A 121150-nucleotide genomic window follows, 5' to 3' on the forward strand; every position below is an offset into this window, starting at 1 on the left:
TTTATTCATCACTGCCCGAGCTGAAAGGAAGGTTCGTTCGTGTGTGAAACTGTTTGATTTTTTTCCTGGGTGATTACTCATCCGTTTGACCTGAAATCTGTCGCGTTTTGCCCCAAATTCAGTGAAGACTCTTACGCTGAATTTCGGGAAAAAACCATTTTGGGAGAATTTTTCAAAAATTTTGTGCAAACCAAGGCTATCCTTTAGCAAAACTTGTGAAATTTCACCCTAATTTCTGCAATTTTTTTCCGGGTCCGTAATGCGCTGAAAAAATTCACACAAGTACTTTCGTATGTTGTCTGCACCCAGGTAAGGATGCACGTCCATAAACAAATCACAGAAGGAAGATACGGTGAAGAAAAGCCAGGACGTTTTGTTTTCGGAAAACCGGTTTTGTTCACTCTCGGTCTGGGACTTACTGCGCCTTACTCCTTGGGTATTTTGGTCTGAAATTTTTACCAGCCATTCGTCATTGTGTCTATTGAGTTTCGCCTGAGATTTGAGCCCCAGAATCGTCCCACAAGACTCGCAATAAATTTTTTATTCATCACTGCCCGGGCTGAAAGGAAGGTTCGTTCGTGTGTGAAACTGTTTGATTTTTTTTCCTGGGTGAATACTCATCCGTTTGACCTGAAATCAGTCGCGTTTTTTCCCAAATTTAGTGGAGACTCTTACGCGGAATTTTGGGAAAAAACCATTTCAGAAGAATTTTTCAGAAATTTTGTGCAAACCAAGGCTATGCTCTAGCAAAACTTGTGAAATTTCGCCCTAATTTCTGCAATTTTTTTCCAGGTCCGTAATGTGCTGAAAAAATTCACACAAGTACTTTCGTATGTTGTCTGCACCCAGGTAAGGAGGCACGTCCATAAACAAATCACAGAAGGAAGATACGGGGAAGAAAAGCCAGGACGTTTTGTTTTCAGAAAACCGGTTTTGTTCACTCTCGGTCTGGGACTTACTGCGCCTTCCTCCTTGGGTATTTTGGTCTGAAATTTTTACCAGACATTCGTCATTGTGTCTATTGAGTTTCGCCTGAGATTTGAGCCCCAGAATCGTCCCACAAGATTCGTAATAAATTTTTTATTCATTACTGCCCGGGCTAAAAGGAAGGTTCGTTTGTGTGCGAAACTGTTTGATTTTTTTCGTGGGTGAATACTCATCCGTTTGACCTAAAATTTGTCGCATTATGTCCCAAATTCAGTGAAGATTCTTAGGTGGAATTTCAGAAAAAATCTATTTGTGGAGAATTTTTCAGAATTTTTGTGCAAACCAAAGCTATCCTCTACCAAAACTCGTGAAATTTTGCCCTACTTTCTGAAATTGTATTTTAAGTCCGTATTGCCCTGAAAAAAATTCAGACAAGTACTTTCATATGTTTTTTGCACCCAGGTAAGGAGGCACGTCCATAAACAAATCACAAAAAGAAGATACGGGGGAGAAAAGCCAAGACGTTTTGTTTTCGGAAAACCAGTTTTGTTCGCTCTCGGTCTGGGACTTACTACGCCTTACTCCTTTTGTATTTTGGTCAGAAATTTTTACCAGACGTTCGTGACTATGTCTACTATGTTTTGGCTGAGATTTGAGCCACAGATTCGTCCCACAAGATTGGCAATAAATTTTTTATTCATCATTGTCAAGCCGAAAGGAAGGTTCGTTTGTGTGTGAAACTGTTTGATTTTTTTCGTAGGTGAATACTCGTCCATTTGGCCTGAAATTTGTCGCGTTGTGTCCCAAATTCAGAGGATATTCTTACGTGGAATTTCAGGAAAAAACTATTTCGGGAGAATTTTTCATAAATTTTGTGCAAACCAAGGCGATATACCAAAACTTGTGAAATTTCGCCCTACTTTCTGAAATCTTATTCTGGGTTCGTATTCTGCTGAAAAAAATTCAGACAAGTACTTTCTTATGTTGTTTGTACCAAGGTAAGGAGGCACGTCCATAAACGAATCACAAAAATAAGATACGCGAGAAAAAAGCCCAGACGTTTTGTTTTCGAAAAACCAGTTTTGTTCACTCTCGGTCTGGGACTTACTGCGCCTTACTCCTTGGGTATCTTGGTCTGAAAATTTTACCAGACATTCGTCATTGTGTCTATTGAGTTTCGGCCGAGATTTGAACCCCAGACTCGTCCCAAAACATTCGCAATAAACTTTTTATTCATCACTGCCCGGGCTGAAAGGAAGGTTCATTCGTGTGTGAAACTGTTTGATTTTTTTCCTGGGTGAATACTCATCCGTTTGACCTGAAATTTGTCGCGTTTTGTCCCAAATTCAGTGGAGATTCTTATGCGAAATTTCGGGAAAAAACCATTTTGGAAGAATTTTTCAGAAATTTTGTGCAAACGAAGGCTATCCTTTTCCAAAACTCTTGAAATTTTGCCCTACTTTCTGAAATTATATTTTGGGTCCGTATTACGCTGAAAAAAATTGAGACGAGTGCTTTCCTATGTTGTTTGCACCCAGGTAAGGAGGCACGTCTATAAAAAAATTACAAAAAGAAGATACGGGGGAGAAAAGTTAGGACGTTTTGTTTTCGGAAACCAGTTTTGTTCACTCTCGGTCTGGGACTTACTACGCCTTACTCCTTAGGTATTTTGGTCTGACATTTTTACCAGACATTCTTCACTGTGTCTACTGAGTTTTGGCTGAGATTTTATCCCCATATTTGTCCCACAAGATTGGGAATAAATTTTTTATTCATCACTGCCAGGGCCGAAAGGAAGGTTCGTTTGTGTGTGAAACTGTTTGATTTTTTTCATGGGTGAATACTCATTCGTTTGACCTGAAATTTGTCGCGTTTTGCCCCAAATTAAGTGGAGATTCTTACATGGAATTTTAGGAAAAAACTAATTTGGGGAGAATTTTTCACAAATTTTGTGCAAAACAAGGCTATCCTTTACCAAAACTTGTGAAATTTCTACGTACTTTCTAAAATTTTATTCTAGGATTGTATTACGATGAAAAAATTCTGACAAGTACTTTCATATGTTTTTTGCACTCAGGTAAGGAGGCACGTCCATAAACAAATCACAAAAAGAAGATACGGGGAGGAAAGTCAGGACGTTTAGTTTTTAGAAAACTAGTTTTGTTCACTCTCGGTCTGGGACTTACTACGCCTTACTCCTTGGGTATTTTGGTCTGAAATTTTTACCAAACGTTCTTCACCGTGTCTACTGAGTTTTGGCTGAGATTTGAGCCCCAGATTCGTCCCACAAGATTGACAATAATTTTTTTATTCATCACTGTCAGGGACGAAAGGAAAGTTCGTTTGTGTGTGAAACTGTTTGATTTTTTTCGTGGGTGAATACTCATCCGTTTGACCTGAAATTTGTCGCGTTTTGTCCCAAATTCGGTGGACATTGTTACGTGGAATTTCAGGAAAAAACTATTTCCGGAGAATTTTTCAGAAATTTTATGCAAACCAAGGTTATGCTCTACCAAAACTTGTGAAATTTCGCCCTACTTTTTGAAATTTTATTCTAGGTCCGTATTGCGCTGAAAAAATTCAGACAAGTATTTTCATATGTTGTTTGCACCCAGGTAAGAAGGCACATCCATAAACAAATCACAAAAAGAAGATACGGAGGAGAAAAGTCAAGACGTTTTGTTTTCGAAAAACCAGTTTTATTATAAAGTATTTTAATATTTTGATTTAAAAAAAAAATAATCTTAGGTTTATTTAGTTAGTTAATTCATACTTGCACACCCTTTTATATTGTAGTTCTACACACAAAAACCCTACTATTTAGTCTCTCCACAATTAATATTTTTTATCTTTTAATGCTTATAAATTGTGTGCTTTTAAAAGAGTTTAAAATATTCTTTATAAGTATAATTTATTTATTTATGATTTTCTCAATTTATATTGTGATTATGTTATAGCACTTAAAGTTAACAAAATTACTTAACAAACAACAAATTAATATAGGAAAAAAATGTTTATATGAGAATTGTTATGTTATTTTTAATATTCTTACATCGTTCAAGGTTTATGACTTAGCGTTTAAGGTTCACGGTAGGATTTATGGTTACCCTTTCTTCACTCAGTTCGAGGTGTTGTATTCTTTAAAGTAGGACAATCTCTTGACTTTCTGTCTTCTTTGTCCCTGAAAGTCTTTCGATCACTAACTCTCAACAGGATTAACCGATCACATCAGTTCGATTACTTTTGTCATCGGGATAATTTAAATACACATTTTTTTCTTAATTTTCTCTGAAATGTATTTTAAGAATAAAATCGTGATGAAACTCCAAACTTCAAAATAAATAATACTTAAATACAATTATTGGCCTTAGTGATATTATCCCAACGAACTTGGGTTTAAAAAAAACAAAAACAAATTATTGTTTTTAGTGACATACATATAGAACTTGTATACATAAGAAAGAACTAAAAGAAAAAGTGTAGAAAGTATACAAACTAAGGTTATTTAAACCATTATTTTATTGAGGTTCCATTTATTGAAACAGCAAAAGGCCTAAATTTTACAAAAGACATCCTTATGAATGTGTGTATGCGTATGATGAATAGAGATTATGTATTTCAGTATTTAGTTATATAAACATATAATGTATGAATCATGATAGTTTATTTTAATAGTTTAGTCTTGTGTTAATCAATGCCTATGTGATAACATGAGCAAACTCAATACAACATACTTTGGAGTTATGAATGTATTAGATATATGAGCAAACTCATGCAACATACTCTTGAGTTATCTCTAAATGTGCATATGGAAGCACATAAAAGCAAAAATTTTGATGTTATGTTTATTTTCTTTTTTGCTGACAAACTTTCACGTGTGTTTGTCTTAAACAATTTTAAATATGTATTCATCTCTTAAATAATTTTAAGAGATAAATGTGTATGACAAAAATATGGAAGTGGAAGAAGAAACAATCTTTTGGAAATCATAAACATTTCAAATTGTACCCTAATATGTGTTTTTGGAAATCATAAACATTTCAAATCGTAACCTAATATGTGTTTTTGAATTTCGTAATCTAAAAACATGTTCTGGATTAAGTAATCCAGAATACATTTTTGAATCTCGTATTCCAAATCACAAATAAATGAAGTTTTAGTCCTTGTTCTAAATGCAACATGAGCGAAATTGAAAAGAATGTCATTAAAAGTTTTGGAAAATATTACATATACATATCCTCTAGGTAAAAAGCCTACAAGCTCAACCCGTGAGTTCCTCCATTTGGCCCTGTTCATATTTCAGAAAACAGGAAAAATTAGATCGCATTTCAAACCATAATGCAATCTAAATCTTTAGGTGCAAGACACTTAACCCGTGAGACAAATTGCTCAGCATCAGTTCTCTTCAGAAGATGCATTGAATGGCAGGCAAAATTTGCAGTCTTATCATCACTGAGCATAATGCCGTCTCCAATGTCATCAAGAACCCTTACTTTGATGTAAGGATCTTTTGGTGGTACCATATCCTATTAAAATGCAGATTTTATGAGTGAAAACATAGTACTTTACTGCAAGGTTAGAATCCAGATTCATGAATCGTTGAACAGTTTTGAATAGGAAATCATAATTGTGTACTGAATTATAAGATTCAAATACAATGAAAAATCACTTTAAATATAACATATAGATGATATGCAGTTTTCGATGTAACAATTTAAACTGGAAATTGATGAAACAACTTTAGTAGAAATCATACAAAACAAAACTGGTAGTTTATATGTAAGTTTGTGGAGTCTTTATTTTAGAAAAATAGAAACATAACATGAATAGAGTACATGCATTGAATGATCGAGTGACAAATGCAGGTGGAATAATCAAATAAGAAGAATTTCTTTTCACTTAAAAATTTAAGGTCTTGTGACCTCAATTTTTTTCATGAAAATTGGTGAAAAGTAAGAACTAAAAGAATCATTGAACAATGATACAAAATTACATTTGAATTCATTCATGTATAGTGAAGTCATTAGAAGCATGATTCTTAACCACCAAGATTACTATGAACCAATTTCTCCTATTCATTCTGCAAAAGATCTTAAGGTGCACCCAAACAAGTATCTCCATGATGAACCCTTGCTTATATTATTAGAGCAATAACTAGATTCATAGAAGTTTTCGCCACAAACATGGAATTAAAACTAGAGATAGTTTTATAGCACAACGAAAAGAAGTTCCTTATCAATCAATAATCACAAGCACCTAGACTGAAATTACTTAACAAGGCATTAATTACAGACAGAACATCTTGGAAACTATGACGATGCACATGTGTAACTGAACTCTGTATATCTCTTTATGTGTGTATACATGTGCATGTGTGTTCGTGTGGTGGGAGAAAAGGAAGGAAATGGGGGAAGGAGAGGGAGAAGTTACCACAGTAAGATCAACCATCACTTTCGACATATAAGATTTCAATGCTGTAGAATGCTTCCGGAAATGTTCTTCCTCCGCATGAGAAAGCTTCTCTTCAATTTCTTGAGGAAGCACATGCCCTATCTTCCATAATAAGTTACGTATTATTTCTGCTCGATTATACCTACAGAGAGACATGTTAGAGAATTTCAGAATGCAGATAGATTACAAAATACAGTAATAACAACAATAACTATGCTTAATGGTACATAGCATTTCAAAGAGATACTTACACATAGGCCATTAGGCAACGTTTATTACGAACTAAAGCAAGATGGTGGATAAGGGCTCCGTAGTGATCTGCATTTCTTGCTGTTTGGATATCCAAACCTTCTTCCTGTATCTTCCTGTTTACACAGAACAGCACATGCTCAAATGGGATAGGATACTGCTATGAAAAGTGATGTTCAAGGAAAATACGTATGCGACTTTATGATCCATCACTTAAGTTTGTAATACAGTTTCATCACACACAAGCTCGCATTCAAAATATATGAAATAGCACACTCCAATGTAGAAAAGGGGGACACAAAAAAGAAGCAGGAAGCACACTAATGTTACCTTATCAAGGACTGAAGTTCAAGGTGATGTTGACTGCATTCTGCTACTACTTGTTGAAACAAGTCACTCTACAAGATTATAGTCAAAATAATCAACCAAAGTATGCACGTAGCATACCAATATAAAGAGTGGATACTGAGTTACAAATCCATGGGAAAAGGTAATAGCAGATAAAAAATAAGAGTAAAGAAAATAAAAGAATTAAATAGCAGTATCATACATAAAAATTACTTCACCATCTAGGATGGTGATACCATAAACTAAAACATGATGAACCCCGATGGACCATGATAAGTTCTGACTGCAATTAGGGTAGCTTCTCGAAGCTTTTTTTTCCACTTCAGAGTGGGGGATGTATGAAAATGATATAAATGATTGAGAAATTTAAAACAGACCTAAACAGACAAACAGTTAATGAATTTAAGAAAAAAGATTTCATATGTGAAATAGCAACAAGAATCCTGAATCAAATTAAAAAGACATTATCCATGCAAACAATTTCAAATTTCATCTCACAAACAACTTTTAAAGGTTGTTGACTTGCCATAACATACAGAGTCGGATTACACTCACTAACTTGAACCTTTTGAAGCAGCAAAGAATCATATCCAGTTAATCCAAAGAAAGTAGTATAGATCCAGATACAGTTCCAGTATTGTAGTTGAGGATAAAGGTCATGGTAAACAGGCAAAGGGGGCATTTAAGAAGAATTAAAGCATCCTCAGTTAGGTTACAGTGACAGATTTTCATAACACAAATTACCATCACCACGCACCAGTAACATTGGCCGCCATTAGATACAATTAGAAATCCCCAGATGCATAAAATTCAAGCATGGTTCATCCAAGCTTTTCCAAATTTATTTCAAGACTTAATAAGAAAATATATCACTCACACAAGAGTACCAATTTCAGAATTTGAACCTAAGGTCAAACTTGATCTCACAAAACTAGTTAGTAATGTGAAAACTACCCAAGCTTTATGAGCTCTATGTATGGCCAGTTAAGTACTTCTAGACACAAGTTTACCCAAACAAGCTCTTAAGCCATATCTCTAGTCTATGAAACTAGACCCCACCTTTGAGACTGCAATTAAAGCACCCATAAAGAACATTCAAACATAACCCAACTAAGGCGGATAGGGGTGTTTGCAATCAAATCTGCTTCCCAACATACCAGTTGATATTCCATTATACAAGGCAGTTCCAACATAACCCAACAATTGTAGAAAATAAAAATAAGAACAACCAATTAAAATGAAGAACTGGACTTACATTGAATGACACAAGCTGGCCCTTATCTCCACTTGCAAATTCTTTCACAAGTTGGCAAGCTGTTCTCCCATACATGTTCAAAGTTCAAACCTCCAATAGACAGCCCTGAAAACAGAAAACAATAAAATTGACAAAAGCACATTTAATTGGAAATAATTAAGCATGAACAGTCAAAAGCTGGAACATAAAAATGAAAAATGAGTAATTATACTAGGTATAATAATGTAATGATTAAAAAATGAGTCTACTACTCAAAATTTTAGTGACTTTGATTACAAAAAATAGCTTCAATATTGGTAATATATATATAACTACAAATCCAACCAGCAAGCAACCAAAACATGACATCAAAGACAACTAATAAAATGTTAGATGACATACCTTACTATTGCATTGTAAATTCACACAGTTGAAATAACTAAACTCCTAAGTAAAATCTGAGGGTATTAAGAAATAGATAAAATGAGTTTACAGAAACAATTTGATGAATGATTATTATGCTTGAATTATGGATTACATGGAATACAGTGAGAATGCATGTAGATTGAGGATTGAAGGTAAAACGAAATTCAAAATCACTTTCTCACCGCCCTTCACTCGCGATTGTCAACGAACCTTCCCGTTCTTCGATTCAACTCCGATATGAAGCTCAAAAATACCAAATGTTGAGGTTAGGGCACGATTTTCGCTGAAAGGGGAAAATAAGCACAATTTGATCTGTTTGTGAGAATTTGGCTCTAAAGTTAAATATGTTTTTTCCCTCCAATTTAATATTAAATTGATTTTTTGCTTTTTTTAATACAAATTTTAGATTTTCTTTTATTTATAGAAAAAAAGTTATTTATTATTCCCCTAACCTCCATCGGATGCAGTAATTAATTATAGTGATATAATTTTTTTTATTTGAAATCGAAACATTGACACCATCTGTTTTAGAGTTATATCAGTTTAAATATATCTTTTTCCGTTAATTCCTGATATTATAACTAATGATATTATATCAAGACTTGAAATCAAAATATTTATAATAAAAAAATTAGTTTACTGTAAATAATAAAAAATCAACAAATTTCTATATTATAATATTCATTTAAACTATACTTCAATGAAAATAGTTTCTCTACTATAAATAATATTATTTTTAACCACTAATAGTTTCTTTTAAAAAAACTATTGAGATTCATTTTAATACACTATAATTATTTTAGTAAAATAAATATATCACAGAATTTATGATTGATAAAACAAAATTAATTTCTTAGCTAATGGATATTGAATAAAAAATCACAAAAAAAAAAGTATTTAGTATATAAGATAATATTAGTCGGGATGTAAATTATAAATAATAATTAATGTCTATAAAAGAAAAATTGGTTTTAATTAATTTCAAATTATATGAAATTTCATTTGAATTACATATCTTGAATGTATCCATACAAATTAAGAAATTAATTCAAAATAAAATATATATTTTAATACAATAAAGCTAATTTGGGTTATATTATTGCATTGCTTTACTAGTTATGTCAGGTAAAGCTAATTTTCAAATAAGTTTAAACTTATTAAATTTTATTGAATTCAAATCTTTTTAATGATATCTCATTTTTTTTTTGTTTTACTTTATATCCATTAATTAAGAAATTGATTTCTTACATTAATTACAATTTTATAATATTCTTATTTTACTAATATATATATATATATATATATATATATTAAAGTTAAATATTCTGCCTAGCCGTATTATGATTTTTTTTTCTAAAGTTAAAAAGTATATTAAAATACACAATATTAACAAATTAAAGTGTTTTTTTAAGAGTTGTACGCTAAAAAAATTATGAGACATATGCAAGTATTTATAGGTTGTTATGAAATAGTAAGATATTTTATACATAAAACTAGCAAAATATATATATTCACAAAGGTTTCAATTTAATATTGGTTAAATATAAATTTTATTTTATTTTTTCGTTGGTTATGAATTTCTTTTATTTTTTTCTTAATTATTGATTTTTTCTATATTGGTTATTATTTGAAAAAAGTTTAACAACATCATATTTTGATTAAGTGCTAAAAATAATAAAGTATAAAACATGAAAGGCGAAAGTCTTTGTCCAAGATTGTGTAAGATATTTCATCTGTCATACAATGCAATACTATATTGTTTTGTTTTACGTCTGACAAGCTTTGTTTCGTGTGCTCAAACAAAATAGATATAATTTTAAGTTAACATTATACTCCACGAATATCTATATGCTTATTCTATGTTGTAAGAAAATTTTGTTTCATTTGTTTACCAAAAAGATCCATTCCAACTCAAGTCACATTATTGATCTTTTAGACGAAGAACTAAAGTTGTTTTAATGCAACAACAACTCAGTGACGCTTGTATTGTCAAACCTAGAAAAGTTTATCTACTTTTACGACTTTGCGTTTTACATAAATTCGAGTAAAGACACTATGTCTTGGGAGAGACAAATACATTCAACTATCGAGATTTGTCAAACGAACATAAAAATATTTGCCACAACTATATTCTCTAGAACCTATTTAAAAGTCATTCATAAAAAATACACAAGGTGCAAAAAGTGTTGAAAACTATTAAAAAAATTGTACCCTAAAAACTTGTTTGAAAAAACTTTTTATGTTCATTAGCAAACTAGAAAAGGGAGTTTAACCTTATAATTGTTAAAGATGCAATCCCATATAGCAAGCAAAAATCATTATATGTAGATAACATCTATAATATTTGTCTTAGCTGTAAGAAGTCGTTTGTTAAAAAATAAAATTCTCTTTTAGTTAATCAAGAGTGACTATATTTCGAAACAATACTTTTACGGGTTAACCAAGAGTAACTACGTTTCAAAAGAATACTTGATGACATTAAGCAAGATTGATTATGATATGAAAGAATACTCAACCGGTTAGACAAAAGTGACTTTGTTTTGAAATAATATTCGAGTTTTTAGCTGAATGACTAAGTGTCAAATAATACTCGATGGATCAATCATAAGTGATAACATTTCAACATAACACTCGTATGAGTTATCTAAAAATGACTACAAACCGAAATAATAATCATTGTAACTCATTAATTGTTTTCAAATGATTAATATTAAGAAATACATATAAACTAATACTTATTACAATACTTAATTTCTATAAAAATATACAATTTTCAGTGTAAACCTCATCTAATAACGTCTTATATCATAATAATTCTTATTCATCAAATAATACATTTATCTATTTAACTCAATTTATCATTACAAGAGCTATGACTTAATGTTTACACCACACATTAATATTTCCGGAGTTTTATTAATAACACAAACAATTAATAAAAAAAACAATGTTCATGGACACTCAAATTCAACTGAAAACAACACAATCCAATTAAACAACAATTATACCATTCAAATTCAAACCAACAATTAAACATCTAACAATCAAAAAGTATAAATTCATATTATACCATATAATAAAGTAACTTTTAAGAATAGTTGTGTTCCCCTTCCCTAATATTTGCTTGATTTCTAAGCAACAATAACTCCAATTAAGAGGAAGTACTATAAACTTTTAAAATATTGAGAAACCCTAAATTATTTGTTTAACCAATTAACTAATGCCATCACGAGAAACTCGACCAATCAACAAAAATTAGAACCAATAGAATCAAAAAGACAAAAATAAAATAAAAAAAATAAGAGAGAAATCTAGTGCTCTTAGACAGTGAAATTTAATGAAAAAAAATAACAATTAAATTCAAAAACTTTAAAAAAAAAATTAATTATTTTTAAATTAATAATTAAATAATTAAATTTTCATTTATGTACTTAAATTTAAAATTTTAATAATATTATTTTCAAAATCATCCCATCTAAATTAGAAAAAAAACTGAATTTTACAATATTTCTTGCTTTATTAAATTAATTCAGTAACAAAATATCATTAATTAATATTGATTAAAATAATTTTCTCAATTTTTTTAGACTGAAAATAATCTCATTTTTTGGAAAAGAAATCCATCCCAATGAATGCCAACCATGTATATCAATTAACAAAAGTTTAAAAATGAATAGAGAGAAAACAAAGCATAATAAACAGAATTAATAATTAGCATACAACACATTATCCACACCCCAAACAAATATTTCATTTAATACTATAAATCCCAAATAAAGAAAAAAGAATGTACAATTTTATTTACCACAAAAGCAAATAAATCCAGAAAGTTATCATTCTTAAACAATCGTTCAGATTCTTTTGGGTAACGGAAGAGATTTGTTCAGATTATTAATATATATATTAGTATTAATATTATATTATTTTATTTTTTTTCACCAGCATTCAGTGCATTAATTTATTTATAATATACTAAAGTTAAATATTGGCACAACCTTAATACAAAAAATTGCACAGAAGAAGGTTATGCTGTATATAAAGGTTGTTTTATAACCTATGATTTTACAATAATCTAAAGCTAAGGTGTGAATGCATACATAGATTAGGATTTAGGACAAAGACAGAGACATGAATGTTACAAATAAGCCAAACCCAGATGGTTCCACAAATGGGTTTCAGTCACAGTTTCAACACCAACACAGTAATGGGTGGGAGGGTTCATCTACACACCCACCCTCTAAGCCTTATCCTGCACCAACAGCTAGCTACCAGGACATTGTTCGTGATGAAAACCTCTTCTGGGAAAAGCTTCAAGCTTTTCACCAATCACTTGGCACCAAATTTAAGTAAGGAGTACCCTTTTTCAATTGCCCTCTTTTAGTGTGGTTTTTCCTACAGATTTTAGTTTTTGCCTTTGTGGGGTTGGTTTATGAGATTATGGGGTGTGTAAAGTTGTGTGCTTTTGGTGTCTTGTTTTCCCACTTGCCCAGCTATCATTTTTAGCTCTGGTGAAAAATGAAATAATAAAAATGGCTTCTTTTTCTTTTGTTACTGAGCTTAGAGTTCTAAAGCTTGCGTGTTTTGTTAATGATAATGGAAATTAGCATCTTGGTTAAGTTAACTGTTTGCCATGCTTGTTAGAATTTCCCTTGACTTGCTCTGTTGGTTGGACAATTGGGAAAGTTGTGGTTAATTGATTTTTTTGAAGGTTTGGTTGGTTGGTTTTAATGTGTTTGATACTTCCTTCAATCATTCTTATTGGTTTTATAGCACATATGTTGTTTTCTGCTGTCTATTTATTTGCTCTTAGGTGCACATGGAGTGTGTGTGGATGATTCAGGGATGTAATGGAATTGAAATTGATGGTACTTTTCCCTTTTTGTTTGTGTAGGGTTGTCATTGTGGGAGGAAAGTCACTTGATCTACATCGCCTTTTTCTGGAAGTTACATCTCGTGGTGGGATCGAAAAGGTATCATGTGCATACATCATTCTCTATTAATTGTTGAAAATCAGTCCCTTTATGTCATGAAACATATGTGTTTTGTTTTCTTTTGTTTATATTTCATCCCTTTTTTATGATTTGATTTTGGTTTTCTTTCAGTAGAGATGGTGCTGATTGTAGAGTTTTAAGATTGCAATTTATCTGAGATCTTAATTTTTGTTGTAGTCATTTATCTCTTTGAATTAGCTGTTTAAAAATGATTCTTCTAAGTTAGTTCTTAAATTCATATAGGTGATTGTTGATCGTAAGTGGAAGGAAGTGATTCTGACCTTCAACTTCAAAGATACCATAACGAGTGCATCATTTGTGGTGCGCAAATCCTATCTATCAATGCTTTATCACTTTGAGCAAGTGTATTATCTTGGGAAGCAAGGCTTTCCTTCCCAAACACCTGGTATGGAATATGAATTTCTTTTTCCCATTCTTGTTAGAAATCTCACCTCAAGTAGTAATATAACCAAAATGGAGGATATAAGTTAGGGACAACTCTCACTCTTTAGCATGTCTTTGCCTTGAATTAGGTTCAAATTTAAATTCTAAAATAGTACAAGAATCTGTTCCTTCCGGTGATTGTTGTTGGATCTCTAGAGTTGAGATGTCCAATCTTAGTGCTAGAAGGGTGTTGGAAATCTCATATTAACTAATAATATAACCAAAATAGAATGTATAAGAGAAAGATAACTCACATTTCTTCAGCTGGTTACAACTCTCTAATTAGCTTTTGGGGGTTGTTTTTTGACTGAATCCAAATTCTAAGACCTCTTTAATTATGTTATGATTTTTTTCATCTTTGACCAATTAGTACTTTCAAATATCCAGATATTATGATTAGAGGCCAACCAGGCCTTCCCAATAGCTCCCCAACCATTCTGGAGGTTGCTGATGTGAATGATTCACCTCTTCAGGGTAAGTCAACATTTAAATCTGATTACTACTTTGATGCTTCATATCTTCATTTGAATCTATATATTTGTTATTTTAAAACAGCTCTTAATAACACAGAGTCATAATCTCCAAATTACTAAGAAATTTATTAAAAATCACTTTTTAATAGAATTTATCAATTTTGAAAACACTTCTTTTAGTAGGTAGAGTCCTCTGTCTAACCTTAAGTAATTTGTAAAATGGTTTGTTTGGAGGGTATGATGTTTAATAGCTTTGGTTTTGAAATTACCAAAATAAAAGTTAATGCATTTTGTTTTGTGAGAACGTATTGTACTTTAAAAATTAGGTACTTTTTCTACCAGACTGGTACACCATGCTAACTTTACTTCATGACTGATAGCACTAATAATGTTAGATTAGTGTTTGTTGTCAACTATAAGCAAGTTGAAGATAACACCTACATATAGTTATCTATGGAATATTTTAATGTGCTGTTAAAATTCATATACTTGTTGTTGTCCTGCAAATAATATTAGCAAATATCTGCTTCTGTTCTTTTGAAATTGTAAGTTATGGAACAAATTACCATTCTTAGACAATTTGTTTCTTCAATTTTCACATTACTTGGTTTGTAGCTTTATGTTCATCTAATCTATGTGGTTAAAATACTTTTCATGCATAATTGTGACATGAATTTGCTTTCTTATATGCAGCTACTCCAGTGCATGGATATGATGGTGTGGTTTCTGGAACAATTGATCTGAAATTTGACGGTGGATACATAGTCACAGTGACTGTGGGTTCCGAGGAGCTGAAAGGTGTCCTGTTTCATGTTCCTGATAACATGTCCCAGAGTTCTCATACCGAAGGCAGGCCTAGTTCACAGAATCATGGTGAAGGCACATCCGGGTCACAGAGTCGAAAGAGAGCGAAATATACACCACGTGATCCATTCCGGCCGAAATCAAACAGGAGTGGTTACAACTTTTTCTTTGCTGAGAATTATGCCATGCTGAAGCCCTCTTATCATGGGCAAGAGAGAGCAATTAGTAAGAGGATTGGGTTTCTGTGGAACAATCTCTCAGAAGCAGAAAGACAGGTACAGAAGCACTCCCTTTTGCAATGACATGCATAATGAAGAGGGAGAGAAAGAAATGGAAAAGTTATATCTATCTGGACTAGTTTTTCAGGGACATGATTATTTTCCTTCTTTTTGCCTCCATTTATCTCTTACTAACCAGGCAAATGTTGCATTGACTTCTGCTTTAAGATTAAGAATATTAATGACCTTTTCTACTTTAGAATCTCCATGCAATCTTACCTTGATGCTACATACTTTGTTTCTTGTTGTATTTGTATTTAATGTACCTATTACTGAAAGGGTTCCTAATCTGGATGTGTTAGGTCTCAAAACAGTTTCTTTTCTCTTTTTTGTACACATGACTAGATGCTTAGCTATTTCATATTCCAACATATAACTAAGATCAATTCTACATTTGAGAAAATGTTCCCCAAAAGTGTTATATTATAGGAAAATGCTACTTTGACAACTGCAAATTGAAATGCACTAGTTTACAACTGTGATTTGACCAATACAATTTCAATATTATTCCATTTCAGTATAAAATTGTTTCTCTTTCCAGTTGTAATCTGGTGCATGGTTGTCAATATACCATCCCTCTATATTATATAGCCAACTGTTTTTCTATATGCTTGAGGAATCTATAAGGGATAGATGCTTAAGCTTTGAGGTTCTCTCACTTAATAGACTAATATTTTGGATTTGATTCTCCTCTTATGCTTGAGACCTAACAGTTAGTGCTTTCATTAAGAGCTGAGTTATATAAAGGGTTATCAACAGATTAAATTAAGGTGTAAACTGAATACTGATATAGGTCAGTGAAGATGTTAAGAAAAGGACCATATTTGTTGTAGTAATAGTCAGAAAAAAGGTTTTGTATTAATCATACTTAGGTGTTATCTATTCCTAGATTTTCTCATGCTTTTTTCTTTGTGTGTGTGAATTTGATGCAGGTTTATCAAGAGAAAGGGGTGAAAGATAAGGAAAGATATAGAACTGAACTGATGGAGTACAAATCCAACAATTCAACTCCAAATGCTCAATAGGCTGTGTTCTATGTAATGCTTATAGTCTTGTTGACTACCATTTTTCTTTGCATTTGTCTGTGTTTTAGTTAATTTTCTTATCATTCTACAGAGAAACTTAGAAGAGTAGCTTTGTGACAGTTCTGGTGTAAATTATGCAGAATGGTTCATGTATTGTGATTGCTCTAAAACAAAGGATCCTTCATTCAATTTAAACCTTTTATTTGTTAGTTTACATTTCATTAAATAAAATAATTAACATAAATGAATAGAATTTTTTTTATAAACAAACCTACTCATTTTCTAAAATAAACCCTTTTAATATATAAGTTTATCACTTGTTTAAAATAATTTTTTCTATTAAGTAATTTAATTATTTTTTATCACTCTTATCTCTCTCTCTCTCTCTCTCTCTCTCTCTCTCTCTATATATATATATATATATATATATATATATATATATATATATATATGCTAATAGTTTTGGTAACCTAGGGTTAGAGAGATGGGTAATATAATAGATATTTGTTAATCTCCACATGGGATTTGAAACATTGCATTTTTTTATGTATACTTACTTTTTTTATTTTCTTTTGTTAAAAAAACATACAATGTTAAGAAATATGTTGCATTTTTCTAGTTAATTGAATAAAAAAAGTATGCATTATTTGTCAAGAATGTGATAAAGTTAATTGGTGAAAAATAATATGAAATAGAGTGATGTATATATTTAACATGAATATGTTATTGATGGAGAAAAATAAGAAAAAAATACCCCACACCATGTAAAAGAATTCTTGTAGTATATTATAGTATTGGAAAAAAAATGTTAAAAGGAATCAAACTATTTTAAAAATAACTTAGGCTTTTTTCTTCGTATTATTTATTTCTGATCTAATGATTTTAATAAATTAATTTATTTTTAACACTTAAATAAAGAAAAAAAGGGTAAAATGATAAAAAAAAGGGTAAAATGATAAATAATTAGAGTGTGTTTCATCTAAATCTAGTGATTCTACATACATTATTTGTATTATTTGTAGTAAGAAGATACATTATTTGAGTTTCAACCTCATTATAATGTTATTAGGATCAAACCACCACATTAAGATCAAACCACCACATCTGGTATTAGGTATTTTTATCAGATTCTTATCACGATTTTATTATGATTTTATTTTTAAAAAATATTTTAGAAGGTTAATGAAAGATAATATATTTAAATTATTTTTTATCTTGACTTTAAATATATATTTTTCCATTAATTCTCGAAGACACCTTGGAAGGATGACGATTTTATTTGTAAAAAAGATATCATAGGATTAATAAGAGATGGTGTATTTAAATGGTCCTTGATCCAACTTTAAATGCATCTTTCTCTATTAATCATATGACCTTTCAAGGATAAAATAAATCTCAAACTTTAAAGCAGACAATATCTCAAATACGATGATTACACATTAGAATGCCCAGTTTTGTATTTTTTATTTCTTGTATAACCTTAGTGATTTCCTTATAAAATTTTCCTACCTCAGTTTCAATGTGATTTATAGTTTTATTGTATCAGAATGTGAACGTAGTAGCTTATCTTTGGTGTGGAGTTTTATGCAGGTAATGAGCAAGAAAAAGGAAATGAAGATATAAGAAAGGAACTAAACCCTGAAAACACACATCTTACTAAGGGAATTTAGACTAACATGATAGAAATTTAGGTAACTTTTTTTTAAAAATTTTGTTAGTTCTGATGTGATGTGTTACACCTTCATTCCCATTATGAAAATACATCATATGATCATATCCATTTTGGATTTGTATCCCTTTCTCTTAAATGCCTGCAAAAACAGGCTACCATTTAAGGTTTTGGGTATATAACAATCATACAAAGCAGAGATCAGCATGATATTGAAGTACAACACAATTGTTCTAGGTTCTCCCAATAATGTCATGATGTATGCACTTTATTTTAATAAGGATGGGAATTTAGAAGAGGAATACTTTGTTCATTCCTGAAAAAATTTTGGGGGTCAAACTTTGTCTTAATTTGTGCCAATCTTCTGAAGTTTCCCTTGAAGTACTTCTTGCCCCAAACACTAGCCTCTGAGTAGCTTGTGTTGTCATGCAGGTTTTTGCCTAAATCAAGATCCTTGTAGTTGAAATAGGCAGCTCTTGGAGATTTTGACACATAAGGAGTCATGTATCTGTAAATCATTTTAGCCCATTCTAGAGGTCCCTTGGATGCTTCCTTGCTATTCCCTTCCCAATTGACCAAGTATTGGATGTTGTACAAGTTGCCCTTCCTGTGGGGAAAAGGGGTTTCAGATTCTGAAATTTCATCCATTCTACCACCATAGGGTTCAAAGATCATTGTGGCCAGTTTTTCCTCCTCTAGAAGCCTTTTCCAAGCTCCTTCTAGACCAGATTTTGGTATTGGCTCCTTCACAAAGTCAGACTTGGCCTTGAAAGAGCTTTTAGGTGTGGTGGTTCTGTTGAGCAAGAGTTCTAGAGGAGCGTCTATGTTGAATCCAGCAATGAACATAACTGATTGAATCCAGTTCATTTCAGTGCAGTCTTTGGCCTGCAATCCCAGTTCAGGGAAACTCTCATTCATCAGTGGAATCAACCTGTCTACTCCTCCAAGGAAGAGAGAGTTGAAGGTTGCTCTGAATGGTTTTGACTTGTCACCACTATTTTGAGCTATCACTCTAAGGACAACATCCTCATGCAGCTCATGTGCAATGTATTGCCACCTGTGAATGAGATTTTTGACTCCTTCATCCACTGTTCTGTGAACATTGAACCCTGTAACAATAGGTGGAACTCTCACCAACCTGATCTTCCATGCAAGGATCACTCCAAAACTAGTAGCACTACCTCCTCTGATGGCCCAGAAAACATCTTCTCCCATTGACTTTCTATCATGAATCTTCCCATCTGCATCAATGATGTAAGCATCAACAACATGGTCAGCTGCAAGGCCATGCTTCCTCAACATGGTGCCCTGCCCCCCTCCACTGATATGCCCTCCTATCCCTATACTAGGACAGGTTCCTGCAGGGAATCCATGCACTTTGCTTTCCTTTGAAATTTTGTAGTAAAGTTCCCCTGCTGATGCTCCAGCCTGAACCCAGGCTGTTTCATCAGCAAGGTCAACTTCAATGGAACGGAGGTTGATGAGGTCAACCATGACAAAGGGTACCCTACAAAGATATGACAGCCCTTCATAATCATGGCCACCACTTCTCACTCTAATCTGCAAACCAAGTTCTTTGCTGCATCTAATAGCAGCTTGAATTTCTGATTCATGGAAAGGTGTCAGAATGAGAAGAGGCTTCCATGATGATGAATTCACCCATCTAGGATTTTGCTCCAATGCTTCCAACACTTGAGGATATTGGGAGGAGGATCTGGTGAAGATGATTTTCTCAATGGATTCAGAATTCTCATCAAGTTGAGTCATCAAGCATTGCTTGAACTTCTTCTCAACCAAGGTAGAAGCTGCAAATGGGATTGGAAGAAGCAGTAGCAGAAACACTGCTAGATAACTCATCTGCATGTTTTGTTCTGTACCTTTGGTTGATTGAGTTATGTTTCATAATTCACAGACATTTATAAGCACAAATATTTATGTGTAGTACATGTTCATATGAAAAGATAGAATATTGAAACAGATAATGCTGAAGTTATTTTGTGAACAAGCTGAAACAGTTGTTGAGTTTGACTTTGTTGTTTTTTCCACAATGGCTGCTGAAGAAGCAAAATATAAATACAATTAAAACCTTTAAAATTAAATCATTAAAAAGTATTTATAAAAAATTCAAAGATATATACTTGAAAAATAGGATTAAAAAGTAAGCAAAAATCAATATAAAATGTCAATGATTTTAAAATTGCACGCAATAACGAAAGTTTCCAATGACTCAAGATAGGGTCTGTTTGGATCTATTATTTTGATTTAAATGTGTTTTATTACTCTTTGACAAATTTTGGTAAGTTGAATTTTAGTTTTTTGAATTTAAAATTAATTAATTTAGTTCTTGTAATCTAGAAGGAGTTGTTTTACTCCGTTTATTTTAAATATCATTCAAAATTTCACTTTCATTGTTAACGAATTCTAAGCTATTTATATAACAGTTTATTTTCATTTTGTATTATAATAAAACTATTTTATGTTTGTGCATATAATTAAATCATGTTTATTTTCTAGTTACTGAAATAAAAAGAGTTAATTTTACATTTGAAGAATGAAAGCAAGTTTATTTTAAATATCAGTGTTCTGACTTTAAGTTTGTTTGGTAGAGTCAATTACTGTATTTGATGTATTGTTCGCTTTAAAGTTTGAAATTTTGTCACGATTTTGTTTAAAAAAAAATGTATTGAAAAATTAAAAAAGAAGATGTATATAAATTGTCATTGATTTCAATTTCTAAGCGATATGAAACTACATTAGATATATCTGTTTTGATTTATAAACGATGTAAGACTATATTGGATGTATCTTTCTAGGTGATGTGAGAGTATATTGGACGAACCGAAATAACTGGTAACAAAAATATAAATAAACCTAATTTTTAAAATTAAGCTTAATTATTTTAACATTTAAATGAGACAGTTTGTAATTGTATAGGAATATTTTTTAAGCCCTCTAATTGAGTCAATTTTTGTTTTTATGCCTCGTAATATTTTGTTTTGGTTCTTATAACTTGTAAACATTTTTGTTTTTAGTTTCTTCTGTGATAATGTTATAAGAATATTATAAGATTGTGTACGTGGTTGATAATGATGATAATATAATAAGGAAAAAAGACATTTTGAAATTAAACTAAGCAATAAAATAAAATAAACACTTAAATATTAATATACCTCTCATAGTTTCTCTTTTTTAATTGATTCAGAATTTGGAAAGAGATTATCTAAATTCTAAACACTTCAACTTTACCTTAAACTTAATGAGCAATGAAGGGTATTAATATCTTATTTTTCTTATTTACTTTTTTTATTAATTTATTAGATTGATACCCTTATCTTGCAGGGTAAAAAAAATTTAAATAAATAAAATGATATATAACACGCAATTATAAAATAAGTAATTAAATTAATAATATTAAAAAATTAAAATGTAACTAATAAAAACTTTAAAATATATTAAAAAAATTTCAAATATCTTAATAAATAATATTTGTGGCATAATTTGTACTACTTAAATCATTATAATTAGACAAAAGTATTTAAGAATATTCTTCAAACTAGGAGCTATAATAACTTTTTCTTTAAAATAAAAATAATGTTAATTTTCAACTCTATTAGGATAAACAGAATCAATCAAATAATAATAAAAAAACAAAATAGATGAGATATTTTTGTTGAATATTATTCAAAAACTTGCAAATTTTAAAACTGATTCACTGATATTTTTTTGTTGCAAATTGGTCCATTAGAGAGATTATTATTAAGTTTCATATTATTAGTAAGTTGTAAAACTTTGTAGTATGATAATAAATATCCAAAAAAAATTATAGTTAAATATTACCTTTAACCTCTTTAAACTAGTGACATAATTTGTTTCAAATCCCCTCCTTCTAGAATAACTACGTTCCACTAAACAATAGAGTATGATTAAACTATATTCATAACCATAAAATATTCATTAAGCATATATTATGAATTCTATACTATGTCCCACTAAATAATACATTAGGATTAAATTATGTTCATAACTATTGATTAGGAATAGTATTTTATGTTATAGAGTTTAGAATATATTTTAAAATTTAAAAAATATATTTGAAATTCTAAAATTTGGAATACAAAATTTTGTATTATGAATTATAGAGTTCAAAATTTTAGAATTTGGAAAAGGGAGAAGAGAGATCAATGAAGAAGATGATGAAAAAGATAAAGTTGTCATTTCACGTCTTTTATGGAGGTACATGAAGAAAGCATGGAGGTGTAGGAATAAATCAAAACTAGTCAATAATTGTACCAGTCGAAATTGGATGGTTTTCGGATATCTCGATATTCAGTATTAATCGACTGACATGCCTAAATGCATTAAGATTAAAGAATTATTAACAAGCTTAAGTCGTATGAAAAATGAAGTAATATGTCTTTAATCACAATTCACATACTAATATCGACCCAATAGTAACATGGTTCATCACAATGGTATAAATAGGTACAACAATCAAGATAAATGTATGTCATCATTATACATTTATTACACCAAATATCAAATTCTTACTTGAATATTGGAGCACATTTCACAGATGCCTTCACGACGAAGAGTCGAAATAGAGAATAAGAACAAAGAAATAAAACAAAGTCAGACCAAAATAAATAAATAAATTATTTAACCATCTCTCTGTCTCTTCATATATGAAAAATAATTAGACAAATTTTACTCTTAGTACAAAGATGAAAAATATTAAGATTCTATAACTTACTTATCATATGTATTACATTAAAATGTATTTTAAACCTTGAATAACTATACAATGACTTATATTATTTTCTCATAACCAAACTTTTCATCATCTATATTAATTCAATAATTGTGATAAAGAGTCGTCAAAATTGAACTCTTCTCTAATGAACCTTGCCTAAAGTTTGTGAAAAAATCAAATCAATTTTAGAAAATGAAATTGATGGATATATAATCTTATTGCATTGAGAAGTTTTTTATTTATTTATTTATTTCTACCGGATAAAATACTTGATATAAGTATTAATTTTGCAAGATCAAAAGTTAAAATAAGATTAAAGGTTAATCCAAAATAGTAAAAAAATATCCAAAAAATATCTTGTTGATAAGTACACCCTCTTAATTATAGATTTCTAAATAATGTTATTATATTATTTAAAGTTAGCAACAAATCTACATAATCATATATCCAAGTCATTACTATGACAAAGTCTAATTTGTTACAAATTCAAAATCTTATATAAAATATTTTTCACTACACCCTAATGGTCAACCCTCTCACCTTTCACATTCCAAAATCATTTAAGTATAAAAAAAAAATCATTGATACAATAATAGTTAGTCAAATACTTATGTTTTATTCCTGAATGGAAAAGATGACTAAATAAATAAATAAATAAATAAATAAATAAATAAATAAATAAATGTTTAGACTCAATTTTACTTTCAAACTTAAGAGCTTAGAAATTTGATTAAATTTTTATACTATCTTAAAATATACGATTTACATAATTTAAACAATAAAAATATTATTTAATAAATAATTGCAAAATTATAATTTTGTATAATTTAAACAAAAAAAAATTATTTTATGACTCGCTATGAAGAAGAAAAAGGGATAATAAAATGTTTGAACTTTTGGAGGAAGAGCAAAGTTTGAGCTCATATAATATTCTTGATTGATGTTACTATCAGAGTTTTAGACAATTTTAATCATTAATTTCTTTTCATAAGAAAAAAACTAGAAAACAAAGAAGGTGCATGAAAAACAATCACATTCAAACTTAAAAATCCACATTAATCAGTTATCAAGTTTTCAAATAATTTTTAATTAGAGTAGATTAACACTGATTTAACTAGTTTTTTTCTATTGTAATATTTAGTTAAATTAATATCAACCTAGTTAATATTAATATTTTTTTATTATTTTTAAAATTAGTATTGTTATAATATCTATTTCTAATATTTATCTAAATACACGTGGGTACGATCTACACATGATGATAATATTTTTAAGAAAACATTATTTGATAATTTTAAATATATATGTTGAATGAGTTTTTAAGAACATCTTTAACATAACATGTTATTTGAAGATTTTATGCTACTTTTAGGTAGGGTATTCCAATAAATATAACATTTTATTCAATTTTTTTTTCTAATAATAATTTTTACTTTAAGGTTTTAAGTATTTTTTTGTATGTCTTAAAATGAATTTTTTTTAATAGAAAAGAATTTAAAATATAACATTTTTTTTCTAGAAATCTTAAGAGCCCTTGTACTCTTTCTTTAGTACAAAATTTTATAAATAATAATAGATTTTATATTAGATGATCTAAATTTCATTTGATGATTTGTGGATGAACTTTTTGAAGAAATAATTGAATAAGTATAGACCAATTTATACAATCATATGAAAATTTATCTTTTTTTTTCTCAATCCCAATTCACTATGTTGAATTAAATCACTGAAAAATGATTCAAAATATATGAAAAATAAAAATGACTCAAAATTTAAATTTTCTTATCCAAATATAAACTTAATTTGAAGTTTGAGATTCAGCCCTTTGGGTGAGAACCAGACCCATGTTAAGGGTTTTTACTTGTGTGTTGTGATTCTACCTTGGTAGGAAGAACTTGGGTCACTTCGCTTGTGACTAAATCCGAACGACATCTCACAAAGAATTCATTTTTCAAATTCAGAGGTTTTGTGTGAAATTGGTTTTGCAGTTATACTCTTTATGTGAGTGAGTGCTTCCACCTTCCTCGTTCGATTTTCCAAGTTTTATTTGAATGGTATTTTTGTTTATTTATTCTATTTTTTATGTTACATTTTCTGCAGAATCACAATAGGGGTGTCGTGTTCCTGTAATTTTCCTTTTCTTTTCCCAGTTATTGTTGAAGTTTGGTGGTTCAGTAGAAAAATAAAGGAGACTTGTGTTCAAACTTCATCATGGTAAGCTTTTGTTTTTGTGTTTCTCACAAAGGTGCAATCTTTAAAGGGTAGAAGTCAAATCTGTGCACCCCTTTTTGTGTTCCGGGTGTTTGGTTCTCGAAGGGCATGATGAATTCGTTACATCCAATATGTTTCTATGGTTTAAATTGTGCTCTGTGTATTTTTTTTTAGTTGCTCGATCGTGTAATGCAACTGGGTGTTTTATTTATTGAATCTCATAGTTATTGTATCAAACTAGAAAGAAATTATGACTGAGCTACACTTCTGTTGAGTTTTTAAATTTTTTAATGTTGTTAGGTTTTTGTTTTTTCCCCAATAGTTGTTTTGTTTCTCTTTGTTTTCAATTTCATTGGTTGTGTCTTTTCTGCTTTTGTTGCTGTTCTTAGGAGGTATTCAAAAGGGCCATACTACAACCAGGGCCACCTGAGAATTTTGCTTTGAAGACAGTCCAAGAAGTAATAAAGCCTCAGGTATGTGTACTCTTTTGAAATTTAACTCATATCTCGTACTTCGTAATGAGAATTGTGGAACTTGTTTTGTAAAAGTTTAGATATGATAGTGCTTTTAGCTCTTTATTCTTGGAGTTACCTTGGAGGTGGTGGTGGTTAGTTATTAGAATTTGTATGCGTCTATTAGTCTGATTATTGCTTCTTTGGGTTCTCTCCGGGAGGGCAGTGATAGTGGTTAGGTGGGGTGATGCCTGAAAGGTACATAAGCTTTGAATTTAAGGAAAAGAGTGGAACGACTGTTGATTCATAGTAGTCAACCCCAAATAATGACATGGAGCAACCAACCCTAAAAATGCTATAGTGGGATAGTGGTATGACCACTATTTTGAACTGTGAACCTAAAACACAGATTTACACTAATCATGTAATATATGCTGAAAAATAAACAAAGAAATACCCAAAGTTAAAGAGAAGTTATTGTTGTTCCAACGTTTTAGAGAGATTGGAGACAGAGCAGAGAAGAAAGAAGTAGATACTTGGTTGAAATGGCAGTGGGTAGGCCACAAAAGTGGTTAAACAGCTGTAAATTCGTTGGAGAAGAGATGGATCTCTGTAAACTGGTTAGAATAGAGCCTGAATATACTAGATATTAGCCGGAAATGAGTTGCATGGAATGTGGTGAGCAGTGATGGAAATTGGTTGAGGAGTAAGTGTTCAACGGTGACTATGCTTGCAGTTGGAGGGATGTGTGAGCTAATGTAAGGGGAACTGGAAAAGGTCAACTTAAAGAACTTATGTGATTTTCCATTGTCAATTCCCCTGCTCCCTGGCCAAGCTTGAAACAACTCTCAGGTAGAGGCTAATTGAAAATAGAAGGCCACAAACAGCCCGGATGGCATCATTTAATCATGCTCTCTACCATCATAGACAGGCACAGTGTGACTCAGCTTCGAGGAGTGGGGTCATTCTGGGATGAGTACGATACCATGATAGTGTACTTACTATTAACTACTCCATGTTGATTGCAGAAGGGTTTTAGGTTATGTGCTATCTGTAGACTCAGTTTAAAATCTGAAGTAAGTTTCTTTTAGGTCCTATAATGAAATTTTTTGTAACACAAAAGAATTTAAAATATAACATTTTTTATTATTTTGGAGAACTTGAGAGTTCTTCTAGAAGAACTCATTCTTCATGGTGTAGATCTTATCTCTCCCTCTAGTTCAAAATCAGCTCTATGTTGACTTACATTGTCTATCTTATATTCCATTTCCATGACGTTTGCATGGTGACTGATTGATAATGCTGGCCTGAGGTTGCCTTTGTGGTAGTTTTCATGTGATTTTGCTAGCCGCTGATTCATTTGTGTGCAACAGAAACAAACGAAATTGGCCCAAGATGAGAACCAATTCCTAGAAAATATCTTGCGCATGCTGCTTCAGGAGTTTGTGGTATGTCTAACTGTTGGCCTTATTCATAATTCATCATATATCTTTTTTGTCTTTGTTGAATGTATAACAACAATCTAATTCTACAAAAACGAATTCCTTGTAAGAAATATAATTCAAGAATTGGGTCTATCTAATGCTGCTCTTGTTTCTTTTCCTTTCTCTGTATCATTATTGCCTTGGTTATGTCTGTTTATGATCTGAATTATTTTTCTTTTACCTATGCTTCAGTCCGCGGCAGTATCTGCTGAGAAAATAATGCAATTTGGGCAATCCATTGATTCTAACGAAACTACTCAGGGCCACATTCCTCGCCTTCTTGGTATGTGCACCATTTCACTTTTCAGAAAACATTCTTTTCCAGTTCTTTACATTCAATTGTTCTTATAATTTTGATGTAGTGTGTATTTTGCTCTTGTACAAGAAGTTTTATTCTTTGACTGGAGCATTTATAGGAATTTGTAAAGCACATATGCAATATAAATATTGGGAAAGTAAAAATGAAAGAAAATTATATGTAGAAATTATGGCCATAAACCAGGAAAGAAAACTTAGGACTAAGCATATTATTTGTTGTGTTACATGTATACAATTACGTATATGTAAAGCATGAGACTATTATTTCCACACAGACAGACACATTCAACAATATTAATGAATTTCATGCTAAAATAATTTGAGAAAAAAAAAGAAGACAATTTGTTTGATTGTTTATTCAAGTAGTTATTTTGTGCAGAGTGGTAGTTTGCCATCTGGAGCTTAGCATTAAATGTTTGCCATGGTAATCTTTGTGATTGGCATCCTTTATAACAACATCAAATTAATATTTTAAATTATAGCACATGTTAATGCCAACTTTATATGTACTCTTTTGCGCTTTTAAGTTTTTTTCTTTCTAGAATTAGAGATGATATATGTTTTAAGGGCAGGTTTATGTCATTTTGAAGTTAAATGGAGACAAAATTTGTTTCTCTTTGGTGTTCACACATGTTTATTTAAGGGTTTCATTATTTTAATTTGCAACGAGACTGGGAAAGCTGCAAAATTAACTAGTTTTAGGGGTTTCCTTTCTTTGTCTTTCTTTTTATCTTTCCCATTTCTGTTGTGGATTTCTCACCCTCTAACCAGCTCTGTATCGTTGAGAACCTGTTAGTTTGGTCTTTCCAGAAATGCTTAATGAGTTTCAGTTATGTTTTAATTGTATGCAAAGTTATGTGTTCCTCTCCTACTCATGCTGTGTGTTCACTTTTCAGATATTGTACTATATCTGTGTGAGAAAGAACACATTGAAGGTGGAATGATTTTTCAGCTGTTGGAAGACTTGACAGAAATGTCTACAATGAAAAACTGCAAAGATGTTTTTGGCTATATAGAGAGTAAACAAGATATATTAGGCAAAGTATATTTCTCAGTCGTTTTTAGCCCTTTGTGCTTGTGTATTAATTATTTATTGCATAAGTACCATATCATGATCTGTATTACTTTGGAACTGTTGTGTGACTTACAGCAAGAACTTTTTGCTCGAGGAAAACTCGTGATGCTGAGAACCTGCAATCAACTTCTTCGTCGTCTATCAAAGGTACATTTAGCACATGTACATGGTCTAATAAAAAAATAGCTGTAGTAAATTGTGAGCTCTTTGTTACAGATAAAAAAAAGTATTTTGATGTAAAATAATTTAGTGATTAGGTTTTGGAGATTTTAACAAAAGAGTAGAAGCTAATTTATTGTTGTTTACCATCATAAAAATCACTTAAAAGAATTGGTGAGTTTTATGAGAATCATTTTAGTTAGATTATAGATTCTTTTCAACTTCTAATTGTTTTGGGAAAACTTAAACAAACGTGTGAAGAACCTTTAAAAGTGAGTATTTTTTAAAAAAAAAGTGTTTTTTAGTAAAAAAGCTGTAACAAATGGATTTTATTAGTCCTGCTTCTTTTAGATTTATATTTCGACATCAAGTGTGCTTATTGTCTCTCCTATCTTCCTGCTTGCTTTCTTGTTTGTCGTTTATGTTCTCACCTCAGAGTGAACGGTGACATGTATTGTATGCATATTTGGGGGTATATGAGGACATTTGCTTGATGAATTTGTTATATTCATACCATCATATGCAGTATGCAATTTAAATCCTTGCAAGCAAAGGAATAGGATGATCATTTTGGAAAAAAAATTAAAACAGGGTGTCTTGGAAAAAAGAAATATCTATTTTGGAAACTGTTAGTTAACCTCTATACCAGGTTATTAAATCAGTTAGTTGTTAACCATTAACCCATTGGATTCTTTAAAAATTGAATATTGCTAATCGGTTCTAGACCGAGGCTCCCTCCAAAACAGGGTTTGGGGAGGTCATGCGAATATAAACCTTATTCATTTGTAACCATTTATTCCAGCTATGAAGTGGTTCAAGTGGGATTTCAACACGTTGTGTTGAAAGTAAAGTTATGCTTGAAGTTTGGTTTCCCTGCTTCCTTTTCTTTTCTCTCCAGCTTCCTTGCTTTTTGATAATATTCATAATTACCCTTCTTCTGACAGGATATTTTGCATAGTCAATTAACGAGATGATTTTGTTGCAAAGGTTTATTTGTTTGCTTTCAAGTTAAGGAACAAAATTACATGCTGTATGTTTCTTGCCTCTTGGACAGTTGATGTATTGACGTGTCCAAGGTTCTTTATTTCTCATTATTGTAAGCTGTCGCTATAGGATAAACTGTTCATTTCTTGGCTTTATAGTATTGAATAAGTATTGTTTTAAATAAGGTTTGCAGAGGATCTATATATCTGTGTGAAGGAATGACTGTATTTGGTTTTTCTTATTATGAATTAGATGTGTTTTTTTTTTTTTTTTTTTTTTTTTTTTTTTTTTTTATGTTATAGGCAAATGACGTGGTCTTTTGTGGAAGAATTCTCATGTTTTTAGCTCATTTCTTTCCGTTATCGGAGCGATCAGGTATAATTATATAAGCTAGGGGTGTACATAGGTTTTGTTGGTTTTCGACAAACCTAATGTAAGCCTATATTCACTTTTGGTGCCAATTTCCTTTTCTTGAGTCCTTTGTCACTTTGATGTTTTTGATAAACATTTGCAGCTTTAAATATCAAAGGTGTTTTTAACACATCAAATGAAACAAAATTTGAGAAAGAACCCTTGGAAGGTACATGTCATTGACAATTTTAATACCTTATTAATACAAGGTTGATTTTTCTTTCCAGCTAATAATTTATTTTTCCTCACTTTCCAGGCATATGCATAGATTTCAATTTTTATCAGACTTTTTGGGGTCTTCAGGTAGGTCTTCATTGAAATTTTAGTTCTTGAAGTTGGAAAACTGACCCTTTTCATTTTCCTGCATTGAAGCTTGTCTCGCTATTTCACAATTATTCTACTTGTTTTGCAATATCATATTTATAATATGTTTTATCATAAATAAAGTTAAATCATCAACTTATAAACTGCATTTACAACTTCCTTCTATCTAATCGTTGAGAGGAGACCTTTAATTCATATGCACTCTTCGTACCATATTTTGATACTTATCCCTTTGTGTCATCTGTAATGGGTATTTGTTGCACATTGAAAGGGACTGGATATGCATACATTTTTTTGTATTATTGCTGGTAGGAGAATTCCTGTTCTTATTTTTTTTGTTTTTGTTAGTTTCTTCAAAAAATTCTTTTATCTTGACAAAATCTGAAATTCCCGATGGTCCTTGTTTCTGTAAAACATACAAAATGGTTACTTCTTTGGGAAAGTACTTCGATAGTATTTTAGACAATCATATAATTAGTAGCTTGAAATCTATTTTGAAAAGTGAAACAAGTGGATGAAACACATTGTTTCCTCATGATCTTTAAATGGCAAAATTTCTAACGAATAGTTCTCATATTAAAGCCTGAGTATACCGTTTTGAGTACTTTTTATTTTGGAAAAAAGCTTAAAACATGTATGTTTGACCAGTCTTATTTTCTTTGATGTAGGAATTTTTTTCTAACCCTACTTCCATTAGTCATGCTCCGGTAAAGTGGCAGAAATTCACATCTAGTTTGTCGGTAAGGATTTGTTTCGTATTTTATTGTTTGTGTATGTGTATATGCAATTTTTTCTTGAATATGATATTGCTGCAGTTCTTGCTTTTTTACTTTGTTGGATAAAAGGTTGTATTAAATACATTTGAAGCACAACCTTTGAGTGATGAAGAAGGAGATGCTAATAATTTGGAGGAAGAGGCAGTTAATTTTAGTATAAAATATCTTACAAGCAGCAAACTAATGGGTCTAGAGGTAAGCAGTTTGACTGTTCAATTTTAGTTAACATGTTCTTGTTTTGACTCATCATCACATCTTTTTTTTTTGTTTCTTTTTGTTGGTGGAATGCTTAATAGTTAAAGGATCCAAGTTTTCGACGTCACGTTCTTGTACAGTGTCTTATATTGTTTGATTACTTGAAGGTAATACTTTTTAACAGATTAATTTCTTTGTGATGTATCAAACACAACCTATATTAGTTTATGGTTTAAACTTCATTTGCATTTAGGCCCCTGGAAAAGGTGACAAGGATTTGCCATCTGAAAACATGGTCAGTGCTGCCTACCTTGATTTCTTTAGATTATGGAATATACACAGTTGTGTATTTGCTATCATTGCCTTGTTGCTAGACATGATTTATACTGTTCCTCATAAATTACCATAACGGATTATATCTAGATTTATTTCTTGCTTTTATAATTTAAGGTTTGTCCTTCCTTGCTAGAATCCTACTGGCTATACATTTCACAGTTTTTCTTTTCTTTAACTTGGATTCTTTATCAAGTAAGAAAAAACACAAAATAGGAGCATTTGAATCGTCTGTGTGCTATTAAAGTGTACTAAAAGGGAAACAAAAAGAGAAAATTATTAATTTGAAAAAGGGAAAATCCAATCCCTATGCATATTATAAATATCTATAAATGTTTATAGACACAGTAATGGTTCCAAAACTCCCTTTAGATCTTTGAACTAGCATTTTAAAGCTTGAATAACATGTTCACCTTAGAAAGTGAAAGAAAATCAAAAGATAACTGAACAAAATTTTATTATAGAATCATGATCAGGATGTGATTAGCTTAACCATGCTGAGTTTATTTTCATTTTCTCTTTATATTTAGGTTTCAAGTTCGTATTAGTTTGCCATTTTGTATTCAAGCTCAATACGTAGTTTTCTTTGAAAGTAGCTGTATCGAGATGCAGTTAGCATTACTTATGTTTCAATTTCTTTTGGACATTAGTATCCTCCCGCATGTTATTAGATATAGAGTTGTCTGTCAAACAAACAATCTTGGGAGGAGGAACTTTCTTTTAGCTTGTTATTTGTTTAAACTGCTTGTCTCCTGTTAAATGTGTTGATAGAAACTGACGTTTTGATTGAAGCCAAATTGTTTACGTGTAATATAACCTTGGACTACATGTTTTCTCATTTAATTCAGAAAGAAGAGATCACATCATGCGAGGAACGGGTTAAAAAACTTCTTGAACTGACACCACCAAAAGGGTCAGAGTTTCTTCACAAAATTGAGCATATATTGGAACGAGAAAAGAATTGGGTAAGCATCTTCCTTTAACTCCTCCTCTGTATAAACATGTGCCTTTTATCACTAAACCTGAAGATTATGTTTAGTATTTAGCTTAATATAATCCCATTCTGTACTTTTTAGGTGTGGTGGAAACGTGATGGCTGCCTCCCATATGAAAAGCAACCTATAGAGAAGAAAGCAGTACCGGAGGGATCCAAGAAGCGGTATGGCTGTGGACAAAAAATGTTTGGCATGTGATAATGCTTTAAGATTATAGAATATAAATATTTTAGAATCTTGAAGAATATAAGAAAAAATATTTCCTTATTTTCTTAAGATCATTGTTTATGAATTAAATATTTGTTATCTATACATGGACGTTGCAGTAAACAACCAATTGAATGGCAGTGTAACTCTGTTTGGCTCGGCGATTACATGCAATATACACTCCCACTACTGATGGCATTTTCAATGTTGCTAGTTGAATGAAAGAAGTCCATAACACTTTTTTTTGTGGGAAAAAACACCCGTCAACGTTTACTTTAGAGCTGCCATGGAACTGAACTCTGTAAATCTTTAAAGGCCGTAGTTTAGAAACATAGGGCAATGTACATGTCAGTTTACAATATAATATACTTCTGGGTAGAGGATAAATAAATATATATTGCTCACAACAAAGAAAACCACTTCTGGGTAGGGGTGACAAGTGGACACAGGATACAACTAGGCTAAAATGGCAGGCATGTGAGATTCTTTTTATTTAGAAACAAAAATCTGACCATAAGCCACTGCAGATTTATTTATTAATTATTATTATTATGTTACTAATTTATGCTGATTCTTTTCACAATGCTATGATTGTCTTGCTTACCTTGTTCTGTCTTGCTATTTTCAGTAGGCCAAGATGGAGACTGGGTAATAAAGAACTATCTCAGTTGTGGAAATGGGCAGATCAAAATCCAGTAGGTTATTCTTTACAGAAATTGTGACTAGTTCTAGCATGCAATGCCTTTCTGTGGAAGTTGATGATTGTGGATGCTAAACGCTAGGGTTCTTTAGATATTGTCATGATATTCTGTACATTAAAATTAAAGTGGCCTTGCCCCTGGTAGTATGTTTTGAATTGGTCAGTCCATCACAATCTGTATAGATATTCCCCTTTTCTAATGATAATTCATTCAAGTCAAATCTAGCTGATGGAAATGAAGCATTTGTAGTATCATATATTTGAAGTTACAATAATGCATATAAAATCTTGTATCCCTGATTATATAGAGTCAACTCTTTGTTTCTATAATTATAACAACATTCCTTTTATATAGATAAACCTTTTATTTCTATAATTATAGCAACTATTATTAGATTATCTATGGATTAACATTGTTTTGTACTTAAATTGATTTGTTAGACATGCTTTATGTCTCATCTCAAGAAGCTATAATTTTGAGCATTTTATATTAAATTTGCTAGCCTGGGACTGGGTTGTTATGATATACTTTGGTCATTCCAAGTAAAATGAAAATCATAAAGTGAATTAGCTTTTGTCTTTGAATTTATGTTTTACTTGGTTTTCTTTTTCATGGTGAAAAGACATTTCTTTATTTCCATTCCATTGCTCATATTATATTGACTGATTCTTTTCTATTATCAAACTTTTGAATTACCAGAATGCTTTAACTGATCCTCAACGTGTTCAAACACCTTCAATTATGGAGTACTGGAAACCCTTGGCTGATGATGTAAGCTTGCATATTCTTCTGCAATGAGCATCTTGATTTTCCCTTCCTTCCTTCAAGACCCCTGTTATTTCCTGACTAGTTGTTATGAATTTTCCCCATAATGATGTTTAGTTCCTATCCTCCCCTCCACCCCTTACCATTTTACTGAATATTAAAATTCTTTTGCATTTTTGAAATTACAGATGGACCCCTCTGCTGGAATAGAAGCTGAATATCATCACAAGAATAACAGGGTAATCCTCTAATTAAAATTTTATTTTGGATGGAAAAAGAAGTTTTATTTAAGAAAAAGAAAGAAAGTAGAAATTTGAGAATTAGATATCCTGAAAAACTTCAACAATAAAAAGTGACAAAGAACAAGGAGATTAATAATGCTGCTAGACTGCCTTTTTCTCCATTTTAGAGATGAAAAGTCCATTGACAATTGAAACAGACATGGGCAGAATAGATGACAGCAAAAAATAAGCCTGTTCAAAACTACTTAATACTTATTTTACAAAAGACATGTTTGGTTGCTATTCATTGCTTCAAAGGTTTTTAAATATCTCTTCAAATTTTCATCTGTAAAGTAACTTGGACCCAGTTGCAAATCGTTTACATTAGTCATATTCGTTCTGTTAAGTTGTATTGCTTGGAAAGCATTAAAAAAATGCAAATAAACAGAGTAAGGAGTGCTCTCTGGTAAAAGAATATCGAAGAAAGAGTAAAGAAAAGCCAATGGAAAAACAGGAAATTAAAACCTTCAAAGATTAAAGTCATCCTTGTGAAACTCCCTTTGATCACAAGAGGGGCACCGCAACAGCATCCCTATGTTATAGTGAGTCTGAAAAGAAACATTTTTCATTAAAAAATATGGGTATTTTGTTGTGTTGGAAATCTCACGTCGACTAGAGATAAGGTCAATACATAGTATGCAAGTGGGTGCAAACCTCACTTTACAAGCCGGTTTTGTAAGGTTGACTAAAGTTTAAAGTCCATTTCTTAAGATTTTGTAACAAAAGTCTCAAAACATCTGCATACAACAGAATAAAATTTGAACAGAAGAATTCTTTCAAATTTTGTTGGTGCACATTTATTGTCTGATGGCTTTAGCCTTCAACTTGAAGATATACATCTTAAAATCTATTTTTCTTTTCAATTCAGGTTTATTGTTGGAAAGGTCTTCGGCTTGCAGCACGACAAGACTTGGAGGGGTTTTCTAAGGTAACATAATAGCGATTTTTCTAATCTGCAATTTAGTATGTTTATTATTTTTAGACTGTGTGAAAGTTAATTGATTTTGGTTGCAGTTTACTGATCATGGCATTGAAGGGGTTGTCCCACTAGAGCTTTTGCCACCTGATGTTCGATCTAAGTACCAAGCTAAACCAAATGACAGAAGTAAACGTAGCAAAAAGGAAGAAACAAAAGGCTCTGCGCATCAAGTTGAGGAAAATCAGGTTTCTTGATTAAGATCCACCTTCTATTTTTCTTTATTTATTACATCAGCTCAAGAGCCTTTTTATAGAGTACTGTAGAATTTGGTAGTTCCAATTGTTGCTCGTTGGTTGTGTTGCTGTATTTCTTTCTAGTTCAACTAATATATTTAAGGTGAGCTGGCAATTGGGATTAATGCATTAGGAATTAAGCATATTCTAAGCTGTTGATTTTCTTGTGTCACATAAAAGCCTTTTTGAAAGGACTAGTGACAAAACATGTCCTGGAGGATGGTACTGCTCTAACATCATGTTGAGAAGAGAGAAACTAAGAACGAATATACTGTTTGATTGCTTTTATTTAAAAGGTTTTATTTGTAACAAGCTTAAAGTTCAGGAGGAGTGTTAGAATATATGAAAATATAAAAGAGAAATTATTGTATCTTACATTATTCTTTAGGATTTGTTTCCTTATTTAGTTAGGATCATAATTAGTATAATAAATAAGGGTCAGTGTTCTGTTTTATTAACATATCAAATACACCAAAACATTGTAACACATCATTTTGTAGTCTCAATTCTTCTCGTTTTGTCTTTATTTTGCATCTGTAGTGACGAATCCAATGCTTAAAATGAGTTCCTGAAATCACTTTAGCTCATATCTTTTGTTCTCTCTTAAAATAATAGATTGCCACAACTGCTACTGAGTTGGATGGGGATGGCATTCGAACAGATACCACAGCAACACCTATGGAATTTGATGGTGCCAGTGTCCCTGGTACTCAAGGTGGAACCCCAACACCTGAAGAACTTCATAAGCATAGCTCAGACACTGATGTAGGACAGGAAGCAGGCCAATTGGAAGCAGAAGCCGAAGTCGAGGCTGGAATCATAGATGGCGAGACAGATGCAGATGTTGATTTAGATACTGTTGGCTGAGGCTAAGCAAGTTTGCAGGTCGACATGTTAAGGATGATGAACATTTTGAATGAATGTTGGCATCATGTGTTTTTGGACAAAGATAGATACAACATTAACCAGCAGGTCAAGTTAAAGACACTTGCTGTTTTAATTCTTTGATAGCAGGAAGGAGATTATGTGGACTTTTGGTATGAATATCATTTGAAAATGGTTCTTTCAATGAATGACTCCATGATTCAAAAGAGGAATGAAATACACTAAATCTGAGTTTTTCCTTAGTGTTTTCTGTGCAATCAACTCTTGAAACTGGCTTTATTAATATCAAACACCAAATTGTAGGATGTGAATAATAAACTTGAGACTAGACTCCTGAGGTGAGGTGTGAAAAGTGAGACAGTAAAAATATATCTATCTATAATTGGTTGGAATTAAAATGCTTTATGAATTTTACTCAAAATTGATGGTATATATGTGTGTATGTGTGTGTATCAATAGAGAACAATCTCGAGCAAAGGGTAATCCAAGACCTTACTCAATGGTTAAGTTGACAATTGTTTACCCACCAAACAATTTACATATAATGCTTGCATGTTCAAACAATGTACATATAAGTCTTCCAATGTTAAGGTAGGGCATTTTCATGTTGGTACAATGAGAATAACTTCATTCCTTTATTCCTTGGTTGCAATATGAAAACAATTATAAGTTCTAAGTATGGTAACTTTTAATATGAATAGTAATATAATATTCATTCCGAGTGGTGGGAATGACACCTTCAGTTTTATATAAACATGTGTAGGGTAAAAATGGCCCTTCCTTTCCATCATTTCAAATCACTCCAAATACATAAATGAATTCCTGAAGTGATGACTGCTCATGCATGCCATCATCATCCCTGCTGCATTATTCAAATGGATCTAAAACCTTAGCAGGGAGCCTTGAAAGCAGATAATTTATTTGCAGCCAAAAATTAAATAAAAGATATCCTTAATGTTTTTTCCATGTGGTGAAGATTAAATAAAAGAATTAATTAGTGGGAGAAATGGTTTATGCAAACATGAAAAAGTACAGAGTTCAATTATCAACACAATCGACTATTACTAGAGGATTATTAGTAAAGCTGATCAATTATTTGTGAACTAAGTCAAATTCAGTTTTGATTCAGATAATCGATTATCAACTTAACTTAATCAATTATAAGTTCATAAACAATAAAAGACTATTTTTTTCTCAAGAATTTCTTAAGGATTGATTCATGCTTTACAATCATAGTAAAATAATGAACATTAGAGACTGAAATCATAAACAAGATACAAAATATATCAAAACATCATTCCAATATGCTTGTCAACATATCGCACCATAGTCTGATGCCCATAGTCTAGCATTAATATGATAATAGGAATTACACCGTCCTTTTGACAGAGAGTTCATAAGCATTGCAAAACATGTGCAATATATATTTTGCATTCTTATGAGATTTTGTTACTTCATGACATTACACAAGTCTACACCCATTATGAAAACACATCTTATCCATTTTGAATTTGCATCCCCTACCTTTGAAATGTTTGCAAAAGCAGCATACAATTCCAGATTGGGTTATTAGCAATGACACAAAGCAGAAAAATGAACATAACAGTGATGCACTACAAAATGTTTAAGGCGCTTCCCATAATGTCACTCCCTTGAATAATGATCGGAACTTAGGAGAGGAATACTCTGTTCATTCCTGAAAAAATTTTGGGGGTCAAACTTTGTCTTAATTTGTGCCAATCTCTTGAAGTTTCCCTTAAAGTACTTCTTGCCCCAAACACTAGCTTCTAAATAGCTTGTGTTGTGAGGCTTGTTTTTTCCCAAATCAAGATCCTTGTAGTTGAAATAGGCAGCTCTAGGAGATTTTGAGACATAAGGAGTCATGTATCTATAAATCATTTTGGCCCAATGTAGATGCCTCTTGGATTCTTCCATGCTATTCACTTCCCACTTCACCAAGTACTGTATGTTGTATAAGTTTCCCTTTCTGTGGGGAAATGGGATTTCAGATTCTGAAATTTCATTCATTCTACCACCATATGGTTCCATTATCAGCATTGCTAATGTATCTTCCTCTACAACCACTTTCCAAGCTCCTTCTAGACCAGTTTTTGGTATTGGCTCCTTTACAAAGTCAGACTTGGCCTTGAAAGAGCTTTTAAATGTGGTAGTTCTGTTGAGCAAGAGCTCTAGAGGGTCGTCTTTGTTGAATCCAGCAATGAACATAACTGATTGAATCCAGTTCATTTCAGTGCAGTCTTTGGCCTGCAATCCCAGTTCAGGGAAACTCTCATTCATCAGTGGAATCAACTTGTCTATTCCTCCAAGGAAGAGAGTTGAAGGTTGCTTTAAATGTCTTTGATTTGTCACCACTATTTTGAGCAACTATTCTGATGAAAAGATCCTCATGCAATTCAGGTGCTGTGTATTGCCACCTGTGAATGAGATTGTTGGCTCCTTCCTCCAATGTTCTTTCAACGTTGAACACTGTAACAATAGGTGGAACTCTAACCAAACTGACCTTCCATGCAAGGATGACTCCAAAACTAGTAGCACTACCTCCTCTAATGGCCCAGAAAACATCTTCTCCCATTGATTTTCTATCATGAATCTTCCCATCTGCATCAATGAGGTAAGCATCAACAACATGGTCTGCTGCCAGGCCATGCTTCCTCATTATGGTACCTTGTCCCCCTCCACTGATATGCCCACCTATCCCTATACTTGGACAGGTGCCTGCAGGGAATCCATGCACTTTGCTTTCCTTTGAAATTTTGTAGTAAAGTTCACCTAATGATGCCCCAGCCTGAACCCAAGCTGTTTCATCAGCAAGGTTAACTTCAATGGAACGGATGTTGATAAGTTCAACCATGACAAATGGAGCCTTAGTAAGGTATGATAGCCCTTCATAATCATGGCCACCACTTCTGACTCTGAGCTGCAACCCATGTTCTTTGCTGCATTGAATGGCTGCTTGAATTTCTGATTCATGGAAAGGTGTTAGAATGAGAAGAGGCTTCCTCGATGAATTCACCCATCTAGGATTTTGTTCCAATGCTTCCAACACTTGGGGATATTGGGAGGAGGATTTGGTGAAGATTATTTTTTCAATGGATTCAGAATTCTCATCAAGTTGGGTTATCAAGCATTCCTTGAACTTCTTCTCAACCAAGGTAGAAGCTGCACATGAGATTGGAAGAAGCAGTATCAGAAACACTGCTAGATAACTCATCTGCATGTTTTCTTCTCTACCTTTGGTGTGTTTCATTATTCAGGCACATTTATACACATACATATGTGTAAACATGTTCACATGAAAAGGTAGAATATTGAAGTAGAGAACATGCAGAAGCTATTTTGTCAACAAGCTGAAACATATTTTGATTTGAATTTTCTAAGGCATTTGATTTTCCAGAATTGCTGCTCAAGAAATTGAGCCTGAATAAAATACTGGTTATTATAATTAATCTCTGGTTTTTATAATTATTTGCTAATGTACTTTGGATATGTGTTTAGTATTAATTAGTGAATATGATAATGTATTTAAAGCTTTATTATTTGATAATGGCTGCTAATCTGGTTTGGTTAATATTTATAAATAAAAAGTCAAATCAATCATCAATGCAAATATATGACTGTCGACAAAAAGATCTAAAGTAATATATTTTTTCTCCAACTAGCTCAATTTTAATTACTTCAAACCTTTTATTTTATATTTGAATTTCAACTATTTATATTTTAAAATTAATTAATTTCAATTACTTCTCAAGTTTAGCTTGTTTTTCAGCAAATATTAACTCCTCATATTTTTCACTCATTTTTTTAAATTATTTATCTCTATTGATATTATAATTTTAGGTGCCTTTTCTATTTTTTTTTAAATGTAGCTAAATAGAAATTTTTCAATGTATTTAATAATACTACTAAATTAGCTACTAACTTATAATTACCTTATAGTATAATTCTATCTTCATAATATTTGATAAACTAAATCAAATTTATTAAATATACAGATAAATTTGCTGCTAAAAAAAGTTTAAACCAACTTTACTTTATGTACTATTTTTTCCCCTTTTGAAATAGTTTCTAGTTAGGATTTAGAGATAAAAATTAAGATTTTTTACTTTTTAAAAAGGATCCAAGTTCATTTGTCTGTATTTTTTTTTTCTCTTTTTATTAATTTCTTCTTAGGCTGCTTTGTGGTACACAAGACACGAGTTTAGAATCTATTTATTTTAATGAATTTAAAATTTGAATTTAGAATTGTAAATTTTAAAGTCTCTATTCTTTTTCAACAACATTGATGAGATTATGCATAATTGTCTCCTATTACTATGACAATAAGTTTTTTTATCTGTAAAACTTCATGTTCATGCATGTGTTGGGAGCCATTATTTTATGACTTGTGTAAGTTTTCTTCCAAGGGAGGTTCTTCCTGCACCTCTATCATTTTTGCCTAAACCTCCATACTTTAAGTAAAAGTCTATTTTACCCTTATTGAAAATAAAAAATGATTCTTAAGTTCTTGCACTCCAATAAACTTCTTCGTTGAATGGGAACAACCATGAACTACATTGTGGGAGAACTTGTGGAAGAAAACATTTATGTAAAATGTTTAAAGTATGAACTAGGAGAGATAGCAAATTACAAGGAAAAAGAGAAAAAAAAAAACTATTATGAATTTTGACAGAAAAAAGCCCAAGCAATGCGCAATAGACACTTTACATGATTTCCCAATTCTATAATTTGAAATGCAAATTTGGATTCTGAATTATAGAATTCAAAATGGATTTTATTGACTTCTGAATTATAGAATTAAGGTTGATTTTTGATTTTTTTTGAAATGACTTTTAAATTGTAGTATTCGTAAGTCAATTTTGTATTTTAAATTGTAGAATTTGGAATACAAAGTTGACTTCCAAATTTTATAATTTGGAAACCATTTCCTGGATTTAGAAATGACTTCTGAATTGTAAAATTTGGAAGGTCGACTCAGCCTGACCTGCGTCCAAGCTCGACTCGGTTCGATTTGGGTCCGGGTCGAATAGAATCAATATGGTATGGATAGACTCAGCTTGACCTAGGACTGGTCAACTTGACACGACATGGTTTTGTGTCATCTTTGCTCGACCTGGGCTGGACCGATTCGACTCTACCTAGGTGCGGGTCGACTTAGCTAGACCTGGACTCGGGCCAACTAAGTTCGAAATGGATATGGGTTAACTCGGCTCAACCTGGGGTCCGACCGACTCAAAATCCAACCTAAAATCCATTTTGGATAATCCAAAAATGTATCTAATCTATATCTAATTCAAATCCAATTAAATGGATTGGACTTAAAATCCAAAAATATGGATTTGTATTTGAGATACACACAATAACGTGTCTGGTAAAAATTTCAGACCAAAGGACCCAAGGAATAAGGCGTTGTAAGTCCCAGACCGAGAGAGAACGAAACTGGTTTTCTACAACAAAACGTCCTGACTTTTCTTCCCTATATCTCCTTTTGTGATTTGTTATGGACGTGCCTCCTTAGCCGGGTGCAAACAACATATGAAAGTACTTGTGTGAATTTTTTCAATGCAATACGGACCAAGAATAAAATTGCAGAAAGTAGGGCGAAATTTCACGAGTTTCGGTAAATGATAGCCTTGGTTTTCAATAAAATTTCTGAAAAATTCTCCCGATATTGTCTTTTCCTGAAATATCATGTAAGAATCTCACCTGAATTTGGGACAATACGCAACAAATTTCAGGTCAAACAGATGAGTATTAACCTAGGAAAAAAATCAAACAGTTTCACTCACAAACAAACCTTTCTTTCGGCCCTGGCAATGATGAATAAAAAATTTATTGCAAATCCTGTGGGTTGAATTTGGGACTGAAATCTTAGCCAAAACTCAATAGACACAATGAAGAATGTTTGGTAAAAATTTGAGACCGAAATACCCAAGAAGTAAGGCGCAGTAAGTCCCAAACCGGGAGTGAACAAAACTGGTTTTCCGAAAACAAAACGTCCTGGCTTTTCTTCCCCGTATCTTCTTTTTGTCGTATATTTATGGACGTGCCTCCTTACCTGGGTTCAAACAACATATGAAAGTACTTGTGCAAATTTTTTCAACGCAATACAGACCCAAAATAAAATTGCAGAAAGTGGAGCGAAATTTCACGAGTTTCGGTAGAGATAGCCTTGGTTTTCAATAAAATTTTTGAAAAATTCTCCCGAAATAGTTTTTTCCTGAAATTCCACGTAGGAATATCGACTGAATTTGGGACAAAACGCAACAAATTTCAGGTCAAACAGATGAGTATTCACCTAGGAAAAAAATCAAACAGTTTCACTCACAAACGAACATTCATTTTGGCCCTGACAGTGATAAATAAAAAATTTATTTCAAATCCTGTGGAACGAATTTGGGGCTGAAATCTCAGCCAAAACATAATAGACAAAGTGAAGAATGTCTGGTAAAAATTTGACACCGAAATACCAAAGGAGTAAGGCGCAGTAAGTCCTAGACCGGGAGTGAACAAACCTCGTTTACCGAAAACAAAACGTCCAGGTTTTTCTTCCCCGTATCTTCTTTTTGTTGTCTGTTTTTGGACGTGCCTCCTTACCTAGGTACAAACAACATATGTAAGTATTTGTGCGAATTTTTTCAATGCAATACGGACCAAGAATAAAATTGCAGAAAGTGGAGCGAAATTTCACGAGTTTCGGTAGAGATAGCCTTCGTTTTCAATAAAATTTCTGAAAAATTATACCGAAGAAGATTTTTCCAGAAATTCCACGTAAGAATCTCGACTGAATTTGGGAAAAAACGCAACAAATTTCAGGTGAAACGGATTATTATTCATCCAGGAAAAAATAAAACAATTTCACACACTAACGAACCTTCCTTTCGGCCCTGGCAGTGATGAATAAAAAATTTATTGCAAATCATGTGGGATGAATTTGCAGCTGAAATCTAAGCCAAAACTAAATAGACACAGTAAGGAATGTCTGGTAAAAATTTGACATCAAAATACCCAAGGAGTAAGGCGCACTAAGTCCCAGACCCGGAGTGAACAAAACTGGTTTTCCGAAAACAAAACGTCCTGGCTTTTCTCCCCCGTATCTTCTTCTTGTGATTTGTTTATGGACGTGCCTCCTTACCTGGGTGCAAACAACATATGAAAGTACTTGTCTGAATTTTTTCAGCGCAATACGGACCCAGAATAAAATTTCAGAAAGTAGGGCGAAATTTCACGAGTTTTGGTAGAGGATAGCCTTGGTTTGCACAAAATTTCTGAAAAATTCTCCCGAAATAGTTTTTTCCTGAAATTCCACGAATGAGTATTCACCCACAAAAAAAATCAAAGAGTTTCGCATAAAAACGAACCTTCCTTTCGGCCCTGGCAGTGATGAATAAAAAATTTATTGGCAATCCTGTGGGACGAATCTGGTTCTCAAATCTCAGCCAAAACTCAGCAGACACAGTGACGAACGTCTGGTAAGAATTTCAGTCCAAAATACCCAAGGAGTAAGGCGTAGTAAGTCCCAGTCCGAGAGTGAACAAAACTGGTTTTCCGAAAACAAAACGTCCTGGCTTTTCTCCCCCGTATCTTCTTCTTGTGATCTGTTTATGGACGTGCCTCCTTACTTGGGTGCAAACAACATATGAAAGTACTTGTCAGAATTTTTTCAGCACAATACAGACCCAGAATAAAATTTCAGAAAGTAGGGCGAAATTTCACGAGTTTTGGTAGAGGATAGCCTTGGTTTGCACAAAATTTCTTAAAAATTCTCCCGAACTAGTTTTTTCCTGAAATTCCACGTAAGAATCTCCACCGAATTTGAGACAAAACGCGACAAATTTCAGGTCAAACGGATGAGTATTCACCCACGAAAAAATCAAACAGTTTCGCACACAAACGAACCTTCCTTTCGGCCCTGGCAGTGATGAATAAAAAATTTATTGCCAATCCTGTGGGACGAATTTGGGGCTCAAATCTCAGCCAAAACTCAGCAGACACAGTGACGAACGTCTGGTAAGAATTTCAGACCAAACTACCCAAGGAGTAAGGTGTAGTAAGTCCTAGACCGAGAGTGAACAAAACTGGTTTTCCGAAAACAAAACGTCCTGGCTTTTCTCCCCTGTATCTTCTTTTTGTGATCTGTTTATGGACGTGCCTCCTTACCTGGGTGCAAACAACATATGAAAGAACTTGTCTGAATTTTTTCAGCGCAATACGGACCCAGAATAAAATTTCAGAAAGTAGGGCGAAATTTCACGAGTTTTGGTAGAGGATAGCCTTGGTTTGCCCAAAATTTCTGAAAAATTCTCCCCAAATAGTTTTTTCCTGAAATTCCACGTAAGAATCTCCACCGAATTTGGGACAAAACGCGACAAATTTCAGGTCAAACGGATGAGTAATAACCAACGAAAAAAATCAAACAGTTTCGCACACAAACAAACCTTCCTTTCGGCTCTGGCAGGGTTGAATAAAAAAATTATTTCCAATCCTGTGGGGACGAATCTGGGGCTCAATTCTCAGCCAAAACTCAGCAGACAAAGTGACGACCGTCTGGTACGAATTTAAGACCAAAATACCCAAGGTGTAAGGCGTAGTAAGTCCCAGACCGAGAGTGAACAAAACTGGTTTTCCGAAAACAAAACGTCCTGGCTTTTCTCCCCCGTATCTTCTTCTTGTGATTTGTGTATGGACGTGCCTCCTTACTTGGGTGCAAACAACATATGAAAGTACTTGTCTGAATTTTTTCAGTGCAATACGGACCCAGAATAAAATTTCAGAAAGTAGGGCGAAATTTCACGAGTTTTGGTAGACTTGGTTTGCACAAAATTTTTCTGAAAAATTCTCCCGAAATAGTTTTTTCCTGAAATGCCACGTAAGAATTTCCACCGAATTTGGGACAAAACGCGACAAATTTCAGGTCAAACAGATGGGTATTAACCAACGAAAAAAATCAAACAGTTTCGCACACAAACGAACCTTCCTTTCGGCCCTGGCAGTGATGAATAAAAAATTTATTGCCAATCATGTGGGACGAATCTGGGGCTCAAATCTCAGCCAAAACTCAGCAGACACAGTGAAGAACGTCTGGTAAGAATTTCAGACCAAAATACCCAAGGAGTAAGGCGTAGCAAGTCCCAGACCGAGAGTGAACTAACTGGTTTTGCGAAAACAAAACGTCCTGGCTTTTCTCCCCCGTATCTTCTTCTTGTGATCTGTTTATGGACGTGCCTCCTTACCTGAGTTGAAACAACATATGAAAGTACTTGTCTGAATTTTTTCAGCGCAATACAGACCCAGAATAAAATTTGAAAAAGTAAAGCGAAATTGCACGAGTTTTGGTAGAGGATAGCCTTGGTTTGCACAAAATTTCTGAAAAATTATCCCGAAATAGTTTTTTCCTGAAATGCCACGTAAGAATCTCCACCGAATTTGGGACAAAACGCGACAAATTTCAGGTCAAACGGATCAGTATTCACCCACGAAAAAAATCAAAGATTTTCGCACACAAACCAACCTTCTTTTCGGCCCTGGCAGTGATGAATAAAAAAATTATTGCCAATCCTGTGGGACGAATCTGGGGCTCAAATATCAGCCAAAACTCAGCAGACACAGTGACGAACGTCTGGTACGAATTTCAGACCAAAATACCCAAGGAGTAAGGCGTAGTAAGTCCCAGACCGAGAGTGAACAAAACTGGTTTTTCGAAAACAAAACATCCTGGCTTTTCTCCCCCGTATCTTCTTCTTGTGATATGTTTATGGACGTGCCTCCTTACTTGGGTGCAAACAACATATGAAAGTACTTGTCTGAATTTTTTCAGCGCAATACGGACGCAGAATAAAATTTCAGAAAGTAGGGCAAAATTTCACGAGTTTTGGTAGAGGATAGCCTTGGTTTGTACAAAATTTCTGAAAAATTCTCTCGAAATAGTTTTTTCCTGAAATTCCACGTAAGAATCTTCAACGAATTTGGGACAAAACGTGACAAATTTCAGGTCAAACGGATGAGTATTAACCAACGAAAAAAATCAAACACTTTTGCACACAATTGAACCTTCCTTTCGGCCCTGGTAGTGATGAATAAAAAAATTATTGCCAATCCTGTGGGACGAATCTGGGGCTTAAATCTCAGCCAAAACTCAGCAGACACAGTGACGAACGTCTGGTAAGAATTTCAGACCAAAATACCCAAGGAGTAAGGCGTAGCAAGTCCCAGACCGAGAGTGAACAAAACTGGTTTTGCGAAAACAAAACGTCCTGGCTTTTCTCCCCCGTATCTTCTTCTTGTGATCTGTTTATGGACGTGCCTCCTTACCTGGGTGCAAACAACATATGAAAGTACTTGTCTGAATTTTTTCAGCGCAATACGGACGCAGAATAAAATTTCAGAAAGTAGGGCGAAATTTCACGAGTTTTGGTAGAGGGTAGCCTTGGTTTGCACAAAATTTCTGAAAAATTCTCCCGAAATAGTTTTTTCCTGAAATTCCACGTAAGAATCTCCACCGAATTTGGGACAAAACGCGACAAATTTCAGGTCAAACAGATGAGTATTCACCCACGAAAAAAATCAAACAGTTTCGCTCACAAACGAACCTTCCTTTCGGCCCTGGCAGTGATGAATAAAAAATTTATTGCCAATCCTGTGGGACGATTCTGGTGCTCAAATCTCAGCCAAAACATAGCAGACAAAGTGACGAACGTCTGGTAAGAATTTCAGACCAAAATACCCAAGGAGTAAGGCGTAGCAAGTCCCAGACCGAGAGTGAACAAAACTGGTTTTCCGAAAACAAAACGTCCTGGCTTTTCTCCCTCGTATCTTCTTCTTGTGATCTGTTTATAGACGTGCCTCCTTACCTGGGTGCAAACAACATATGAAAGTACTTGTCTGAATTTTTTCAGCGCAATACGGACCCAGAATAAAATTTCAGAAAATGGGGCGAAATTTCACGAGTTTTGGTAGAGGATAGCCTTGGTTTGCACAAAATTTCTGAAAAATTCTCCCGAAATAGTTTTTTCCTGAAATTCCACGTAAGAATCTCGACCGAATTTGGGACAAAACGCGACAAATTTCAGGTCAAACGGATGAGTATTAACCAACGAAAAAAATCAAACAGTTTCGCACACAAACGAACCTTCCTTTCGGCCCGGGCAGTGATGAATAAAAAATTTATTGCCAATCCTGTGGGACGAATCTGGGGCTCAAATCTCAGCCAAAACTCAGCAGACAAAGTGACGAACGTCTGGTAAGAATTTCAGACCAAACTATCCAAGGAGTAAGGCGTAGTAAGTCCCAGACCGAGAGTGAACAAAACAGGTTTTCCGAAAACAAAACGTCCTGGTTTTCTCCCCCGTATCTTCTTCTTGTGATTTGTTTATGGACTTGCCTCCTTACCTGGGTGCAAACAACATATGAAAGGACTTGTCTGAATTTTTTCAGCGCAATACGGACCCAGAATAAAATTTCCGAAAGTAGGGCGAAATTTCACGAGTTTTGGTAGAGGATAGCCTTGGTTTGCATAAAATTTCTGAAAAATTCTCCCGAAATAGTTTTTTCCTGAAATTCCACGAATGAGTATTCACCCACAAAAAAAATCAAAGAGTTTCGCATAAAAACGAACCTTCCTTTCGGCCCTGGCAGTGATGAATAAAAAATTTATTGGCAATCCTGTGGGACGAATCTGGTTCTCAAATCTCAGCCAAAACTCAGCAGACACAGTGACGAACGTCTGGTAAGAATTTCAGTCCAAAATACCCAAGGAGTAAGGCGTAGTAAGTCCCAGTCCGAGAGTGAACAAAACTGGTTTTCCGAAAACAAAACGTCCTGGCTTTTCTCCCCCGTATCTTCTTCTTGTGATCTGTTTATGGACGTGCCTCCTTACTTGGGTGCAAACAACATATGAAAGTACTTGTCAGAATTTTTTCAGCACAATACAGACCCAGAATAAAATTTCAGAAAGTAGGGCGAAATTTCACGAGTTTTGGTAGAGGATAGCCTTGGTTTGCACAAAATTTCTTAAAAATTCTCCCGAACTAGTTTTTTCCTGAAATTCCACGTAAGAATCTCCACCGAATTTGAGACAAAACGCGACAAATTTCAGGTCAAACGGATGAGTATTCACCCACGAAAAAATCAAACAGTTTCGCACACAAACGAACCTTCCTTTCGGCCCTGGCAGTGATGAATAAAAAATTTATTGCCAATCCTGTGGGACGAATTTGGGGCTCAAATCTCAGCCAAAACTCAGCAGACACAGTGACGAACGTCTGGTAAGAATTTCAGACCAAACTACCCAAGGAGTAAGGTGTAGTAAGTCCTAGACCGAGAGTGAACAAAACTGGTTTTCCGAAAACAAAACGTCCTGGCTTTTCTCCCCTGTATCTTCTTTTTGTGATCTGTTTATGGACGTGCCTCCTTACCTGGGTGCAAACAACATATGAAAGAACTTGTCTGAATTTTTTCAGCGCAATACGGACCCAGAATAAAATTTCAGAAAGTAGGGCGAAATTTCACGAGTTTTGGTAGAGGATAGCCTTGGTTTGCCCAAAATTTCTGAAAAATTCTCCCCAAATAGTTTTTTCCTGAAATTCCACGTAAGAATCTCCACCGAATTTGGGACAAAACGCGACAAATTTCAGGTCAAACGGATGAGTAATAACCAACGAAAAAAATCAAACAGTTTCGCACACAAACAAACCTTCCTTTCGGCTCTGGCAGGGTTGAATAAAAAAATTATTTCCAATCCTGTGGGGACGAATCTGGGGCTCAATTCTCAGCCAAAACTCAGCAGACAAAGTGACGACCGTCTGGTACGAATTTAAGACCAAAATACCCAAGGTGTAAGGCGTAGTAAGTCCCAGACCGAGAGTGAACAAAACTGGTTTTCCGAAAACAAAACGTCCTGGCTTTTCTCCCCCGTATCTTCTTCTTGTGATTTGTGTATGGACGTGCCTCCTTACTTGGGTGCAAACAACATATGAAAGTACTTGTCTGAATTTTTTCAGTGCAATACGGACCCAGAATAAAATTTCAGAAAGTAGGGCGAAATTTCACGAGTTTTGGTAGACTTGGTTTGCACAAAATTTCTGAAAAATTCTCCCGAAATAGTTTTTTCCTGAAATGCCACGTAAGAATTTCCACCGAATTTGGGACAAAACGCGACAAATTTCAGGTCAAACAGATGGGTATTAACCAACGAAAAAAATCAAACAGTTTCGCACACAAACGAACCTTCCTTTCGGCCCTGGCAGTGATGAATAAAAAATTTATTGCCAATCATGTGGGACGAATCTGGGGCTCAAATCTCAGCCAAAACTCAGCAGACACAGTGAAGAACGTCTGGTAAGAATTTCAGACCAAAATACCCAAGGAGTAAGGCGTAGCAAGTCCCAGACCGAGAGTGAACTAACTGGTTTTGCGAAAACAAAACGTCCTGGCTTTTCTCCCCCGTATCTTCTTCTTGTGATCTGTTTATGGACGTGCCTCCTTACCTGAGTTGAAACAACATATGAAAGTACTTGTCTGAATTTTTTCAGCGCAATACAGACCCAGAATAAAATTTGAAAAAGTAAAGCGAAATTGCACGAGTTTTGGTAGAGGATAGCCTTGGTTTGCACAAAATTTCTGAAAAATTATCCCGAAATAGTTTTTTCCTGAAATGCCACGTAAGAATCTCCACCGAATTTGGGACAAAACGCGACAAATTTCAGGTCAAACGGATCAGTATTCACCCACGAAAAAAATCAAAGATTTTCGCACACAAACCAACCTTCTTTTCGGCCCTGGCAGTGATGAATAAAAAAATTATTGCCAATCTTGTGGGACGAATCTGGGGCTCAAATATCAGCCAAAACTCAGCAGACACAGTGACGAACGTCTGGTACGAATTTCAGACCAAAATACCCAAGGAGTAAGGCGTAGTAAGTCCCAGACCGAGAGTGAACAAAACTGGTTTTTCGAAAACAAAACATCCTGGCTTTTCTCCCCCGTATCTTCTTCTTGTGATATGTTTATGGACGTGCCTCCTTACTTGGGTGCAAACAACATATGAAAGTACTTGTCTGAATTTTTTCAGCGCAATACGGACGCAGAATAAAATTTCAGAAAGTAGGGCGAAATTTCACGAGTTTTGGTAGAGGATAGCCTTGGTTTGTACAAAATTTCTGAAAAATTCTCTCGAAATAGTTTTTTCCTGAAATTCCACGTAAGAATCTTCAACGAATTTGGGACAAAACGTGACAAATTTCAGGTCAAACGGATGAGTATTAACCAACGAAAAAAATCAAACACTTTTGCACACAATTGAACCTTCCTTTCGGCCCTGGTAGTGATGAATAAAAAAATTATTGCCAATCCTGTGGGACGAATCTGGGGCTTAAATCTCAGCCAAAACTCAGCAGACACAGTGACGAACGTCTAGTAAGAATTTCAGACCAAAATACCCAAGGAGTAAGGCATAGCAAGTCCCAGACCGAGAGTGAACAAAACTGGTTTTCCGAAAAAAAAACGTCCTGGCTTTTCTCCCCCGTATCTTCTTCTTGTGATTTGTTTATGGACGTGCCTCCTTACCTGGGTGCAAACAACATATGAAAGTACTTGTCTGAATTTTTCAGCGCAATACGGACCCAGAATAAAATTTCAGAAAGTAAGGCGAAATTTCACGAGTTTTGGTAGAGGATAGCCTTGGTTTCCACAAAATTTCTGAAAAATTCTCCCGAAATAGTTTTTTCCTGAAATTCCACGTAAGAATCTCCACCGAATTTGGGACAACACGTGACAAATTTCAGGTCAAACGGATGAGTATTCACCCACGAAAAAAATCAAACAGTTTCGCTCACAAACGAACCTTCCTTTCGGCCCTGGCAGTGATGAATAAAAAATTTATTGCCAATCCTGTGGGACGAATCTGGTGCTCAAATCTCAGCCAAAACTCAGCAGACACAGTGACGAACGTCTGGTAAGAATTTCAGACCAAAATACCCAAGGAGTAAGGCGTAGCAAGTCCCAGACCGAGAGTGAACAAAACTGGTTTTCCGAAAACAAAACGTCCTGGCTTTTCTCCCCCGTATCTTCTTCTTGTGATCTGTTTATGGACGTTCCTCCTTCCCTGGGTGCAAACAACATATGAAAGTACTTGTCTGAATTTTTTCAGCGCAATACGGACCCAGAATAAAATTTCAGAAAGTAGGGTGAAATTTCACGAGTTTTGGTAGAGGATAGCCTTGGTTTGCACAAAATTTCTGAAAAATTCTCCCCAAATAGTTTTTTCCTGAAATTCCACGTAAGAATCTCCACCGAATTTGGGACAAAACGCGACAAATTTCAGGTCAAAGGGATGAGTATTAACCAACGAAAAAAATCAAACAGTTTCACACACAAACGAACCTTCCTTTCGGCCCTTGCAGTGGTGAATAAAAAAATTATTGCCAATCCTGTGGGACGAATCTGGGGCTCAAATCTCAGCCAAAACTCAGCAGACACAGTGACGAACGTCTGGTACGAATTTCAAACCAAAATACCCAAGAAGTAAGGCGTAGTAAGTCCCAGACCGAGAGTGAACAAAACTGGTTTTCCGAAAACAAAACGTCCTGGCTTTTCTCCCCCGTATCTTCTTCTTGTGGTTTGTTTATGGACGTGCCTCCTTACCTGGGTGCAAACAACATATGAAAGTACTTGTCTGAATTTTTTCAGCGCAATACGGACCCAGAATAAAATTTCAGAAAGTAGGGCGAAATTTCACGAGTTTTGGTAGAGGATAGCCTTGGTTTGCACAAAATTTCTGAAAAATTCTCTCGAAATAGATTTTCCTGAAATGCCACGTAAGAATCTCCACCGAATTTGGGACAAAATGCGACAAATTTCAGGTCAAACAGATGGGTATTAACCAACGAAAAAAATCAAACAGTTTCGCACACAAACGAACCTTCCTTTCGGCCCTGGCAGTGATGAATAAAAAATTTATTGCCGATCATGTGGGACGAATCTGGGGCTCAAATCTCAGCCAAAACTCAGCAGACACAGTGACGAACGTCTGGTAAGAATTTCAGACCAAAATACCCAAGGAGTAAGGCGTAGCAAGTCCCAGACCGAGAGTGCACAAAACTGGTTTTGCGAAAACAAAACGTCCTGGCTTTTCTCCCCCGTATCTTCTTCTAGTGATCTGTTTATGGACGTGCCTCCTTACCTGGGTGCAAACAACATATGAAAGTACTTGTCTGAATTTTTTCAGCGCAATACGGACCCAGAATAAAATTTCAGAAAGTAGGGCGAAATTTCACGAGTTTTGGTAGAGGATAGCCTTGGTTTGCACAAAATTTCTGAAAAATTCTCCCGAAATAGTTTTTTCCTGAAATTCAACGTAAGAATCTCCACCAAATTTGGGACAAAACGTGACAAATTTCAGGTCAAACGGATGAGTATAAAGCCACGAAAAAAATCAAACAGTTTCGCACACAAACGAACCTCCCTGCGGCCCTGGCAGTGATGGATAAAAAAATTATTGCCAATCCTGTGGGACGAATATGGGGCTTAAATCTCAGCCAAAACTCAGCAGACACAGTGACGAACGTCTGGTAAGAATTTCAGACCAAAATACCCAAGGAGTAAGGCGTAGTAAGTCCCAGACCGACAGTGAACAAAACTGGTTTTCCGAAAAAAAAACGTCCTGGCTTTTCTCCCCCGTATCTTCTTCTTGTGATTTGTTTATGGACGTTCCTCCTTACCTGGGTGCAAACAACATATGAAAGTACTTGTCTGAATATTCTCAGCGCAATACGGACCCAGAATAAAATTTCAGAAAGTAAGGCGAAATTTCACGAGTTTTGGTAGAGGATAGCCTTGGTTTGCACAAAATTTCTGAAAAATTCTCCCCAAATAGTTTTTTCCTGAAATTCCAAGTAAGAATCTCCACCGAATTTGGGACAAAACGCGACAAATTTCAGGTCAAACGGATGAGTATTAACCAACGAAAAAAATCAAACAGTTTCGCACACAAACGAACCTTCCTTTCGGCCCTGGCAATGATGAATAAAAAAATTATTGCCAATCCTGTGGGACGAATATGGGGCTCAAATCTCAGCCAAAACACAGCAGACACAGTGACGAACGTCTGGTACGAATTTCAAACCAAAATACCCAAGGAGTAAGGAGTAGTAAGTCCCAGACCGAGAGTGAACAAAACATGTTTTTCGAAAACAAAACGTCCTGGCTTTTCTCCCCCGTATCTTCTTCTTGTGATATGTTTATGGACGTGCCTCCTTACCTGGGTGCAAACAACATATGAAAGTACTTGTCTGAATTTTTTCAGCGCAATACGGACCCAGAATAAAATTTCAGAAAGTAGGGCGAAATTTCACGAGTTTTGGTAGAGGATAGCCTTGGTTTGCACAAAATTTCTGAAAAATTCTCCCGAAATAGTTTTTTCCTGAAATTCCACGTAAGAATCTCCACCGAATTTGGGACAAAACGCGACAAATTTCAGGTCAAACGGATGAGTATTAACCAACGAAAAAAATCAAACAATTTCGCACACAAACGAACCTTCCTTTCAGCCCTGGCAGTGATGGATAAAAAAATTATTGCCAATCCTGTGGGACGAATCTGGGGCTCAAATCTCAGCCAAAACTCAGCAGTCACAGTGACGAACGTCTGGTACGAATTTCAAACCAAAATACCCAAGGAGTAAGGCGTAGTAAGTCCCAGACCGAGAGTGAACAAAACTGGTTTTCGAAAACAAAACGTCCTGGCTTTTCTCCCCCGTATCTTCTTTTTGTGATTTGTTTATGGACGTGCGTCCTTACCTGGGTGCAAACAATATATGAAAGTACTTGTCTGAATTTTTTCACGCAATACGGACCCAGAATAAAATTTCAGAAAGTAGGGCGAAATTTCACGAATTTTGGTAGAGGATAGACTTGGTTTGCACAAAATTTCTGAAAAATTCTCCCGAAATAGTTTTTTCCTAAAATTCCACGTAAGAATCTCCACCGAATTTGGGACAAAACGCGACAAATTTCCGGTCAAACGGATGAGTATTCACCCACGAAAAAAATCAAACAGTTTCGCACACAAACGAACCTTCCTTTTGGCCCTGGCAGTGATGGATAAAAAATTTATTGCCTGTCCTGTGGGACTAATCTGGGGCTCAAATCTCAAGCAAAACTCAGCAGACACAGTGACGAACGTCTGGTACGAATTTCAGACCAGAATACCCAAGGAGTAAGGCGTAGTAAGTCCCAGACTGAGAGTGAACAAAACTTGTTTTCCGAAAACCAAACGTCCTGGCTTTTCTCCCCCGTATCATCTTGTTGTGATGTGTTTATTGACGTGCCTCCTTACCTAGGTGCAAACAACATATGAAAGTACTTGTCTGAATTTTTTCAGCGCAATACGGACCCAGAATCAAATTTCAGAAAGTAGGGCGAATTTTCACGAGTTTTTGTTGAGGATAGCCTTGGTTTGCACAAAATTTCTGAAAAATTCTCCCCAAATAGTTTTTTCCTGAAATTCCACGTAAGAATCTCCACCGAATTTTGGACAAAACGCGACAAATTTCAGGTCAAACGGATGAGTATTAACCAACGAAAAAAATCAAACAGTTTCGCACACAAACGAACCTTCCTTTCGGCCCTGGCAGTGATGGAGAAAAAAATTATTGTCAATCCTGTGGGACGAATCTGGGGCTCAATTCTCAGCCAAAACTCAGCAGACACAGTGACGAACGTCTGGTACGAATTTCAGACCAAAACACCCAAGGAGTAAGGCGTAGTAAGTCCCAGACCGAGAGTGAACAAAACATGTTTTTCGAAAACAAAACGTCCTGGCTTTTCTCCCCCGTATCTTCTTCTTGTGATATGTTTATGGACGTGCCTCCTTACCTGGGTGCAAACAACATATGAAAGTACTTGTCTGAATTTTTTCAGCGCAATACGGACCCAGAATAAAATTTCAGAAAGTAGGGCGAAATTTCACGAGTTTTGGTAGAGGATAGCCTTGGTTTGCACAAAACTTCTGAAAAATTCTCCCTAAATAGTTTTTCCTGAAATTCCAAGTAAGAATTTCCACCGAATTTGGGACAAAACGCGACAAATTTCAGGTCAAACGGATGAGTATTAACCAACGAAAAAAATCAAACAATTTCGCACAAAAACGAACCTTCCTTTCGGCCCTGGCAGTGATGGATAAAAAAATTATTGCCAATCCTGTGGGACGAATCTGGGGCTCAAATCTCAGCCAAAACTCAGCAGACACAGTGACGAACGTCTGGTACGAATTGCAGACCAAAATACCCAAGGAGTAAGGCGTAGTAAGTCCCAGACCGAGAGTGAACAAAACTGGTTTTCGAAAACAAAACGTCTTGGCTTTTCTCCCCCGTATCTTCTTCTTGTGATTTGTTTATGGACGTGCCTCCTTACCTGGGTGCAAACAACATATGAAAGTACTTGTCTGAATTTTTTCAGCGCAATACGGACCCAGAATAAAATTTCAGAAAGTAGGGCGAAATTTCACGAGTTTTGGTAGAGGATAGCCTTGGTTTGCACAAAACTTCTGAAAAATTCTCCCCAAATAGTTTTTCCTGAAATTCCACGTAAGAATCTCCACCGAATTTGGGACAAAACGCGACAAATTTCAGGTCAAACGGATGAGTATTAACCAACGAAAAAAATCAAACAATTTCGCACACAAACGAACCTTCCTTTCGGCCCTGGCAGTGATGGATAAAAAAATTATTGCCAATCCTGTGGGACGAATCTGGGGCTCAAATCTCAGCCAAAACTCAGCAGACACAGTGACGAATGTCTGGTACGAATTGCAGACCAAAATACCCAAGGAGTAAGGCGTAGTCAGTCCCAGACCGAGAGTGAACAAAACTGGTTTTCGAAAACAAAACGTCCTGGCTTTTCTCCCCCGTATCTTCTTCTTGTAATTTGTTTATGGACGTGCCTCCTTACCTGGGTGCAAACAACATATGAAAGTACTTGTCTGAATTTTTTCAGCGCAATACGGACCCAGAATAAAATTTCAGAAAGTAGGACGAAATTTCACGAGTTTTGGTAGAGGATAGTCTTGGTTTGCACAAAATTTCTGAAAAATTCTCCCGAAATAGTTTTTTCCTGAAATTCCACGTAAGAATCTCCAACGAATTTGGGTCAAAACGCGACAAATTTCAGGTCAAACGGATGAGTATTAACCAACGAAAAAAATCAAACAGTTTCGCACACAAACGAACCTTCCTTCCGGCTCTGGCTGTGATGAATGAAAAATTTATTGCCAATTTTGTGGGACGAATCTGGGGCTCAAATCTTAGCCAAAACTCAGCAGACACAGTGACGAACGTCTGGTAAAAATCTCATACCAAAATACCCAAGGAGTAAGGCGTAGTAAGTCCCAGACCGAGAGTGAACAAAACTGGTTTTCCGAAAACAAAACGTCCTGGCTTTTCTCCCCCGTATCTTCTTCTTGTGATCTTTTTATGGACGTGCCTCCTTACCTGGGTGCAAACAATATATGAAAGTACTTGTCTGAATTTTTTCAGCGCAATATGGACCTAGAATAAAATTTCAGAAAGTAGGGCGAAATTTCACAAGTTTTGGTAGAGGATAGCCTTGGTTTGCACAAAATTTCTGAATAATTCTCCCGAAATAGTTTTTTCCTAAAATTCCACATAAGAATCTCCACTGAATTTGGGACAAAACACGACAAATTTCAGGTCAAACGGATGAGTATTTACCCACGAAAAAAATCAAACAGTTTCGCACACAAACGAACCTTCCTTTCGGCCCTGGCAGTGATGAATAAAAAATTTATTGCCAATCTTGTGGGACGAATCTGGAGCTCAAATCTCAAGCAAAACTTAGTAGACACAGTGACGAACGTCTGGTAAGAATTTCAGACAAAAATACCCTAGGAGTAAGGCATAGTAAGTCGTAGACCGAGAGTGAACAAAACTAATTTTGCGAAAATAAAACGTCCTAGCTTTTCTCCCCCGTATCTTCTTTTTGTGATTTGTTTATGGGCGTGCCTCCTTACCTGGGTGCAAACAACATATGAAAGTACTTGTCTGAATTTTTCCAACGCAATACGGACCTAGAATAAAATTTCAGAAAGTAGGGCGAAATTTCACAAGTTTTGGTAGAGGATAACCTTGGTTTGCACAAAATTTATGAAAAATTCTCCCGAAATAGTTTTTTCCTGAAATTCCACGTAAGAATCTCAACTGAATTTGGGACAAAACGCGACAAATTTCAGGTCCAACGGATGAGTATTCGCCCACGAAAAAAATCAAACAGTTTCGCACACAAACGAACCTTCCTTTCGGTCCTAGCAGTGATGAATAAAAAACTTATTGCCAATCTTGTAGGACGAATCTCGGGCTCAAATCTCAGCCAAAACTCAGTAGACACGGTGACGAACGTCTGGTAAGAATTTCAGACCAAAATACCCAAGGAGTAAGGCGTAGTAAGTCGTAGACCGAGAGTGAACAAAACTATTTTTCCGAAAACAAAACGTCCTGGCTTTTCTCCCCCGTATCTTCTTTTTGTGATTTGTTTATAGATGTGTCTCCTTACCTTGGTGCAAACAACGTATGGAAGTACTTGTGCGAAGTTTTTCAACGCAATACGGACCCAGTATAAAAATGCAGAAAGTGGGGCGAAATTTCATGAGTTCGGTGGCCTAGGTTTGCAATAAATATTTTGAAAAATTCTCCCAAAATAGTTTTTTCCTGAAAATCCACGTAAGAATCTCGACTGAATTTGGGACAAAACGCAAAAAATTTCAGGTCAAACGGATGATTATTCACACACAAACGAAACTTCCTTTCAGCCCTGGCAGTGATAAATATAAAATTTATCGCATATCCTGTGGGACGAATTTGGGGCTCAAATCTAAGCCAAAACTCAATAGACACAGTGTGGAATGTCTGGTAAAAATTTGAGACCGAAATACCTAAGGAGTAAGACGCAGTAAGTCCCAGACCTAGAGTGAACAAAGATGGTTTTCTTCCCCGTATCTTCTTTTTGTCGCCTGTTTATGGACGTTCCTTCTTACCTGGGTGCAAACAACATATGAAAGTACTTTTGCGAATTTTTTCAGCGAAATACGGTCCCAGATTAAAATTGCAGAAAGTGGTGAGAAATTTCACGAGTTTCGCTTGAGGATAGCCTTGGTTTTCAATACAATTTCTGAAAAATTTTCCCGAAATAGTTTTTTCCTGAAATTCCACGTAAGAATCTCGACTGAATTTGTGACAAAACGCAACAAATTTCAGGACAAACGGATGAGTATTCACCTAGGAAAAAATCAAACAGTTTCACACACAAACGAAACTTCCTTTCAACCCATGAAGTGATAAATAAAAAATTTATTGCATATCCTGTGGGACGAATTTGGGGCTGAAATCTAAGCCAAGACTCAATAGACACAGTGAGGAATGTCTGGAAAAAATTTGAGACCGAATTACCCAGGCAGTAAGGCGCAGTAAGTCCCAGATCGGGAGTGAACAAAACTAGTTTTTCGAAAACAAAACGTCCTAGCTTTTCTTCCCCGTATCTTCTTTTTGTCATTTGTTTATGGAGGTGCCTCCTTTCCTAGGAAGTACTTGTGCGAATTTTTTCAACGCAATACGGAACCATAATAAAATTGCAGAAAGTGGTGCGAAATTTCACGAGTTTCGGTAGTGGATGGCTTTGGTTTTCAAAAAAATTTCTGAAAAATTCTCCCGAAATAATTTTCTCCTAAAATTACTCGTGAGAATCTCGACTGAATTTGGGACAAAATGCAAAAAATTTCAGGTCTAACGGATGACTATTCACCTAGGAAAAAAATCAAATAGTTTAACACACAAACGAACATTCCTTTCGGCCCTGGCAGGGATGAATAAAAAATTTATTGCAAATTCTGTGGGACGAATTTGGGGCTGAAATTTCAGCCAAAACTCAATAGACACAACTAGGAATGTCTGGTAAAAATATGAGACCGAAATACCCAAAAAGTAATGAGTAGTAAGTCCCAGACCGAGAGTGAACAAAACTGGTTTTTCGAAAACAAAACGTCCTGGCGTTTCTCCCCCGTATCTTCTTTTTGTCGTATGTTTATGGACGTGCCTCCTTACCTGGGTGTAAATAACATATGAAAGTACTTGTGCGAATTTTTTCAACGCAGTACGGACCCAAAATAAAAATGCAGAGTGTGGTGCGAAATTTTATGAGTTTCGGTAGCCTAGGTTTCAATAAAATTGCTGAAAAATTCTTCCAAAAAAGATTTTCCTAAAATTCCACGTAAGAATCTCCACTGAATTTGGGACAAAACGCAACAAATTTCAGGTCAAACGGATGAGTATTCACCTAGGAAAAAAATCAAACAGTTTCACACACAAACGAACCTTCCTTTCGGCCCTGGCAGTGTTGAAGAAAAAAATTATTGCAAATCTTGTGGGACGAATTTGGCGTTGAAATCTCAGCCAAAACTCAATAGACACAGTGAGAAACGTCTGGTAAAAATTTGTGACCGAAATACCCAAGGAGTAAGGCGCAGTAAGTCCCAGACCGAAAGTGAAGAAATCTGGTTTTCCGAAAACAAAACGTCCTGGCTTTTCTTCCCCGTATCTTCTTTTTGGGGTCTGTTTATGGACATGTCTCCTTACCTAGGTAGTACTTGTGCGAATTTTTTCAACGAAATAACGGACCCAGATTAAAATTGCAAAAACTGGGGCAAAATTTCACGAGTTTCGGTAGATGATAGCCATGGTTTTCAATAAAATTTCTGAAAAATTCTCCCGAAATAGTTTTTTCCAGAAATTGCACGTACAAATCTCAAATGAATGTGGGAAAAAACGCAACAACTTTCAGGTCAATCGATGAGTATTCACCTAGGAAAAAATCAAACACACACAAATGAACCTTCCTTTCGGCCCTGGCAGTGATGAAGAAAAAAATTATTGCAAATCCTATCGAACGAATTTGCCGCTGAAATGTCAGCCAAAACTCAATAGAAACAGTGAGGAATGTCTGGTAAAAATTTGTGACCGAAATACCCAAGGAGTAAGGCGCAGTAAGTCCCAGACCGGGAGTGAACAAAACTGGTTTTCCGAAAACAAAACGTCCTAGCTTTTCTTCCCCGTATCTTCTTTTTGTCGTCTGTTTATGGACGTGCCTCCTTACCTGGGTGCAAACAACCTATGAAAGTACTTGTGCTAATTTTATCAATGCAATACAGACCCAGAATAAAATTGCAGAAAGTGGACCGAAATTTCACGAGTTTCGGTAGAGGATAGACTTGGTTTTCAATAAAATTTCTGAAATATTCTCCCGAAATAGTTTTTTTCTGAAATTCCACGTAAGAATCTCCACTGAATTTGGGACAAAACGCAATAAATTCCAGTTCAAATGGATGAGTATTCACCTAGGAAAGAATTCAAACAGTTTCACACACAAACGAACCTTCCTTTCGGCCCTGGCAGTGATGAATAAAAAATTTATTGTAAATCCTGTTCGACGAATATGGGGTTGAAACCTTAGCCAAAACTCAACAGACACAGTGAGGAATGTCTGGTAAAAATTTGAGACCGAAATACTTAATGAGTAAGGCGCAGTAAGTGCCAGACCGGGAATGAACAAAACTGGTTTTCCGAAAACAAAACGTCACGGAATTTCTTCCCCGTATCTTCTTTTTGTCGTCTGTTTATGGACGTGCCTCCTTACCTGGGTGCAAACAACATATGAAAGTACTTGTACGAATTTTTTCAACGTAATACGGACCCAGAATAAAATTGCAGAAAGGCGGGCGAAAATTCACTAGTTTCGGTAGAGGATAGCCTTGGTTTTGAATAAAATTTCTGAAAAATTCTCCCAACATAGTTTTTTCATGAAATTACACGTAAGAATCTCAACTGAATTTGGGTCAAAACTTAAGAAATTTCATATCAAACGGATGAGTATTCACCTAGGAAAAAATTCAAACAGTTTCACACACAAACGAAACTTCCTTGCGGCTCTCACAGTGATGAATAAAAAATTTATTGAAAATCCAGTGGGACGAATTTGGGACTGAAATCTCAGGCAAACCTCAACAGACACAGTAAGGAATGTGTGGTAAAAATTTGAGACCGATATACCCAACGAGTAAGACGCAGTAAGTCCCAGACCTAGAGTGAACAAAACTGGTTTTCAGAAAACAAAACGTCCTGGCTTTTTTTCCATGTATCTTCTTTTTGTCGTCTGTTTATGGACGTGCCTCCTTACCTAGGAAGTACTTGTGCGAATTTTTTCAACGCAATACGGACCCAGAATAAAATTGCAGAAAGTGGGGCGAAATTTCACGAGTTTCGGTAAAGGATAGCCTTGGTTTTCAATAAAATTTCTGAAAAATTCTCCCAAAATAGTTTTTTCCTGAAATTCCACGTAAGAATTTTGACTGAATTTGGGACAAAACGCAAAAAATTTTAGGTCAAACGGATGAGTATTCACCTAGGGAAAAACCAAACAATTTCACACACAAACGAACCTTCCTTTCGGTCGTGGCACTGATGAATAAAAAATTTATTGCAAATCCTGTGGGACGAATTTGGGGATGAAATCTCAGCCAACACTCAATAGACACAGTGAGGAATGTCTGTTAAAAAGTTGAGACCGAAACACACAAAGAGTAAGCCGCAGTAATTCCTAGACCGGGAGTGAACAAAACTAGTTTTTCGAAAAAGAACGTCCTGACTTTTCTTCCCCGTATCTTCTTTTTGTCGTTTGTTTATGGACATGCCTCCTTACCTGGGTGAAAACAACATATGAAAGTACTTGTGCGAAATTTTTCAACACCATACGGACCCAGAATAAAATTGCAGAAACTGGGCGAAATTTCACGAGTTTCGTTAAAGGATAGCCTTGGTTTTGAATAAAATTTCTGAAAAATTCTACCGAAATAGTCTTTTCCTGAAATTCCACGTAAGAATCTCGACTGAATTTGGGACCAAACGCAATAAATTTCAATTCAAACGGATGAGTATTCACCTAGGAAAAAATTCAAACAGTTTCACACAAACGAACCTTCCTTTCGGTCCTGACAATGATGAATGTCTGGTAAAAATTTGAGACCGAAATACAGAAGGTGTAAGGTGCAGTAAGTCCCAGACCGGGAGTGAACAAAATTGGTTTTCCGAAAACAAAACGTCCTTGCTTTATTTTCCCGTATCTTCTTTTTGTCGTCAGTTTAGGGATGTGCATCCTTACATGGGTGCAAATAACATATGAAAGTACTTGTGCGAATTTTTTCAAAGCAAAACGGATCCAGAATAAAATTTCAGAAACTGGGGCGAAATTTCACGAGTTTCGGTGGAGGATGGCCTTGGTTTTCAATAAAATTTCGGAAAAATTCTCCTGAAATAGTTTTTTCCTGAAATACCACGTAAGAATCTCGAATGAATTTGGGACAAAACGCAAAAATTTTCAGATCAAACCGATGAGTATTCACCTAGGAAAAAAATCAAACAGTTTCACACACAAACGAACCTTCCTTTCGGTCCTGACAATGATGAGTAAAAAATTTATTGCAAATCCTGCGGGATAAATTTGGGGCTGAAATCTGAGCCAAAACTTAATAGACATAGTGAGGAATGTCTGGTAAAAATTTGAGACCAAGATACCCAAGGAGTAAGGCGCAGTAAGTCCCAGACCGAGAGTGAACAAAACTGGTTTTCCAAAAAGTAAATGTCCTGGCTTTTCTTCCCCGTATCTTCCTTTTGTCATCTGTTTATGGACGTGCCTCCTTACCTGGGTGCAAACAACATATGAAAGTACTTGTGCAAATTTTTTCAACGCAATATGGACCCAGAATTAAATTGGAGAAAGTGGGGCGAAATTTCACGAGTTTCGGTAGAGGATAGCCTTGGTTTTCAATAAAATTTCTGAAAAATTCTCCCGAAATAGTTTTTTCCTAAAATTCCACGTAAGAATCTCGACTGAATTTGGGACAAAATGCAACAAACTTCAGGTCAAACGGATGAGTATTGACCTAGAAAAAAATCAAACAGTTTCACACACAAACGAACCTTCCTTTCGGCCCTGGCAGTCATGAATAAAAAATTTATTTCAAAATCCAATGGGACGAATTTGGGGCTGAAATCTCAGCCAAAACTCAATAGACACAGTGAGGAATGTCTGGTAAAAATTTGAGACCGAAATACCCAAGGAATAAGACGCAGTAAGTCCCAGGCCGAGAGTGAACAAAACTGGTTTCCCGAAAATAAAACGTTCTAGCTTTTCTTCCCCATATGTTCTTTTTGTCGTCTGTTTATGGTCGTGCCTCCTTACCTGGGTGCAAACAACATATGAAAGTACTTGTGCGAATACGGACCAAGAATAAAATTACAAAAAGTGGGGCGAAATTTCACGAGTTTTGGTAGATGATAGTTTTGGTTTTGAATAAAATTTTTGAAAAATTTTCCCGAAATAGTTTTTTTTTAAAATTCAACGTAAGAATCTCGACTGAATTTGGGACAAAACGCAACAATTTCAGGTCAAACGGATGAGTATTCACCTAGGAAAAAAATCAAACAGTTTCACACACAAACGAACCTTCATTTTCGCCCTTGCAGTGATGAATAAAATATTAATTACAAATCCTATGTGACGAATTTGGGGCTAAAATCTTAGCCAAAACTGAATAGACACAGTGAGGAATGTCTGGTATTAATTTGAGACCGAAATACACAAGGAGTAAGGCACAGTAAGTCGCACACCGAAAGTGAACAAAACTGGTTTTCCAAAAACAAAACGTCATGGCTTTTCTTCCCCATATCTTTTTTTTGTCATTTGTTTATGGACGTGCCTCCTTACCTGCGTGCAAATAATATATGAAAGTACTTGTGGGAATTTTTTCCACGCAATACGAAACCAGAATAAAATTGCAGAAACTGGGGCGAAATTTCACAAGTTTCGGTAGAGGATAGTCTTGGTTTTCAATAAAATTTCTGAAAAATTCACCTGAAATATTTTTTTCCTGAAATTCCACGTAAGAATCTAGATTGAATTTGGGACAAAAGGAAACATTATTCAGGTCAAACGGATGAGTATTCAAGTATGAAAAAAATCAAACAGTTTCACACACAAACGAACCTTCCTTTCGGCCCTCACAGTGATGAGTAAAAAATTTATTGCAAATTCTATGGTAAGAATTTGGGGCTGAAATCTAAGCCAAAACTCAATAGACACAGTGAGGAATGTCTGGTAAAAATTTGAGACCGAAATACCCAAGGTGTACGGCGCAGTAAGTCCCAGACCGAGGGTGAACAAAACTGGTTTTTCGAAAACAAAACCTCCTGGCTTTTCTTCCTCGAATCTTCTCTTTGTCGTTTGTTTATGGACGTGCCTCCTTACCTGGGTGCAAACAACATATGAAAGTACTTGTGCGAATTTTTTCAACGCAATAGGGACCCAGAATAAAATTGCAGAAAGTTGGGCGAAATTTCACGAGTTTCGGTAGAGGATAGCCTTGATTTTGAATAAAATTTCTGAAAAATTCTCCTGAAATAGTTATTTCCTGAAATTCCACGTAAGAATCTCGACTGAATTTGGGACAAAATGCAACAAATTTCAGGTAAAACGGATGAGTATTCACCTGAAAAAAATCAAACAGTTTCACACACAATCGAACCTTCCTTTCGGCCCTGCCACTGATGAATAAAAAATTTATTGCAAATCCTGTGGGACGAATTTTGGGCTAAAATCTTAGCCAAAACTCAATAGACACAGTGAGAAATGTCTGGTAAAAATTTGAGACCAAAATACACAAGGAGTAAGGTGCAGTAAGTCCCAAACCTGGAGTGAACAAAACTTGTTTTCCAAAAACAAAACGTCATGGCTTTTCTTCCCCGTATCTTCTTTTTGTCGTTTGTTTATGGACGTGCCTCCTTACCTGGGTGCAAACAATATTTGAACGTACTTGTGCGAATTTTTTCAACGTCATACGAACCCAGAATAAAATTGCAGAAAGTGGTTCGAAATTTCACGAGTTTTAGTAAAGAGTAGCCTTGGTTTTCAATAAAATTTATGAAAAATTCTCCCGAAATAGTTTGTTCCTGAAATTGTACGTAAGAACCTCGACTGAATTTGGGACAAAAGGGCAACAAATTTCAGGTCAAAACGGATGAGTATTCACGTAAGAAAAAAATCAAATAGTTTCACACACAGACGAACCTTCCTTTCGGCCCTAGTAGTGAATAATAAAAAATTTATTGCAAATCCTGTGGGACGAATTTGGGGTTGAAATCTTAGCAAAAACTCAATAGACACGGTGAGGAATGCCTGGTAAAAATTTGAGACCAAAATACCCAAGGAGTAAGAAGCAGTAAGTCCAAGACCAGGAGTGAACAAAACTGGTTTTCCGAAAACATAACATCCTGACTTTTCTTCCCCGTATCTTCTTTTTGTCGTCTGTTAATGAACGTCCCTACTTACCTGGATGCAAACAACATATGAAAGTATTTGTGCAAATTTTTTCAACGCAATAGGGACCCAGAATAAAATTGCAGAAAGTGGGCCGAAATTTCACGAGTTTCGGTAGAGGATAGCCTTGGTTTTCAATAAAATTTTTGACAAATTCTCCCAAAATTGTTTTTCCTGAAATTTCCGTAAGAATCTATCCTGAATTTGGGACAAAACGCAACAAATTTCAGGTCAAACAGATGAGTATTCACCTAGGAAAAAAATGAACCAGTTTCACACACAAACTTACCTTAATTTCGGCCCTGGCAGTCATGAATAAAAAATTTATTGCAAATCCTGTGGGACGAATTTGGAGCTGAAATCTCAGCCAAAACTCAATAGACGCAGTGAGGAATGTCTGGTAAAAATTAGAGACTGAAATACCCAAGGAGTAAGGCACAGTAAGTCCAGGACCAGGAGTGAACAAAACTGGTTTTCCGAAAAAAAAACATTCTAGATTTTCTTCCCCATATGTTCTTTTTGTTGTCTTTTTATGGACGTGCCTCGTTATCTGGGTGCAAACAACATATGAAAGTACTTGTGCGAATTTTTTCAACGCAATACGGACCCAGAATAAAATTGCAGAAAGTGGGCCAAAATTTCACGAGTTTCGGTAGAGGACAGCCTTGATTTTCAATAAAATTTCTGAAAAATTCTCCTGAAATAGGTTTTTCCAGAAATTCCACGTAAGAATCACAACTGAATATGAGACAAAACGCAACAAATTTCAGGTCAAACGGATGAGTATTCACCTAGGAAAAAATCAAACAGTTTCACACACAAACGAACCTTCCTTTCGGCACTGGCAGTGATGAATAAAAAATTTATTGCAAATTCTGTGGGACGAATTTGGGGATGAAATCTCAGTCAAAAATCAATTGACACACTGAGGAATATCTGGTAAAAATTTGAGACCGAAATACCGAAGGAGTAAGGCGCAGAAAGTCCCAGACCGAAAGTGAAAAAAACTGGTTTTCCGAAAAACAAAACGTCCTGGCTTTTCTTCCCCGTCTCTTCTTTTTGTCGTCTGTTTATGGACGTGCCTCCTTACCTGGGTGCAAACAACATATGAAAGTACTTGTGCTAATTATTTCAACGCAATACAGACCCAGAATAAAATTGTAGAAAGTGAGGCGAAATTTCACGAGTTTCTGTAGAGGATAGCCTTGGTTTTCAATAAAATTTCTGAAAAATTCTCCCGAAATAGTTTTTTCCTGAAATCCCACGTACGAATCTCAACTGAATTTGGGACAAAACGCAACAAATTTCAGGTCAAACGAATGACTATTGACCGAGGAAAAAAATTAAAGAGTTTCACACACAAACGAACCTTCCTTTCGGCCCTGGCAGTGTTGAATAAAAAATTTATTGCAAATCCTGTGGGACGAATTTGGGGCTGAAATCGTAGCCAAAACTCAATAGACATAGTGGGGAATGTCTGGTAGAAATTTGAGACCGAAATACCCAAGGAGTAAGGCGTAGTAAGTCCCAGACCGGGAGTGAACAAAACTGGTTTTCCAAAAAAAAAAACGTCGTGGCTTTTCTTCCCCGTATCTTCTTTTTTTCGTCTGTTTATGGACGTGCCTCCTTACCTGGATGCAAACAACATATTAAAGTACTTGTGCGAATTTTTTCAAAGCAATACGGACTCAGAAAAAAATTGCAGAAAGTGGAGCGAAATTTCACGAGTTTGGGTAGAGGATAGTCTTGGTTTTCAATAAAATTTCTGAAAAATTCTCCCAAAATAGTTTTTCCCTGAAATTCCACGTACGAATCTCGACTAAATTTGGGACAAAACGCAACAAATTTCAGGTCAAACGGATGAGTATTCACATATGAAAAAAATCAAACAGTTTCACACACAAACGAACCTTCCTTTCGGCCCTGGTAGTGATGAATAAAAAATTTATTGCAAATCCTTGGGACGAATTTGGGGCTGAAGTCTCAACCGAAACTCAATAAACAGAGTGAGGATTGTCTGGTAAAAATTTGAGATTGAAATACCCAAGGAGTAAGGTGCAGTAAGTCCCAAACCGGGAGTGAACAAAATTGGTTTTCCAAAATTAAAACGTCCTGGCTTTTCTTCCCCGTATCTTCTTTTTGTCGTCTGTTTTATGACGTGCCTCCTTACCTGGATGCAAAAAAACATATGAAAGTACTTGTGCGAATTTTTCAATGCATTACAGACCCATAATAAAATTGCAGAAAGTGGGGCGAAATTTCACGAGTTTCGGTAGAGGATAGCCTTGGTTTTCAATAAAATTTCTGAAAAATTCTCCGGAGATAGTTTTTTCCTGAAATTCCACGTACAAATCTCATCTGAATGTGGGACAAAATGCAACAAATTTCAGGTCAAACGGATGAGTATTCACCTAGGAAAAAAATCAAACAGTTTCACACACAAACGAACCTTCCTTTCGGCCCTGGCAGTGATGAATAAGAAATTTATTTTCAATCTTGTGGGATGAATTTGGGGCTGCAATCTTAGCCAAAAGTCAATAGGCATAGTGAGGAATGTCTGGTAAAAATTTGAGACCAAAATACCCACGGAGTAAGGCGCAGTAAGTCCCAGACCGGGAGTGAACAAAACTGGTTTTCCGAAAACAAAACATGTTGGCTTTTCTTTCCCGTATCTTCTTTTTGTCGTCTGTTTATGGACGTGCCTCCTTACCTGGGTGCAAAGAGCATATGAAAGTACTTGTGCGAATTTTTTTAACGCAATACGGACCCAGAATAAAATTACAGAAAGTGGGGTGAAATTTCACGAGTTTCGGTAGAGGATAGCCTTGGTTTTCAGTAAAATTTCTGAAAAATTCTCCCAAAATAGTTTTTTCCTGAAATTCCACGTAAGAATCTCGACAGAATTTGGGACAAAACACAACAAATTTCAGGTCAAACGGATGAGTATTCACCTAGGAAAAATATCAAACAGTTTCACACACAAACGAACCTTCCTTTTGGCCATGGTAGTGAATAATAAAAAATTTATTGCAAATCCTGTGGGATGAATTTGAAGCTGAAATCTCAACCAAAACTCAATAGACACAATGAGGAATGTCTGGTAAGAATTTGAGACCGAAATACCTAAGGAGTAAGGCACAATAAGTCCCAAACCGGGAGTGAACAAAGTTGGTTTTCCGAAAACAAAACGATCTTGCTTTTCTTTCCTATATCTCGTTTTTTGTGATTTTTTTTATGGACGTGCCTCTTTAGCTGGTGCAAACAACAAATGAAAGTACTTGTATGGAAAAAAATTCAACGCAATAGGGACACAGAATTGTTTAGAATCCTCAACAATTTAATGTGATATTATTACCAATTAATATTGGTAATCAATTCATTGAATATATTCAATGATGAACATTAAAATGTTTTTTGGAAATTGTAACTCTTTCTCTTAAAAATGTAATGAGCATTAATCTCTTTATGAAGAAGCCTTCCTTTCATTTTATAAAGGAAACTTCTGAGAAAGAGAAAAACACAGGCAAAGAAGCAAAGAAGAGTAGCAACATAGAGAGAAAAAGAGAGAGGAGATATTCACCATAGTGTGATATTAGAAATCCTAGTGAGAGACTAGAGAGACATTGTATTCCATCCTTGTTGGGTGAGTTTGAGTGTTATCCTCACATAGGCAGAGAAACAAATATTGTAATTCTACTTTCATAGTGGAGGCATTTTCTGGATGGTCCCGTGGGTTTTTATTTCTCAAGTTGAGAAGATTTTCCCACGTTAAAAATTCTTTGTCTCATTATTTTATTTTTTCTCTATTTTCTTATTGCTTCCGAAAGTGTCCATCTCGTATCTACATCTAAGAGGGAAAATTAATTCTGAATTTTCCCAACACTTGTGACTTCTTGAACTGTCATACAAATCTATACCATTATGAAAATTCATCATATCCATTTTGAATTTGCATCCTCAACTTAGGTTTGACAAGAAAACTAACACAATTGAAGTACCATACCAATCTTCTAGTTTCTCTCAATAATTTCATGTATGCCCTAAAGAAGACTAGAAATTGTTGAAAATTCCAAGTCGATTACAGATAAAAACATTTTATAATACACAAATGTGCCTTCTACCTCTCCATGTGTTTTATAAACTAAGTTTTATTAAATATGTTTTTACTTACCAGTTATCAATTACGACTACTAACTTATCATAAACAATAAGATATTATTAAATAAGTATATTCAGGTCCATTAAATACGCCTTATTCCATGCAAATCAGCATCAATAGATATCCTATTATTAGGTTTTAATGTGACAGTCTAAACTAAATAAATCACATACTTGTCAAACAAGCAGTTGCCAAAATAGATAAATGAGGAGAATTAGGTGCATGATTAGCTGGTTTTGATGGTGTTTTGAGATATGATTTTGTGTATCATTGACCAAACAATATTCTGTATATTAGTGACCCTAATTCTGGATTGTAGCTTGTTTGAATGCATTATATTCCTCTCTTATTTGTATATATATTGTGCTTAACTTTCTGAATCAAGACACATATTGATCCCATATCTCTTCTTATTAGATGTTGATCCCTTGAATGAATCTAAATGTTTTTACAAAAGTGATTTCTCTTCATCAAAAGTAGTAAAAAATAGAAAGGGAAGCAAAATTTGATTAAATGTTGAGTGCAGAATTACAGCATCCAACACTTCACCATTGAAAGTAATCCAATGTGATGCAGGGTCACAACAATGGACCAAAACTTCATGAAAATGAATGAAACATGAGGTTGAATCTTTTTTACTTCTACAAAATCACAGTATGTCCTGTTAAATTATTTACTCAGCAAAATGTTAAGTCACATCTCAAAATTGTATGTTACATTTGATCACAAAGAAGAAATGAAATGTAGAAAATAGAAAAGGAAGGAAAGCTTGACCAGACATCTTAGGACGGTTCATTGGACAAACATAATTGGCAAGAGGAGGGAACAATCTTATTGGATCTTGTGACTTCTTGAACTGTCATACAAGTCTGTACATAAAAACATTTTATAATATCCACTTATAAGATTAAATTAGGGCTTAAATATATTTCTTAATAGAAATTTAGGAGAGAGTAATAGAAATTTAGGAGAGGAATACTCTGTTCATTCCTGAAAAAATTTTGGGGGTCAAACTTTGTCTTGATTTGTGCCAATCTTCTGAAGTTACCCTTGAAGTACTTCTTGCCCCAGACACTAGCCTTTGAGTAGCTTGTCTTGTGATGCTTGTTTTTGCCTAAATCAAGATCCTTGTAGTTGAAATAGGCAGCTCTAGGAGATTTTGAGACATAAGGAGTCATGTATCTATAAATCATTTTGGCCCAATGTAGATGCCTCTTGGATTCTTCCATGCTATTCACTTCCCACTTCACCAAGTACTGTATATTGTATAAGTTTCCCTTTCTGTGGGGAAATGGTATTTCAGATTCTGAAATTTCATTCATTCTACCACCATATGGTTCCATTATCAGCATTGCTAATGTATCTTCCTCTACAACCACTTTCCAAGCTCCTTCTAGACCAGTTTTTGGTATTGGCTCCTTTACAAAGTCAGACTTGGCCTTGAAAGAGCTTTTAGATGTGGTAATTCTGTTGAGCAAGAGTTCTAGAGGGTCGTCTCTGTTGAATCCAGCAATGAACAAAACTGATTGAATCCAGTTCATTTCAGTGCAGTCTTTGGCCTGCAATCCCAGTTCAGGGAAACTCTCATTCATCAGTGGAATCAACTTGTCTATTCCTCCAAGGAAGAGAGAGTTGAAGGTTGCTTTAAATGTCTTTGATTTGTCACCACTATTTTGAGCAACTATTCTGATGAAAAGATCCTCATGCAATTCAGGTGCTGTGTATTGCCACCTGTGAATGAGATTGTTGGCTCCTTCCTCCAATGTTCTTTCAACATTGAACACAGTAACAATAGGTGGAACTCTAACCAAACTGATCTTCCATGCAAGGATGACTCCAAAACTTGCAGCACTACCTCCTCTAATGGCCCAGAAAACATCTTCTCCCATTGATTTTCTATCATGAATCTTCCCATCTGCATCAATGAGGTAAGCATCAACAACATGGTCTGCTGCCAGACCATGCTTCCTCAACATGGTGCCAACCCCCCCTCCACTGATATGCCCCCCTATCCCTACACTTGGACAGGTTCCTGCAGGGAAACCATGCACTCCACTAGCCTTTGAGATTTTGTAGTAAAGTTCACCTAATGATGCCCCAGCCTGAACCCAAGCTGTTTCATCAGCAAGGCTAACTTCAATGGAACGGATGTTGATGAGGTCAACCATGACAAAGGGTACCCTACAAAGAAATGATAGCCCTTCATAATCATGGCCACCACTTCTGACTCTAATCTGCAGCCCAAGTTCTCTGCTGCATCTAATGGCTGCTTGAATTTCTGATTCATGGAAAGGTGTTAGAATGAGAAGAGGCCTCCATGATGAATTCACCCATCTAGGATTCTGTTCCAATGATAGCAACACTTGTGTATACAGTGAAGAGGATGTGGTGAAGATGATTTTTTCAATGGATTCAGAATTCCCATCAAGTTGAGTCATCAAACATTCCTTGAACTTCTTCTCAACCAAGGTAGAAGCTGCAAATGGGATTGGAAGAAGCAGTATCAGAAACACTGCTAGATAACCCATCTGCATGTTTTCTTCTCTACCTTTGGTTGACTGAGTTATGTTTCATATATACATGCATATATGGAACACTTGTCCACCTGAAAATATAGAATATTGTACTAGAGAAAATGGTGAAGCTAATTTTTTTCTTCCACAAGTCCAAAACATCCCAAATAAATAAACTGGGGGCAGTGATATTTCCAAGGCAGAAAGAGAAGCCAATGTTTAATTTTTCTTTGTAGTTGGCATATCTCAGATCGGCAGCCACATAAAGTATATATGGTGCTAAGTGTTGAGCTGTAGAAGCAACATATTAATATACTGTTATGCAGTGTTAACAGATTCTATTCATTGTTGATTTTTCAATTTCCTTCCAACAATAGCATGTGTTTGGCTAAGCCTAGTTTTTGAAAATAGTTAAAATGATTCTTGTAGCAGAGAACCACATGTCATATACAATAAAAAAATGCTGATAAAGTGAAGAATTATAATAGGGATGAATGATTGTTTTAAGGTAAAGAAATTATGTTTGAGAGAAATGAATAAGAAAGAGTGAATGTGGCATGTATGTGGATTTAGAATAGGTAGAGTTGGAAAAAGTCAATTTTTTCATATATATTTTTTTGTATGGAGAAGCATAATTGTATTAAGAGTTTTCTCAAACAAAAATGTGAAATCTAAGTGGATGTCCAGACAAATACCAGAAATAATTAAAGCAAACAAGAAAATTACTACTAATAAAATTGTGATATAATTTAGATAAAAAAATTATTTATGAAAAATATTTTTGAGCTTGCTCATAAAAAAATCATTGAAGATAATGCATATAAATAATTATTTCTTAAAAATATGTTTTCTAAATTATTTCTTCAAATAATTTTTTTAAGAAATTATTTTCCAAACTAATTTTTTTAAATAATTATTTTTAAAAACTAAAAAAAAAAATATAAATTATCTTTTCTTCATTTTTAAATAGAAAAAAAACAACGTAAAATCAAGAACTGAATGCTAAACTGAATTTTTGTTTAAATTACATTAAACGTTGAGAATTCCATTTTTTGAAAAACAAATTTTTAACTGTAACAGTTTAAATTATGCTATTTGGATATTTAGCATTGTTTTCTATTTAAGTAAAAAAAATTGAAAAAATATTTTAGTTTAGAGATTCCATGTGGACATTTTAATAGTTATTTTACCTCATGTTTCACTTTTTTTTCCATTCATATCCCTCTTTCTGTGTTTTTTTTCCTATAAATATTTTCTTTCTAGAAACTATCTATCAGAATTTATTTTTTATAATAAGTAAATATTCTAGAAATTAATTTTGAGGAGTATTAGTACATTTCAAACATTAATTTCTAAAAAGCTAAACATTTTCTAAACCTAAATTTTGAAATTATGAAAAATTAAGACATAAAGTGAATCTTAAATATATAATTTAAATATATATATATATATATATATATATATATACAGTGAATTCTCAAAATGTATTCTTAACAACAAGAAGGGCAAAAATAAAGGGTTATAATCCATCATTGTCACCCTCACAGTTGTTCTTGTATCATTCTGTGATGTGTGTTTGAATGCAGATAATGTTAGACTCATTTTGTGGCTAAGAATTTCCTCCTTCTTCAACAAAATATTAAAAAAATGCATAACAATGTAAATTTTTATTTAATCATATATTATTATCAATGATAAGGGGGTTAATTTTTGTAATAATTACAATAAAAATCATATCAAAATTGTTTCTAATCAATTAACCATGTATTAATACCAACTACAGGAAGAAGAAGAAGAAGAAGAAGAAGAAGATACTGACAATAACAATTGTTTTGCAGAGCACAAATTACAAGGGGCTGTGCACAAAATCATAATGAAACAAAGAGAGGAAATACAAGTTCTCCCCCTACCCAGAGAAAGAAGGGTCAGATTTATATTATAACAACGAAATTTTACATTCAAAAGATCAGCCAAAAAAGAAAAAACTTTTGAGATTGCACAAAATGAACCTAATTTTGCAGACCTAAGTGGGTACAACCATTCCAGAATTGGGTGATAACTGTGACAGAAAAAGCCAAAAGAAGGAAACTAAAAACATGAACTGTATGAGAAGATAAAATGTAACCTTACATACTCTTTTCTGCAGCACAAAAGACTCCTGAACAACTACACTATCACCACAATATTCTTCCAACTCTGCTGCTTTGTTTTTCAGAACTGAAGCCTTACCCTCTGCATCTACAAGTTTGTGAAGAACCTGTGCTTGACTTTCAGACAGTTTCTCTTGTTCTTCCAATAATGTCTGTTGGAAACTTGCTCCATCCTTCAGGTTCTGCAATACCTTTGAGATGGCTAGGTATTCAACCTCAGCTTCAATCTTCAGCTGGAAAAGGCCCTCGAGCTCAGATTCAACCCCTCTGCACTTTTTCTCAGACAAACCTACCGTTCTAGCAGATTCTTCACCAGAAACCTTTACACTACTCAAGGATGTTTCAAGTTCAGCAATCCTGGAGTCCTTCAGATTAAGCACACCCTGTAATTCCTCCAACTTGCTTTCCAAAATATTTATATTTTGTGTCAGGCTCAATACCTGAGGATCCGAGGAACTCGAAGCTGTTTGCTTAATTTCTTCAGCACCAGACTGATCAGAATGGCTTGATTTATCAAGTCCAAGATCACCAGTAGTACCAGCAGATGCACTGCTATACTTGCCAGAGTCATCAACATCAGGTGAAATGGCTTCAATCCCAATCTCCCTGAATTTCTGGAGTTCTGCAAGAATAGATGTGGATTGATCATCAGCAATGGCACATCTATATAAGTTCTTCTTACTTTAAACAGAAAAGAAGGAACTTTAACATACCATAAAAAATTAACAAGAAAAAATTTGTTGTTTCTCAGTATTATGCAAACAATCTACTTTCGGCATCAACAAGCAAACCCTAAATAGATTAAAGGAAAGGTTATCATATAGACCGTCATTAACTATTTAAGTAAATCATATATTTAAATATTAATGAGAAGTAGAAAACAGCATATGCTGTTTCAACAGATAATAGTCCAGATATGGTAGGGTAGGGAGGTAGAATTGTAGAAAGTAGCTTAAATGTCATAAATAATGTATTTGACCAACTAATAGGACCAAGTAAAGGTAATGTAATATTAGTCGTTAATGAAAACATTAATGGTTGATCTTCCTATGCATGCATGATTTGGTCAATTTTAGAGGTGCCAGATCATGAATAAATAATCAACAACCAATATCACAGTACCATGACAAACAAGCTAGTTTTGAAAAGAAACAGAAAATTAATAGAAAAATAAAGCTTTAATAGAAAAATACAAAGTGAACTGCGGGCATAAGCAAGAGGACAACAGTTTTTAAATTTAATATTAGAGGGTTGTTTGATTTATCAAGAAGGTTTACAAAGGAGACTAGAGTAGACCATCACATATTTAAGGTATATAATAAATTAATCAAGAAGTTTAAAAGGGGTTCATAAGAATGAAAACTATAAGGAAACAGAATATTGATTATTCAATGATTTAGTTCACAACATATTCAGCTCCATTGGATAAGCCTCAACCACATACCACGTATAATGTATTAGTGAAATATTTATGGAATGTCCAAAATTGTACCAAAAACTGGCAACTGCTACTCAAATTAAAAGGATAGTTTTGTTTTCAAACAAGAAACAAACTCCTTCATGCAATAAGACCCTTCACTATTCCACTGACAAGGTGCTCAAGGAGCCAAATCCGTTAAACAGAACCAAATCATTGGTTTCCTCTGGTTGAGTTTGGAAAAATATAAAATCATAATGTTTAAAAAGTTATGAAGTTCGATCAGATCGAAACATATTAGGTCAGTCATTGCATTAATATCTACTGTTAGCAGCTTAATTGATAGCCGAATTAAATCATGCAGCAGAATCCAATAGTCATGAAACTGCTAATAAGGTAATATTTGCAGCATAAATTTTCTCGAGGATTATAAAACAAAGAAACATAACAATATCAGTTGAAAGATGATACGATATTCACAGACCAAATAGAAAGGACAAACCTTCTTGAAGTGCCTCCTGGACAGCCTGAAGGCTACTAAGTGATTCAATCAAGGGATCTTCAATGGCTGATGATTGGTTGTTCACACTTTTTTCTTCTGTAACATCCCAAGACAAATTTGCGGCCAAATTCTCTGGTAGAAGATCTTCATCCTCACCAATGTTTTCGTTGCCATAACCAGCTTCAACTCCCTCAGTGAAATGTTCATTAACGTGTGCTTCACTACTATTATCTCCATCATAAATATTTGTCCTACCACTGTGTTTTCCATTACTGGTAACTGAAAAAACACCCTGCTTAAAGTTGGAGCTTCTAGAATCAGATTCCAAACTAGAGAAAGAATTTTCTTTCTCAATTTTGACTCTTCCACCTCCTCCTCCTGGTTTCTTACTGCTTTCACTCCTTCCCTTCCCTTGTTGAACTCGTTGACCCGAGTTTGCTATGTGCTTTGAATTCACATTCTTACTACGGTTCTTCTCTTGCCTCAACTTGGGCTCACTAGCTGCCGTAGAAGACTTGCTACTCCGATCCTCGCTATTCTCAGAATCAGTCCCAACAACAAAACCAGATCCAAGTGCATATCTTGAATCAGAACTTGAACCATGAATCGCATTGCCATCAGAAAACACCACATTCCCAAACACATTCGAAGATCCATCGCTTCTCTCCTTAACATCACGCAAAAATGGCTGTTTTCCACTCAAATTGGCATTACCAGGCAACCCCCTCTTCAAAACTTTGCCCGAATCAGCACTTGAATTTGGATCCTTAACAACATCTCTCCTAATTCTCTTCCATTTCTTCAACCCAACACCCTTTGTCGGTGTCCCTTTGGAATTCACACCTTCTCCACTATCCACTTCAACTTCATCAACCGTTCCCTGTTGATCCAACCCGTTTGCATCCGAATTTCCCTCGAATCCCAACTCAATCTTCTCGCTTCCATAGGAACCACCGTTTCCATTTCCATCATGATTCACTTCGTTCTCTTCCACGGATTCGCTACCCAAATCCATGATCAGTTTCAACCCTCTTTTCTAAATCTGGACATGGAGATCAAAACCCACTTAGAATTAATTGCCGTTGAAGCAGCAAATCAAAATGAGAATTCAAGAACTTCAACACAAAGCAAAAAAAAAAAAAAAAAACTAAGAAAAAATAAATGAAAAAAACGGTTTTTTAAAATTAGCAATCGAAAAATTGAATGAGAGAGAGAAAGTGAAAAAGAAGAGGATCTATGAATTAGATTAATTACCTTCATAAACGAAGTCCTTGGATTGGACACGGAAACCCTAAAATTTGGGATTTTGATGGGAATTGTAGTTTTATAGGCAGAGAAGGATCAAACGAAGTGAATGGAAATATAACATTTTAAAATTATTTATTTATTTATTTATATATAAATCATTGCAATCCTTTCTAATATTTTCAAATTTTTTTCTGAATTTTATTGAAATTTAGTTAAATCTCTTTAGTTTATTATTTATTAAATTCATTTTTGAAAATTTAAACATGCACTATGAGGCCATAATTTACACTATTAAGGAAATAAATCAATACTACAATAAGTTTAAGCATAATTATTATTTAACTCCACATTTATCATTAAACTGCACAGTAGAAAATAAAACATTAATTACTAATTACAGATATTTAATCATTAATCATTAATTACTAAGTACAAATTATGCTTTAAATTCTTTTGAACAATGTAATGAGAATTTAATATCTAACCATGGATTGAATAATTCACCTAATGGTATTTTTTTTATTAAATAAATAAATAATAATTCATTTCATGAAAAGCTGAAACAGTGACAATGGGGAATGTGGCCCACTATCATATCATATCATGGAAGCAGTGTATCTGGATCACACCTTCTTCACTGCTACATAATTTTTTTAAAAATAAATACACTTTAAATAATAAATATTGTGCTATGTTAACATGCACTTTTAATCTTTAATATAAAATGTAAATATTTTCAAAACAGTAAAATTAATTTTTAGAATTCAGAGATCAAATTTTAATATAATATAAAATTTTAAAATATGATAATTATAATTTAATGGTCACTGTCAAAAGAAGTATATCTAATGAGTGTCTAAAATACATGTCAAACTAAAGAAAGAAATTAAAATTAAAAAAAAATATGAAGAGTATTTGTTTGTATACAGTGTAACATATTTCCCCACTTTTTTTATAAATACTATTGTATTTTTAATCCTTTATTTTTTTTATTATATTTATTTTTATCTTTAATTTTATAGGTAAAAATGGTATCATTCTTTAAAATACTAATAATTTATACTTAATGTCTTGAAAATTTAGTACTTTTTGTGTTTGTAAAGTTAAAATATGTCCAATTTAGTCAATTTGAGTGCAATAAACTTTGTTGAATAAGTGATAAATATGGTTGAAAACTTATTTTGACTTTAACCAAACTGATAGTAAACATTAGAGAAAAAAAATAATATGACAAATAATATATTAGTTATTGTGACAAATTAAGTACAAAATGTTAACATCAACAACGTTTTGTTAAATAGTTAATTGAAAACTTCAACACCATAAGATTTGACACCAAACAGTGGAAAATTGTATTTACCATTCTTCTGAGCTGCTGCAGAAATTATTAGAACAGAGAAATTATAAGAAAATTATAAATTTGGATAGGTGATGAACACGATTTTGTCTTAGAAAACCATGCTTCATAATATGATTTTAATTTTTTTACTTTTCACAATACAGAAATGTTTGGTATACATGGTTTCATATCATACTTTTTAATCATACAAGAAACTTAGATAAATCAGTTCAAATTTCAGTTGCAGGTGACAGCAATTTGGAAGTTGCCTTCATCTTCCTTGGTGAACCTCAATTCCTAAAGAACACTTTTAGTGTAAAAAAAACATGATATTTTTATTCACCATTTCAAAAGCATGGAAACTTTTCCAATAATAAATCAAAAAAGGGAAAAGAATAAAACATATTCCATAAAGCTAAAATAGAATGCCACACTGACAAATGAAACTTTCTCATTTTCTCTTGAAGAAAGAAAAGTCTCCATGTTGGTTTACAACAAATATAGCATTAAATCTATCATTACAATCTTTCTAATAGTAGGGTAATTGTGCTAGATTCTCAAAGGGTTGAGTCCTTTTCTTAAATTATTACTTCTTAATTAACTTCATGATTAAACCGTTTACTAAGAAAACTTAGTAGTCTTCACATATATGTTGAGAAAGGTTAACCTTTTGAGAATTGCACATCAATCAAATTACCCTACATGAGATAATAAACTTATCAGTATTTACTCAAATTCATATATTTTTTCCCAGAATATTTACTGTAGTACAAAAGTAGAAGTACCCTGCACTGATATTAAGGTGATCAGCCACCACTAATTGGAGGTATTAGGGCCAACTCATCTGTGTCTTTAACAATGCTCGACTCTGTTGTGTACTCCTCATTCAGAGCCAAAACCATGCATCCTCTTATTTCTTCCAAACCTGGAAACTTCACAAAAAGCTTTTTCAAACAATCATGAGTAGTACTTCCAGATGGCACCTCCAGTGGCATCTCACTCAAGCCAGTGAGATCACGGGCTCTAGCAAAAAACAACACTTTTATCTTCACTAGAGAACTTTGATTCTTGTTCGGAGTGTCATTTTCATCCAGAGTCTTAATATCTCCTTCCATCATGTCCTTTTCTGCTTTAAAACAAGTTGTCAGAGACAAACTAGTACTTACAATACAAGACATGTTTCTGCAAACTGCAGAAAATTCAATCTGACAACACAAATCAATGTTTATTATTTATTCATTCACTGATAAAATAAATCAGGGGAAACATCTCCACCAAAACCATCTTCGGCTACTAAAAATGTTAAAATGAAAAATATCCCAGTCATCTAACTGAAAACACGATCTATATACAGTGAAGATGAGAACATGCTTCTGGAAGTGGATGTCAATGGAAAGTCACAATAATTATTATTTTTTGGGGGGGTTGGGGGATGGTTATTCGAGGAGGGCAACCAAATTTATCAGTCAGAAGCTGCCACTAATTTTTATTTGATATTGGAGAAGACTTAAAAAAAACATTTTAATTAAGAACTTGTCTTTACACCATTTCCTGTACTTAGATTTAGTGCTCTGCCAAGTATAGGGAAAGATAGAAAATTATAGGCCGAAATGGTTACCAGAGTTATGGGGCAAACATTTAGTAATTTCATCATTATTGAATTCATTCCATTTAAAGGAAATAAATAAATGCTAGAGAAAAAAATGACAAGTTATGAGCAAAAGTACAACTGTTGTTCAGACTACAGAGTAATAACTTGTAGAACCTGGACCAGCTTTCAAAGCAAACTAGTACACAATCGTATGGTATAACGGGCAACCTAGTGCACAAAGTTCCCATTTAGTGGGGTGTTGAAAGGTTAGATTAGCCCTAGCCCCAAAACCAGAAATTGAACCCATGATTTCTAAGCCACAAAGCAGCAACTTTGTTGTTGTGCCAAAGCTCATCCTCCATAATATATAATGGAATTAAAATGTGAAGTTTTTATGGTTTTACACTCCTGTATGTTTAAAATGACACTTGATTTCTGACATCCAAAAGTGTTATGACCATAATCAAGTGCATACCAAAAACATAACACAACATGCAAATTCAAATAATTTATGGTTAAAATTTGAGGCAACCTCACATTGATGTTGTAGAAAACCAATTAGTTGGCTTGATGCTAAGACAGAAATAACTCGTGATGCACAGGTCTCAGTCATACAACTCATATAACAAGAATGAGTGCAACTTCACAAAATTGATGCACGACAGCTTCATATTCAACTTCAAATAATTAAATACAGTCAGCTTCAGATAAAAAAAAAGTACAGAAATAAGATAATTACATAAAACAAACTCCCCTTTCAGCAAGATCATACTTTAAGAACCAAATAAAAAAATTCTAATGGGACAGAAACAGAAACATCAATAACCATTACCTCCCTCTTTTTCTAAGAAAAAAGGCCAATCCATTCATCAAACATCTAACAAGAATATACAAGAAATGGTAATTGATAGGTTCTTATAATCTGTTTGAAGTAAAAATGAACTGTCTTCGGCCTTCACATGTTACATTATTGTTACAATATTAGATATATTCAAATCTGCAGAAACTCAAGGCAAACTGCTGCAGTTATTCAATACTCATAAGAAAACAACTAATTCTGAAAGGATTTGTTTCAGGTCTGAATTATATAGTGTGTTCTGAAAGTTAAATTTTAGTTGTTACTCTGGTTGTTCTGATGACCACCAGATTCTGTAATTAAATAGTTAGCATTGGTTATCCTTTCATAGCAAATGAAAGGAAGTTGACCTCATTCAGTGTATCTAAAATATGCTAAAAATATCTGATTTGCTTTTATATATCAAACCTTTCGTTTAGAATATTATATTAGCAAACAAAAAAAACAGTTTAGTTTTAAAAATCTTGTAAAATATTTTTTTTTTATCAGCAATAAATTAATAAAATTAAATGAGACCCTTAAGGGTGTCTCAACCCTTATACATACCCACTTCTAGTTCAAGTAATGACAGTACATAACAGAGTTAAGGTTTAATTAGACTTAACACTATAGGACTTAAACTGAAGAGGAATCCCAACTCAAGATTCTGATATGAACCAGAAAAAACAGAAAACAAGCCAGTTGTGCCCTGTTTCCCTGTGGTTCAGTTTGCATACACTACAACAAACACTAGTGGTTGTAGTAGCTGCTTCTTGTTACCCATGATACAAGGGCAAGTCTTAGCACAATAGTTTTCAATCTCAAATGGCAGCACAGAGAGACCCTAAAAGTTCTATAGTGGCATAGCATGTAATAAGATGGCTGCTACTCTGACCAAGACTTAGAAGAGAGCACAGTGAGAAGGAAAGACCCATTTCAGAGCGATTGGAAACAGAACAATGTAGGGACAAGATGGGGAGAATGGCAGCAGAGTCACAGTGGCTGGACAGAGTGACATGAATGTTTGATAAAAAGTGGTCACATAGATTAGTGATGACCACAATCCGCAGAAAAAGCTTTTGTTTGAAGCTTTCCAAGTTGGAGAGCCTTAAGTGGTGCAACTTCAACCTCACAAGGAAATGATGAAGTGGTTGAAGATGATGAAGAGGGATATCAGTGATTGCACATTACACACAATTAATATACAAATTATGTTTCTTTAAACTCCTAGTGTTGTATACAGTTTAGAAAACCATTTTTAAGAGTGAGAGAAGCAAATCTAGATCATATATATATATATATATTCTATCTTGCTTCCTTCATATGCTGCAATACCAATTGCTATATTATGATGGATTTTTGGCTGGTCCTCATAATTCGCCATGTTTACACTGATCCTATGAACACAGTGTCAAAGTGCAGTTTTGATAATTCATTTCTGCTAACTTTTTCAATGAGTTCTAACACGAGGTATGAATCAATCTCACAGCATATAATAATAATTCTACACAAATTTGAAATAGAGTGTTTACTCTTCACAGGGAACAACAAAAACCAAACTGAGAAACCTATAAATGAGTATTTATATGAGAAGCTGAATAAACAAAAACCAAAAAGCAAAGATCGAAATCCAACATGAATAAGAAAACCTTAACGAGATAAGAAACAAACCTGAAGAGAGAAAAAGACGTTGGCGCGAGGAATCGTTCGTGAGAGAAAGTCGATTGTGCGAAGGAATTTCAAAGTCAACAAGAAAAAAATGATTTACCCTGTCAAATTGCCTTATTCCAAACACGCCGTTAAGCTGTGTTATAACTTTTTTATAAATAAATATGTTATTTTTATTTATTCGATTTTATTTGTTATATAAAAATAAAAAAATAAAAATATATCATTTATTATATATCAAAATTATGTTGTAATAAATAATATTTAATCATATACAATTAAATATGGTAAACACTTATAACTTAATGGTTTAAAAAGTATGGATAGAATTTTTTAATATGCACACGTTTCCAGTATTTATTAATTTACTTTTTTTGTGTGATTATTTTCTTTGTAAAATTTGTATTGTGAATTTAAAATACTAAAGATAAAGTTAAAATAAATTGCGTAAAAGAAATTGAAAAAACTCAAAAAAAAATATATTGATTTAGATAAATCGCGATGAAAATATATCCACCATTTTACTTGAAACCAGTTTGTATTGAAATTGTGGGGACAACTATTTCATTGTAAAAGTAATACAACTAAAGTCGTATCACTTATTTACGACTTCATGCACTGAAATTATATATGCTTAGCACGACTTCAACTTTACTAAAAATTATTATAATATTGTTTTTTTAAAATAAATTAATTAATTAAATTATTTAAAATATTAAAAATTTGATAAATTTGACAAATTTTTAATATTTTTTAGAAAAGAAATTTAAATAATCATAACTTTTTCATATAAAACTTAGATTGAGAGGTGTTAAAAATAAAGTTATTCAAAATAATTTAAAGAATGTCATGGTGAATATTGGAGAAGGATTGGAAATATTATAAATTTAAAAAAATCAATCATTTACTAATAATTTTTTATTTTTTTATAATTTCAATGTATTTTTTTTTTGTCTATTTTAAACTTTTAGTTTACGTCTTCATTTAGGATTTTATTTTTTATTTTCAAATAGTTTTTTATTTAAAAATAATAAAATATTTCTTAATTTTTAAAAATTTATCAAATTAATGATTTAATTAATTATTTCAGTTTTTTAAAATTAAATAACTTTTTTGCAAAAAAAATCAACAAAAGTTAAAGTCATACATGATACATGAATAGCATGAATTCAATTATTACTTTTAATTCGATGTTCATGATTTAATTGATTTCAAGCAAAATTGTTTAACTGCGATACAATTTCAACTTTTAACTTCCATGAAATTTGTATATCCATGTACGACTAATTCATATGAAACTGTGTCAGCAATTAATAGACTTTAGATTATAAAAAATATATTAAACATATGAAAACACAATTTTAATATATGAAATTATTTTTCAAAGATATTCATAAGTGTTCAATCAATTAATAGATTAACATTGTAAAAGAAATATTAAGCATATCAAAACACAATCTTAACAAATGAAATTGGTTTTCAAAGATATCATAAGTGTTTTCAATCAATTAATAGCGAAAATAACAAGTTGCAAACATTTAGTTAGGTAATACGTTTGTTTTCAATAGTTAAGATACTTTCAACTATTATTATACAGATCGTTCACTCACTTTCTTATAGTTTTCTAGGTTATAAAACCTTAGATTGTAAATGAAAGAAGTATCAAAACACAATTCTAACACATGAAATTGTTTTTCAAAGATATCATAAGTGTTTCAATAAATTAATAGACTAAAATCATAACTTTTATATAAATTGAACATTGAGGTGAAAACTCAAAAGTTAAATTTAGCCACTAGAATAATTAAAAAAAATTCTTTATTTTTATACAACTCAAATATTTTATTAATTCAACTTTATCAACTTAACTTGTTAAAATTGCAACATAATTTACATATCTAAACAACTAAATAAAATTAATTAGATCTCTTTACTTTAATTTATAAAATAATTTAAAAGTTAGATTAAGTTTAAAAAATTATAAATTATTCTTAAGATACTTTATTTATAAATAAAACATATTGATACAAACATATATTAATAAATCTTAATTTATTTCATTTAAATTTCAGTCCAAAACATAAACTCTATGCTTATAAATCCTATGATTAGAGAAAAGATGTGAAATAATCTTAAAATTTTATAAAAACAATAATAAAAAATTAGAAAATAAATTAGTAACTAATTAAAACTATAATTTATATACTATAATAATTTTAATATATTTTTTAAATCATCCTTACTAAAATGAAGTACTAGCTTTATTATTGACAGAATATGTTGCAATATAAATTTTACTATTATGAAGATATATAATATCATATGAAATAAAATATTATATTAAGATAACCAAATATTTAATTATTTAAATGTATTTTCAAAACAAAATATGTCATTTAATTAGTTTAAAACAACTAAAAATAAAATATAATACAAATCCATCTTCAAATATAAAAAGAAAATAGTTTTTTATGAAATTATCAGTGTTTGGTTCAGGTTGACCAGTCTTTGGTCCAATTTCCAATAGATTCTCTTCTGAACTACAGTACCATACCAACATAATTATATTCTGCACTTCATATTAGCCAAATCCACTTTTTTTGTTCTTAATATTTTCAAAAGTTTATTTTAAGACAAAATTAAATATAACATTATCACAATGTTATTATAATAAATGTGAATATAAAAAGTGTAAGGACTTTACTAATAAGAATCTGCTACTATTTAAATCTTAAATTCAACACTTTGTAAAGAAAAATTAAAAGTTAAAAAAATTACATTAAATAAAGAAGCTGACTAAAGCAAAGAAATTGTATTTTACATATAAAAAAAGATATTTGAGATTGAAATATAATATATAAATTTAATTACAATAAAGCATTTTGATTTAAAAATAAAAGCAAATAGAATTATAATAAGTTAAAGAACAAAGTATGTTATATAAAAAAAATTGAACTTGTTTGATTATGTTAAATAAATCATGTCACTCAATTATTTCTATTTTAGATAATATTTAGAAAATAAGTCAGATTGATTTAAGTCACCAACTCAGTGTGCTTATTCAGCAGTCTAATGTATTTTTATAATTAAAATTAAAATAAAAATAATTTTTTTATTATAGCTTTTATGTTAGGTGTCATGTAATTTGTCATTTCAGTAAAGTTGATACATCAAATAACAATAATTATCTATTATCACCTAAAAAATATATTATTAAAAAAATAAAAAAAATATGGATAGATTAGACCAAAACACATATGTTAACAAAAATTATATCTATGTAAACTATACTTAAAAAATTCTAAGAACAAAATAGATGAAAGTCTGATATACCAATGAAATAATTTTCTATGAAATAAATTTTAAATTAATAACTTATCAACATACACTTTTTCTTCACAAAATAATATGAGTAAACATAAATCTAATTTTTCAAATAAATATGATTTTTCTTATGGTGTTATATTATAATTTAAGTGGAAGCATTAATTAATGAATTAGAAACTTTAAATAGGTGAGTTAGATGAATTTGTGATTAAAACAAATGTAATGTAGAAACTTTGGTGTTTGTGCAGCTGAAAACTTTAACTGCAAGTGTTTTGATTTACAGCATGTGAAGATACAGGGCCAAGTGAATAAGACAAAATGAAAAATTGCACTATTCTGCATTAAACTATTAGCATTGATTCTCTCATGAAAAGAGCTAATAGTATTGAAATACTACACCATACTTGCTTTTCTTTTCCTTGTTCTGCTTGAGTCAGTCACCATTACAATACTTGTTCAGTGCTTATTTAATTATTATGAGTCCATTTGTTTTGGCAGAGAAATCAATATTATATAATAATCAATTCAAACTTGGGAGAATCCAATCCCATGTTAGATACTCTGCACATCTTCATGAAGGAGAGAGAAAGGGTACCCTGGACTTTGACAAGGGCCATTTCTTCTCTCCCTTTCAAAGGGTATCCTGAACTTGAAGTTGAAGCAGACACAAAGAAGTAAAGGGCATTAGCATTTTTGGTTTTTCAGCAAATGGTAGGAAAAATAAGGTAACTTCATTGTCTTCAGAGCAGAAGCTTTAGCATTATCATCAAATAAGAATGGCTTAGTGAAGTGATAGTCACTTTGATTTTTAGTAGACTTACATTTTATGTGCTGATATTGATGCTGTTTCCTTGCCACACAGTAGTAGCTTGGTCAAAACTGGAAGCTGAAACTCATCTCCCCAATTTGACATTAAAGCAAACAGTTTGGATGCTTCACAACTCACACCACAACAATCAGTACTGGCTGTACAAGTGCTATTTTTTCAGTACAACACACAGCTTCAGATGCTAGAATCCAAGTGATGAGTTTGTTTACCACATGCAGAACTCTTGTGTCTTAGCATTTTACTGTTGGATTGCATTTATGTTTCCAGGACCAAACAAATGCTGTAGGGTCACAATCAGAGTCACACAGATACATTATTCAAGTCTTGGGTATTCCAGCAGCTAATAATAGCTTCTTAAGACCTACCTATGCCCCACATAAACAATAGAGGAGCCTTTGCTAATTATTAAGAAAAAAATGTTGCAGAGTTTAGAGTGTAGTGTAACATGCTATGTACATCTATAGTGAGATCTAGCCTAAAAGTCACTACAGCTGCCTTTGTTAGCCATCTTTGAAGAGTTGTTATTCATGGAAAGTGAAAGAGAGGACAAGAACAAAGGCACCGATTCAACACACACTGCCATCTCTAGCACACTTAAAATCAAGATTGTGAGCTGCAGCAAACAAGGTGGAGAGAGTTTAGACAACTCAAACTTGCCTTCACCAAACATAAACAATGCCATAGAGTCATCACCTTATGGTTCTCCTCTTGTGTCACCACCTTCATCAGCATTTGTTTCAGCATTGCAGTCTCCATATATATCTCCAAGGGCCATTATACCAGACCTACCTAATGGATCTCCTTTGGAAAACCAACCACCACTACTAACAACAACCACTTCCACCACCAACCCTTCCACCCCTGAAGATGTACCAAGCAGTTCCTACACTCCCCCTTCAGATCAATATGAGTTCTCTGATGCTGACACAAAGCTCAAATATGTGACATGTGTTCCTGAACAGGCTCCTCCACGCATCTCATTCTCATTTCCAGTCCCTAGAATTTCCTTCGCAAAAGGCCCTATCTCACCAGCTACCAATGCCAAACTCAGAAGCTGTGATGTCTACATTGGATTCCATGGCCAGAACCCCAACTTGGTGCGCTTCTGCAGGTGGCTTAAGTCTGAGCTTGAGCTTCAAGGGATCGATTGCATGCTTGCTGATAGAGCAAAGTACTCAGACAATCAGAGCCATGAGATTGCTGATGGAGTCATTTGCTCAGTGGCTTTTGGAGTGGTGGTTGTTACAAGTTCCAGCTTTCTCAACCATTTTAGCATGGAGGAGGTGAGATTCTTTGCTCAAAAGAAGAACTTGATTCCTCTCTTGTTTGACACAGGACCTGCAGAGATTATGGCTCTTCTTAACTGCAAATCAATTGACAAAGAATGTAAAGAGGCAATAGATGGACTTATGAAGTGCAATGAATTCAATCTAGAGGCTAATGATGGTAATTGGCGAAGCTGCATAGCGAAAGCTGCGGGTATTTTAAGAGCAAGACTTGGTAGGAAGAATGCTGAGCAGAAGGATAATATGCAAGGACTTGAGAATTTACCCTTTCCAAGGAACACATACTTTGTAGGAAGAGAGAAGGAGATTATGGAGATTGAGGGTCTTTTTTTTGGTCGAGGGAGTTGCATGGAAGTCCAAGATCATTGTAGGGCAATCACCAAAGGAGAAGCTAGTGGAAGTGGACAATCTGAAGGTCTTGCAGATGAGGAAAGTGAACCAGTGATAGGTAGGTGTGGGAGGTATATTAGTCTAGAGATGGGGAGAAGCAAAGAACCAACTTTAGAGGCTTGGGTAGAACCGATCATAGGAAACAACTCTTTGAAGAGGTTGAAGAATAAGAAATCAAAGAGTGGAAACTACAAGAGCATGTGTAGCAGTGTGATTTGCATTAATGGGGTTTCTGGGATTGGAAAGTCAGAGCTGGCACTAGAATTTGCTCAAAGATATCACCAGAGGTACAAAATGGTCTTGTGGGTTGGTGGTGAAGCCAGGTATCTGAGGCAGAACATATTGAACTTGTCTCTCAATTTGGGATTGGATGTTGGTGCTGATTCTGAAACCGAAAGGGGTAGGATTCGTAGCTTTGAGGATCAAGAATTTGAGGCATTCAAGAGAGTGAAGAGGGAACTGTTTGGTGAAACTCCTTACTTGTTGATAATTGACAATCTTGAAACAGAAGTCGAATGGTGGGAAGGGAAGGATCTGTATGACTTGATACCAAGAAACACAGGAGGCACACATGTGATTGTTACTACTAGATTGTCCAAAGTAATGAGCTATGATACCATTCAGCTTCCACCTTTGCCATTATCTGATGCAATGATTCTGATGATAGGAAGAAAAAAGAAAGAGTATTCGGCAGATGAAATAGACTTGCTTGAAAAATTCAATGAGAAACTTGGAAGGTTGAGCTTTGGTTTGTGGATGATTGGTTCACTGTTGGCCGAACTTTCAATAGGGCCTTCTTGTCTCTATGAGGCCATTAACCAGGTGCCACTCAATGAAGATTCAAACTCTTCCTATATGAGCATTGCAGAAGGGCAATGGTGCAAGAGCAACCCTTTTCTCGTGAAGACCCTTCTCTTTTGTTTGGAAACTTTGGAGAAAACTAAAGCTAAAGGGAACCTCTTGGCCATAAGAATGCTGCTTGTAAGTGGCTGGTTTTCCCCCTCTCCCATTTCAGCCAGTTTATTAGCTAATGCAGCAAAGAGTATTCCTACAGTGGAAAGCCGTTTCAAGAAGTGGACCAAATCTCTGAGCCTAGCAACCAGTTGTTTATCACCACGGACATGGAAAAATGAAGAAGATTCAGCAATGGTTCTTGTGAAAATGGGATTGGCTAGGAGGGCCAATCAACATGATGGATGTTGGCTTCATTTCCACCCCATAACACAAGCATTTTCCAAAAGAAAAGGTGGTTTGCAATATGCCAAGGCTGCAATTCAAGGAGTGAGGAAAATGGGGAGTCAAGTTAACTCAGATCACTTGTGGGCCTCAGCTTTCCTTGTATTTGGGTTCAAATCTGAGCCCCCCCTGGTGCAGCTGAAGGCAATTGACATGGTTGTGTACATCAAGAGAACAGCTCTCCCTCTAGCAATTCAAGCCTTCACCACTTTCTCAAGATGCAATTCATCCTTGGAGCTCTTGAGGGTGTGCACCAATGCACTGGAGGAAGTTGAGAAGTCTTTTGTGTCTCAAATCCAAGATTGGTCTTCCCATGGTTCAGTTTGTTGGAAAAGGAGGCTGCAAAGAGGCCAAAAAGTGGATGAATATGTGTGGCAGGATGTGACCTTGTTGAAGGCAACACTGCTGGAGACAAGAGCAAAGTTGCTAGCAAGAGGGGGGCATCTAGACAGTGCCAAGGAACTGTGCAGAACATGCATCAGTATCAGAACTGTGATGCTTGGCCATAACCATGCACACACCTTGGCTGCTCAAGACACATTGGCAAGGTTGGTGAGAATGAGGAGCAAGATATGAGATTATGTTTGTTGTGTCATCTCTTTTACTGTTAAAACTTCATACAATCAACACCTGCAGTGAAGTTGTGTAAATGTTACTGTGGCAATAAGCATTACTGTGCATGAATGTACTTCTAATGTTCCTTGTCTGCCTCAGAAAAAAAAACCATTACTGTGGCAAAATGTTAGTCTTTACTGTAATGTTGGAGAAAACTATAGTCCAATGGAAAATTTAATACTTGTTTTAAAGTTATCACATTAATTTTGAAAACTAAAAAAAAAAAAAAAAAAGTGTTGTCATCATCTTACCATCTCTTTAATCCAAATTTTTAAAAACCATGTATGAATAATTATTAATATATATTTAGTAATCAAACCAAATTAATAGTGACTAGTTGTGTTTAGAAAAAGTGATAGTATTTTACTTTTTTTAGGGAACAAAATGGTGTTTTATCTATTTTTGAAAATTTTCTAGCACTACACTTAGTATGTGTAATGTGTTGAAATCATAGTCAATCTTCAATGATCTAAGGCTGTAAATATTTAGAAAAACTAAATATTTGTCAATTGATTTGTAATGTTTAGAAAAAAAAGGTAGTTAAAAAGCTAATTAGAACTATCAAATTAGTTGAAAAAATTTGAGAAACTAATTTATAGTTTACAGTTACTAAATTAGTTTATTGAGCTATAAAAATTAGATAAAAAATAATTATTGGAGTAGTTGTTAAATATAAAATAATTAAAACAAACATGTTTATATGTTATATTAATATAAATTCTAATTTTGATTAATAAAAATATATTCTAGACTATTTATAATTTAATTTAATTTTAAACTGTAGTTTTTCTTTTAGTTCAATTATGTTAATTTCATTTTTACTTTCAATTATTATATTTTTATATTGTGTATTTTACTATTACCACGTCTTAAAAATTCTTAAATTTTAAATAAAGTAAAAATGACATTTAAGTAAAGATCATACTTTCACAGTACTAAAAGTAAATAAAAATAATAATGTAAATAGTGCAATGATTGCAATATTAAATTTTTTGAAAATAGAAATAAAATAAAATAAATTTTTTATCTATTAATATCAATATCTTGAAGTATAATGTTTAAATAATAAAATAAATAAATATCCTAAATAATGTAATTGTTAAAATAAACAATACAATATACAAATAACCAACAAAAACGATTAAAAAATATAAAAAATTATTATTATCTTGAAGGTACAATGTGGAAATAATAAATATTATAATAGTGAAAAAGATTATGTAATATAGAAATATTAAAAGATAAATTCATTACCTTTCATTGTCTATGTTATCAATAAAAGAATAAAAATGAAATAAATTTCTACCTTATGGTTACCTTACGAAAAAATTAAAAAATAAAATAAATTTTATATTATGATTTGTACAAGTTCGAAATCTTGTATTCACGTAGGAATTAAAATATTTCTAAAATAACTTTCAATTTTCACCTTATTTTATTTTTAACTAAAAAAATAAAAATAAATCAAAGAATGAAAAATGTCTATCAAACATTATTTAAAAAAATAATATTTTTGATATTAATCACATGAATACTATTTTAAATATAATTAAATCTGCCAGACACCCCCAAGTAAGCTTCCCATCCTAGAAAGGAAGGGTGATTTATTCATAAAGCTTTAGAATATCAACATTTTTTTTCCTGTGTGAAAGAATTTCAAAAGTGTCTTATTCATTTCAACAATGTTAATCAAAATAAACAATTCCAACCTCTTTTTTTTCCTAAATTTATTTGTCACTTTAGAGTACATCAACCACTCATTGATATTTTCTAATAATGCCTTAATTTATTCATATCTTAGTGAACAATACATTAAATATAGAACAGATTGTGTAATAAACAAAGAGTTGTTGCATGCCCAATAGGAGAATGCTGAGATATAGTGAAAAAATGATTAGTAGATTTCACCCTTTTAAGATTATGGTTTATTTGTTTTTAATAAAATAACTATATTTTTTTATGTGTTTGTCTAATTTATTTATTTTAAAAACAAATAGTTTTTTTTCTTTTAAAAAGCAAATGATAAATAATCCTTTTAATGTTACATAACTATTTAAAAATCATTTACACCAAACAAACCAATTTATTTATACTTTCACTCATTCATTCCATTTCACTTAAACTAAAATAAACAATAAACAATTTTTATGAGCACGCATATGTAACAGAAGCTTTATATTTTGAATACTCACCTTTGAATCTATGGAAGAAACTGGAGAAGAATGTGAATTCAAAGCCATTGTATTAAATAATGGCCAGATAAAATGTGTTACAATGAAATATTTTACAATTTTGCATCATTAGACACAATTCTCCCCTAATAACCTAGCAGTGGCAGAGGCATTAAAAAGAGATAGTAGAATTCAGCTTACATATGACAGTACATAATTCCAAACAGGAGACAAATCATGAAAATGAAAAAAGAAAAACAAAGCAGCATTTCATTTTTGTATAAAGCTGATGACTAAGAACCATGGTTGACTAGTACTAAACATACCACTACATAATGTCTCCTGAAAGGACTCTGTGACCACTCATCAAAAGTGCTTCTGATAATCCTGTGATGGAGGTTGCTCCCATGGCCGCAGAAAACCTACACAGAGAGCAATCAGTTTAGGTACATTGCAAATGTCAAATCTGCACACAAATGTTTTTATATTATTGTTTTATAAATTCTACAACTTAATAATAACATCACATAAAGCTCTCCATAATCAATTATGTTTCAATTCTTCATTCTGCCCATGCTTTAAGTAACAATAAGCTATGTTTTAACTTTTAATGCACTCTCATACACCCCACAAAGAACATGCAGAAAAGATTATTCTACGATTCACTTGCTCACTTGTTAAATTTGTCCAAACATTTCCCAACATAGCCGTTGAAGTTTTAGGACAGGGAAGGAGAACAAGAAAGTCCTCAGTAAACTAAAGCTTACTATGCCGTAAGCTTGTTAAAATTAGAAATATATAGATGAAAGAAAGTAATCCTTGAATAGATGAAGGTTTCATTACCCACACATCCTCTCTTCTGAGACCAAAACCAAGTCCCAACAGCTGAACAGGCAAAGCTTCAACACATGGCCATCATCATTTTGCTAAACAAACGACTCACTTAAGAATATATATGAATCTTTAGGGAAACAAAAAATGATTTTATAGATGGATTACCATCTTGAGTTTTCCTCAAGTTGGAACATATAAATCATATGCAAGGCACATGTAAGTCATATGTATCGAACTTGTTATAAACGTAGATAATCCAAGGATCACCGAATGACTAGTAAGATATCTTGTTAGTTATTTAAATGACAAAAAAGCAAACAATTATGAGACAATATCTATATCATGAAAAGGCTACCTACCTCTGTTTGTTTGGTTGGTCCTTGCAGAGAAAATAGTTTACCTTGCATAGATGCATGCAGGGCTACTTGATTGTCAGTTGATCAATAGTTTTAGACAACAGAGTTCACATGTTGCCAATGCAATTGCTCAATAATTAATATTCTATATCTGAAATTGACAAGGCAATCAAACCCGGATTCATAGTTTTCCAATATACAAGATTGCCTCCAAAGTACCCTATAGTTATACACACATATATATTTGAAGGAGATCTGGAAAATATATAGAAATCCTTCTCCTAGTGGTTTTAATGAGAATCACATCATCCCAATGGCTGTTACACGGTGCCTGATGAAAAAAATACATCATGATCACACCAAAGAAGATCTGGTCACACGATAGAGCTAGCTCAAATGCCACCTAGTTTCTAGCAATGACTCCCTTTAGATAGAAACATGACATTAGGATCACAATCATATAAACATATAGTCAGTTTGTCATTTCAGTATCCTCAAGTACGTCTAGTCCATATTTTCTACACGAGATTGCAACACCAGTAATACTGAACCACTTCAATACCCAATCATGAAAAGAAATGTGCTTTCCTGTTGGCAGATATTTTCCTTATCACAATCTGCGATCACATTGTGACATCACCCACATAGACCGCCAAATAGATCTTGGTGGTCTCTGTAAATCATCTCAAACTTCTGAATGGTTATGTTAAATCTCCCCGATCATGGCTAAAATGCTGTCATCAAATACAAGGAGCATTACGCAGTCGGCAGACTAAATTCCAAACTTATGGTGTTTTCTTCGTATAAACCTCTCTAGCAATTTATAACAAGTTGTGAGTGCAGACAATTTCCCGTGGCAGCAACAAAGAGAAAGAGATAGACATAAAAACTTTACCTATAAGGTCAGAAGGTATCACCTTAATCTAACCCACACATCTTTGTCTAGCAATGAACAATCAAACCATGCTTTGAGAAAACCAATCCGGCCACTTGGCCAACTTTAAGTGTGTATGCACAGAAACAGCCAAACGTATATTTGGAAAAAGATCAAAGAACCAGCCACCAAGTGACAGTAGAACACAAAGAAATCATCTTGTTTAATCCACCATTCTTTTTGCAATCCACAATGGTACAAAGCCTTATAAGTAATATTGGTATAGAGACAGGATGAAAATAAGTGCCCAAAGTATAGTAGGGTGAAGATAGAAACGGTGACTCAAAATCATCCATGCAATTCAGACCAGGAGTGGAACAAATAACTTTGCAATAGGAAACAGAAAAACTGGTTACTATAGATGGGATTGTGCAAGGTAACAGAATTGGAGAAAGAGAGTAAACAGGTGCTTTAAGAGGTCTGGCAAGAGGATTAGGATGTGAGCAACAACAATAAAAACCTGAACTCTGCAGAAGAACCAGTCAAGGGAACATGAAAAACCTCATACAAAGGGAATGCTCAGTAAAACTTTTGAAGAAGGTTACATCTGCATCAAATAGGTAGCCGTTTGGGAAAACAAAAATATCCTTTTTGAAGCCAAGTGTAGTCCTAGAACATAAATTTGTGAGCTTTGGCATAAACTTTGTCCTGTCCAGGGTCAAGATCAAGAACAAAGCACGTGCAGGTGCAGCTAAACCCACAAAGGGAAGAGAAATACATGAGTGTAGAAAAAGGGTAATCTGGTTTAGTAAAACCAAAGGGGGCTAGCAATTAAGTAGCACACAATGAGAACTGCATCCCCCACCATAAAATCTCAAAAGAACATTTCTGCGAAGGGCCAAAATATGAGCATTATTTTAATTAACAGTCTTTACACTTTACAATGCAATTTTGCTGAGGGTTGTGATTGCATGAAGATTGATGAAGTATGCCTGCCCTATGAGGTCAAAAAGTTGTAAACAAAGCAGAAAATTATTCATGGCCAAATCAAAACAGAGAAGATATATCAAGGAATAAATTTGATTGTGAAAGTACAAAAGGATTCATATATAGAAAGCAGTTCAAATATTTTTATTATGATTATGATAACCTAGTGCAACAAGAATAATCATCAATGAATATCAAAATACTATAATTCTAATATTAAAAAAACTCAAGTCTTACATTGACTAAAAATACTGCCCGATAAGAGCTTATAAGGTCAGGCACCCCTCTCATTTTACAAACCAAATTTGTAGGATAAGTTAAACTTAATTTAAGACAGTATCAAATCTTATTCTAGATTTATTATTGGATCATCTACCATATCATCTACTCACTACAGAAGCAACTCAACTAGGATTGCTGATACTAGAGTTAACTAGTTCAAAAGGAGGAGCAACTCAATGATCAATGCAAAATGAAAATATTGGAATTTGTGGCAGTTTTCTATTTAGCAGAAACCAACAGTAATCAGTGTGACTAAACTGAGACAGAATTGATTATTTCCTAAGGAGCCACAAACAACTATTCCGTACATGATTAACCCATTGAGAAAAAAATGGCAAAAGCAGGAATTAATGAATCTGTAGGAAGATATATAGTGGTATGTAAGGTGAGAGATGTAAGTGGGGTGGGGGGCGGATCCAATGATGAATCAGAAGGGACGCATAACAAGAGGGGGGATTCTTCTACGAAGGTAATGGCATGATTGCCCAAAATCTAATGGTGAATAGGAGGTTCTAGGCATGAGAGAAGCATCAATAACTTGTCATATTTTTCATATCATAAGCTTTGGTATCATGTCAGCACTGACAGCTGACAAGAAACACCTAATGAGTTTCTTTGGCACCAACAACCGTAATCTAGCCTAAGTACAGATTTGAACAACCACGTAAAAACATTGAAAATAACAAGTACATAAGGTATATTATGCCCAAAAGCATCTTGTTGATGCCTAGGAGTCCTATCAGAATGTCAATTAACTGTCTTTTTATCATAGATAACACCCAAACCACGCATTCATTTAATCCATCAAGCTTGAATCTTATGGCATGTATCTCCCTTCATTTTTCCATTGTTCTATATGATGAACTCTAGATATGTAAACCATGTGATTTGCAGTATTGTACATCCAAGATCAGACATTGTCTTATGTTTTCACCCTAGTTGTCTAACCCTCTCACGTATCCTTGATTGCTCAAATATATACAACACGAAGTCCTTTTCTTTTTCTATGGCTTTCTGCAATACCTTTCTCAGCAAATCAGCATCATATATATGCTTTTATCCAAATCAATGAAGACCATATGTAAGACTTTGTATTTCTCCAATATTAATCCACTAAACATTATAAAAGGTTCTTTTGTTCTTTTGCTTTTGCAAGGAGTGTCCCCCACCAAGTCTAGGTCCTAATCTGCTATGGAGTGAAGAAGGCAAAAGGTAGACCCCTCCCAACTAGGTTTGCACCAATTGCAAGTGTATAACAGGCTATCATGAATTGAATGCTATGATAACACACATGATTCTCCATTACAAATAAGGAAAGGAAAGAAAAATAAAAAATAATCCATAAACTAAAGCTATACAATATTTCCATATTTGCACAATGAAATCTTCATCCCAATGGTTATCACAACATTTTCCTATTCACACAATCATATCTTCAACGACAATCAAACCCCAACCTCTTTCTTTAAGGAGTAAAAACCTCTGACACTCACGCCAACTTGGGTTTTATTATTATTTTGTCTCCATCCTTAATTATAAGACATTGTTTTGAAATTTTGTCTTATTAACAAAACTCGTTTTTAATTGTACCCAGTAGTGTAAATCTCACTTGTTTTATAAATAGGGATCCAAGTACTTAACTTTACAACATTTTATTAGCCTTTGTAATCTTGTTAAACAATTTTCTAAGCCAACTAATACTTTCCTTATCTAGACCCTTCTATACATTCTACAGTTCAAGAAAACAGCTATGTCTTTATTAATATAGAACAAATTAATAGATAGTTATATCTAAACCACGTCAAAAGTCCAATTAGTATTAGTACGTTAACCTACCCAATCACCACCCACGACTGCAGCATCAAATATCCACTTAAAGGAATTACAGGTACTTTTAACAAATAGGAAAACAAACCATTAATAAAAATCTGGCATACTTAATTCTCCGAGCGACATATATATTGAATCATTCTCAGCAAGTGTCCCCTGGAACCAAGAAGAATGTATTATGTGGAAATCATCAATTATGATTATTAATAAATATCTTATCAGGACAAAGAATCATTTAGTAGATAAAAAAGGCATACAGCAGCCATCAAGTCAGCAAATGCTGTTAAAAGGACTGGTATAAAAATATATCTAGATTTGAAGGTAGCATCGTACCGTTCCACCATGAAGGCCCATTTCGTTGTGCACAGAGTTTATGTCACCAGGTACTGAAGAACAGTTAGTGAAATCTGACCCAAGCAACTCTGATATCATAAGCCCGTATCCATCCTGAACATCATGTATGTCAGCAGCATTTTGAGCATGGTTGGGAAAACCTTCAAGGCCAGGAAACATAGTCTCTGTCCTGTGATTTCAAAGACAACATATTACAAACAGTTGCAGGGTAAATGAAGGATGTTTAAAACTACATGCTCCAACGGTATTTTCACCAAGTAACTGAAAAAAACAGTGTTAAATAGGAAGTTGGAAAGCTAACATAAAACTTGAGGAGGGAAGGAAGTAGGAAAAACATACTTTCTATCAATATTGTCAATTGACTTTTCTTCTTGAATCGAATCATTTTCTAAATCAATTACTTCAATCTCTTTGCCATTCGTTGCATGAGTATTGAATTTGCCTGATACACTAGTATGACTCATGCTCAGATCTATGTCAATTGGCACAGCTTTCTTTGCTTCAGAGACCGAGGGGGGATAAATAAGAACTGGGTGATCAACATGACTTTCATGCACTTCAGACGCTTCAATGAGATTCAGATCACAGGTTCTAAACGAACTTGGCAACGAAGGCTTCTCATCTGAACACTGAAGAAAGGGTCTGTCTCCACCTACTGTGAACTGAGAACCACTACCCATCAGGCTCCCCTGATCAGAAGTCATAGTAACTTTGTCAATATGTGAAATTCCATCTTCTACCTGGCCCTCTTTCACTTCAATTGGATTACCATGCAAAAAGTAACCCCCGGTCTTAGGAACGAGGGAAGGCAGCCATTCCCTCAGTCTCTTGCTGTCCTCCCTCACATCATCATCAACATCTTCCGCGACCCGCTTTTGACCCTGTTCCCCAGCCAAGGTACTGCAAACTCCATACCCCGGTAGTGTAGCACTAGACTCTTGGTTGTTATCCTGAATAAAGCCCCTATCCTGACCAGACTGACATCCTAATTCTTTCACATCCTCAACTTTAGACACAGGATCTAATTCTCTCACATCCTCAGCTTTAGACACAGCATCCAATTCTCTCACATCCTCAGCAATACAAACAGGTTCTACCTCGGCAACATCCGCATCAACATGAACCATATCATAACTTTTCTCACCTAGTAACTCAACCGATGAGGAGCCTTTAACAGACTCATTTTCAGCCAAGACTTCCTCAGCTGAGTCAGCTCCTTGAAGATCCCCAACATCATGTGCACTCCCAGTACCATCTCCATTGTTCCCAGCTTTCAAATTCTTGCGTGTAATCGAAGAGCGCGTCCTGGTGGGGACCTTCACAGACTTGCACAGTGAAACCAGATCAGCAAAAGCCCCACCAGAGCTACTATTCTCCTGATCACTCAACTGAGCAGACACATTCCTCAATCTCTCACTATCGTCATCGCCAGCACCACCTTCCTTCACCTCCTTAACCCCAACACTCACACTCTCCAAATCATTACCAACACCAACCCCCATATCCACATCACACACATCTTTCCCTGCACCACTCTGCTTCATCTCCACCAATTCAGCACTCACCCTCTCCTTATCCCTGTCCTTATCGTTCAAAACACCACCATCCTCACTTCTGAGCGAAAATTCATTCGAATTTGATTTTACCAAAGCATCGTCACTAGTATTCTGGTGCTGGTGCTGGTGCTGATGCTGGTGCTGGAACTGGTGCTGGTCCTCCTCATCCTGATGTCTAGCACTAAATCCACCAATTTCATAATCATCATCCTCACCATCCCTAACATCGTTAGCTACGCGACCAGACCAAGATCCATTCCTCCTATAATCCCTCCCCAAATCCATCCCATTGCTCCTGCTGAAGCTCCCTCTCCTCCTCCCCTTCTGCCCAAACTCATCAAACCCCAATTTCCTCCTCCCATCCGCGCTCCCAAGCCTCGCCAGCGCCGACGGCCGCCCGCCACCCTCCACAGGAGCCTTCTGGTTCTGCCACTTCGCCGGCAACGCGTTGGGCGGCAGCAGCCCCTGGGAAACCAAATACTCCGCCGCAAGCCGCCCCGCCTCCACGAAAATATCCCCTCTCCGCCCTCTCCCCAGCCCTCCCTCCCGCTGCCGGTACTCCGACGCATAAAACCCTCGCGGACTCCGTTGCCGAGCCTGCATAGCGACCTTTACTCTCTCCCCTTTCTCTCCGCGCGATCAGATCAAGCCAATTCAAATTCCTGAGCTCACAATCTCCAATCTCTGAGCCATAGAACAAGAAATCAAGGTTGACGGAATCGAATGGAGGAGCTAGGTTTGAGGTTGTTGTCGATGAATTGGATTTTGCAGAAGACGAAGCTATGATCGGAGGTGAATTGAAAAAATTGAATGATCGAAAAGGAACGTTGAATCATCACTACTCATTGTGTGTTGTTGCAATTTCCTTTGTTTCTGAAACGCCACTGCCCTAACTAACTCAATTTCATGCTTCCAACATTAATTCGCTATTTCTTCATACCTATATATACCAATCACTCATGTCTTCTGCGTCTTTTTGCTTTCAAAAATCAAAGTGCTTTTTTTGTAGGACCCATTACCTACAATAATAATAATATCTACTTTTAAATTAGGTGATAAAAATAACTCGAATTTTCTTGAAATTGATTTTTTTATCATTACTTAATAATTAACTATATTAATTTCCTTAATATCGATTTATAATTTAAAAATATAAATTTACTTATGATTCATTCAATCTTATTCATTCATTTAAGTATTTATATTTTGGTATGTTTTTACTAACGTGAGCGTTAGAAAATTTTATATAAATAGTTTGGCGTTTTATCAACAAAGTAATCATTTAATAGAGGAATCAACTTGTTTAAAAGTTTGATTATTTATCTTAGATGATTTTAGCTTAGTTTCAATAAGAACATTTAGCGTTAATTTTAGGGTTGGGTAGAATTGTTATCATACCATACCACAAGGCTTATGATATTCCTTAGAAGTGAGACTTTCACGTTAATATTATCATATCATGAGACAGACTCATCTTTGCTCGGGTTGATGATTGTAAACTAATGAACACATGTTTGCTCTCCCTTCAACACATCACTCAAGGATATCGAGCATTTTGGTTGTTGCTGAGTGATTTTTGGTTGTTGCCATCATACTTTTCTCTATACTTACCATTATAGTGGACATATGTTTCAAGTAATGCTACAACAAAGTGTGATTAATCATGTTTTAAAACTTGGTTATACATATGTTCAAACATGATTTAGTCTTTGACCATATGGAGTTTGGAACATTATCATGTGAAGAATGGTTGTGTTTGACTTTGTATAATTTATTTTAATGAAATGAATAAATTGTGGTAATACTAGTAGATGGAAATTTTTGGATGGATAACATATATTGGTTACACATATATGAGTTGGAATACTAATTATAGTATAATTTTAATTTTTATGTGACTATTGTGAAGATTTGGTTCAATAAAAATCTATGTTCAAAGATTCCTATAACGTCTCGGGTTGGAGTGTCTAGTGGTACGAAACCATTTGTTTTGACCAAAGCTTATGGCTAGATCGTCTGGTGTATTAGTTTAACTTCCAACATCAGTTGGCGTTTCCAGCTCCTAACTGAATCATTGTGTATGTGACTCTACAACTGTTTGACACATCATTTTGAAAGTTAGTAAGATGGTTTAACCGTATAAATAAGACCTTATAATGAACATTTATCTTTAACTTAGAGTTGAGAATTATTAGTGAGATAAACTTTGTGTTGTGATCTTAAATTCTTTTTTAATTAATTTCTAACCATAGATTGAATTTCAGTTGAATCACATAAATTTCTCTGTGTGATTCTTTGTTTACTTTTCTTATTTACATTCTGTTTGTTCATGTGGTTTCTTTCATGATCGTCTGACATTTGTGAGTGATAAATAGTCCAGTAAATTTGTGTCGATTTCCTTACAACTATTTTGCAAATACATCTGAGGCATACATGTAAGATGATGTATATTACAAAAGTTAATAAAAAGTTAACAAGTACCCAAAAGCAGCAAATTATGGTAACACCATTTAAGTGGTTAATGAGTATGGGTGAAGAGTGAAAATGTGTCTCCATTGTTGTGGGAATTATGTAGTAGGCAAAAAGGATTGAGTTTAGAATAAAAAAATGAAACAATGCATTACACCCTATTATGTGTGTTTTTCAAAGAAATCTCCCCTTCTTAAATTTCTTTCCAAAACTTTTTTAAGACTGAAAAAACATAATGCAATTATAATGGAAACAAGATTGATACAAGAATGTGTTTCAGTATAATTAAAGGAAGATAAACAAAAGAAGGAAGATAAACATAAAAAAAAGACAGCACAAAAGATTTTATAGTGGTCCAAATCAACAAGATCTTACATCTAGTTTCAACAATTCAATCTTAGAATTTTTTGTTCCACTAACTTCACAAAGTTAACAATCATGAACATGAAAATCAACACTATCAACTCTTATTGCATAAGAGGGCACAAACTTATCAACTCTTAATCGCCAAGAACAAAACACTAGAACAATCTAGTTACAACAACAAAGAAAAATCAGAAAAATGTTACTACAATTTCACAGCAAAAGCACACAATATTCAACAATTGCACAACCTTGATTTAAAAATCTTAAGAATACAAATGAATGTGAAAAATAGGTAGAAAAATATGTTAATATTGCGTCTAATCGTAAAGGTATTATGGTAAATCATTAAACCAAGTACTCTATTTATAGAGTTTTGAAAACACAAATTAAAGAATGATATTGTCGTTTTTAATCAATTATATAAGCTATTAATCAATTATTCTTTTAAAAAATATTTTAAACATTTTTTAGTTTAATTAACCGAGACACATTTTAATTGATTAAATTGTTTAGATCAAGTTTTCCAACTTTATGCTTTAATTGATTAAATATCAGATAATCGATTACCCTCTTTTAAAGCTTATGAATAACAATTTAATCCATTAGTAAAAAACATAGTCAATTATTATGCTCTTAAAACTACAATAGCTTCGTCTTCATCATAAAAAATATATTAAAGTGATTAGCTAAATGATGTAATTGATAGATAATATGTTAATCCATCTTAAATATTAGTTATGCAAATTAACATTCATAGAATGACATAACAACCAAGTTTATTATAAAATTAATCTAATAAACTATTATTGTTTATGCAACGAATACAATAAATGGTTAATTAACTAAAAGTTAGTTAGTTATGTTGGCATTTGAATCTACGCAACTATATTCATCTAATTAGGAAAGATAATGTGGGACAAACTTTGCACGATAGAAGAAAGGCGAGGCAGACTGATTATGGCCCACTTAGGTCCGTCTTTCATAACTCATAGTCTTGTGTGGGCTAATTATGGGACATGACGAGTCAGCCTGCATAACCGCTTAATATTTTATTCCTTCAATTAAAGGTTGATCCAATGTTATTGAGATGGAAGAACAACAATAATGTTTTTGAAGTCAACAAAAAATCATGTTAATTATTGTAGTTGTTTAATAGCTTAAACAATTTTTTTTCAAACGTGTAACTTTGACATATTTATCTAATGTATATGTTAATATTGTGTTTATTAACTTATTTAAATTTTATTGTCAAATAGATTCATGTGGTGCAACAAAAACGTGAAACATTAGAATAAGATACATTTGTATGTGTATTTTTTTTAAAAGTTTCACTTAAACATACTAGTCCACAAATCTATCGTCATGAGTTAATCCACGTTATTATCTTAGTATATCTAATAACACATATAAATAATAATTTTTTTATTAATCTATTTAATCATACTTGTATAAGTGAATTGGGACAAATTACATATTTAACATTATGTTAGAAGTTTATCTTTAAAATCACAAATATTGATTGTGGTCAATAGTTATTTCAGAATTCGTTAATTCAACATTCTAATTGTTTCTGAATTATTCAATTTAGTTGTTATGTATTTCCAAGTATTAATAAATTTACACTATCGATTAATTAACATTTTAAGAAAAATCAGTATACTTACAGTATAGATAGTTTATAACCCACCAAGTATACAAAAAAATTCCCAAATTATTGATTAAATTCCATTTTAAACAATAAAAGCAAATAATGTTTTGATTACTTAATAATTTATTAAATGCATTTTTAACTAAATTTAATTATAATCATTAAAAATATATCAACGAGCTTGATTTTTATATATAGCAAAATAACATATATAATTAATTAATAATTAATAAAAAGTCAGTCTATATATGACAAATTTCAGTATCCTTACCATACACTACTACATTAGTAAAAAATTACATGACTTAAAAAAGATATTACTAATATTGTATAATTTTTATTTTATTTTTAAATAATATGAAAAAAATTAATTGCTTATTTTACAGTTGTTATTTTAATATCTAAAAGTTTGGAGTTAGTTTTCTTTCTATATATAGCAAATAGATCATTAAAATGATTTATTGAATTATATTTGATATCTTACCATTTTTTATAATATTTAGTAAAAAAATGTCACAAACTTTGTAGTGTGAGTGTGTATTAAAATGTAATTATCAGAATAAAATAATTTAATAACTAATTTCTGTAACAACTGTTATAGAAATTTTTTGAAGTGCCACAAATTAGAAATTATGAAGAAAAAAAAGTGAACGTTGTTTTCAATCTTGATGAAAACACGTTTTCTGGGAAGAGAAGATCGCAAGGAAGAGAAGGTTGTGTTGTGAGAAGTGAAGAAAAAGTGTTTTCGATTTTGATTGGATGGTAAGAAAAAGTGTTGGAAACGTGCATAACGCGATTTCCATTTTGTGCGGCACATGTAGCAGTGACTCTGCGAGATCCATAGCTTCTTCTTCTTCTTCACCTTGGTTCCATCTAAATGGGTTTTGAAATCCACGAGATTTGAGACCTGGGTTTTCGAAAGCCGGAGCCTTTGGTTGATGGGTGTGGAGGGAATCTGAGGGTGTTTTTCGATGGCGGAGGGCGATCAGCGCCGTCTTCTGGGGCTGTCGGAGGACGACGTGGAAGCTCGAGGGTCGGAATTGGCCGTCGTCAATGGCGGCGGCGGCGGCGGCAACAACAGCAACAGCAAAGGTTTGAGGGATTTGTTAAGGTTGTCGGGTCACCGACAGAGTTTCAAGCGCATTGAGAAAGAAGACGATAGAGATAGAGATAGAGATAGAGAGAGGGATAGAGATAGAAGGGATCAGAATCGACATCACCATGATGTGGATCTTGATTCTACTGTTGAGGTGCTTGGCGACAGTGCACCACCTGAATGGGCGTTGCTACTCATTGGTTGCCTCATTGGACTCACCACTGGCCTCTTTGTTGCCTTTTTCAATAAAGGGGTATGCCAAATTTTCTATCTTTTTTGTTTTGATCTCTCACTTGTTTTGCACTAATAGATCATATGATGGTGGGCATAGTCAAATGAATAGTTACTTACCAAGGTTTTAAGTTGTAGTTTATCTGGGATCCTTGACTTTGTAGAGAAATGTGGATGCAATTGTTGTCGTAGAGAGTCCTAAAACCATGAGGTTGTGCCAACTTATCTGCTGAGAAAACGGGGTAGTTATGGAGTTTTCTCCATAATCCTGTGTATTGCCTACCAAAATTCACCATAGCACTTAGCAGTGTTGTAAGGGTGAATGGTGGAAGGCTACAATTCCGCCATGTGAACATCCCGCTGGCCTTCTCAAACTTGCTTATGGTGGTTGGCAAAATAGCCACCTTGCCATTTTGCTATGGTGTTGCTGCCATAACAACGTTGAGACTTAGTGCATATTGGATTCTATCTAAAGGAAGTCTTCTAATTATAATTGGTCAACCTCATCTACTGGGAAAAGGCTTGCTTGTAGTTGTGTTATTGTATACTTTTATATTCATAATGCTGTCTTGTGAGAATTTGGGCTTTTGTAAATTATGTTGTCATGGTTGCCAAGCCATCTTTGATACCTGTCTTTTGTCTGTTTCTATCATAGATAAAACACCAGAGTCATTTGGTTATGGGCTATCTGGTTATCCATATTCAAATTTTACTAACAATCTTTTCCAAACTTGTTGAGGAAGATGATTTATCTGACGTATACTAAAATGTGGTAATCTAGGTGCATATAATACATGAATGGGTATGGGCTGGTACTCCAATTGAGGGTGCTGCCTGGCTTCGAATTCAGAGATTGGCTGATACATGGCATCGAATCCTTTTAATACCTGTCACTGGAGGAGTCATTGTTGGAATGATGTGTGGTTTACTGGAAATACTGGACCAAATAAAGCAATCCACTGGCTCTCAAACACAAGGTTTTGATTTTCTTGCAGGAGTCTTTCCAACGATAAAGGCTATTCAGGCTGCAGTTACTTTAGGTACTGGCTGTTCATTGGGGCCTGAAGGTCCTAGTGTTGATATTGGGAAGTCATGTGCCAACGGATTCTCGCTAATGATGGAACACAACAGAGAAAGGAAAATAGCACTTGTTGCAGCTGGTGCAGCAGCTGGAATTTCGTCAGGTAGCCAGCAATATTGTCAAAGTCACTTTTTAAAATGCATTTGATGTTTGTTCATGTTATAATTATTGAAATAAGGAGCTGATCCTATACAATAAGGAATATTGTTATAATTATAGAAATAAGAAGCTGATCCTATATAATGAGGAATATCTAGATTATATATATATATATATGTGTGTATATATGTATTACTAGGATCTTTTTTATTTATTCCCATATCATATCTTTGTTATAAGAGGATATCAAATTTCCTCTATTCATTGTACTGTTTCTTTTTGCTCAATACAAATAAAACATATTTGCTGTCTTAGAAACATACAGTTTCAGCTTAGTGTTATATCTTCCTTAGAGTTTAACAGTTCATTTCATATTCTGGTCATTTAAACCTGCATGAATGTTTGTGATTTAATCAATGAAAAATTGCTAAAGAAGAAAATTATTTATTGGTTCACACCATATGCCTGCCAAGATGTACTCATTGTAGTTTTTCCTTTATTAATATATCCCAGCATACATGATGTGTTTTTTGTTTTTTCTACTCTTTCTTTTCATAAAAAAGAATGATGACTGCTATATCTTGACACTTGACAGTATCACCATAGCTGAAAATACCCTGTATAGCATATCTATTGCAGACGGAGACGTGACCACTACCTGAAAAATTCCCAGCCCTTCTGCCATTCTTCACAGGGCAGTATTTCCTATTTACTAATTAGGTCCCATAACACTTGTTGATCTTTTCCTTAAAAAATTGCTGTCAATAGGGGAGAACCAAACCACTTAAGTACTCCACTGAATATGTCATACTTTTCAATATGGGACTTTGGCATCCCATAATTCCTATGTCCTTATCATAGCACTGCCCTTGAGGACTGGCTCCCAATGGCTGCACTCTTTTGTTTCACTCAGCCTTTTGTTCTGACCCTCCATTGGCAGCCCTTTCTAACAACTAGTCTGAGATTTATCTTTTTTTTTGTATATAAAATAAACTTGTAAGGAAAAAGAGAATGTACAGTTGAGAAATTAAAAACATCACCCTTAAAGAAACAAAAGAAAAGTAACTGTACTGAGAGAAAACTAAATACATCAACAAATTGCCCCAATCCCTTTAAAGGATGACATAGAATCCTCTTGAAAATGACCACGGACTGAGTTTTGGGACTAAGGGAGAAGAATTTTTAGTTGTAGTTTTAGTTTCTTTCCATTTTTTTTTAATTCTAGCTTAACACCCTGCTCAATATTTAGTTACATTGCAAAAGGACAGGGTCAGGCAAGAAAAGAAACTTGGGGTTGCTTATTTGAGCTATTTTTTCTCCCCCCTCTCCTCCCTTGTTGTGCCCTAAGATAAGAGGAATCGTGATTGATCCTCCTGTTCTCTTTTCTGTCTTAAATTATTCTTTTATAAAAAAAACTGTGTTGTTGTAGTAGGCAGGTCCTAATAAGATGTTATCTCATAAGAAATGAATTGTTTTTGCTAATAAATCTGTAGCCATGTGGACATTTAATCTTGCTGTTATGTCACAGGAAATAAGTTGAACATACCTTAGTAAATTTTTAAAGAGCATTAAGTTTACACACTACTCTTTTGTAGCTTATAAATGATTTTTTTTAGAGCTTTGAATTAAATATAATAAACTGTTATGTACTGTGTTCGAATTTTAGTTTTCAATTTTCTTCTCTTCAGGCTTCAATGCACCAGTTGCTGGTTGTTTCTTTGCTATTGAAACTGTGTTGAGGCCTCTCCGTGCAGAGAACTCTCCCCCATTTACAACTGCCATGATTATATTGGCTTCTGTTATCTCATCAACTGTATCAAATGTTTTACAGGGGATCAAATCAGCTTTTACAATTCCCGAGTATGATTTGAAATCTGCTGCTGGTACTTTTCTTTAACCCTGCTTTGTATTAATACATACAGTGTTCGGTTTGTCATCATATGTGCCTTTTCAAATCTATTATCTCATATTATTGATTCTTTTGATGAGGTTAATGACATTTCTTGAGGATTTTGTTAAAAGTATTGCATATATGAATTATGAAAAATGCTTATGACTTCCTAAGAATTTCACATTTCTTAGTATCCAATGTATTTTTTATCTCAAAAAGTGATTTATGTAACAAAAGAACAAAGAGAGAGAGAGAAACAAAATAAAGTCCACCACTAAGGATCTAGATGACAAATAGGTACAACAAAAAACAACTTTTACAAAGTTCCTCAAAAGATAATTTAAACTATTTTAACACTCATGGCATCATCCATATTTGCCAGATGATTATCCACAAAGCAGGTTCTGAAATAAGTTAAATTTGTGCCATACTTGACCCATATGACATATATATCCTAACTCGAGGGGGAGTGTTAGAGAAATGTATCATTTAAATATAGTAACTAAAATTTGTGTGGTATTTTTGTATTCATTAAGGTTGAGTATGTGTCATAATTGAGAAACATTTTTCATTATATTGTCCTTTTCTCTCTCTCTCTCTCTCTCTTTCTCACTCTCTCTCATAAATAGAATGATTTATTATACTTTTTTTTTCCGTACCTTTTAAAATGTTTTATTCAAAAAAGCCTTGATCACATTGTATAGAACTCAAACTTTTTCGCCTATGCTCCAATGATCTGTTATAATATAGAAAGGCCTAGTAGGTAGTCACTGTACATAGGCTCTATTTTTTATCAGTATTAATCTCAACTATTTGTTTTTCAATGGAAGAGAACCTTACCATGACTCTTGAGTCTGATATTTGATCATCATGATGTTGCTTGCAGAGCTACCTTTATACCTGATATTGGGAATGCTTTGTGGTGTTATTAGTGTGGCCATGACTCGTTTGGTTGCTTGGTTCACCAAATTGTTTAAGATTATTCAGGATAAGTTTGGCATTCCTACTGTGGTCTGCCCTGCTTTAGGTGGCTTTGGAGCTGGGATTATTGCTCTTAAATATCCTGGAATATTGTATTGGGGTTTCACAAATGTGGAAGAAATTTTACGTACCGGAAAGAGTGCTTCAGCCCCTGGAATATGGCTTCTAACTCAATTGGTAGTTGCTAAGGTTATTGCAACAGCTCTTTGCAAGGGATCTGGACTAGTTGGTGGTCTTTATGCACCAAGTTTAATGATAGGTGCTGCAGCTGGTGCTGTATTTGGAGGCTTTTCTGCTGAAGTTATTAATTCAGCAATTCCCGGAAATGCTGCTGTTGCTCAGCCCCCAGCATATGCTCTGGTAAGACAACTTTACTGTAAGTATGTTTGGTTTGGGAAAGAAAGTGAAAAGAAAGAAAAGAGAGGTAAAGAAAAGGAATCAAAAGTAATATGATTTTTATATTGTTTGGTAAGGAAGAAAAGAAAAGTAAAATGTAGAATAAAGAACAATTATTTTAATGAATAAAAAGTTGATAAATAGTACTATAGTTTCATTATTTAAATATTAAAATATTTAGCCTGCAAATCTTATTATATGTAAGTGTTTTATTTATTAACTATTTTTTATTGTTATATGTTTTGAAAATAAATTCTGAAACTAAAACAATAATATTTTATTTTAATATTTTTAATTATATATTATTGCTGCAAAATACAAAGTTTTGAGAGGATTTCTTTTAATGGGTTTCTCTCAGTTCATTCTTTCCTTTTTGTGTGTTCTAGAGTGTGAAAAGAATGATTTTTTTGCTAGTTTTCGTTCTTTTCCCATTCTTTCTATTTTCTTTTGTGCTGAACACAGTTAAGTGTGTAGGTCATAGAAATGTTAATGCTGACAATAATACTGATTTGGCTGATGAAGATTCAGATAGTTACTAGTTTGTTTAACTTCTGCAGGTTGGAATGGCGGCTACATTAGCATCTGTTTGTTCTGTTCCTTTGACTTCAGTTCTACTTCTGTTTGAGCTGACAAAAGATTATAGGATACTGCTTCCACTCATGGTAACCCTTCAATGAAATTCTCTTTGCAAAATAAGAAAATTACAGTTTGTTGCATGTGTAGTTTTCTGCTGTTTTGCAAGTTTCTATGACTAAGAAAAATGAGTTAATCTCAGTTGTAAAAAAAATGTCTAGTGTAAATATCTTTCTTTTTGGCAGCTGAATTATTAAAGATGATTGGTATACTCTGACATAATTCCTGGGTCATATTGATGACTATCATTAATTCCATATATATATATATATATATATGGAATTAATGATAGTCATCAATATGACCCACATGATGGCAAGAGAAGTTGTTTCATTATGATGCCATGGCTTTGTTGTGTTTTGATATGAAGTTGAAACTCAATGTATATTAGCGTTTTTATCTATGCAATTAGAGAAGAATTGCATAATTTTCTGTTACCTCAAATTCATGTGCAGACATTTTTGCTCATGTAGGCAACTTTCTCTTTCTGATGCAACCTTCTCTCTTTTTCACATTAACAACCTTAACCCTACAACTCATAATGTCCCAGTTGCTTAATGAAATTAGTATTTTTCTTTTCAACTTTAATCCATGTTTGGTATCTCCACTTGATGGAATGAATGGGAGCATTGATTTAGTGATGCTGTTTTGAATATTTTGTCAAGTGGTAAATTATTCAAGTTTTTAATTCTAGGAAAATTAGCCCAAATAGCAGATATTTGTAATTAAAGTTAATACTTTTGTTTCAACTACTCTGTCATTGTAAATGCATGTAGTATTTTCTATCAGCCAGAACTTGTGGCTTTAACTTTTAACCTCAACCTTGTTTTATTCAGGTTTCCCATCTCCCTTAACTTTTACATTGGACATCTTTTTAATGTAGTGAAAATTACTAATATTTTAATGTTCTCACATTTGTCATTGTGAATCTTGCCCTTAGGGAGCTGTTGGATTGGCAATATGGGTTCCCTCAGTGACAAACCAGGGGAAGGAGAGTGATACACCTGATACAAGTAGTTCATCAAGAGGATATTCTCCAGTTTCACATGCTGGAGATGATAATGAGGATAGCTGGAGACAAGCCAATGATGGGAATGATTTAGAGCTCCGTATTGTTGGGAATGGCGCCGATCATGAAGCAATTGATAAGGAACTGCTTCTGGAAAATCTTCAGGTTGAGAAAAGATTTTTCACATTTCCTTTTGATGATTGGCATTGTCCATCTTTCCCTGATAAATATGCAGCATGTTGACCTCTTGTCTTGTTTTTTGATCTGTAAATCCTGTTGCCTTGACTCTATTATTATTGGTTATCAGGTTTCTCAGGCAATGTCAAAACAATATTTTAAGGTTTTGTCATCTGCAACCTTGAAAGATGCAATAAAATGCATGCATGACAGCCAGCAGAATTGTGTGCTGGTGGTTGATAAAGAAGATTTTCTAGAAGGAATATTGACATATGGTGACATAAGAAGGTGTCTGTCCCAGGAGTCTACTGACCCTTTGAAGGGTGATTTAGTGGTTCTGGATGTATGTAGAAAATGCCCCTGCTCTTTATATTTTCGAGACCCGTGTCTGTTTGCAAAATGTTTTCCAAACAGTTCTTTTTCCATGTTCTATAATTCATGGAAAAGAAAAACAATTGTTGGCAAGAACTGTTTTCTGAATACATTTTAGCAACAAACTGGACTAGAAAACTATCTTCAAGATTTTGGTCCAGCAAGAACAGAATTGTTACTATCACTTTTATCTTTTGGAGTTCTAACATTGCTTTGATGAATGGATTTAAATGCAATGTTAAGAAAATACATAACCGAAATTCATGTCTGGATCTTCATGCTATACTGCCAGGATAGAATTGTCACTAATTTGTTCTTGAAGATGTTATTTATTGTACTGTCTGTGCTCCATTGTTGCCAGTCTCTAAATATCTAATGATAATTCAAATTGGATATTTGACAGGCGAACACGTGCCTTGTTTCCTCGGTTTGTACTCGAGGGATGAGCTATCGTGGACGAGCACGAGGAATTTTGACCTGCTATCCAAATACTAGCTTGGCTATGGCCAAAGAGTTGATGGAGGCCAAGGGCATTAAGCAATTACCAGTAGTTAAACGTGGTGGAGATCAGAGTAGAGAAAGAAAGAGGAGAATTGTTGGTCTTCTTCATTATGATGCACTATGGCAATGTCTCAGGTTTTTCTTAGAATCTGATACTTGTTTATTATACTCTTACACAACACCAAATCTAGGTTTCCCTTTGCAGCTTATAAAATGCCTTTTAGCTATGCCCTTTGGATCTTTACTATTCTTTTTCCATTAGATAGTTTAATTAGTAGTTGAGCATATGGAAATGATGCTTAATCCCTTGTGACTTTCTAGTTTTTTGAATAAAAGCTGGTTTTTGAAGAAGGGTTTGTTGGAGGAAACTTCTCCACAAGCACTTTTAGATGAAAAAAACAAGAGCAAAAGAAATCAATTTGTTCATGAGTTAAAATTCATCCATGAAAAAGTTAAAATCAGATTTTTGAGAAGCTAATGTAACTTAGTCTCTATGCAGAAGTTAGTTAATTTTAGTTTAAGGAAAAATTCTCTGAAATACAGAGAAAGTTTATCCATCCAAATTCTATCCATATATTTAACTTTTTCTTTGGTCTTTGATACATTTGAAGAACTTAAGGAGTCATTTTTTTTTTACCTTTTTGATTCCTATTTTCTGGAGTTTATATGGGAAAAAATGAAAAAGGAAAATAAAAGTGTTGCTTCCAGTGTTTTTCCTACATGAACTTTTGAGAAATAAAAAAACCAAGTAAAAATTAAAAATATAAAACCAACCAACCAAAATTTCTGTCATACCCTATTCTTCAAGATTCTTTTTCCTCCTTTCTACCAAAAATGCAACTCACTCATTTAACTCATGAATTTCTCAAGTTGAGCCAAGTGCAAGGTTGTCTTTCATGTATCATTTGCTGGGAACAGACAGAAAATAAATAACATCATAATGAAGTCACAATTTTTTACATTTTCTCTGTCATGTATTATTTGTATGAAGCACACTCAACTGCTAGAGTAGTGTTATGTTACAACTTCTTGCCATTTGTCCCCTTTAGTTGGTGATTGAGTATGATAAACACTTCTCTCTAAAGTCTGAATTGCCTTCTAAGGACAAAATCTAAATGCAATTTGGAGTATCTTTTTGTGTTGATGTATGGATGTTTTATGTGCAGGAAAGAGATTAATCACAGGCAAAAAAATATGACAGATAACAGTTTGGCAGTGACAACAACGAATGGACATTGATTATGTGGTCAATCTTTTTGGTTGCCATCAAAAGTGAGACTATATATAATTGATGTATATTCCAGTGCCAAAAAAATGGTCATTTGATAAGGAAGAAAATATTTCCAACCACCACAAGTTAAGATCATCAGCAATTATAAATCATAGCTTCAGATTCTTTTGCATAATTTAGGACACTGCAGCATGTAAAGTAACTCTATAAGAAGCAAAGGGAAATAGAAAACACACTGAAAATTGTTCCTTTTGTAATTCTGATCTTCCCTACCAAATATAGGGGCAAATTATAAGCTAAGTATTTTCTTTAAAAAAATTGTTAAGCCGTTGCCTATGTTGTAGATGTTAGAAACAAACATTAAAAAACATAGTTGTTTGATTAAAAATGGCAACCACACTTATTTCTTACCGTATAACTTAAGTTTCAAACATTCTTTAGTTACTGTATAACTTAAGTTTCAAACATTCTTTAGTTGGTGACTTTTGCTTTCATTAACACCTTAGTACAAAACCAAATGAAATACAAAAAGTATGAAGTGAAAATAACAAACAAAATTGATAGAGTTGTTGGTAATTGTATACGAGTTAGGATTGTTCTAAAAATCAATACGCAAGTGTCTACTTATTTCTTATTTCATAACTTAAGTTTAGAACATTCCTAAGTTGGTGGTTTTTGCTTTCATTGACACCTTAGTACATAACCAAATGAAATACAAATGTATTGATTGAAGATAATAAACAAAATTGGAGTGTTTGGTAATTGTGCACATGAGTCACGATTGTTCAAAAACGCGTACAAAGGTGTCCGCTTAGTAGAATTAAGGTAATCACTTATTTTTTACTGCATCAATTTAACTTTAAATCATTCCTTAGTTGATGATTTTGCTTCTATTAACATCTTAGTATATAACCAAATGAAATGCAAATGTATTGAGAGGAGATAACAAACAAAATTGGTGGAGTTCTTGATGATTGTGCACATTACTCAGGATTGTTTAACAACTCATACTAAAGTATCCACATAATTGAATTGGGTAACCAATTGCTAACTAAATTATAGCATGATACTGATTTATAAGAGGGTATATATGAAGAATACCTTTAACATTCTTAATCAGTTTTTAATTGATTTTTCGAACATATTTTCCGCATAATTTGGAACATGATTATAACTCGCAAAGAACTCTAATAATTGTTGTTGCTACCATTTATTAAGTGTCTTCAAAGTATGTTTTGAGGCGATCGATATTTTAATCATATTTAATTTTTTTTAAAATATTATTATATTAATTTTGGAATTATACTAGTAACATTAAAGTGATAAATTGATATCATTCCACCTGTTATAAACAATATTTTAGCTATGATTTTGTTGTGTTCTTTGTTTCTTTAGAAATTTTTATTTTAAATTATTAAAACATCTTTTTATTTATTATGTAACTTAAATATATATGTTATTGTTATTTAGTACTCTATTTTAATATCGATATAATTATAATTTATTTAAAATTTAATATTATACAAAATTATGTTAAATATTTCATAATATTATGTTTCTTCTATAATGTTTTATTTTTTAAAAAAAATTAATGAGTGTTTAAAACAATGCGTTAACAGATATAAAAATGAGTATATCTACTATCTAACGATAAAAGGGTTAAATATAAATTTCATATCCAATCCCAAAAAAAAATAAACATAAATTTCATATATAATATAAAAAATGAAATAATTATAATTTTTTACTTAAAAAACAAAAGCGAGTATAATGAAGCAAATTCAGCTTTATAAACATAATTAATTGTTGTATTTTAGAAAGAGAGTATTCCCTTTCACTCTGTATTTGATTCCAATGAAAATAGAAAAAGATAAAATTAATTGTAATTTTGATTCCATATTTTGTATAAAATTAATACGTATGATATCCACATGAAAGTAGTTATGTAATACTGTTACTAAATGTAATTTAATAGTTTTTTAAACAAAAAATTAAATAAAGTTATAAAGAATTTAAATATTAAAGAACCATTATTACATAAAAATATATAGAAATTAAATTATGGATTATTAAAAAAAATTAGATTCAAAAATGTAAATTTTGTAAAATATGAGAAACAAAATTACAATAAAAGGGTAGCTTTATTATTATTTTGGGTGAGTTTCCAATAAAGAAATAAAGACCAACCATCTAAATTTAAATGAAAAAAAAAAACATATTTCTTTCTAATATTCCAAACTCCACTACAGGTCTTTTTGATCCAAATAGGTCTTCCGTTACAACATATGTCTTCCGTCACTCCAGACTCTCAGATCAAATTTTATCAAACTGAAATATGCTTCCCAAGAGGGATTGTACCTTCAATACTTTAAAATAAATAAAATTTACAAAATTTAAAATATATTAAATTTAAATTTTGTAGAATTTATTTATTTTAAAGTCATAAAATGCACTGAGGTGCAATCCCTCCAGAAAAACAAACTTCAGTTTGTAAAACACATTAGTAAAGATTCAGCAATTCAAAGACCACCAGAGCATAAACTTCGTAACAATAAAATTGGATCCGAGAAATGTAAGAAACAAACGCAGTGATCCAAGGCTTCTGGTAGATGTGGAAGATTGAAGAAAGAAAAAAAGAGAAAAGAGTTGATAAGGGAAAGAGGGTATACCTATTTGATCAACCATTTCTGCTCTGACTAAGAAAGATGAGAGAGTGAAGAGAGGGAAGAAAAAGAAGTTGAGATGGATTTGAAAGAAGAGGGAAGAGGATTTAATATAGAAGATGGTAAATGCAATAAATGGGGTTGTTCAAATACTAATCATGCATAAATGCACCCAACACTGTACTTTCTTGCAGGCCATTTCAAATACCATCAGTGTATATCAAAACTTTACTTAGAATTGCTTCCCATGTGAACTGGATATTGCAGATGATAAAGTCAAATCAGTTATTACTGTATTTGTTCATCATTTATATATATATATATATATATATATATTTAAAAAAATTATCCTTAACATGTATATCTATGATAAACTTTAAGTTTTGATGCATAGGAAAGTTGAATTTTTTCTTATAAACAATGGAATGGAAGGAAATCCTAAGTATGGTATTAATAATTGGGAGTTTGTGGTTATGGTTGGTTTATAGGAACATGCAAAGGTTGGTGAAATGAAGTTTCATCACATTGCCAATACTTCATCCATCAATTCTTGTCATTTATTTTTATTTATCAGCTTACTTAGTTGTTTCTTCTATTATCACAATATGCTTCTTTTTGTCTTATGTTCAAAAACACAAATGTAGGTGTCTACATAATTAAACCAAGATAATCACTATTTACTTACTAATTGTTAGAAACTTTTAATAAAAAATAAAGTTATTGGTAATTATGAATCCTTAACGACATCAACTTTATGTTGGACTTAGAACATAACATTGAGTCATTTTCAAAGTTTTAGATCAAATTGGACATTTTAAAATAGAAGTCTCACGTTGAATTTTATAAATGGAAGAAAAATCTTGTTTCATTACACCAAATATCAGATGATCTAAGAAGAATATTTGTGAAATTCATATAGGTGAAGTGAGACTTAATTTTAAGGAGAAAAGTTTTGTTAAATGAATTGAATTTATTTTCCTATTCTCTTAGATAATTCACAATTCTAATTTAAATAAAATGGATTAATTTTAATTAAGGACCAAACTAGAAATTTCAACATTATTTTCTATAGAAGCAACAATTCAATAGGTAATGATTCAGTAGTGAAAGTAGATTTAGTATATTTAAATAAGAAATAATTTTTCCGATTAAAAAATTGGAAAGAATAAATGAAAAATAGTTTGGTAAAATTAAAACTTATTTAATGAATAAGAAGAATTTAAAACAATGTTGAGAAATTTCAACAGAAACTCCAAAAAAGAATCATGAACAAATGCAGTAATAACTGATTTGACTTTATCTTCTGCAGATTGAAGTTCACATGGGAAGCAATTCTATGTAAAGTTTTTATATACATTATATATATAAAAAGAATCATGAAAAAATGCAGTAATAACTTCACATGAGAAGCAATTGTAAGTAAAGTTTTTAAATACATTAATTAAGTTTTTAAATACATTAATTAAGTTTTTAAATACATTAATTAACCCACAGAGACAGTGAAAGAATTGATGGGAGTAGTAAATAAATGGTAGAAGTTGAGTATTTGAAATGGCCTCACCATTTATGCATGCATTCGCAAGGTAGAGAGCAGGTGAAAGGTAGAGATACTTTACTTTCTTTGTTCAATCTTCCACATCTCACTTTTTTTTAATTTCTCTTCTGCTATATATGTATAAGTAAAGTATATATATTTTCTTCATTTCTATGGGAAATTGCCCTTTTCAGTTTTGAAGTGGGGATGATTGGTTCGTAACTTTTTTTGAATTTAAAATTTGACTTGTCATTTTTTAGTGGAAGTATGGAGTTTTGATTGGAAATGTCTTTCTTGATTGTACAATTAAACTTTCTTCCAAAGCCTAATCAGTGATTTTCTACTTGGTATACCATTCAAGATTGAGGAAGAAGAACAAGACTTGGAGCAGCAATTGAAGAAACTGAGGGAGTTAAAATCAAGCCGCTTTAAAGAATTGGAGAGGTTAATTTTGAACTGAAGTAAATGCTCAATGATGATTATTCAATATTTTATTCCATGCTCGAGCTACTAACTATTAAGTAATTTACCAAAGAACATAGAGCCCCTAAGCGGAAGAAAGCATATGAAAAGTTAAACTCAAATAATGCAGAAAAGCCATACTAACATGTCGAGAATTTTGACGATCAAAAGACAATGCACAAAAGTATTCCGGAGCAGAAATAAATCCCCCTTAAACAGTCAGTATCATAAATAATAAATGAGCATTTGCATAAGAATATAAAAAATTAGATTCAGTATAGACTTTGTAAAAGCTTGTGATGTCACAGTTTATTGATAGGACAGTAACTTATATGCACAATTTTTGGTAAAGAATTTTCTTAGGTTTTACTTTGACATCATCCTCCCACCATTAATTATAATACAATATGTGATTGCAAGAATATAAAACTCCAAAACAGATATCACAGATTGCATATTATATATTGAGAAAAAAGTGATGGATATTTCTGACCTGAGGATTCCAGTTCCACAACCTACATCCATAACAACAGTTACACAACAAATAACCTAAATTTGAAGGCAACAAATGCAAAGCACATCTAATACCTTATCGCACATCTCTCGATGGATACCTAATGAACTTCATTAACCTTCTTCATATGCTTTGCAATGTCATTCTTAATACTCTGCCTCTTCACTCCGCAGAGGCTATTATACCACAAAACATGACACAAAACATAACTGTTAGATAAAATACCTTATGCATTTTTCTCTGAATGGGCCTTGCTATCCTTCACAATCGTCGCATGCTTCTTCTTCTGCTTCTTCGCTATCTTCTTCTTCTTCTTCTTCTTCTGCTTCTTCGTTATCTTCTTCTTCTTCTTCTGCTTCTTCGTTATCTTCTTCTTCTTCTTCTTCTTCTTCTTCTTCTGCTTCTTCGTTATCTTCTTCTTCTGCTTCTTCGCTATCTTCTTCTTCTTCTTCTATCGATGAATGCGAAGAGTCAAAAAAACGCTTAAACCCTTCCAAAATCCCTAAAATGAATGAACTTTGCGTTTATATATATTCTGCTAGCCTTCAACAAACATTTTAAAAATAAATATTTATTTAAAAAATAGATAGAAATTATTTATTTAAATAAGTGAAAGAAAAGAAACTGTTTAGGTATAGAGTGAGCAAATTAAATTAACACGTAAATACAGATATTTTTTTTATTTTATTAAAAAAATACTTAAAAAAAAGTAAGTAGAAAGAGACTCATTGATAGTGTTTTTTTTATCTTTAACAATAAAAAAATGTGTTATAGTATTTAGATTTCTGATTTCTAAAACATTAGTCTTCTAAAATCACGTGAATTTCCATTAATATGATTTCATTTATTTTCATTATTTTTATGTCTCTTTTAAATATAAACAATTATCTACTACTTTTTCTCTTAACATTTACTGGTTTAAACTTTAAACTAGATATTATAATACAAGAATAACTAAAATGTGTTTTTTAATATATAAAATAATTATAGTATGAAAATAATTGTAATGTCTCACTTTTTTTTTATATGAAATTATTGTTAGTTTTTTTATATATATATTTAAAACGTTTTGAATATTATTAGTCTTCTTTTTTTTATAAAATGACTAAATATCAAATTTATTTTGAAAAATATATTTAAACATTTTGAATATTATTAATCTATTT

The 121150-nt window shown here is 33.5% G+C and overlaps 10 protein-coding genes and 1 pseudogene across 21 annotated transcripts; 4 read left to right on the plus strand and 7 right to left on the minus strand.

Annotated features, from left to right (window-relative positions):
• Positions 1 to 4904: 4904 nt before the first annotated feature.
• LOC137834593 (uncharacterized) lies at positions 4905 to 8975 on the minus strand. 4 transcript variants are annotated; one of them, XM_068642644.2, is made up of 8 exons: positions 8818 to 8956; positions 8612 to 8667; positions 8231 to 8335; positions 6958 to 7025; positions 6630 to 6743; positions 6358 to 6520; positions 5301 to 5453; positions 4905 to 5215 (listed from the first exon to the last, which is right to left on the minus strand). In XM_068642644.2, exons 3-8 carry the CDS (start codon positions 8303 to 8305, stop codon positions 5189 to 5191), a joined length of 600 nt encoding a protein of 199 aa, XP_068498745.1. In that variant the 5' UTR covers positions 8306 to 8335; positions 8612 to 8667; positions 8818 to 8956; the 3' UTR covers positions 4905 to 5188. The 4 variants fall into 4 exon arrangements, with proteins under 4 accessions (XP_068498745.1, XP_068498744.1, XP_068498747.1 ...); XM_068642643.1 differs by lacking the exon at positions 8612 to 8667 and having other exon boundaries at positions 8818 to 8975; XM_068642646.2 differs by lacking the exon at positions 8612 to 8667 and having other exon boundaries at positions 8846 to 8961.
• Positions 8976 to 12653: 3678 nt separating this feature from the next.
• On the plus strand, positions 12654 to 16859 carry LOC137834594 (HMG (high mobility group) box protein with ARID/BRIGHT DNA-binding domain-containing protein). Its single transcript, XM_068642647.2, has 6 exons — positions 12654 to 12981; positions 13527 to 13605; positions 13870 to 14032; positions 14458 to 14544; positions 15237 to 15622; positions 16558 to 16859. The coding sequence occupies exons 1-6, from the start codon at positions 12764 to 12766 to the stop codon at positions 16648 to 16650; spliced, it is 1026 nt and encodes a 341-aa protein (XP_068498748.2). The 5' UTR covers positions 12654 to 12763; the 3' UTR covers positions 16651 to 16859.
• A 1444-nt stretch (positions 16860 to 18303) lies between these two features.
• LOC137834605 (berberine bridge enzyme-like 22) lies at positions 18304 to 20281 on the minus strand. The gene has a single exon (XM_068642672.2). The coding sequence runs from the start codon at positions 20180 to 20182 to the stop codon at positions 18593 to 18595; it is 1590 nt and encodes a 529-aa protein (XP_068498773.2). The 5' UTR covers positions 20183 to 20281; the 3' UTR covers positions 18304 to 18592.
• A 4404-nt stretch (positions 20282 to 24685) lies between these two features.
• On the plus strand, positions 24686 to 37079 carry THO1 (nuclear matrix protein-like protein). Of its 5 annotated transcripts, none has more exons than XM_068642674.1 (22): positions 24686 to 25070; positions 25170 to 25283; positions 25670 to 25753; positions 27106 to 27180; positions 27409 to 27499; positions 28431 to 28576; positions 28685 to 28756; positions 30055 to 30127; positions 30267 to 30332; positions 30420 to 30466; positions 31156 to 31227; positions 31333 to 31458; positions 31560 to 31625; positions 31712 to 31753; positions 32640 to 32756; positions 32868 to 32950; positions 33622 to 33688; positions 34394 to 34465; positions 34648 to 34698; positions 35609 to 35668; positions 35755 to 35904; positions 36568 to 37079. In XM_068642674.1, the coding sequence occupies exons 2-22, from the start codon at positions 25281 to 25283 to the stop codon at positions 36817 to 36819; spliced, it is 1815 nt and encodes a 604-aa protein (XP_068498775.1). In that variant the 5' UTR covers positions 24686 to 25070; positions 25170 to 25280; the 3' UTR covers positions 36820 to 37079. The 5 variants fall into 5 exon arrangements, with proteins under 5 accessions (XP_068498775.1, XP_068498774.1, XP_068498776.1 ...); XM_068642673.1 differs by having other exon boundaries at positions 24722 to 25074; XM_068642675.1 differs by having other exon boundaries at positions 24889 to 25074; positions 25220 to 25283.
• Positions 37080 to 38142: 1063 nt separating this feature from the next.
• On the minus strand, positions 38143 to 40185 carry LOC137834608 (berberine bridge enzyme-like 22). The gene is given in 2 exon segments (XM_068642678.2): positions 38143 to 39172; positions 39174 to 40185. Coding segments are annotated over 2 exon segments (1623 nt in total). The 5' UTR covers positions 40106 to 40185; the 3' UTR covers positions 38143 to 38481.
• A 31064-nt stretch (positions 40186 to 71249) lies between these two features.
• On the minus strand, positions 71250 to 73287 carry LOC150027405 (berberine bridge enzyme-like 22 pseudogene; annotated as a pseudogene). Its single transcript, XR_016521208.1, has one exon. The product of XR_016521208.1 is annotated as a berberine bridge enzyme-like 22 pseudogene (transcript).
• Positions 73288 to 74845: 1558 nt separating this feature from the next.
• On the minus strand, positions 74846 to 78396 carry WIP2 (WPP domain interacting protein 2). 2 transcript variants are annotated; one of them, XM_090302789.1, is made up of 3 exons: positions 78277 to 78396; positions 77023 to 78064; positions 74846 to 75725 (listed from the first exon to the last, which is right to left on the minus strand). In XM_090302789.1, exons 2-3 carry the CDS (start codon positions 78035 to 78037, stop codon positions 74977 to 74979), a joined length of 1764 nt encoding a protein of 587 aa, XP_090158915.1. In that variant the 5' UTR covers positions 78038 to 78064; positions 78277 to 78396; the 3' UTR covers positions 74846 to 74976. The 2 variants fall into 2 exon arrangements, with proteins under 2 accessions (XP_090158915.1, XP_090158916.1); XM_090302790.1 differs by having other exon boundaries at positions 77023 to 78137; positions 78277 to 78391.
• Positions 78397 to 80043: 1647 nt separating this feature from the next.
• CNX7 (co-factor for nitrate, reductase and xanthine dehydrogenase 7) lies at positions 80044 to 83830 on the minus strand. Of its 2 annotated transcripts, XM_090302792.1 has the most exons (3): positions 83707 to 83830; positions 80395 to 80735; positions 80044 to 80307 (listed from the first exon to the last, which is right to left on the minus strand). In XM_090302792.1, exon 2 carries the CDS (start codon positions 80725 to 80727, stop codon positions 80416 to 80418), a length of 312 nt encoding a protein of 103 aa, XP_090158918.1. In that variant the 5' UTR covers positions 80728 to 80735; positions 83707 to 83830; the 3' UTR covers positions 80044 to 80307; positions 80395 to 80415. The 2 variants fall into 2 exon arrangements, with proteins under 2 accessions (XP_090158918.1, XP_090158917.1); XM_090302791.1 differs by having other exon boundaries at positions 80044 to 80735.
• A 4556-nt stretch (positions 83831 to 88386) lies between these two features.
• Positions 88387 to 91577, plus strand: LOC137834609 (P-loop containing nucleoside triphosphate hydrolases superfamily protein). Its single transcript, XM_068642680.2, has one exon. The coding sequence runs from the start codon at positions 88387 to 88389 to the stop codon at positions 91345 to 91347; it is 2961 nt and encodes a 986-aa protein (XP_068498781.1). The 3' UTR covers positions 91348 to 91577.
• Positions 91578 to 93611: 2034 nt separating this feature from the next.
• Positions 93612 to 101647, minus strand: LOC137834610 (uncharacterized protein At4g26450). 2 transcript variants are annotated; one of them, XM_068642682.2, is made up of 4 exons: positions 99414 to 101647; positions 99054 to 99243; positions 98828 to 98876; positions 93612 to 93979 (listed from the first exon to the last, which is right to left on the minus strand). In XM_068642682.2, exons 1-4 carry the CDS (start codon positions 101231 to 101233, stop codon positions 93924 to 93926), a joined length of 2115 nt encoding a protein of 704 aa, XP_068498783.2. In that variant the 5' UTR covers positions 101234 to 101647; the 3' UTR covers positions 93612 to 93923. The 2 variants fall into 2 exon arrangements, with proteins under 2 accessions (XP_068498783.2, XP_068498784.2); XM_068642683.2 differs by having other exon boundaries at positions 98806 to 98876; positions 99414 to 101626.
• Positions 101648 to 105573: 3926 nt separating this feature from the next.
• CLC-F (chloride channel F) lies at positions 105574 to 115068 on the plus strand. Its single transcript, XM_068642684.2, has 9 exons — positions 105574 to 106462; positions 107222 to 107624; positions 109309 to 109503; positions 110398 to 110852; positions 111446 to 111550; positions 112462 to 112695; positions 112838 to 113050; positions 113483 to 113715; positions 114747 to 115068. The coding sequence occupies exons 1-9, from the start codon at positions 106085 to 106087 to the stop codon at positions 114817 to 114819; spliced, it is 2289 nt and encodes a 762-aa protein (XP_068498785.2). The 5' UTR covers positions 105574 to 106084; the 3' UTR covers positions 114820 to 115068.
• The last annotated feature ends 6082 nt before the right edge of the window (positions 115069 to 121150 follow it).

This window comes from Phaseolus vulgaris, chromosome 5, assembly GCF_051622355.1.
Source record: "Phaseolus vulgaris cultivar YP4 chromosome 5, ASM5162235v1, whole genome shotgun sequence".
In the NCBI taxonomy this organism is placed as follows: Eukaryota; Viridiplantae; Streptophyta; class Magnoliopsida; order Fabales; family Fabaceae; genus Phaseolus; species Phaseolus vulgaris.

What these genes read in the sequence shown, in the direction of transcription:
- CNX7 (XM_090302792.1), bottom strand. Translation starts at nt 80,727, where the DNA reads ATGATGGAAGGAGATATTAAGACTCTGGATGAAAATGACACTCCGAAC.
- LOC137834610 (XM_068642682.2), bottom strand. Translation starts at nt 101,233, where the DNA reads ATGCAGGCTCGGCAACGGAGTCCGCGAGGGTTTTATGCGTCGGAGTAC. An exon ending in ATTGACAATATTGATAGAAA is followed by an intron (nt 99,244 to 99,413) that starts GTATGTTTTTCC and finishes TTGAAATCACAG; the next exon opens with GACAGAGACTATGTTTCCTG. An exon ending in TGGGCCTTCATGGTGGAACG is followed by an intron (nt 98,877 to 99,053) that starts GTACGATGCTAC and finishes TCTTGGTTCCAG; the next exon opens with GGGACACTTGCTGAGAATGA.
- LOC137834605 (XM_068642672.2), bottom strand. Translation starts at nt 20,182, where the DNA reads ATGCAGATGAGTTATCTAGCAGTGTTTCTGCTACTGCTTCTTCCAATC.
- THO1 (XM_068642674.1), top strand. An exon ending in TGAGAAAGAACCCTTGGAAG is followed by an intron (nt 30,333 to 30,419) that starts GTACATGTCATT and finishes CTCACTTTCCAG; the next exon opens with GCATATGCATAGATTTCAAT. An exon ending in ACTTGGAGGGGTTTTCTAAG is followed by an intron (nt 35,669 to 35,754) that starts GTAACATAATAG and finishes TTTTGGTTGCAG; the next exon opens with TTTACTGATCATGGCATTGA.
- WIP2 (XM_090302789.1), bottom strand. Translation starts at nt 78,037, where the DNA reads ATGGATTTGGGTAGCGAATCCGTGGAAGAGAACGAAGTGAATCATGAT. An exon ending in CCAGGAGGCACTTCAAGAAG is followed by an intron (nt 75,726 to 77,022) that starts GTTTGTCCTTTC and finishes CTATTCTTGCAG; the next exon opens with AACTCCAGAAATTCAGGGAG.
- LOC137834593 (XM_068642643.1), bottom strand. Translation starts at nt 8,305, where the DNA reads ATGTATGGGAGAACAGCTTGCCAACTTGTGAAAGAATTTGCAAGTGGA. An exon ending in GCCAGCTTGTGTCATTCAAT is followed by an intron (nt 7,026 to 8,230) that starts GTAAGTCCAGTT and finishes ATAATCTTGTAG; the next exon opens with AGTGACTTGTTTCAACAAGT. An exon ending in CGTTGCCTAATGGCCTATGT is followed by an intron (nt 6,521 to 6,629) that starts GTAAGTATCTCT and finishes GTCTCTCTGTAG; the next exon opens with GTATAATCGAGCAGAAATAA.
- CLC-F (XM_068642684.2), top strand. Translation starts at nt 106,085, where the DNA reads ATGGCGGAGGGCGATCAGCGCCGTCTTCTGGGGCTGTCGGAGGACGAC. An exon ending in TTGCCTTTTTCAATAAAGGG is followed by an intron (nt 106,463 to 107,221) that starts GTATGCCAAATT and finishes GTGGTAATCTAG; the next exon opens with GTGCATATAATACATGAATG. An exon ending in AGCAGCTGGAATTTCGTCAG is followed by an intron (nt 107,625 to 109,308) that starts GTAGCCAGCAAT and finishes TCTTCTCTTCAG; the next exon opens with GCTTCAATGCACCAGTTGCT.
- LOC137834594 (XM_068642647.2), top strand. Translation starts at nt 12,764, where the DNA reads ATGAATGTTACAAATAAGCCAAACCCAGATGGTTCCACAAATGGGTTT. An exon ending in TCACTTGGCACCAAATTTAA is followed by an intron (nt 12,982 to 13,526) that starts GTAAGGAGTACC and finishes TTGTTTGTGTAG; the next exon opens with GGTTGTCATTGTGGGAGGAA. An exon ending in TCTCAGAAGCAGAAAGACAG is followed by an intron (nt 15,623 to 16,557) that starts GTACAGAAGCAC and finishes AATTTGATGCAG; the next exon opens with GTTTATCAAGAGAAAGGGGT.
- LOC137834609 (XM_068642680.2), top strand. Translation starts at nt 88,387, where the DNA reads ATGGAAAGTGAAAGAGAGGACAAGAACAAAGGCACCGATTCAACACAC.